The 129359-nt window shown below is 44.0% G+C and overlaps 1 protein-coding gene across 4 annotated transcripts; it reads left to right on the forward strand.

Moving 5' to 3' along the window:
• The first annotated feature begins 28180 nt into the window (after nt 1–28180).
• VWCE (von Willebrand factor C and EGF domains) lies at nt 28181–110684 on the forward strand. 4 transcript variants are annotated; one of them, XM_088454472.1, is made up of 31 exons: nt 28181–28575; nt 47675–47769; nt 52460–52549; nt 52633–52674; nt 54710–54829; nt 58037–58192; nt 60878–61003; nt 61088–61204; nt 64483–64605; nt 64942–65070; nt 70931–71050; nt 72010–72422; nt 72807–72897; nt 73006–73088; nt 77358–77445; nt 77747–77832; nt 78365–78482; nt 81263–81348; nt 81590–81686; nt 83033–83115; nt 84111–84201; nt 84280–84362; nt 94230–94320; nt 94857–94939; nt 95091–95166; nt 95252–96130; nt 96426–96508; nt 98784–98888; nt 105123–105246; nt 106681–106865; nt 110186–110684. In XM_088454472.1, exons 1-30 carry the CDS (start codon nt 28445–28447, stop codon nt 106764–106766), a joined length of 4095 nt encoding a protein of 1364 aa, XP_088310598.1. In that variant the 5' UTR covers nt 28181–28444; the 3' UTR covers nt 106767–106865; nt 110186–110684. The 4 variants fall into 4 exon arrangements, with proteins under 4 accessions (XP_088310598.1, XP_088310599.1, XP_088310600.1 ...); XM_088454473.1 differs by lacking the exon at nt 61088–61204 and having other exon boundaries at nt 60878–61039; XM_088454474.1 differs by lacking the exon at nt 70931–71050.
• Nucleotides 110685–129359: the final 18675 nt, after the last annotated feature.

The raw sequence follows: 129359 nt of genomic DNA on the forward strand, positions 1-129359 counted from the left end.
TTTGCAGAAGCAGCTGGAGAAAGTGAAGGAGGAGCTAAGACGGAGCGATTCCGCATGTGGGACTTGTGGATGAAGCCCTTCATTCGCTTTGCCAGGATTCCAGGGTGGTCAATCTGTTGAAATCAGACCACTACATTTTGGCCACCATGCTCGATCCTAGGTTTAAAGCCTATGTGGTGTCTCTCTTTCCGGCTGACACAAGCCTGCAGAGGTGCAAAGACCTGCTGGTGAAAACACTGTCAGATGAAGCAGAACGTGACACGTCAACAGCTCCTTCTTCATTTTCTCCCGCAACTGGGGCTGCCAGGAAAAAACTTAGGTATCCTAAGCAACCCGCTGGCGGTGATGCAGGGCAGGCAGGACCAAGTTTGGACATCTGGTCCGGACTGAAGGATCTGGCAACAATTTCTGACATGTCTACTGTCACTGCATATGATACTGTCACCATTGACAGAATGGTGGAGGATTACATCGGTGACAGCATCCAAGTAGGCATGTCAGACAGTCCGTACCTGTACTGGCAGGAAAAAGAGGCAATTTGGAGGCCCCTCTACAAACTGGCTCTATTTCACCTGAGTTGCCCCCCCTCCAGTGTGTACTCCGAAAGAGTGTTTAGTGCAGCCGGGAACCTTGTCAGCGAAAGGCGTAGGAGGTTGCTTCCACAGAATGTGGAGAAGATGATGTTCATCAAAATGAATTATCAGCTCTTCCAGGGAGACCAGCCTCCAGAACGTACAGAGGGACCTGTGGTGGTGGATTCCAGTGGGGACGAGTTAATACTCTGTGAGGATGAGGATGTACACAACACTGAAGAGGGTGAGGAATCGGTGGATGAGGAGGATGAGGATGACATCTTGCCTCCGTAGAGCCAGTTTGTGCAGGGACAGAATAATTGCCAGCTTGTTTTGTGGGGGCCCAAACGAACCAATCATTTCAGCCACAGTTGTTTTGCAGACCCTGGCGCTGAAATGATTGGTTTGTTAAAGTGTGCATGTCCTGTTTATACAACATAAGGGTGGGTGGGAGGGCCCAAGGACAATTCCATCTTGCACCTCTTTTTTTTCTTTGCATTATGTAAAGTTTGGGGCCTAGTTTTTCAAACTGCCATCCTGTCTGCCACTGCAGTTTCACGCCTAGATGGGTCATGTGTTTGTGCCGCCCACTCGTGTCGCTTAGCATAGTCATCCAGCTACCTCGGTGCAACCTTTTGGACATAAAAACACTATTGTGAGGTGTGAGGTGTTCAGAATAGACTGGAAATGAGTGGAAATTAAGGTTATTGAGGTTAATAATAGCATAGGAGCAGAAAAACCTACAAATTCTGTGATTTTAGCTGTTTTTATGCTTTTTTAAAAAAAAATACAGATCCAAAACACAAAACCCAGAACCCAAAACACGGAAGGGTGGTTTTGGCAAAACCAATCCAGATCCAAAACACGAAGAAAGATCCAGATCCAAAACCAAAACACAAAACACGAAAAGTGGCCGGTGCACACCCCTAGTATATATGTATTTTATTGCTAATGCAGTATTAATAACTAATAGGGACTAGGAAAAATATTTATTTAAGTAGAGGGAGACAGGGCTGAACTTTAATATTTATTTAACACAGAAGCAATGTCCTCAGTACCTGAGGGGTACTATACATGTAACTATAGCGCAGCTGTCAGCATTCTACAGCTTTCCTGAAGCCCCACACACAGGGCTGCCATCAGAAATTGTGGGGCCCGGGACTGAAAGAATAGGTAGGGCCCCCCTCCTCTCCATTATTGAATGCAGTCTGTGCGCCCTTCCTTTTGATTTGTATTACCTCACCCCCCCCTTATTGAATGTAGTCTGTGTACAGGCCCTGCATTTTCATCACCTCACCCACCACCCCTCGTTAGTGAATATATTCTGCGCGTGGCAGGCCCTGCATCTTTATTTTTATTACCTCACCTCCCCCCATTAGTGAATTTAGTGAGCTAGTGAGCGCAGCAGGCCCTGCATTTTTATCACCTCTCCCCCTCCTGACCCCCTGGTAGTGAAGTCTGTGAGCGGCAGACATCTTTCCCCCTCCGCCCCCGGGTAGTGACATGTGTGCGCGGCAGGCCCTGCATTTTTATCACCTCACTCTCCCCCATCCCCCTGCTGCCGAGACATTCCCCCACTTACCTTATGGATCCGGCAGCGGCTACTTCCTCCACGGTCCACCAGCACTGCAGACGCGCTCCTCTTCTTCCGCAGCTCTCCCTACACTGGCGCGCCGTTACGTCTCGCGCGCTGACGCCAAAACAAGCTTGCGGACCGGCAGCCAATCAGGAGCAGCCGCTACGGCCGCTCCTGATTGGCTGCCGTTCCGCAACCTCAAGTTGGCTTGCGGCCTCCCTGCTCCTATCTCTCTCCCTGCATCATTTGCTGCTGCAGCGGCGCTGCTACCCGGGCCCCCCTCCGTCTACCCTCCCTCCGGGCCCGGGACTCGAGGCCCGGCGGTCCCCCCCTGATGGCGGCCCTGCCCACACACTGCTATTTAATGTAGGAGTGTCTGTTATGTGGTTAGCTATGGGGTGATTTGAAGGTTTCCATGGCATTGGCAACCAAAGAGGAGCTATAAATGTCACTGAGGCAAGAAGAGCGACAGTTGATCTGAGGTAACTGACTGGAGAGGGAGAGTCCTGCTGGCTCCTCTATATCTGGTGAGGGGAAAGGGAGATCTGTTCCTTAGGTATTGGCCTGTGTGAGGGGACAGGCTCCAGCACAGGTGAAAGCCACAGCTATAACAGAGATATGTGAGGGAGAGCGGTGATTACCCCTAGGAGGAGGATATGAGGAACATGCTGAAATGGCAGAAGTCTGAGGTAACAGTGGAACACAGAGGATGCACCTACAGTGTGAGGTAGTGTCGCAGCATCTTAGTGAGATGCTGCTAGTAAAGAGGCGGAGAGAGAGAGGATCCTTAGAGGGACTGAACCTGAAAGTACCCGAGTCAGGGGAAATCAATTAGCGCTGCAGCAAGGAGCAGGTACTGATGAGGCCTTACAGGTCTGTAAAGTCACCCTCACATTACCCATTTACTTCTATAGACCCTCTAAATTTGCACCCGAGTACCTCAAAGTAAGAAAAAGAAAAGAGCAGCTCAGACTTTGAACATCATCCATGGGCTCTTTTCCTTTTAGTCAGAGTGGTCTATTCATCAACACATAATTATTGCTAGTGATAATTATGTTTTAAAATCGCTGTGAGTTTAAAAAAGATTTTGCAGGCATTCATCATGCTTCACTGTCTAAAGTATCACTTCCGAAAAGTCAGCTTTTGGAATTGTGATACTTTTCCTCTGCAGCTGAGGTGTCCATAAGGACTTCCTCAAACTGCGCATGCGTCACCGTCAGTGTTCCCCCACCACCAACCAAGCCGACCCTGCCGCTATCTGTAACCACAGACCACTGTTCCCCCTCTCCCATACCGTTGCCACCCCCTGCATCCTCTCACCTCGCCTGTCTCCTCGCAGTGGGGCCTTGGATCTTGGATGGAGTCTGGATGGGTTGAGCAACTGAGGTGAGTCGAGACAATGTGGGAGACAATGGGCTGTGGTGACGCCGGAGTTCTGCACATACAGCAGAGAAATATTTGAATAGATCCCTTTGCTGGCTGCAGAGGCTGCCATGTAAATCTTCACAGGCTGCTGTGTAAACAGTAGCCTGTGAAGATTATCGGGGGCTGTACGCCATCTCAAAATGGCATAGAGTAACACCACCAAGTTCCGAAAAAAATGCTTTTTCAGAATTTGATGAATGGACCTGACACCTAATTTATACAAAAGTATGTGAAAGTGTTAATTTTCACCTGCTTTGTATAAATTAAGTGATGATGAAAAGACCCCTTATTGAGTGATAGATACTAGAGCAATGATAGAGTTGGAGCCATTGCAGTACAGTTGAACCTCTGAGTGGAGGCTCATTGCAGGATCTAATAGCCCTGTTTATTCAGAGACATTTTTACCTTTGGGCTACTGACAGTTCATTTCTAATAGAACTCAGTATACATAAAGAGAAATAGGAGTGTGCTCCTCTAGTGTTGAGTGCCCATAGAACTGCAGCCACAGGACATCTCATACAGCCTAGCTACTATCTGCAGACTGAACCTGCTTCCACTGAAGCTTATTGTCATGCCTGAGGGTTGGTTTGGGTTGGAACAGGCATGGGAGGCTGAACAGGAGATTTGAGAGGCGTGAATGAACCTAGGTGGTTTGAGCCAGCACTTCCTCATGTGAGGAGGTAGAGATTCGGCCTGGGATGATGGGCCCAAAGGCGAGAAAAGGAATAGAATGTCTTTATTGAACAGGAGGTTGGAATGGGACTGGACATAAAATACTGAAGAAATGGGCAGAATAGGATTGGGACCGATGATGCTGGATTGAGAGCTGGATCAGTTTGAGACCGATGTTGATGAATTGAAGAACTTGATGGATTTGAATCTGATGTTGATGAATTGATGAACTTGATCAGTTTGGGACTAATGTTGATGACTGGAAGAACTTAACTGATATGAGTCCGATGTTGATGAATTGATGAACTTTATCGGTTGGGACTGATGTTGATGACTGGAAGAACTTAACTGATATGAGTCCGATGTTGGATGCATCGGATGAGACTGATGGTTGGAGGTATCGGCTGGAACCAATAGCGGCTGTAAGAACAAGTCTCAGTGGTAAAACCAGACTGGTGTGCAAGCTGGTATAGGAAACTTGTTTACCAATTTATAGGAACTAGATATAACAGACTGGGGGCCTGATTCAGTAAGGATTGCTATTGCGTACGCAGCTGTGAAAATATGCTAATGCCCGCCATAGTTCATCCGACATAGAGATGTCCACTGCTGCTTTTTCACATCCGTATTACCTTGCATTCCTGCATATACATTGGTACCATCAACGCACATCAGCCCATCATGCACAATTACAACAGGTCTGACAAGCCGCAGGAACTGCAAGTCTTGTCGCTCACAGCGAGTACTCAAGCTGTGTATGCTATCGCAGTGGCTAATTTATGCACATCAAGAAAACCGCGTTCAAACGGATAGACATGCCTGCATTTTTCTAGCCACTCCACCGTCACCACTCCCAAATGCTCACCGCTTGTCACTCATTCTGCGAAGGATTTCTCAGCGCATCTGTAATTGCAGAGTGATCGCAGCGCACATTGAGTGCGGTGCATATGCATGTACAGTGTTTAACAATCGATTGATCTGTGTATATAATTGTGTACGCTACTGAATCAAGCCCTGGGACCATTCAGATACAGAGTACCTGTGAGCTCAGCACAGAGCTGTAACTTCAGCAAGAAGCAACATTGTACTGGCAACAGAGGCCAGTCAGGAAATGTACTTTATAGAGGAGTTTCCCCAGGGATAGGATGCTGCGATCAACTGGTCTGGAAGCAGCACTCTGAGTGGAGGAAGAGCGACAGGTGACAGAGTCCAACATGGCTGCATCCATACTGTGGTTTAGGAGGGAACTCTGGTGTGCAGCTTGTGTGCCATCATGCTATGAAGACACACTGTGAGCAAGAGGCTGCAGAGAGCAATCTCCATGCTCAGTAACAGGACACTGAGCGGACGGGACAGGAGCAGCACAGACAGACCTCAGCACTAGCCAGGAACAATGTGCAGCGTAAGTGGACCTCAGCGCTAGCCTGGACAAACACCGGAGAGGTAGGAAAGTGGTTCATGGGTGGCCCCAAGACAACTCTTAGGCTTATGTGGAAACTTGGCATGGAACCCTCGTATTAACTGAGGAGCATGGACATCAGAGGCAAAAATCCAAGAACATTCTTTTGGGCCATAGCCCATCTAGTCGATCAGGTGTGGAAGACGTCTGTAACAGATTCTAGAGTCCAGAATCTTTGCCACTTCATGTTCGACTCTATGATGAGTCTGGACTTTGGGTGTCTTTGGAAGTGCTGAATGAAACCGGTCGAGTATGAGTGGTTCCAATAAAGAAATATGGAAGAAATTTGGTATCCGTAAAGATGGAGGTAGCTTGAGTTTAAATGAAACCAGGTTGATAACACGCTCAATGGTGAATGGCCCAATGTAGCGGGGCACAAATTTTCTGAATGGAACTATTAACCGCAGGTTTCATGTAGAGAGCCAAACTCGATCTCATTGCTTGAGACTGGGGACTGCTCTCCTCTTCCTGTCATCAAACTTCTTATACCACTCAGAAGCCTTCACAAAGGAGGTGCAGATCTCTATCCAAATCTTGGAAAAGTGCTGCAACAGGTGCAGTGAACAGCTGGAACCTGTGAGGCAGGAAGAGGTTAAAATTCAGGAACTTGAGGGTGGAGGCCAAAGTGGCATAAAAGGACGTTGAACCAGATGAAGGATGGTACTGATTGTTGTGGCAAAATTCCACCCAAGGAAGCAGTTCAGCCCAGTTTGTCACAATTCCCAAGTTGTGTCTGTATGCATGAAGTACTCAAAATACTTGAATAAGATTAAGTACTGCTAGCAGGTGAAATTAAATAATGATTTATTAGCAACAAGGGTTACTCATAAATGCAGGAATTGTCGGAATTAAAACAGTACAGGAGTAATGCAGATGGATGATCACTGAACATAGACAAAGTTCTGTTTGCTGATATTGATGAGCAGTCACTGAGCTACAAATGGGAATATATCTGGCAATGTGAATACATGTATACTGGCTGGACCCAGACTAGAAACACACACTAAAGTCCAAGGTAGCAAATGCAGTGCAAAACAGGTACAGATGAAGTGAGGTAGATGTAGTAATTGCTTATAATACATCCACAGGAATTGGTATGCAAATAAACAAGTCCTGGTCAGTTGGTGCAAGGTAAGAAATAATAATAATGTCCTTGATTATTCACACAGGGAAGCAGGTGAAAACCTTGGTTGCAGTGAGCCAGGATCCAAGATGATAACAAGCAGAGATAACTTTGGAAATGGTAACCTTGGAACGCAGCCACAGAGATAGACTAGATTACCAGGCACTGATTGCACAGTGCTAAGGATATATAAACATAGTTCTCAGGTGCAACCCACTGCTGCTTGATTAGGGTAATCATGACTAGCCAGGATGGAATAGGCTAGACAGGGCCTCAGGCAAGAGCAACAAAGAGGTAGGGAGGAGGAACTACACAGACCGTAACACAGTTGTCCTGAGAGGATCTTGGTTGACTCTTTCCGTCTGGCCATTAGACTGGGGGTGATAGGCAGTGGAGAAATTGAGCATGACTTGAAGCGAAGAACACACTGAACTCCAAAACGTTCTCGACAAACTGCTCTCCCCAGTCAGAGATGATTACTCGAGGTAGTCAATGGAGTCTAAAGATTTCTTGTATGACTAATTGAGCCAATTTGGCAGCTGACGGAAAACTGTGAGGGGTATGAAGTGAGCCATCTTGGTGAACCGATCAACTACCACCCATATGGTATTGAATTTGTTTGAAACCAGGAGATTAGTAATGAAGTCCATCAACAGATGTGTCCACTGTTGATGTGGAACAGAAACAGGGATTAACTGCCCAGCTGGTGACTGTCGAGGCACTTTATGCTGGGCACATTTGTTACAAGAAGTAATAAAATCTTGGACGTCATTTCTGAGAGAGGGCCACCAGTAAGACCTGGAAATGAACTTGAAAGTCATCTGTATGCCTGCATGACCTGCAAAGTGGGAAGCATAAGCCCAATGTAGCAGTTTCTTGCATAATGCGGGTTTGACAAGAGTTTTCCCAACAGGTGGTGAGAGTTCTTCTCAGACTGCAGAGAAAGCCAATGGATCAATGATGAGATGCTTCTCAGCATATATAGTCTCATTTTCTTGCTCCATGGAGCTAGAGAGGGCATCAGCCTTTTGGTTCTGGACCCCTGGTTTAAAAGACAATTTGAAGTTGAATCATGAGAAGAGAGCCCACCTGGCTTGCCTCAGATTCAGACAAACAGCTGTCTTAAGATATAAAAGGGTTTTTGGTGGTCTGTGAGAATGGAAATGGGATGCACAGCTCCTTCCAAAAGATAGCGCCAATCCTCTAAGGTTAACTTAATAGTGAGAAGTTCTTGATCCTCAATAGAGTAGTTGCACTCAGTCAGAGTGAATTTTCTGGAGAAATATCCACAGGGGTGACGAAGACAATCAGGAGTGCATTGAGAGAGCACAGCTCTGACTCCTGTGGAAGAAACATCAACTTCCAAGATGAATGGCTGTGTGACATCAGGTTGACGAAGAACAACAGCTAAAATGAACTTCTGTTTGACTTTTTGGAAGGCTCCCTTTCCTTCCTCTGACCATTGGGGTGGATTGGCACCTTTCCCGGATGAGAGCAGTAAAAGGTGCAATGATTGTGGAAAAGTTTGTTGATAGTAGTTTGCAAACCCAAGGAAGCGCTGTACAGTTCTAAGAGTGTTTGGAAGCAGCCATTTCTGAATTACTTGGCGTTTTTTTGGGTTGGGTCTATTTTGAGACCAGAACATGAAATTATATATCACAGGAAGGGAAAAGACTTGACCTCAAAGACACACTTCTCCAATTTGCTGTAGAGATGATTGGAATGGAGATGTGTCAGAACCTCCTTTACTTTGATGTTCAGCTATCTTCTTCCAGATCATTGGCGAATATGAGAATAACGTCAAGATAGACAACAATATGTTTGTACAACAGAAAATCAAATGTCAGAACAACAAACCGTGGGGCAAAGGATTTCCAGCTGCCGATATCTAGTCAGGATTATCACCACTTAAACTGAAATAAATCTAAACACAATATTAAAGTGACTAGAATTCTGGCGCTAATCCTCTCAGTAGAATAATACACAGTATGTCACAGGTCAGAAAAAAAAGAGAAAAATTAAATAAAAAACGAGACTTCCCTTAATTTGATGGTCTCTTCTTGACTCGGTGGGAAAGTATCAATTTATAGATAGTCTCCCACATAGTAAAGATTTAAGGCGTGAAAACGCAACATAGTGTAATCGTACATTTAATAATCCAACAAAAATCCACATAAAATGGAACATCACATTCTGATAAAAAAATCCTGATATGTAAAAAACACCATAACACAGGTAATGGGTGGAGTTTTTACCAGAAAGTCGTGATAATGGCGCATATAGATGGATTAAAGTTGAAGGCTCTGGAACCTTAGACTCAGCTGCGTATCAGTCACAGCTGTCCAGTAATCTCTCCAATCTCATCCAAAATCAGATGGTCCTTCTGTCATAGGGCAACGCATATCGGGCAAAGCTGAGGAAGAACCTTCAACTTTAATCCATCTATATGCGCCATTATCACATTATTATTTTATGTGGATTTTTGTTGGATAATTAAATTGTAGTTTGATTACACTATGTTGTATTTTCACGCCTTATATATTTCATATATGGGAGACTATTATCTATAAATTGATACTCCCCACCAAGTCAAGAAGAGACCATCAAATTAAGGGAAGTCTCATTTTTTATTTAATTTTTCTCTTTTCTTTCTGACCTGTGACATACACAGATCTCATTGACATAGTGCTGGAATCCTGTGGGAGCATTGCTGAGACTGAAGGGCATAACAAGATACTCGTATTGATCGTCGTGGGTGTTAAATGCGGTTTTCTACTCGCCTCCTTCCCGAATTCATATGAGATAATATGCTCCCCACAAGTTCAATTTGGTGAAGATGGTGGCTCTACTGATTTGGTCAAAAAGCTCTGTAATCAGAGGGAGAGGATAGCGATTTTTAATGGTGGGGTCATTCAGTCCCCAGTAGTAGATGCAGAGGAGCAGACTGCCATCCTTTTTTTTTACGAAAAAGAAGCCTGCACCAGTGAGAGAGGTTGAAGGATGGATTAATCCTTTTTACAAATTCTCTTGGATATAGTCAGTCATGGCCTTTGTTTATGGTAGCGATAGCGGATAAATTCGCCCTCTGGGAGGAGATTTCCCAGGATTAGTTAAATTGGACAATCCCATTCATGGTGAGGAGGAAGAGTATAAGCACCAGCTTTACTGAAAACATCAGTGAATTATTGATGATGAGGAGTAGCTGGTTGAGACAGTACTGCAGAGCATACTGGAAGAACTTTTTGAAGGCAAGAATTGAAGCAGGAAGATACCCAAGCAGTGATTTGTGAGGTTCTCCAGTCAATTTGAGGATTATGCAGACAGAGCCAGGGCAAACCCAGAACTATGGAATGCAATGCTCTGGGTATGACAAGAAACGTAAAAGTTCAGAGTGCACAGCACCCCATCTTGACTTGCAGAGGTCGAGTTTGAAGGGTAATATTGATACCTCTAAATCTATATACCCAAAATGTTGCTATTTAGCGCTACAAGTTGCATAAGAAATAATTGCTTTCCAATCCAATTGTGGTTCCAAAGCACAAAAAGTTATATTGCAATAAAAAGAAAGTTACACGCTTTGATCTAACACAATTAGCGCAAAAAGCAAGTAAATACAAAGGTACAAACCGATACATACGCGTGCGCACTGGTCCAGTATGCAGCATTTCAATCCTGAATCTGCGGTCACCGTCACGCAAGGATATGGAGGAAATGACTGACTACTGCCCCAGCTCACAAGCCTATATTCGGTACAGGTTTCAGAGACAACAAAGGCACAAAATAACAGATGCTCATTGGTTCTTGCTTCAGGTCACTCCGTTCATTGGTCAGTTCATATGGTATCACTGGGGGTATGTCCCAGATCTTCAGATGTTGCTTTGTATGGTTTTCCCACCGAAAAACTAATAAAAAAGACACTAGATACAGAGATACATTCTAACCTATAATTCATATCTTGCGAACGCATGCTGCAATTTCCTTGCTGATAGAACCAGAGATCTACAAATAAACAGGGATTTAGAATGGTACCAAACATGACATGTCTACTAGCTTCTGTACCTTAAATGTCATATACATACATTTCACAACATAGTTATATGCTACTAAAACCTCTAATATTACGTTTAATGTGAGGGAACCTTTTTATACATATGCATTCGCATATGTGCGTCCGTATAATGTTCGTATGTATGTATGTGAGTACGCATGTGAGCGTCTATGTGTATGCATGTATGTTTATGTGTGTGTGTTATGTGAATCAGCGTATGTGTAATGGAGATATATATATATATCCCCAACTTTTATCCATTTCTGGCATATTTTAATATTTAGACATTGCCTGAACCAAATTCTAAGGTGTAAATAAAGGTTTATTTCTAAGCAGGGGAGACCAACAGCTGTTTGCTGAAGTCACATCGTCTGGTAGCTAATTCAAAGGTTTTGCTCTGCCTATTCAAAGTCTAAATGCCAGTTCCTTTGAACAGCAGTAGTATCGAACAAAAGGTATACAATTGTTAACGATAAACAGGTTCCTGACAATTATTTTTAACTTTGCATTTAGAACCCTTCTCTGATCATATCACTATATGTGTTACATTTTAATTATTTGTTACAGACATATTGTATTAGTATGCAGAGTTTCTCAATACATATGCAAACACCCACAGACATACACATTAAAACCTGTTTTCCACACTCTGACTAAAGTTTGTAGTAATATAAATATATATTTGTGCGTATCAGAATTGTGCTGACACAGAGTAGCGTCCAAGCAATTCGCCATCAGACCACAGATGACTAAATTGTCAGATAATATTTGTACAGCGATCATACTCAATTATTTGACTTCGACAGGAATTTTACCTCCTAGGATGCGGCTTCCATCAACCACTGACAGACTCTCGGTTGGTAATGCACACCGCTGGACTAATTTGGATGTGACGAAGTTGCCAGTTGTGTCTGAATCCAATAGAGCAGAGACTTGCTTGAAGTGCTTGGCCACTTAAGAAAAACTAAGAGAATGGAATTGGTTTGCTTTGGAGAGGAATGAACTACTCCTAACTTAGCCTCTCCTTGCCGAGTTAGGAGCGGGAGTTTCCCGGACGCTTGGAACAATTGTTGATCTGATGAGACTGTGCAGCACAGTATAGACAGAGATTCTCAGACTGTTGCCTTAGGCGTTCTTCCTGTGATAGGCGAGAACGGTTGATTTGCATCAGTTCCTCTTTGGGAGGAGAAACTGACTCAGGCAAGATTGTCGCTCGAGGTTTAGGATGAATGAATCTCCTCATCTGGGAGATCATGAGTAACAAGAACATCTTTAATTTTGTCAGATAAGCCATACCAAAAGGTTGCATAGAATGCTCCATCAGTCCAAGGGAGTTCTGATGCCAGTATTTGAAATTGCACCAGATACTGGCATACGGAATTTGAACCTTGGTGCAGATGTAGAAGATCTGAAAATGCAGTTGACACATTCCCAGGCCCATCAAAGATTCAGCGGAGTGCTGTGACAAACTCCTTGTAAGATGTTAGGATGGGATCAGATCTTTCCCATGAGAATGAAGCCCAGTCTAAGGAGGATCAAGATAGTAGGTAGATGATATATGCCACACGAGTATGGTCTGTAGGAAAATTGCTGGGTTGGAGCTCAAACTATAATTCACATCGATTTAGGAAACCCCTGCAATTTTTTGGGTTCCCATCAAATTTTGCTTAAAAAACTGGAACCGGAGAAATCAGAATGTATGAAGCGGCAGCTCCTGAGCCTCTAAGAGTGGATTGAATGTTATCCAGCTGGTTAGTCAGTTCTTGGAGAAACTGTACCACCTGACCTTGTGCTGCCTCTTGGTGTTCTAGATGAGCAACAAGTTCAGATGTAAATTCAGCAGCATGTGCCTAATTCTTGGTTGGATCCATAGGGCCAGTCCAAAACCCCTGTCGCCCTGCCTTTAATCCTGCCCTTTAGTTCACAGACTTATACTTCTTTTACACTAAATTCCTGAGTCTGACCCGGTATTTGGAACAAGGATCCAAACCAGGCCAGACCCATGACACACCCCCTTCAGACAGTGGTGCAGAGCAGGATTATTCCCGGGTTGGTGACGTTCACCCTGCACACGGGTGCAGTGAAACTGATCTGCCAGCCCTTGGAGATGATATGATCTCCAAGCACCAGAAAATCCAGAACTCTCCATGCTGTAAATGGGACCCGGTTGGACAACCCGGGTTACCTGTTTATACTGCAAGGTTACATGGGTTCCCATGTTAAACCCTGCAAGCTACCCAGGTTGGATTGCCGGGTCACTCAACCCAGGAATCCAACCCTGGCCCCTCTTACACCTAGCAGCAACCCGGGTTAACACGGCGATAACCAGTTTTACCTGCTAGTCTGAAATGGGTATCATTAACAGGAGCATTTTGTTAGAACTCTGGGCTTGATTCAGACCCGGATGCAAAGGTGCGCTCTCTCGCTGCCATAAGGGGCCGGGTATGCAAATGTCGTGATCGCACTGAATGGCTTAAGGATGCCCTCTATGTCTTAGAGAGCGATGGCAGTGAGTGCACGCTGGAGTTTAGCACACGTCATCTCCAGGATGTGTATGAATAATCGGGAAGATTGAGAGCCATCGGAGCTGCACGCAGCGCTTGAGGTAGACGCTACCCCACCGCAAGCACTGCGATCAGTGCTGGCTGAAATACAACCAAGTGATGTGTTGCTAATTATGCACGCCCAGACACACCTGCGTTCACACCATGCTTGCCGACTATAAGGCTGCCCCTTCCGGGAGGGAGCAGCCAGATCAGCTTGACTGGGGGGCGTGGCCAGCAAACGGGGGCGGGCCGGCCAGACTACAAGAGTTTGTGGGTGGTGCGGGGGGCAAAGCCACACGATCGCGTCATTTTGGCCCCGCCCCCGCTACACGCTGCCGATATTACAGGCAGCGTGAAGCAGGGGGCGGGGCCAAAATTACGCAATTCGACGTGAATCGCGTCACAGGCCCCCCGCTGCCGATGATTTTCCTGTCATTGCGGTGGGGGGCAGGAGGGGTTGGCAGCTGCCGGGAGACTTGCCTGCCTTCCCGGGAGGTCGGGAGCGGGCCCGATTTTCGGGAGGCTCCCGACCAAGTCGGGAGGGTAGGCAAGTATGGTTCACACATCCACTCCCCCGTTCACAAGCACCTTCCCCTGTTACCACCCACAAACAGCAATATCTGCCACTCAAATTAGCGTCCAGTCTGTGTACTACGAGCGTGCACACGCCTGCGCAAACGGGTGATTACCGGCCATAGCGTGCATTCGCAGCTTAGCATCCGTGTCTGAATCAGGCCCTCTGTTCTGTTATGATTCTCCCCCCACCAGGGGTCACCAGGCCGCCTATTATGTGAGCTGCAGTTCTGGAAGGTTCCAGAGGTGCTGTTCTTCTGAGTCTGTTCTGCGGCCAGGTGTCAGGTAATTCATCACCAAAATGGATTACACCTGCATGTTCTGGACTTGTGTTTCTGCATTACCAAGTGTCCTACAAGATTTCTGTAAAACCTACATTGCCAGGTGCAGTCTGCGATTATTATAAGAATAAATACCATTTTGTGAATATATTACCATTTACATACTACGTGACTTCTTGTTCAACCACACCTCATGACACTTTTACATTAAATATTGTTGAAATCCAGGATTGGTATAGTATTAGAAACAGTGAGGATAACCGATAAAGTTATTTGATTAAGATCTCGAAGTATAACAAACAGAACTCGGGTTCAGAGAAAATGTGCACAAACACAAGACTGGCCTGAAACAACTGAGGGCCTGATCCAGATTTGGGAATAGAGTAAGAAAGAGCAGGTAACTGTGCATCTTGGTAAAACCATGCTGCACTGCAGGTGGGGCAGATATAAAATGTGCAGAGAGAGTTAGATTAGTGAGGGGTATGTCCAAACTGAAATCTAAATTGCAGTGTAAAATTAAAGCTGTCCAGCATATGTGGGCTACATGCAAAAGCAGCTGATATTTACCCCACATGCAAAAAAATTTATGTATTTACACCCCTTGCATTGCAACATGGTTTGTCCAGGTCCACAGTTACTTGTTCTATCTTATACCCCTTTCGCACATAGCTTAAATCCCCGTTTTTTTGCCGGTGCACGCGCACCAACCCGTGGTCTAGACTATGTGTTAAAGGGGTCAAGCCAGGTTGAAGACCCGGGTCCACAACCTGTTCTGTACCAGTGTCGGGGACTGAGACCCAGGAAATTCACAGGTTGATAGACCAGTGTACAGTATTTACCAGTTCATCGGTCTGAAAGGGGTATTACTCTAATCCCAAAACCTGAATCAGGCCTTAAGTACTCTAATATACAAAAAGTGTAATGTGAATAATTCTAAGCATTGCAGGTTTAGGTGTGAAGGTTGAGTGATTAACAGGTCGCAAAGAAGATGCTCTAATAGGTAACAACTAGGGGTGTGCACCGGCCACTTTTCGTGTTTTGTGTTTTGGATCTGGATCTTTCTTCGTGTTTTGGATCTGGATTGGTTGTGCCAAAACCACCCTTCCGTGTTTTGGGTTCTGGGTTTTGTGTTTTGGATCTGTATTTTTTTGAAAAAAAGCATAAAAACAGCTTAAATCACAGAATATGTGGGTTTTTCTGCTCCTATGCAATTATTAACCTCAATAACCTTCATTTCCACTCATTTCCAGTCAATTCTGAACACCTCACACCTCACAATGTTGTTTTTATGGCCAAAAGATTGCACCGAGGTAGCTGTATGACTATGCTAAGTGACACGAGTGGGCGGCACAAACACGTGGCCCATCTAGGAGTGACACTGCAGTGGCAGACAGGATGGCAGTTTGAAAAACTAGGCCCCAAACAGTACATACTGCAAAGAAAAAAAAGAGGTGCAAGATGGAATTGTCCTTGGGCCCTCCCACCCACCCTTATGTTATATAAATAGGACATGCACACTTTAACAAACCAATCATTTCAGCGCCAGGGTCTGCCACATGACTGTGGCTGAAATGATTGGTTCGTTTGGGCCCCCACAAAACAAGCTGGCAATTAATCTGTCCCTGCACAAACTGGCTCTACGGAGGCAAGATGTCGTCCTCATCCTCCTCATCCACCGATTCCTTGGATAAAACAGGAAAAAGGGATTTAGGTGTCCCTGGACTGCTTACGGTCTTAGCCAAAGTTTCTGAACTTGACAGTAACTATTTATGAACGCGCTGCAGGTGCCGTATAAGGGAGGATGTTCCTAGGTGGTTAACGTCCCTACCCCTACTTATTTCACCTTTACATATGGTACATATGGCAAGACAGTTGTTGTCCGGATTTGGATAGAAATATTGCCAGACCAAAGAGGTGGAATGTTTGGTCTTCTGCCCAGGCATGACCGTGATGGGCTTTTTCATCCCACGGACAACAACTGTGTCCCCTGGAGCCTGATTTGAACAAACCAGATCACCATCAGAATCCTCCTCGCCAACTTCCTCCTCAGTGCCAGCTACACCAGTATCTTCATCCTGTTGTACTTCAACAGTGACATCTTCAATTTGCATATCAGCAAGTGGACTGTGGGTGCTCCTTTCAGCACTTGCAGGGGGCGTGCAAATGGTGGAAAGAGCCACCTCTTCCAGTCCAGTGCTGGGAAGGTCAGGCATCGCAACCGCCACCACACTTGGACTCTCCTTGGGGATTTGTGATATCTTCTTAGAACGCACAGTTCTTCGCTGTGCTTTTGCCAGCTTAACTCGTTTGATTTTTTTAGTGGGAGGAGGGCTTCCATCGTCATGTGAAGCTGAACCACTAGTCATGAACATAGGGAAAGACCTTAGCCGTTCCTTGCCACCTCGTGTCGTAAATGGCACATTGGCAAGTTTACGTTTCTCTTCAGATGATTTAAATGTTTTTTTCAAGGTCATTTTCCTGAACTTTGTCATTTGGGATTGTATGTGCCCTGTACTATGACATTGGGCATCGGCCTTGGCAGACGACGTTAATGGCATGTTATCGTCTATGTCATGACTAGTGGCAGCAGCTTCAGCAGTAGGAGGAAGTGGTTCTTGATCTTTCCCTATTTTATTTTTATCGGAGAAAGTTTGGTCCTCCATTTATGTTATATTGATATATACGTGCGGCTAAGGCGCACACAAACACAGAAATTTTTTTTTTATTTTTGTTGGAGACTAGCGCACTTTGTGGGTTACACCACCCTTTAAGAAATGAGCCAGCCGGCCCTTTACTTATGGGACACAGGCGCACGCTTGGCGCTGCTCCTTTGTTGATGCACGTGCAGCTACAGCCCACACAATTCACAAACACAGAAAATATTTTTTTATTTTGTTTGGAGTGCCCTTTGGGGATTACAGCACCCTTTAAAGGAACAAGCCAGCCGGCCTTTTACTTATGGGACACAGGCGCACGCTTGGCGCTGCTCCTTTGTTGATGCACGTGCAGCCACAGTGCACACAATTCACAAACACAGAAAATATGTTCTATTTTGTTTGGAGTGGCCTTTGGGGGTTACAGCACCCTTTAACAGTCAAGCCAGCCGGCCCTTTACTTATGACACAGGCGCACGTGCGGCACTACTTTGTTGATGCACGTGTGGCTTCTGTGCATACAATTCACAAACACAGAAAAAACATATATTTTTTTGCACTTGGGGGGAGCACCCCTGATGGACAGAGCACCCCTTGGACAACACTACAGCACCCCTTTAGGACTGGGACACTGCACAGGACTTTGGAGTGGACACAGCCCCTATGGACAACTGACTGCACAACACAGTCCAGCCAGCCCCTATGGACTTTGGAGGAGTGGACACAGCCCCTATGGACAACAGCAGCACAGCACAGCACAACACTACACTGCACTACACTACACTACACAGCCCAGCCAGCCCTAACTCCCACCCTCCCTCTTCACAGCCGAGTGAGAAAATGGCGCCGACACGGGTACCTTATATAGGATCCAAAACCCGCGAGACCCGGAAGGCGGGATGATGACGTTTTGCCTCGATTTCAGATCCAAGTCAGGTGGTAAAAGTCGAGCCTGACTCGGATCGGCCTCGGACGGGGGGGCTCGGGGGGGTTCGGATTTCAGAAATCCCAACCCGCTCACCCCTAGTAACAACCTACATATAACAAACATATCTTGATTCTTTAAACAACCAGACTGTGATATTGAATGTGTAATAGTATTTTGTGAATGATGTTTCATTCTAACTGTATCTGTGAGTAAGCTGAACCTGTGACGGAGAAGAGTTCCAGACTAATAAAAATTCTTTACCCTATAAGTGTTATTTATCTATGTGTTTAACTACTGCGAACATGAAGGCTGGAGGATAGTGATAAGCTTCAAGGTAATAGAGGAGAAGTAGATGGTAGACAAGGGGTATTGTAAGATAATTATACTTACTTACTGGTGTGTTCCCAAGTCCACTTCAGGGGGCTAACATTCATCTTAGGCTCCGAAAGGAATATTGGATAACCCTACTGTGAGCCATGGTGGTTACATTATGGTTTGCCGTGGGTTCTTTAGTTCCAGTGAAAGAAAAACTACAATGCTACAGCTCATAATGGCATTGTAGACAATTGTGGAAGGCCCTTTACTGTTTCAGCATGACAATGCCCTGTGCACAAATCGATGCTCATCAAAAAATGATTTGCAGCGTTTGACTGGCCTGCACAGAGCCCTTCCCTCAACACCATCGGACACCTTGGAATGAATTGGAATGCCTACTGTAATCCAAGCCTTATTACCAAATGTTAGTGCCTGACCTCACTAATGCTCTTGTGGCTCAATGAATATGATTCCTCACAGTCATAATATAATGGAAAACTTTGCAAAATTAGTAAAGCCTGTTATAGCAGCAAATACCCCCCAAGTCCATATTAATACCCAATGTTTGGGAATGAGATGTTCAACAAGCACATGTGATTGGGATGTTTTGGTGTCAACATACTTTCTGTATTTTTCCTGCCCACTTCCACCAAACTTCTCTACTAACTTGCTTCCAGAATATCCTCTTCTCCTATTTCGTTAACCTTTTCCCGACCTCAGGTATCCCACTTCTCATTACAGTATATATATTATACTCCGCCTTTCTTACTTCCTACAATATCATAATTCACCCATACCCAGCTCTCTCACCCACATATCCTTGAACAATACATCATTCATCCAGAATTATTACTCCCACATCCTCCACGTCTTCGTCTATCATCTTCTCTTAAATGCCAGGAACTTATAGCCCAACAATTGACCCACATTATTTTCTTGCTCTGCTCCCACCCACATTCTTCCTAATTCTTATAAACCCTCACATACTTGCAATTCTGCAAATCTTTTTCCACAGATCCCCACTTTTTCTCACATTTTCTGCTGCCTCCAGTGGTAATAGGTACCTGGGCATGTAGATGAGCCTGCCTCCAGTGGTAATAGGTACCTGGGCATGTATATGAGCCTGCCGTCAGTGGTAATAGGTACCTGGACATGTATATGAGCCTGCCTCCAGTGGTAATAGGTACCTGAACATGTATATGAGCCTGCCTCTAGTGGTAATAGGTACCTGGGCATGTATATGAGCCTGCCTCCAGTGGTATTAGGTACCTGGACATGTATATGAGCCTGCCTCCAGTGGTATTAGGTACCTGGACATGTATATGAGCCTGCATCCAGTGGTAATAGGTACCTGGGCATGTATATGAGCCTGCCTCCAGTGGTATTGGGTACCTGGGCATGTATATGAGCCTGCCTCCAGTGGTAATAGGTACTTGGACATGTAAATGAGCCTGCCTCCAGTGGTAAGGGGTACGTAGGTACATGGATGAGCCTGTCTCCAGTGGTAATAGGTACCTGGGTATGTAGATGAGCCTGGCTCCAATGGTAATAGGTACCTGGCATGTATATGAGCCTGCCTCAAGTGGTAAGGGGTACATAGCTACATGGAAGAGCCTGTCTTCAGTGGTAATAGATACCTCGGCAAGTAGAATGAGCCTGCCTCCAGTTTTAAGGGGTACATAGGTATGTAGATAGGTCTGTCTCAAGTGGTAATAGGTACCAGGGTATGTAGATAAGCCTGTCTTCAGTGGTAAGGGGTACACATAGGTATGTGGTATGTGGATGAGCCTGTCTCTAGTGGTAAGATGTACCTGGGAATGTAGATAAGCCTGCTTCTAGTAGTGATGGGTACCTGGGTATGTGAGTGAGGGGTATTGGGTTATGTTACTTCCAGAAGTGAGGGGTATGGTTACCCCAGGGGTATTTGTCTTGAAGTCCTCCAACCAGGGCAATTAGGCTTATAGGCTCTTATATCTTATTTGACCATGGTGTCATGCTGACCGCCATTGGTGTAGTAGATGTATGACCTGTAATATGATGTAAGACAATGCACAGCCTCAAAAAAATCATATTTATTTCTTAATTATGGTGGGACGGGCAGAAGCTAGTGACTGTAATATTATATCCATCTAAGTCCTTCTGAGGCAAACTGTAGGATCCTTTGTTTCATTGCCAAAACATACAGATATTTGGCATATCCATTGGTGTATGAGTGGTAAAATGTTCAATTGCATGTTAATTGGTGCATTAGTGACACTAAACTGGTTTTTAGCTAATGTTCTGAGTAGGAGGAACATCTCAATCTTCAAAGAAATATATACAGTACTTACTATGGTTGCAAAAGAAAGAATTATCAATAGGTTCTAATTCAGGCGCTGCTTAGGGTAGTGTCTCTAAAGCTGCTGTAATAGATGAGGCTAGTCAACCTCAGAGTAATATAATGATAGAAATGTAATAAACAGCGCTATAATATTTCATATAAAGAATGCATATATAAGATGGAATGGATAGGATAATAATAAAAGGTTATTTTATTATTATTAATAGATAAAATTGATTGACATACAATCATATGGCCATCTGTATCATGAGATAAAAAACATAATACATCTGAATCAAATTAAGAGCAGAGTATGAATTTGTAATAGGCATGAGGGACAATAAGCATATAAAGTAAAACAACACCTATTCCTAGTATATTCTCTTAGAGTACTGGAATTGGTTAGCTAATGTCACATAGTGTTGCAGTGGTATCAGACAGTCTCATATAATTACCACTATGATCCAGGAAGAAGGGGTCTATTGCAGAAATTGTCCTGCACGTTGATAGTCCCTTAATGAGGATGGACCTTATGTGGATAGAGTTGCTAAGTGTGTTGTATGTGACAAAAGACCGCCGTATAATAAAGTTGGTAACAGAAGATCCGGAGTTTAGGTTCAGGTGTTTAAGGATGAAGATGAAGTCCCAATGCAAACAAAGTCCTAGTACAGATGCCAGTACGTGCGATGATATAGATGAATATGATATAGACAAACAGTGTACAAAATTATAACTGAGTGGCAAAAACAGTATTGAGCTAATCTGATAACCAGTTACCGATTACCTTTTATCAGGCATTGAATAATAGTGGATGAAGCAACTACACGTTCATACTATAAACTCAACTCATTCAAAACTAGGGTTATATTGTAATGGTCCAGGAGATAGTATAAGACTACTTTTTTAGAAAGTAGAACAGAGGACCTAGAGCTACAGAATATCTCTTTAACATATCTGAGACATGAAAGTGTTATTTCGTAATGTTATGAGCCAGATACAGATAACAATTATTTAACTTTATTATTATTAAACAAGGAATTCAGTAAGGTTACAGCACAGCTCTTCACTCAGCTGTCTTGTGGGCTCTCACCATCGAGCTATCTTCTCGGGCCTCCTGTCTGTTTCAGGACCCACAATGGCCTGAGGTCTCACACTGGGACCTCAATTCAGCTCTTTACTAGGCCTCTGTCTGTCAGATTCCAGTCTCCTGGGTAAAACCACTTGTCCATCTTCATTCAGTCCTTTCTGCTTTCTTTCCTTCTGCAGGATACACAGATCCTTAGCAAGCCCTATACTAAGCTGCAGAGAGGTTTGGTCACACACCTTTTCTTTTCAATAGAGGAAGATCCCAAAGTCCAGGATCTGGCGCCACCTAGCCTGCAACCATTATAATACACTTTAATAAAGCCAATAAATAATCCATTCAAATTAGGCATGGCCATCGGTGTGGTTACCATCAATGGCGATTTAGAAAGTGGCTATCGATGGTGACCAACTATGCAATGGATGACCATCGATGATTTCATCAATCGATGGTCATCCATGTTCTTTGATGGACTGTCCCATGGGCCAATCAGTACCTGGGGAGGGGGCTTCGCATGTGTTGGGGGCGTAGCTCTGCTCTGTGTCCCGGCAATTTGAAAAAAAAAAAAAACATTCGGTTATGTGGAGGGAAACCATCTGTTGCTCCCTCATCTATGGTAAAAGCGTCCTACATCGGTCATAAACCATCAATGAATATGAATCATTGATGCATCGATGGTCAATGGCCATTCCTAATTCAAACTCAGTGGTGTATTACTACAACAATGTCAACTAAGTAAAGCTGAGGAAGTACTGATCGTAATTTACAATACATTTTTAGAGCAGCTCTTGTCATAGTGCTAATTATTGGAGAATGAAGCTTGCTGTGTATAACAATACTATGAGCGAGGGTCTAGCTGTGTTTTCTAATGAAAATGTAAACTTGCATTTAGTTCAGAATAGTAAAAGTGTATTTCAGTGGATAATCAGACATGAAAAATGAGGTGGTACGGTCTACTTCTGAACAGAAGTCCTGTAATAAAGGGGCCTATTAAGTATTGAACTTGCTGCGAGGAATAGATTACAACAGAGCAATGCAGCATTGTTCCAGTGATGGGATGTTACTTATCTCCTCCCCGTTGGCCCGGCTACGCATAGTGACCCGAGGTCGCGCATGCGCAAAGCCGCCGGGGAGTCCGTGAGAAGGCGGCAGAGGGATCCGCTCCCATAAGAAGGAGCGGGGCTATGAGAGCAAGCGCAGTCTGAATATGGCGCTTGTTCTCATGAGAAAACTCCGAAAACTTTCAGTTTTTGGAGTTTGCTGAATATCAAGGGGTCCTATCGGACCCCTGATGATCAATGGCCCGGTAACTAAAACATGCTGAAACTAGTGTTCCCGCATGGTTACCGGGCCATTTATCATTTATCATGATATGATTGCACTAAAACAAAAGATTGGCCTACTGTAGCTAACATGAGTACACATAGGAAATTAGAAACAAATGCAAGTGCACACTCTAACTGCACATCTAATGAGGCACCCTGAGGGTAAGACCTACTATATATATATGCTGTGTGTCAGTTTTGGGACTGGTATTGGGGTGCGGGGCTCTCTGGGCTGGTGTGGCTGGACTGTTTCATGGCATCATAATGTACACTTTTTCACTTCTTTAGTTTGTTTTTTATATATGTAGCACTTTATACACTTTTAATTATAACCTCCTACTTATGTATGACTTAACACATAGGCGTTTCTTTATTATTATCTAACCTTTACTCTAAATCTCACACTAGTGTGATGCCATGGGGCGGTTTTGCTGGATTGACCTGGGGGGTCCCGTGCCCTGTATTTGTTTCATAGGAGTGTTAGGGACCTGCCTGATAGAGTTCACCTGGATATGGTGGGCAGGCCCATAATTATGGCCATCATTACGCTAAGAACCTCTTGGATGCAATTTAGCAGTATTATTATTAGGTTCAGCATAGTTAGATTGTGCACTTGCATTTGTTTCTTATTTTCTGCTTGCAGCACTACAAGTCTCAGCAGGTAGCACCTCACACTGTGCTTAGGGTGTGCAATCTAGGGCCCCTCCCCCTATGTATGAGTACACATAGGGCCTGATTCAGAGATTTACGCAAAGCTGACAATTTCGCAGATTGAGCGATTGTTTGCAATTGCGCATGTGTGAAAGCTGCACTATACACGCACAATGATTGCATTGCAATTACGCCCCTACATGGGAACCATTTGCAAAGTGAGTGACAGGCAGTCAGCGTTTGGGGGTGGCAATGGGGGGGGGGTTAGAAGAATGCAGGCGTATCTGACCGTGTAAATGCCATTTTGTGGGCGTGCATAAATCAGTCATTGCGATCCGCCGTGCAGCATGAGAGCTCTCTGAGAGTCAGAAGAGCTGCAGTGTTTTTGTGAAGGTTTCAAGATGCATTGCTAAATTTTATATCTGTGGGCCTGATGCAGAGACCCACGCAATGCCGGCGTTTACATAGTTGAGCCATTTTCGGTAATCGGCACATTCATCTAAGTAGCACAGTGCAAGCGTCAAGTTTAGTTTTCATTGTCCCTCGCAGTGCGGATTTATTTGCAAAGTGATTGACAGGCTGGACTGTTTGTAGTTGGCAATGGTGGAGAGCAACTCAAACGCAGACCATTTTCAGGGCGTTTCTCAGCCTGCGACTGCAATCCCATATGCAGTAAAAATGGCTCCAGCGTCTCAGTTGCCGTGGCTATTCTATGCAATCAGAAGGTTACGCAGAAGTCTGATATTCAACTGATCTGCAACTGATGCTGCCAGGGGCGGTTTAAGAGAAGAGAGGGTCTGTGCGCAGGTCTCCATGCGGGAGCCCTCCTCTCCCCTTCAGTAGCGCAATAGACTTCGGCCTTGTGTCAGAGTCTTCTGTGCAACCGCAGGTTTCTGGGAACATGACGCCCACGCTAAGTTCCCAGAGACTTCTCTACTGCGCATGTTCAAACTCTGGGAAAATGGCCACCGTGCAGTTTTTCCCAGTGATTTCTGTCTGCAACGTCAGGAGAGATAAGTATAATTATTTATATGGGTGCAGGCTCTGCAGCATGTATCACACACTCTGTGCCCATTATACATACATCCGTGGATGATGCGTATTTGTATGCGTTCACGGTTGACTGAGTGTGGCCTGGCGTTATTGTGCAGCAATATGGCGCCTGTTCTCATTAACCCAGGTCGTTTTCAACTAACTGCCATTCGCAACTAACCCAATGAGTCACAATAGCGGACAGCATTCACAGTATCTCCCTTGGTGAGGAAGTCAACAAAAAGCACGCCCTTGTGGTCCCAAAACACGGTCGCCATGACCTTCTTTACTGATAGAGTTGTTTTGAATTACTTTGAAAGTGAGGACTATACGTGTTTCCATATGCTTGCTACGTCTCCGATGTCACATGATGCACCCACGTTTCATCACTGCAGTTGCTTCGGTACCCAGTGTGAACACTTTTTCCTGTACTTCAAATGCTCATGAGCGATGTTGTGCACAGTACCCACTGAGATGTTCAGTTCATCAGCAATATCACTAAATCAAATGCGTCTGCCCTCCTGAATCAGACCTTCATTGCAGCACAATTTGTCATCTGTGATGGATGTGCTTGGCCAGCCGGATCACTGCTCATCTTGAATATCTGTCCTGCCGTTATAAAAAGCCAGGGTACCAAACCAAAACCTGTTTTCATGATATGACGTTATCACTGTACACCTCGACAAGTTGGAAATTAATTTCAGCAGCTGATGTGCCTTTTAGAAGCAGAAATCTGATCACACTACGCACCTCAATGTTTGACCATGTTCCTGTCAGCCCCGCCATCTTACACCTGATGTTAAGATAGTATGACTGATATGAGGCGCAGGCTAATGGCCGTCAGGGGAAGCAGTGGTCTACTTGCTCTGGCGTGGTAGGAAAATAGAATGAAACAGAGAACATTACACACGTGAGAGGTCTTGTTACCTTTTTTATTGAACCACCCTCGTATATATACCACACATCATAGTAATCATAACATAAGCTCTGAAGCATAGAAGGGCAAAATGCAAACATCAATTTTACAGTGTATATAGCCTTACAGTAGAGTAGTTTACATTCCACATTCAGTAGTTTACATTCTTAAATCAATGTTTATCAAACCTAGTCCTCATGGAACCCCAACAGTGTTTCAGTCTCCCCAAGAATAAAACAACAAATAATTAGTACCACCTGGGAACCTTTTAAAATGTAAAAGTCAATACAGGTTGAGTTTCCCGTATCCAAATATTCTGAAATACGGAATATTCCGAAATACGTAATTTCTGTAGAATGACTGAGATAGTGAAACCTTTCTTTTTTGATGGTTCAATGTACACAAAACTTAAGGCACAAAATTATTGAAAATATTGTATAAAATTACATTTAGGCTGTGTGTATAAGGTGTATATGAAAGATAAATGAATTTCATGTACAGTATGTACACAAACTTTGTTTGAGCCACAAAATTCTTGAAAATATTGTATAAAATGACCTGCAGGCTGTGTGTATAAGGTGTATATAGAACATAAATGCATTCTGTGTTTAGATTTGGGTCCCATTCCCAAGATATTTCATAATGGTATGTACATATTCCAAAATACGGAATATTCCGATATCCAAAATACCCCTGGTCCCAAGCATTTTGGATATGGGAGACTCAACCTGTATACTGTATAAGCAAACTGAGGACTTAGGAGAACGTTTCATTGAGTTCTAGTCCTTCTCCTCCATGAGAGTTTTCTGTCCTCCCTTGGCTGGCTTTAGGACACTTGTGTTACGTCTTGACAGGTGTACCGCTCCATTCAAACTCCCCACCTGAGTGCATTTAATCTTGAGTGCAGAACTTTTTGTGCCATTGAGCAATAAGCCCCATGGGTCTCAATGAATAACTAGATACTTATGGTATGTAAGTTTATGAGTACACACCATAACAGAGCCGTAACTAGACTTTTTGGTGCCCTGTGCCAGAAAGAGCATTGGCGCCCCCCTAATTTTTCAATGAGACATAATGCACCCAAAAAAGGGTCATGTCTTCATGGGGAAGGGCCAGGGAAGAGATAGGGGAGGCCAGGAAATGCTGGGGATGAAATAAGAGGAAGTTACAAGCAAGAATGATAATAAACAGAAATTTGACATTTGTGCGATGGCACCGGCCGTACTACCCTAGCTACGGCCCTGCACTATAATTATACTAAGGTACCTATTCATCAACTGGTCCCTTTCTCCAGCATTAAGGATTTTCATCTCCCCTTTTCTGCAGGCATGAAGGATGAATTCATGCATCATGTGTTCTTCATATGTTTCCAAATATCCATGGCATATCTGTAAAATGACGTGTTTATTAGAGATAATGACCACACATATAACAGACTCTTCCATTTCTGTTTATAAAGCCATAGTCTTTCTTTAGTTTTAATGATGCCCATTTTATTCTTCTTACAGGGACCATCTGCAATATATTCTCAGCATAATTTCACAGACAAATAACACAAATTGTTTCTGTCTATATGGATACTAGTATACAAATGGGGTTTTGTATTTTGTGTGAATGGAGGGGGAGGGGGATGCAATCCCGGAAACCTGAAAATAGGTTCAGTTAAAAGCCTCTTGTGTGGACACTGCGTGATCCACACACTGAGAGCAAGGACTGGGCTGGAGTTCATTTACCAGTTCAGTGTGGAAGTTCTGGGGTCTGCTGCAAGTACAAAGGATAGTGCCTAGAGCACTGGACTGCTGATTCCTTCCAGATGTGTTCCCAAGCAAACAAATAGTAAAAAGTGATTGTGGAAGTCAGTGCAGAGAGAGGACTGAGCTACGGGGGAGGGTATGAGCTTTCTCTGTACTATAACAAACCTTACAGCCAAGTTTGGACAGTGCCCATAGCCCAGAGATGTGGAAGAACATTGGTGTTTTATGCGATACGGGATGGCCAATAAAACAAATGCAGCAATTCATTTTTTTATCTCTATTCTGAGCTGCAAAAACCTCAGGGACCAAATAAATTAGAGATTCAAGTAGATCCGGATGACCTCAGCTCACTCAGTTATGGTTTTGTTTTCTTTTTTTATTACACACAACAGTTGACCTTAAACTTACCTTCTTTCAATCACTCCGCTCATGTGGCAATTAGAGTGTAAGCTCCTTGTGGGTTTTGTAGCGTCACAGCTTTATATATTTATCTTGAGGAGTGATGAAATTCATAAAGTTACAGATAACTCGTTCACAACAAGTATTTTGTTTTTTTTTTAAACAGAAAGTTTATGGCAGTCGGTGAAAGCTTCATGTAATACAGTCGCACACAGGCAAGCGCCTAGTTACAAACACACAGTCACACAGAACAGATAGAGACACACGCAATCTTGGCACATCAGAGAGTATGACATCTGGGAGCGGATAGAAAGATCTGCATCTGGCAAAGCTTTCTATCCGTTCCCAGATGTCACTGTGGGGCCACTTCCTTCTTACTATGATGTGAGGGGCTCCTATCCCATCAAATTCATCAGCAGAGCAGAGAGGGAGAAAGTGAGTCAAAGGAAAGAGAGCTGAAGAGGGAGGATGGAGCGTTTTAGAATGTGATAGCCTGGGATGGCACGCTGCTAAGGGCACAGATACAGAACTAGGGAAGAAAAACTGGAGACAAGAGGAAACCAGCAGCAAAATTAGGGATAGGAGTGTGACAGAACGGGGACACAGAGAACAAGAAAGGTGTAGTAAATGCAGCTGGAGGCATAAGAAGAAATGCATTCAGAAGATAAAGACGAGTAAAAGGAAAAGAAAACCTCTTTAAGACTTTTGCATTAAAAGTGACAGCGACAAGTGAGACAAAAGAGACTGAAGAAAGCGCAGGGAGAAACCACTCACTATTGGCCACTCACTATATGGGGCTGGTTCGAGTACATATCATGATCCCATTTTGGATGAGGGTGTCCTTCATACTCTTCTTGACTTCTGGAAGAGAAGGGAGAATTTATAATGGGAGGAAGAAACCGCCAGCACTGACAGCACAGAGGTACAGTATATAGACATAGAGGCAGAGCCTCTGACTCAGAGAAACACTGACTCTGCAACAAGAAGCTGCAGATATGCGCAGAAACTCAGCAGCACTGCCTTACACAAGGATGCTGCACTGCACTCATGCACTACACTACAGCCAGACTATACTACATTGTATTACACTGGCACACTGCATTACACCCAGACACTAAACTACAATGTATTACACTGGCAAACCGCATTACACCTAGACACTAAACTACATTGTATTACACTGGTACACTGCATTACACCCAGACACTACTACATTGTATTACACTGGTACACTGCATTACACCCAGACACTACTACATTGTATTACACTGGTACACTGCATTACACCCAGACACTACTACATTGTATTACACTGGCACACTGCATTACACCCAGACACTACTACATTGTATTACACTGGTACACTGCATTACACCCAGACACTAAACTACATTGTATTACACTGGTACACTGCATTACACCCAGACATTAAACTACATTGTATTACACTGGTACACTGCATTACACCCAGACACTAAACTACATTGTATTACACTGGTACACTGCATTACACCCAGACACTAAACTACATTGTATTACACTGGTACACTGCATTACACCCAGACACTAAACTACATTGTATTACACTGGTACACTGCATTACACCCAGACACTAAACTACATTGTATTACACTGGTACACTGCATTACACCCAGACACTAAACTGCATTGTATTACACTGGTACACTGCATTACACCCAGACACTAAACTACATTGTATTACACTGGCACACTGCATTACACCCAGTCACTACTACATTGTATTACACTGGTACACTGCATTAAACCCAGACACTACTACAATGTATTACACTGGCAAACAGCATTACACCCAGACACTACTACATTGTATAACACTGGTACACTGCATTACAGCCAGACACTACTACATTGTATAACACTGGTACACTGCATTACACCCAGACACTACTACATTGTATAACACTGGTACACTGCATTACACCCAGACACTACTACATTGTATTACACTGGTACACAGCATTACACACAGACACTACTACATTGTATAACACTGGTACACTGCATTGCACACAGGCACTGGCACACTGCATTACACCCAGACACTATACTAAATTGCATTACACTGGCATACTGCATTACACCCAGACACTAAACTACATTGTATAACACTGGTACACTGCATTACACCCAGACACTACACTACATTGTATTACACTTGGGCAATGCATTACACCCAGACACTACTACATTGTATTACACTGGTGCACTGCATTACACCCAGACACTACTACATTGTATAACACTGGTACACTGCATTACAACCAGACACTAAACTACATTGTATTACTCTGGTACACAGCATTACACCCAGACACTACTACATTGTATTACACTGGTACACTGCATTACACCCAGACACTACTACATTGTATAACACTGGTACACTACATTGCACACAGGCACTGGCACATTGCATTACACCCAGACACTATACTAAATTGCATTACATTGGCATACTGTATTACACCCAGACACTAAACTACATTGTATTACACTGGTACACTGCATTACACACAGACACTACTACATTGTATAACACTGGTACACTGCATACACCCAGACACTAAACTACATTGTATTACACTGGTTCACAGCATTACACCCAGACACTATTACATTGTATAACACTGGCACATTGCATTACACCCAGACACTACTACATTGTATAACACTGGTACACTGCATTACACACAGACACTACTACATTGTATAACACTGGTACACTGCATTACACCCAGACACTACTACATTGTATTACACTGGCACACTGCATTACACCCAGACACTACTACATTGTATTACACTGGTACACTGCATTACACCCAGACACTAAACTACATTGTATTACACTGGTACACTGCATTACACCCAGACATTAAACTACATTGTATTACACTGGTACACTGCATTACACCCAGACACTAAACTACATTGTATTACACTGGTACACTGCATTACACCCAGACACTAAACTACATTGTATTACACTGGTACACTGCATTACACCCAGACACTAAACTACATTGTATTACACTGGTACACTGCATTACACCCAGACACTAAACTACATTGTATTACACTGGTACACTGCATTACACCCAGACACTAAACTACATTGTATTACACTGGTACACTGCATTACACCCAGACACTAAACTACATTGTATTACACTGGCACACTGCATTACACCCAGTCACTACTACATTGTATTACACTGGTACACTGCATTAAACCCAGACTCTACTACAATGTATTACAGTGGCAAACAGCATTACACCCAGACACTACTACATTGTATAACACTGGTACACTGCATTACAGCCAGACACTAAACTACATTGTATTACACTGGTACACTGCATTACACCCAGACACTACTACATTGTATAACACTGGTACACTGCATTACACCCAGACACTACTACATTGTGTAACACTGGTACACTGCATTACACCCAGACACTACTACATTGTATTACACTGGTACACTGCTTTACACACAGACACTACTACATTGTATAACACTGGTACACTGCATTGCACACAGGCACTGGCACACTGCATTACACCCAGACACTATACTAAATTGCATTACACTGGCATACTGCATTACACCCAGACACTAAACTACATTGTATAACACTGGTACACTGCATTACACCAAGACACTAAACTACATTGTATTACACTTGTGCACTGCATTACACCCAGACACTACTACATTGTATTACACTGGTGCACTGCATTACACCCAGACACTACTACATTGTATAACACTGGTACACTGCATTACAACCAGACACTAAACTACATTGTATTACACTGGTACACAGCATTACACCCAGATACTACTACATTGTATTACACTGTTACACTGCATTACACCCAGACACTACTACATTGTATAACACTGGTACACTACATTGCACACAGGCACTGGCACACTGCATTACACCCAGACACTATACTAAATTGCATTACACTGGCATACTGTATTACACCCAGACACTAAACTACATTGTATTACACTGGTACACTGCATTACACACAGACACTACTACATTGTATAACACTGGTACACTGCATACACCCAGACACTAAACTACATTGTATTACACTGGTTCACAGCATTACACCCAGACACTATTACATTGTATAACACTGGTACATTGCATTACACCCAGACACTAAACTACATTGTATTAGACTGGTACACTGCTTTACACCCAGACACTACTACATTGTATTACACTGGCACATTGCATTACACCCAGACACTACTACATTGTATAACACTGGTACACTGCATTATACCCAGACACTACTACATTGTATTACACTGGTACACTGCATTACACACAGACACTACTACATTGTATAACACTGGTACACTGCATTACACCCAGACACTAAACTACAATGTATTACACTGGCAAACCGCATTACACCTAGACACTAAACTACATTGTATTACACTGGTACACTGCATTACCCCCAGACACTACTACATTGTATTACACTGGTACACTGCATTACACCCAGACACTACTACATTGTATTACACTGGTACACTGCATTACACCCAGACACTACTACATTGTATTACACTGGCACACTGCATTACACCCAGACACTACTACATTGTATTACACTGGTACACTGCATTACACCCAGACACTAAACTACATTGTATTACACTGGTACACTGCATTACACCCAGACATTAAACTACATTGTATTACACTGGTACACTGCATTACACCCAGACACTAAACTACATTGTATTACACTGGTACACTGCATTACACCCAGACACTAAACTACATTGTATTACACTGGTACACTGCATTACACCCAGACACTAAACTACATTGGATTACACTGGTACACTGCATTACACCCAGACACTAAACTACATTGTATTACACTGGTACACTGCATTACACCCAGACACTAAACTACATTGTATTACACTGGTACACTGCATTACACCCAGACACTAAACTGCATTGTATTACACTGGTACACTGCATTACACCCAGACACTAAACTACATTGTATTACACTGGCACACTGCATTACACCCAGTCACTACTACATTGTATTACACTGGTACACTGCATTAAACCCAGACTCTACTACAATGTATTACAGTGGCAAACAGCATTACACCCAGACACTACTACATTGTATAACACTGGTACACTGCATTACAGCCAGACACTAAACTACATTGTATTATACTGGTACACTGCATTACACCCAGACACTACTACATTGTATAACACTGGTACACTGCATTACACCCAGACACTACTACATTGTATAACACTGGTACACTGCATTACACCCAGACACTACTACATTGTATTACACTGGTACATAGCATTACACACAGACACTACTACATTGTATAACACTGGTACACTGCATTGCACACAGGCACTGGCACACTGCATTACACCCAGACACTATACTAAATTGCATTACACTGGCATACTGCATTACACCCAGACACTAAACTACATTGTATAACACTGGTACACTGCATTACACCCAGACACTACACTACATTGTATTACACTTGTGCACTGCATTACACCCAGACACTACTACATTGTATTACACTGGTGCACTGCATTACACCCAGACACTACTATATTGTATAACACTGGTACACTGCATTACAACCAGACACTAAACTACATTGTATTACACTGGTACACAGCATTACACCCAGATACTACTACATTGTATTACACTGGTACACTGCATTACACCCAGACACTACTACATTGTATAACACTGGTACACTACATTGCACACAGGCACTGGCACACTGCATTACACCCAGACACTATACTAAATTGCATTACACTGGCATACTGTATTACACCCAGACACTAAACTACATTGTATTACACTGGTACACTGCATTACACACAGACACTACTACATTGTATAACACTGGTACACTGCATACACCCAGACACTAAACTACATTGTATTACACTGGTTCACAGCATTACACCCAGACACTATTACATTGTATAACACTGGCACATTGCATTACACCCAGACACTAAACTACATTGTATTAGACTGGTACACTGCATTACACCCAGACACTACTACATTGTAGTACACTGGCACATTGCATTACACCCAGACACTACTACATTGTATAACACTGGTACACTGCATTACACCCAGACACTACTACATTGTATTACACTGGTACACTGCATTACACACAGACACTACTACATTGTATAACACTGGTACACTGCATTGCACACAGACACTACTACATTGTATAACACTGGTACACTGCATTACACCCAGACACTACTACATTGTATTACACTGGTACACTGCATTACACACAGACACTACTACATTGTATAACACTGGTACACTGCATTGCACACAGGCACTGGCACACTGCATTACACCCAGACACTATACTAAATTGCATTACACTGGCATACTGCATTACACCCAGACACTAAACTACATTGTCTTACACTGGTACACTGCATTACACACAGACACTACTACATTGTATAACACTGGTACACTGCATACACCCAGACACTAAACTACATTGTATTGCACTGGTTCACAGCATTACACCCAGACACTACTACATTGTATAACACTGGCACACTGCATTACACCCAGACACTAAACTACATTGTATTACACTGGTACACTGCATTATACCCAGACACTACTACATTGTATAACACTGGTACACTGCATTACACCCAGACACTACACTACATTGTATTACACTTGTGCACTGCATTACACCCAGACACTACTACATTGTATTACACTGGTACACTGCATTACACCCAGACACTACTACATTGTATAACACTGGTACACTGCATTACACCCAGACACTAAACTACATTTTATTACACTGGTACACAGCATTACACCCAAACACTACTACATTGTATTACACTGGTACACTGCATTACACCCAGACACTACTACATTGTATAACACTGGTACACTGCATTGCACAGAGGCACTGGCACACTGCATTACACCCAGACACTATACTAAATTGCATTACACTGGCATACTGCATTACACCCAGACACTAAACTACATTGTATTACACTGGTACACTGCATTACACACAGACACTACTACATTGTATAACACTGGTACACTGCATACACCCAGACACTAAACTACATTGTATTGCACTGGTTCATAGCATTACACCCAGACACTACTACATTGTTTAACACTGGCACATTGCATTACACCCAGACACTAAACTACATTGTATTGCACTGGTTCACAGCATTACACCCAGACACTACTACATTGTTTAACACTGGCACATTGCATTACACCCAGACACTAAACTACATTGTATTAGACTGGTACACTGCTTTACACCCAGACACTACTACATTGTATTACACTGGCACATTGCATTACACCCAGACACTACTACATTGTATAACACTGGTACACTGCATTACACCCAGACACTACTACATTGTTTAACACTGGTACACTGCATTGCACACAGGCACTGGCACACTGCATTACACCCAGACGCTATACTAAATTGCATTACACTGGCATACTGCGTTACATCTATCTGAAAACTAGCAGTGCATCCTAAGAAGAGCACTGTTCAAAAGTGAAAATGTCACATTAAATTCCAACCTCTACAGCTTTAGAACCAAACATTTCACTAAATCAACTTTCATATTTTTCTCCAAATATACCCTCCAGTTTAGTTTACTGATGGAATAAATCAGGGTGGGGAACCTTTATTCTGCCGAGGGCCATTTTGATATATATATATATATATATATATAACATTATTCGCGGGCCTGTTGCAGGCCATGCCCCCTCTGTGTGATGTCACATGGGGGCGGGGCAACAATTTCCGGTGATTACAGCAATGCCCGGAGCATCCTGAGGATGTTATGGGGAGCTGTAAGGGTAGCGGTGTGACTGTCTTAAGCGTCCTAAGGAAGCTCCTGGCGGCACTGCTGCATTGATTCTGGCTGCTGGCTGCAAATGATTTTGCGGGCCTTCTACGGCCCCCGTGCCTGAGGTTCCCCATCCCTGGATTAAATGAATCTGCCGCACAGCATTGGAGAATGGCTGCCTGTGTACCTCATTATTTGGTCAGTGTGCAAAGAGAAGGGAAAGGGACACTGGGGTTCAGCACATTGGCTATGCCTCAACGATGTTTACCATTTCCACAAGACCAAGTGTGTTGAGGTATGCAAACGTAAGGCACACAACTTATTATTATTTATTACTACCGGTTATTCCCAGTAACCCACTGCTGCTATACAAAGCGGAATACCACTAAAGCTCATAATAATACCAGATGCAGATAGAGAAGCTGTTTACCAGCTACTGTCTAGTTTACACTCCAAGGGGCATGTTTATCATATATCAGGTTTTAGACTTGATTGTTGTCATTTCTTATCGCTGCTATTTGTGATAATAAGAATTGATTTACCACCCGAATGTATCAAAAAACACATGAAGGGACAGGGGCTCCGAAAGGAACCCATTCCTGCAATGTGTTAGTAATAAAGTGATCGCATTAGCTATATCAGGACCCCCAGCATGTGCAGCAGCCATTGCCAGGGCGTGTTCCGGCAGAACCCTCTTGTAAATTTTGTGAAGTTTAGCCCATAGACTAAAGTTCAGATGGCATTAGCTGTCAGGACCAAACTCCAGAATGCTCCGCTTTCCGGAACTTAGTAAATCTGACAGCTTTGCAGCCCTCCATAGAAACCTATGGGGGCCACAGTTGCTGTTGGAAATGGAGGGACTGCAGAAGATATTGAGATATGGAGATATCAGCTGTGATCCCTCCTCCATACATTAGGGGTATAGCCTTAACATTTGTGAGTATCCCACAAAAAGGAGTGTTTTCGGGGGATATGCCACAAGTATTCAATGATAAATAGGCCAGTGGCTGAATAGCCGTCAGATCAAACACCGACAGCGAAAGACAGACGGTTCAAAATCCCGACGGGGGGTGGTAAGTACCCTAACCCTCCCCTCTCCCTACCCTAACTCTCCGTTAGTGGTGCCTAACCTTAACCTCCCACCTTAGTGCCTAACCCTAACCTCCCCCAGTTGGTGCCTAAACCTAATACCCCCCTCCTGCACCCTAATGCCTAACCTTAAGTCCCCCGGGGTTCATAAAGCTAACCCCCCCCACCCCACGGCTAGAACTTAAGGCACCCGGCTTACCTTCATTTGGTATGCCGGGTATCGGGATTTCGTTGTGGGGCTAATGATAGGCGTCGCAAATTCAACAACTATATTTAGTCCCATGTCGGGCTTTTAGTGTGGGGATTTCAGTGGCCGGGATAGCGGCTGCCGGTATCCTGACTACATCCCATGGGTGTGTCATGGGAGTGTTTTGTGGCTTGTGTCAAAAGGGAATCCTGTTTATGAAAGATCTCTTGCAGCTGGTGCACGTGGAGATATTAATGATGATAATTGCGGACACATGAAACCCAGCACTAGCTAAATGGAATATCGCAGTAGCATAAGGTTGCTTATATATAGCTTCCGTGGCTGCACGTAATTTCAGCCACTTTGTGTGCGACTCAGAATCAGCCTTTATGTCATTTGTTCAATCTTTAGTTACCCGAGGTACAGTAGCTGCTTTGGTTCACCTTGGGGGAGCACTAGCCCTGGAGGAGCATAGCTTGTATCCTGCTGTATTGTGGTGTCATGTGCATTACCATGAAAGCATGTAACCTGTTCTGAATACATTTCATTTCGTAGGACCTGCTGGGCAGGTGTTGTTGAAACTGGTATGCTTATATAAACATGTGGGGTTTCAGCATCCATTTGAAGCTATGCAGGCTGAGGATTGTCTGATACAATGAGGGAGATTGTTCCAGTGGGGTTGGGGGGCAGCATGGGTGAAATTTGGATTGTTGAGTGACATATAGTAACCAGAGGGGAGGAACTGTGGCGATCATTGGCTGACCTGAGAGGGCGGGAGGGAGTATGCATGAAGATAAGGTTGGAGATGTAGGGAACAGAGGAGTTGGAGAGGGACTTATACGTGAGGATGAGGAGTTTCAAGAGGTTCTGTAGGGACATGGTGGGAGAGGAAGATAAGACTAGCTGCAACTTTGAGAACAGATTTGAGAGGAGCGAGATAGGAGTGAGTGAGGCCAGTAAGGAAAAGGTTGCAGTAGTCAAGATGAGAAATGATGAATGAGTGGGCAATAGTTTTCATGGCATCCTGGGAGAGGAAGGGTGTGATGTGAGCGTTCTTGCAGAGCTGTAAATGACAGGATTGGGCAAGAGATTGAATGTTGTGGACAAAGGAGAGGGAAGAGTCAACAATGACCCCATGCAGTGGAGTTGGAGAACAGAGGAGTTAGCGGTGTTGTTGACAGTGATAGAAAGGTCAGGAGGGGAAGAGACTCTAGATTCAAGGAATACAATGAGTTCAGTTTTGACCATGCTGAGTTTGAGTTAGCACATGGACATCCAGGCGGAGATGGTGGAGAGGCAACTGGACACCTGAGAGGGGAGAGAAGGGGAGAGAACAGGAGAGGTGAGGTAGAGTTGAGTGTCATCAGCTTAGAGGTGATACTGGGGACTGAAGGAACTGATGAGTTCCCCCAGGGAGGAGATGTACAGAGAAAAGAGTAGAGGACCAAGGACAGAGCTGTACAAAACACCCATGGGAATGATGGATGGGGGAAGGTGAAACCAGAGGTAGAAACAAAGAAGCAGTGGTTGGTGAAGTAGGAGGTGAACTAAGAATGGACGAAGTCTGAGAGGCCAAGGTCTGAAGGGTGCACAGTAGGTGAGGGTGATCACAGTTTCAAAGGCTGCAGAGAGACCCAGGAGAATGAGCAGGGAAAAATGGCCCCTGGATGTGGCCAAGAGAAGATCGTTGGTGACCTTGCCCAGGGCAGTTTCGGTGGAGTGAAGGGGGCAGAATCCAAATTGGAGAGGATCAAGGATAGAGTTGTCAGAGAGTAAGCAGGTGACATAGCTGTAGGAAAGCCACTTTAGTATTTTAGAGGCAACTAGGAGTAGAGAAATGGGGCAGTAATTAAAGAGTGAAGAGTCAAGGTTGTTGTGCTGGATACTAGGCTCATGAAAACTGTGCTGTATCCTAGGCCCATAAAAGCTGGGCTTTACACTAGGCTCATGGAAGCTGTGCTGTATACTAGGCTCATGAAAGCTGTGCTGTATACTAGGCTCATAGGGGCTTTGCTATATACTAGGCTAATTGAAGCTTTGCGGTATACTAGGCTCATTGAAGCTTTGCGGTATACTAGGCTCATGGAAGCTGTACTGTATACTCGGCTCATGGACCTGTTTTGTATATTGCTGAATGGGAACTCTGCTGTATAGTGGGAAATGGGGGCTATGCTGCATACAGGTCACGTGATGCTGTTATATATTGTCTTAGATGACTATATTACACTGCATACTGAGGGAAAATTACATTGTCATTTGCTTTTCATTGGGTTTTATTGTTTAGATTGAGGGGCCTACTCATGTTAATTATCGGGGTCCTGAGTATTGAGGGGGAGGAGGTGGAGTACAGAGGACAGTGGAAGCTCCAGAGGGGGAGATCCCACTCTCTGCTTTTCCCCTTGAGTCCCCTCCTTCTCTTCTCATCCAGTTTGTTTCTCTATTCTCTACACCCTCCTGAGCTCTGCAGCAATATCCTCCTTCCAGGTAAATGTCAGTGGAGGTGTCAGGATAGTTTAATGTTATCAAGGGGGGGGTGTATTTATGTTGTGTTATATGTGTATGTGTACAGGTGTACATTAATATTGTCTGTAGATGACGACTGTGTATTAATGTTGTGTGAGTTTGAGGGGTTGTATTAATATTATCTGTACCAAGCAGGTCACTGATGCTTTCTATATTACATGGCGGTGACTGATGCTCTTTGTATTATACATGTATTAGTCACGGCTCCGGTGTTCTGATAAGTGTCAGGATTCCAGCAACGGCATTCTCTGCAATATGTCACTGTGATGTTCTCTGCATTATATTTTGGCCAATGTGATGCTCTCTGTGATATATGGTCACTGACGCTCTCTGTATTATATAGCAGTCACTGATGTTCTATGTATTATATGGCAGTCACTGATTATCTCTGTGTCATATGACAGCCACTGTGATGTGTTCTGCATTATCTGGCAGTGTGATGTTCTCTGCATTATATGTCGTCATTGTGATGTTCTCTGCATTATATGGCAGTCACTGTTATGTTCTTTGTCAGTCATGGATCACTGCAGCTGGATCAAAGATATGCTGATAGGATCAGACATCAATTCTCCTGTGTAGGCTGACCAATATAATGGGTCCCATGAAATGAGCTCTGACAACTTGATCTGTGTGTGACACTGGTGGAGTGTATAACCACACCAAATGGTCCAAATGGGAGCAGACCAGCTTAGGTACAGTTTCTATGCATCTTCTACACTTGTGTCAGAAGTCAACTGTAGTCAAGGCAGAGGTTTTGGAAGACTTGTGGGTCCTGAAACCAGATGTTAATTAATTAATTAATTTATTTATTAATCAGTAATTAAATTCAGCAAAAAATAAAGGCTGCAAGAAAATCCTGAGAGTATTGATAAATGCCATAATGGAAATATAAATAAAAATAGATAATTATTGAAAATTAAAAATAAGAAAAAGATGGGTTTTCATTTATCAGACATACTGTATCAAGCTTATACCTCTTTTCCACCAAAAACCAGGGTCTGACCTGGGTTTTCAGACATGGTTCCAACCCAGGTCAGACCCAGGTCAGACACTGTTTACACAACACCATCAATCTGGGTTATTCTCAGGTCAGCCCTGTTCACACTGAACCTAGGTCTGCCCTGCTAAACTTGTGAGGACATAAAAAGTGGGAGGTGACTGCTACACAACCACCAATCAGCTAATTTTAGGCATGACTCAGGTCAGATAACCCAGGTTGTGCCGTTTACACTGCACCATTACCCAGGTCCATCCTGGGTCCGACCCTGGTAGCTACCTGGGCTGGATTGACAGGTCACTTGACCCGGGTTAATTTTCAGGGACCCTTTTACACTGAGCTGCGACCCGGGTAGACCCAGCAATAACCCAGGTTTTTGCTCTGATGTAAAAGGGGTATTATATAGAACTTTCTTTCACATCACATATGTCATTAACATTATAACAAGCTGTTTCTAGTGTGACAGTGTATTCAATTAGGAGACTGATGTGAGAAGAAGAAGGAAATGGTTCTTTAACCATGTTGTGAATGAAGAATAAAAAAATTTAATACTGTAATTAAACTTCTTTATCGTAATTGTTAATAAAGGTATTATATACGTCTTACTAAAGAAAGCAGGTTTTGAACAGTAACTTTAAATGTCCCGTTCTAGAGAAACTGGTAATAAATTGTAATCCAAGACAGGGTTCAGTTTAAAGAGCAACATTAACTACATTTGTATATTTTAATAAAAAATGTATTAATATATTATAACCAACCAATGTATTAAGGGGTCAATCCAATTAGGTGCGAATTGTGAGTAGTGAGTTTGTTTCTTGAAACTCACACACTTCGCAGCAAAGCACGCTTCCGAGAATTCTCAAATCCAATTAAAAATGCCTATTCGCACCACTCGTAGTGGAGGGGAGCGAACTGACCGCCATATGAGTTTTGCGAGAAATGCATGAAAATGTGGGGAGACCATCCTGGACCCCCCAAAATGGATAATTTTGTTAGCAGGACCGTATAGCAGGCTGTTTGTGGGCATTAGGAAGGTACTGTATGTTTTTAAATGATGTCAAATGGCTGATTTGTGGGTTGTTTTTTTTAAATGCAAGAAATTTATAAAAAATTTAACTTTTTTCATTTAATCTCAAACGAATTAAACGAAAAATACAAAAACAAAGTAGGAAAAAAGTTGATTTTGGGGTACTTTGAAGGCACCTTGAAAAATAAAATAAAAAAAATTATAAAAACAACAAAAAAATTATTGTAATTAACTTTTTTTACCCCCAAAAAAGACATTATTGGACTAATTACGCTAATTGGAAACTTCCAAATGCCTAATTAGTCATTAGGGGGTGGTGTCCAATGGGTTCAGCACGGTGTCCCCACATTTTAACCTTTAAATATTTTCCTTTCCAAAGTTGCGAATTCAGGGCCTGATTCAGAGCCGGATGCTCTGACCAGAGCGCTCGCTCTGAATCAGGGCCCTCCTACCTAAAAATGGAGCGGCCTCCACAGCGCTCGCGAGTGGGTCTGAATTAGGCCCTCAGTCTGACTGGTTCAGTGCGAGTTGCTAACTGGATTGCAAAATGAATTCGCTATGCGAATTTGAAGTGAAAATAGCAACTCGCACCTCGTACCTCACCATTTAAAAAATACGTTTTGGGGCCATTCATCAAAAATGTAAAGCAGGTGATATCACAGATATTTTCTGCTTACCTTTCACTTCCGATGTGGTCCGCTTTCCCCATACACTATATGGGGACAGAAATTCATCAAGCTCCAAAAGTACAATATTTTCTGAGCTTGACTGTGGGAGCATTCTAATGGTGCATACACACGGTCAGATTTTTCTTCAGATCTGAACGATAACGATTTCAAAAATCGTCCGATCGTTCATATCTGAAGGAAAATCTGACATATCTGACATGTCTGAACGATGACCGATGCGCGTTCCCGATGTTCAGATAACGATATCTGACATCTGATATGTTTGCAGTCAGATTAGGACAATTCCATTCATTTTAATGCAGTCAAAAATCGATCATAGGCCCTCATTCAGAGCCACTCGCTAGCGGCAGTACGCTCGTTCCGAGCGATGTTCGCACATCTGCGCATGCGTACGGTTTTTAGTACGCATGCGCAAACCAGTCAGTGCGGCCGAAAATCGTTGGTACGCAATATAGCGAGGGCCTGCTATTTTGAGTGACAGAATGAGGCGTATGTGGGTGGTAACAGGGGAAGGTGCTTGAAAACGGGGAGTGGAGATCCGAACGCAGGCGTGCTTAAAGGTCAAAACGGGCGTTTTAAGGGAGTGCATAATTAATACAGCAGCGTCATTGACCACGTCACTTGGTTTTTTTTAACTCAGAACTGCTCGCAAAATAGCGGTTGAAAACACCAACCACAAGAATAGCGAGCAGTTCATACGCTGTACGATGTACTCGATTAATCTAATAAATAGCGGACATGACGTATGGTGCGTGCGGCCAGGGGGCGTTTTTATCAAATAAACGAGCGTATGTTTTGCTCGCTCGTTCAGACTTAGAGGTGGGAACAGACTGCAATTTGCGAACGGATCATTTGAATAGCCACCCCTTGTTTTTGAACGAACGACCACAAATAGCGAACGGCTCTGAATCAGGCCCATAGTTCAAATCGTTCGTTGGTCAAATCGTTCATCAAATTGTTCAGATCATTCAGATCGTTCAATCGTTCATCTGACACATCTGACAAATCTGACCGTGTGTATTCTTCATAAATCTTCAGATGGCGAGTGCTCCCGTACAGACTGCTCACCCTGCTCCTTCTCCTTTCGGATCCCTCAGCTCCTGTCCAGTTGGGGCTTTGTGCACCTGCGTGAACTCTAGGTCACACGGGCACACTAGCACTGCCGAGTTGAACTCTAATTTCACTGCACCGAAAGGTCGCTTCGGGGAGGTTGCTGATTTTCGGATCAGCTGTCTCCACGCCGGAGCAATGATCAATTGATGCGGTTCGCGCAACAAGTTAGTATGTTAATTATCATGGTCCACTCGGACTTCGATAATTAACATATTGAATAGACCTCTTGGAGAGAGATAAAGTGGAGTACCCAAAGCAACCAATCAGCTTCTGTCATTTAAAAGACTGTGCTAGATAAATGAGTTAGAAGCTGATTGGTGATTGATACCCTTAATTTTCACCTACTTTTGTAGGAATTAAGTATTGAGGCACTCCACCATCATAAAGGTGACGCCGGAGATATCACAGATATCTCCTGCTTAACTATCACTCCAGATCTGTCCTGCTGTCCCCATGCACTAGTATCACAGATATCTCCTGCTTACATTTCTCTCCAGGAATGGCCCGCTGTCCCCATACACTAGTATCACAGATATCTCCTGCTTACCTTTCTCTCCAGGAATGGCCCGCTGTCCCCATGCACTAGTATCACAGATATCTCCTGTTTACCTGTCTCTCCAGGAATGGCCCGCTGTCCCCATACACTAGTATCACAGATATCTCCTGCTTACCTTTCTCTCCAGGAATGGCCCGCTGTCCCCATACACTAGTATCACAGATATCTCCTGCTTACCTTTCTCTCCAGGAATGGCCCGCTGTCCCCATACACTAGTATCACAGATATCTCCTGCTTACCTTTCTCTCCAGGAATGGCCCGCTGTCCCCATGCACTAGTATCACAGATATCTCCTGTTTACCTGTCTCTCCAGGAATGGCCCGCTGTCCCCATACACTAGTATCACAGATATCTCCTGCTTACCTTTCTCTCCAGGAATGGCCCGCTGTCCCCATACACTAGTATGGGGACCTAAATTCATTATGCTCCGAAAATACAATATTTTCAATGCTTGACTGCTGGAACATTCACCATATTCAGATGTCGTTAGCTCACGCATTCCCATAGGGAAGGAGTCCAGTGTTTTGCGAAGAGGGATCCTTTCCTACCCTTCTACCCCTGTCCGGCTCCTTCCACACCAGGCTTTGTGCGCCTGCATGAACACTAGCTAATTTTCAGTCCTACAAAAGTAGCAGTGAAAATATTTGTTGAGACTGCTGATTTTGGATCCGGTGCCCACCCCCGATAAATAACATAATGAATATACCTCAAAGTGAGAACCCTGCATCAGCAACCCACTTCCAGTGCCCCAACAGGGCTCAAATGCATTATGTGTGGCCTGTCCCCTTAGCGCGTGATGTCATGATGTCTGTCATATGATGTCATTATATCACACACAGAGACGTGAGGCCAGCAGCACCAACAAGTGCAGTGCAGAACAGAGTGTCCTGAGGATGCTCCAATTGGCTGTACAGGCTGCGTATCTGGAGCGTCTAAAGGATACTCCGGTGGAACTGGCTTCTTGGTGCCATTCTAGGCACCCTGCTAGACAGAAGCAAGGGCAGTAGGGCGGTGACAGTGCCGCCCACAGAGCACTGCACTCTGTGCGGTTGCACCGGTCACACACCCCTAGTTATGGCCCTGCCCAGTGCCTTATGTGCACCAATCAGGTGAGATGTTGTTGCAGGGATATGTAGCTCCACAGCAGCTGGAGTGCCACTTGTTGCCAATCCCTGGTTTAGGATTACAATGACCCCATAATATTAATTATGGCTCCCCTAGTTATGGCCCTGCCCACTACCTTATGTGAAAGAATCAGGAGAGATGCTGTGTGTTCTGTTATTGCAATGTTTCCCAACCTCAGTCCTCAAGGCACACTAACAGTCCAGATTTTAGTGATATCCATGCTTGAGCACAGATGCTTAAATCAAAATAACTGAGGTACTAATTAAAACACCTGTGCTCAAGTATGGCTATCCTCAAAACTAGGGGGTCTAGTTACTAAGCAGTGTTAGGAGACAGAGTGAAAAGTGATAAAGTACCAGCAATTCAGCTCCCAACTGTCACCTCACAGGCTGTGTTTGAAAAATGACAGTTGGGAGCTGATTGGCTGGTACTTTATCACAGACTTATCACTTTTCACTCTGTCTCCTAACACTGCTTATTAACTAGACTCCCAGGACTGTTAGTGTGCCTTGAGGACCGGGGTTGGGAACCCCTGTGTTATTGGATGGCAAGTTGGAATGCTGTTTAGCATTATATGGGCCAATGCTGTCATAATCGCACTGGTAAATAAAGCTGAAGTTTGACATCGCCAGTCACAGCAGAGATCTGCATCTATTTTCATACACACATTGTGGCCACACTTGTGAGCAGATTGGGTCTGAATCTGGATTAGCTCCTATACATTATTATCTGTGTAAAAAAATATAAAAATTTCTCTCCAAGGCGCTCCTCCAAAGACAGCCACACAATACCAAAGCAAACCAGCTAATGCCAAAAGCAATGTAGTGACAAAACAAAGAACCAGAACCAATATATAGGCATCAGTGGTCCAGCAATTCCTTCCAACGTCTGTTACTGACAGCTGAAGTCTCACTTCTGCAGGCAGCCTGCTGCTGATGACATGGACACCAATTATATATTCATTTGGGTTGGGTATGGATTGCCGGTGCTTGGGATCCCGGCGGTCAGAATGCCGACGCCGGTATCCCGACAGGATTAGGAAATCGACACCTGTCGTTAAGTATCCTTACCCTACCCCTAACCCTAGCTCCCTACACCCTAAACCTTACCTCCCCCACTAGTGTCTAAACCTAACCCTGTCCCCTTAGTGCTTGACCCTAATCCTCCCCCCCTAGTGCCTAACCCTCCCCCATTAGTGCCTACCCAAACCATCCCCCTAGTGCCTAACCCTAACCACCCCCCTAGTGCTTAACCCTAACCACCCCCCTAGTGCTTAACCATAGCCATCCCCCTAGTGCTAAACCATAACCATCCCCCTAGTGCCTAAGCCGATGGTCGGGATGCTGGTGCCGGAATTTTGACTGGAGTTAGGATTCCGTCACCAGTTTTCTGAGCACCGGCATCCAGACAGCCGGGATTTCAACTACTGCTTCTGTTCTTTAGACTGTCAGAAAGATCAGTGGTGTAACTATATAGGGTGCAGGGGGTGCACTTGCTATGTGGTCCGGGGGCTTAGGGGGCCCGCCAGCCCAGCAAGCCTCCCCCTGCACCCTCTGTAGCACGGACGGCTAAGTTGATGGTGCAACTGAGAACGCTGGTCTCTGAAGCGATCAGAGACTAAAGACACCTCTGATCGCTTCAGAGGCCAGTGTTCCCAGTGATGCACCCGCGATGAGGGGAGCCTGCGTCTGCTGCTGGATCTAATCAGATACAGTCAGCGGCAGCGTCTACGCGGGAGGAGAGCTGACGGTGTGGACTGGAGCGTTGCCCAGCTGCCAGCGTGAGAGGTAAGTACTGTACAGGGGAGGGGGGGCCTTAGCATAAGGGGCACTAGTTAGGGGCATTACTGGGGGCACTGCATAAGGGGTACTACTAGGGGCATTACTGGGGACACTGCATAAGGGGTACTACTGGGGGCACTGCATAATGGGCACAACTGGGGGCACTGCATAAGGGGCTTTAATACAGGGGGCATTGCATAATGGGAACAACTACAGGGGGCATTGTATAATGGGCACTGCATAAGGGGCACAACTGCAGGGGGTATTGCATAATGAGCACAACTACGGGGGCACTGTATAGGTAGACCTATGGGGCCCCCATACCTCTAGTTACACCCCTGAGAAAGAGCACATGACATGTAAGAAACAACATCAAAAGCATCAAAGAGATCTAAAAGTTGAACTTATAAAACACAAGACATGAAGTTGTGGAGAACAAACGCAGGATCATGAGCTTAGAAGCTAATTAATAAAGAAAATCACCCACTGAAACAATGCACTCACCTAATAGGGGTATAACTTTGAGATAAGATGAGAGGCATATTCCAGTTAAATTGTTTAAATACATTGTTTTTATATTTCGTTTTTGGATTATAAATAGTTGAAAAGTCTGCTCTGTATGTCACGGTATATTAAATTTTTGACGCCTATGTTTAGTCCCGGGTCAGGATTTCAACAGCCAGCACCACGTCCGTCGGTAAACTAACTACATCCCCTATTTACTAGCTTAGGTGCAAACTTGCACAACATTGATTTGTGCAATAGTTGGTACATAAAACACAAGAAAGTTTATGATTGGTTGCGGTTTGCCCTCATGTGTGCTCATGTGTATATTCAATTGAAATAGTAGATTGTTGTCTATGATATGAGGGGTTGTCATAATTTATTGATGTGGCTTCTCTTCATGTCTCCCTGTAGACTGCGCTCTGGACCTCACGTTTGTTTCTCAGGTATGGGTAGTGGATGCTGCCCCGGGTGGACAGTTTCACCAGGCACTGGACTATGCCTGCAGCGTAAGTCTCCTCCCACATGGCACCTGGTGTCTTATCCAGTTAGTGGTGCAGGTTTAAGCTAGAGACATTTTTACAATATTTAACATTGTTTTTTTTCTTTTCCATCAAATTGTCAGGAAACACACCGTAGCATGGGGCTGATTCAGCTTTGGTCACAGCTGCGATGGCTCTATTATGGTAATGCAGCAAGAGGCGTCACGCCTCCTGCATGCATTATTGATCCGAGCTGCATGGTACAAAGCAGCATCGGGTCATCTGCGATTTCTTCGGCCGGCCCATAGGGTCATGCAAGCTGGAGAGAAAGAGGCCAGGAAATCTCCATCAGCCGACGGAGATCCTGGACTCTTCCATCCCCCCCAATGGCGTCAACATGCCTCCGTTTTGGGAAACGGAGACTGTCGCAGCCCTCCCCCCACCCAGAAACGGCAGCAGACTGTCAATCAATGATCAGGATTCTGCGTTAAGATCCACAAATGCGTCCTAAGATTAATCAGCTCCTGTGTTCACCAGGTAGAAAGAAAGTACATTTTAGTTTGTACAGTCAGTCTATAAAGGACTAAACCCAAAGTGCCATTATCTATAGATATATTGATTAAAAGCTTGCAGTATCTCCCATTATGGATACATAAAGGTGAAGTACTGTATGAAAGTAAGAGATGGTTGAGGACATAACTTCATCATTAAGTATACAGGTGGAGGTGCATAGTGACAGTCATTGTGTCATTAGGACCCTGTCCACTAAGCGTTTATTGAAGTGGGTGTTACTTGGTAATGCAATTTGCATAAATCTGGCATGTAGCCGACCACCTTACAGGCAATTAAATGCCTCTAGTGAGAATTTCCTGCTGTCTCTGGATTCCGGGTTTCTTTCCCCATACTTAGAGATTTTCAATGACATGCCAGGAGGGGTTGGGTATGGGATCCCAATGGTCAAGATGCCGGCAGTCAGAATGCCGACAGTGGCATCCCGGCAGTCGAAATCGTGACAGATTTAGGTAAGTATTATAGCCTTTACCCTAACCCTCCCCCTATCCCTAACCCTCCCATCCAATGGCCTAACCCTAACCCTCCCATGCCACAGCCTAACCCTAACCCTGCCGTGCCACAGCCACAACCTAACCTTCCCTTCCCACAACCTAACCCTCCCGTGCCACAGCCACACCCTAACCTTCCTGTCCCACAGTCTAATCCTAACCCTCCCTTCCTGCAACCTTACCCTAACTCTCCCCCTAGTGCCTAACCCGCCCCCTACCCCTAATACTCACCTCCACAATCTGTTGGGATTCTGACAGTCGGGATCCTGCTGTCTGTATTGTGTCCATCTGCATCCTGACTGTTGGGATGATAACACTATCCTACCAGGAAGATAGCCAACTATGAGCCGTATCCAATTTGAGAGGACCCGCAATACTTTTCCACCTCCTGGACTTTTTCGCCTACATCGCGTGATTTATAGGCGGAAAAGTATTGTGCGCGTGCCCACGTATTCGAAATAACGCAAAAACGGGACCCGGCGAAACTTGAACAGGCGGAAAGTACTGTCAGATTTGGAGAAATCAGCCTGACACCCGTCAAAGGATGCTTTGACATGGGGGTTAGCTATGGTTACCCCCGATTTGGCTTGCTGAAGGTATTTGGTGTTTTTAAATGGGCTCAATAGCTGCTAAATAGCGTTTTTGTATAAGTGGTGCAGAATAGTATTCAGGAGTATTTTTTGCAGAAAATAACTTATCCCAGCAAATGTGGGGTACTTGAAAATTGGGGTCAGCATATTGCTAAAGTTAAGTTGAAAAAATCATGAAAAATCCACCTGCCGCAAGCCCCTGCAATGAAAAAAACATATGGGGCATACTTGGGGACCCCCCCAGAGTCTAGTTCGCTAGTTTTTAGCTTTGTCTCCCAACATTTTTTTTTTCGCCCCCAAATTCAAAGTGAGTTTTTGGGGTGTTCTTAAGTGGTTTTTTTTACATTTTGACGCAGTTTACCTTTGGGGGCTGTCTCAAGGGTTCCCGCAATGTTGCACCCCAAAACCCCAATTCTGCACTTTTTTCCGCCTGCTATTCATAGGCAAAACTTTTCCGCTTATTAAATTGCATTGACTTTCCGCTGCTGAGTCTGTGGGCCTGATTCTGACCCGCTCGCGAGCCCTGAGTGCTCGCAAGCGGGTCGATGGTGCCCAAGTGCGCATGTGCACGACGGAGGCGGCTCCATCGTGCGCATGCGCGAGACCCGAATAACGGCGGCCAAGCCGTCGTTATGGTTCTCGCACCAAAGGGGGCGTGCTGTCGATGTCTACTGTCTGGAGCCGGCCCCACTGACATCACTAGTGATGTCAGTGGGAGTGCTTTTGGCACTGATAGAGCCAAAAGCACTCCTGGGCTTGCGGCAGCGAGACCCTACAGCAGGATCTCGTCGCAAGCTCGATGGCCGCGATGGTCTTGACCATCGCGACCATCATTTTGGCCGCTCGCTATAGCTGTGGGTGGTCACCCACAGCTATGTGAGCAGCCAGGAGGCCGCTCCAAATAGGAGCAGGGACGGCCCTGATTCAGAGCGAGTGCTCTGGTCAGAGCGTCCGGTTCTGAATCAGGGCCTGTATACGCAGCTGCGGTGTGTAAATATGCACGTCGCAGAGGCTGAAGAATGTATTAAGACGCCCACTTGCGGATTTGCAAATCCAAGCATCTGCGTACATACCCGCAGCATCAGTCTCAGATCCTTCAATAATCAGCCTCTATGGTCGCGCAGAATGGCAGCAGGAGCTGAGATGCTGGAGCCATGTTTACTGCCTATGGGATCACAGATGCAGGATGTGACATGCCCCCAAAACAGTCACAAGACACAGCACATCCCCCAACGCTCCCTGACTGTCAATCAAACTGCAAGTAAATATATGCTGCTAGCAACTACGGTAATGTACTTTGACGCATTTGCTGTGCGACTTAACCACATGCGCAGATTACTGAACTGCAAAAAACATCGGCATAGCGTACATCTCTGCATCAGGATGTAGTCAGGAAGCCGGCAGTCGAAATGCCGACCGCTGGCTTCCCGACAGTGAAATCCCGGCATGGGACTAATGATAGGCGTCTAAATACCGACGCCTATCATAGCCCCACGCCGAAATCCTGACGCCCGGCATACTGAACATAAGGTAAACCGGGCGTCAGGAGGTGCTAGCCATGCGGGTTTAGGGTTAAGGACTCCCGGGGGTTCTTGGGGCTACGCACCCCCCCGGGTTGGTTTGGGTCAGGCTAGGAGAAGGGGGGTTAGCATCAGGCACCTCTGGGGGGAGGTTAGGTTTAGGCACCCCCCCCAGGAGGGTTAGGTTTAGGGTGCGGGGAGGGGGGTTAGGATTATGCACCCCTGGGCAGGCCCGCCAAGAGCCGTGGCGGGCCCCGGTAATAGGGGGCGTGACCTAATAGGGGAGGTGTGGCCACACCCCCTTGCAGAGAGAGGGGGAAAAAAAAAGATTTGCAGCGCCGCAAAGTATCGCTGTGCGCTGGGGAGGGGGGGCGCTCTGAACCCCCTCAGCCCGGCGCAAAGCCAGGGGGGGCGCGATCAGTGTGATCGCTCCCCCGCACAGGCATAGGAGACTGCTGTGGCTGCTGCTCAGCAGCCACAAGCAGTCTCCAAATGCAGCTCAGCACACGCTGTGTGCTGGGCTGCTGTGAGGGGGGGCGGCGCCGGACCTGGGCCCCCGCCGGGCCCCTCTGGAAGCCCGGGCCCGGGTAATCTGTACCCGCTCCCCCCCCCCTCTCGGCGCCCCTGCCCCTGGGGGGAGGTTAGGGTTAGGCACTAGGGGGGGAGGTTAGGGTAAGGCACCCCTAAGGGAGGGTTAGGGGTGGAGAGGGGAGGGTTTGAGGTCTTACTTACCTCTGTCGGGATTTTCATTTGCCGACCATCTAGCATCGGTATTTCGTCTGCCGTGTTTAGATCCGGTGGTAATTCATACCGATTCCCACTGCATCAGACACAGCTCTTTTTGCTACTGTTTTTATTATGTGATGGTTAATGTTGAGCTATATAATTCTCATATTGCTAATTGAAATGGTCAAGGCCAAATAACTTCTCCTTAAAGCTGTACAGTATTTACCATATATGTAGTTTAACATTGCAAAGTCAATTCTTTTTTTTTTTCTCGATTTCGCATCTACCTGGAGGATTCCTCTGCACTTGTTATACGTTATATAACCATTATGTTTAGCACCATTTAGCATCTTTGGAACTGCCTCAACATTTTATCTATATAAGCTAATTATATAAGGGGGAGATGTATCAAAGCTTGGAGAGAGATAAAGTGGGTAAAATACCAACCAATTAGCTCCTGACATTTTTTTTAAACACAGCCTGTTAGGATCTGATTGGTTAATGCTTTTTCTCTCTCCACTTTATCTCTGGCCAATCTTTGATAAATCTCCCCCTAAGTGTTCGTATATTTATATAAAGTATTGATAATTTGACCTACAGTGAGCCTTTGTTTTAGTGTTCTGCACATACTGTAAATGTGCCTTTTCATGTATCTGTCTTGTCCTTCAGGGCCCAAGTACATCCAACGCTACCTCAGCTCTATGGTTTTGTTATTGGCAAAATGGCAACTTATAGCTGAAATTAATCGTAACTCTAAAACTACCCTGTAATACAATAGGAAACACAATTGGCAATGGTAACCCATCTCTCTTTCCTGTAGCTCTGTGCTCATATGGATGTGGCAGTGGCTTCTGTATCGCCCCCAATGTGTGTTTCTGCCATGATGGGCATCAAGGTGTCACCTGTACTGGTAATAAGACCTATGATATGTGTACAAGTATCTTTTGCCATTTCCCATGCTATCCAAAAGGCTAAAGACTTCTCTTATTTCAGATCACTACACTAGTGAACACGAGAAGGAATATGAAGATAAGGGTAAGTATGTGTATACATGTATGACTTGTGTTTCCAGTCAGACCAATGAAACATTTACCTGCATAGAACATACAAGGTAAATAGCATAACAATAGAGTATGAGCATATAAAAGATGCCAAAAATCCCGGTTGTTTATTGCGTTAATTTTTATACAGTATAGATAAAATGATGACGTTGCAATAATTCATTAAGTTATAATACATAAAATCAGATATGATAAATCACGATCCAGTACTTTGAGCTGAACAATAGTTTTGCCAGTGGAAATCATGAACTCAAAATGTATAGAATTCAGACTCTCAAGCATCTGGATTAACATGATAGTTTAGGATATTTGCCTATAGCTGCTGTTGTTCTCCTTCCCATCCTCATGAGACCCCTCCTGTTTATAGTCACCCATACTTACAGGACAATGGCTACACACAAAGATATCTTAGAGTGGACACCATGGTGGATTTCCGCAGAGCGTTTTGATTGGATGGTAAAGACAAATATGCACCACGCGTTTTACTTTCTGGTGCTTTCTCAACTTTGGTAGTTAGTGGATTGAGGGTAGGAGTGATATCAACTTCACCATGAGCAAGAGATGTACATCAAAGGTATCCTGGCAGGAGCACATCCTATCTCCAATCTTAGTGCTATTACTGTATACATATCAACATTTCCAATGGGAAATTTATTGCAATCCATACAAACTGTGCCTATTGTGTGCAGGGACCCTTTTTGTAGATAGATATGTCTCTCTACCTATCAGATCTTCCAGGGTGCACCCAAAGGCTTTCTGCTGTGGCAACAATCCTGGTGCTCTCACTGCACATCATTATTCAACCTGTCTCTCAGAGCTACTTTACATACTGACAGAATGACCCAGAGCTACTGAAGTAGCTTATCTTTAGCTACTGAAAGCCATCCACCCCCTGACCATACAGACAGTGGCGTCCCTCCCCTGGGTGTCACCCGGTGCGGGCAGTAGAGTAGTGCGCGCGGCTAAGCCACGCGCCTGTTAAAAGGGGTGTGGCCTTGCAGGTAGGGACGTGTCCCCTTGGGTATGACCCCCCTCGTGACGCCATTGCATATAGATATGTCCACAAACACCTACCCTCACAGCTCGGCAAATAGCCCAGCTTGATGCACCATGAAAAATGTGACTAAGCCATGTCATGTATAATAATAGCTTGATTATTTACATAATTAGCATCTTATTCGCACTGCCAATGTAACAAAAGCACAAGGTACTTGTACCCTTACACCACTAGTGGATGTGTATCTATAGCAGTGTGAAAAAGATGTGAATTTGAGAAAAAAGGCAAGAGACGGGCGACCAATATGACCAATATGTTCCCAACCAGAGTATTGTGCAAATTTAGTGCATTATTTATCAATGAGTTTTATTATTCAAACTTGTTGTGTATGATAAATGGTGCTACAGCCAATCATCTCCCAACTGTCATTTTTCAAACAGATAACAGTTGGGAGCTGAATGGTTGGAGCAGTATTATCATACACAATAAGTTTTATCAATCGTTGTGAATGATAAAACTCATTGATAAATGAGACCCTTATACTGCCACGATTGTGAGAGTAGTGCAAATCCTAAGTCTCCAGTATATTACAAATCTGTTGGTGTGTGACTGCGGTGAAAAAAAAAAGGCGCTATACAGTGTGAAAATGAACAAAACTGCTCTTTTAGGGTCCCAGAGTCACTATGTCTCTACCCAGATTTTGGTGTGGGGCCTGGCAATGTACTGCTCTGCTCTTGCTGCAGCGTACTAAAGAAAGGATGGTAAGCTGAGATTGAGGACATCCTAGGTGTCCTACTTTTCTGCTTCTGGGAGCTATAGCATGTGAAAGTACCAATACTTGGTACATTTTATTCTCTGTTTTGGACATTACAAGATGTAGGCCAATTAAAGGTATTTAGCATATAAAAGTTATCATGAGAACTCCTGTGAATAATATGTTTATTGTTTATGAGTTGAATGGAACTGTACAGTGTACAGGGATGGTGACCTCTTGCATGTTTTGTTATCACAGGTTTTTCTCTGAACTGTTTATCTGCAATGTGTGATCAAGGCTGCAAAGTGATTCACGGCACTGCTATGTGTAGCTGTTTACATGGTTACTCTCTTGGAAAGGATGGTAAAAGCTGTTATGGTAAGTGGGTAAATTCTCTTACTTTTTAAATGTCTTAATCTATGCATGAGTTTGAAGATGAAGATAAAGAGAAAATAGCATACACAAACTGTACATACCATGAGAGGAATACATACGAATTACCACCGGATACAAGTCCGGCGGTTGAAATCCCGACAGCGGCAGGCCGACACGGCTGAAAATACTGATCGTCCCCAGGCAAGTATGAACTAACCTAACCTAACCCCCCTATCCCTAACCCTCCTTAGGGGTGCCTAACCCTAACCTTCCCCCCAGTGCCTAACCCTAATCCACCCTCTAAGTGCCTAAACCTAATCCCCCTTCCCTGCCACCTAAACCTAAGTCCCCCGGGGAGTTGCCTAACCCTAGGTCCCCCCCGGGGGTGCCTAACCCTAACCCTCCCTTCCCCTTGCCTAACCAGTCCCCCCCGGGAGCCCTAAACCTAACCCTTCCCCCCCCCGCGGCTGTTCGCAGCAGCGCCTGGGATCACTTCGATCGGGATGCCGGGCGCCGGTCTCCCGGCGTCGGTAAAATGACCGCCGGTCATTTCAACCTCCCCGAGATATGACAATCGGGAAGCCGGCTGTTGGTATAATGTCAGCCGGCTTCCCGATTGCATACCCCATGAGAAAACTATTAGGGCAGCCATTATTTACATTTGTGTAAATTTGTAAATTTCACAGCACAGCGGTTGAATATTTCTGCTAGCAGTATTTTTATTTATTTTTTTTACAAAATCTGCAGACAAATAATTAATTATGGATTTGAACATTTATAGAGCCTACTGGTTCACAATAAAAATGCAGTCTAGAACAAACTACTGTATATATGTGTCGTTTGTAATACAGACAAATTGTGTTGACTTTTAGGGTTTTTTTTAGGTTTTTTTTTAGGAGGTTGAATAGTTTTGCAAGCCCCTGTAAAAATTAAGTATAATAAAATAATACATTTGGTGGTACGTATAGGAGTAGGAGTTGCACAGGTACAATGATAAATAGCATAAAACAAGTACTAATTCTATGGGCCTATTCCAGATGATACTTATCAAGGTCCTCGATAATTAACACCCTGACTCGCCGCAGATTCGAAAATCAGCTGCCCCAGCGAGCGGATTCACTGCTGCTTTTGGAGCAGTGAATCTTTTCACTGCTCTCGGGAGCAGTGCGCATGCGTGACCTACAGGTTACACATGCGCACAAAAGCCCCAACGTCCGGCGGTAGGAGCTGGGTAGGGGGCAGAGGGATCCAAAAGGAAGATGGCGAATGCTACCGCAATCAAGCTCCGAAAAAATTATATTTTCGGAGCTTGATGAATTCTGTCCCCATACTAGTGTATGGGGACAGCGGGCCATTCAGGATGAGGAAGGTAAGCAGGTATCTGTGACATCTCCTGCTTTACCTTCGTGATGAATGACCTGATAACTTAATTTTTACAATTGCAGGTGAAAATGTGTATTTTCACCTGGTTTTGTAAAAATTAAGTGATGATGAATAGGCCCCTATATATTTAAGTTGAGCATAGCAAAGTAACACACAGTTAAATAAAATTGCAGCATAAAACACAATAGGTACAAGAAGGGCAGATGTTTATTTTGCGGTGCAGCGAGCATGATGACATGAAATCGGACCACTGATGGACAGAGGAGCTGCAAAAATAGCAGAAATAGAGAAAGTAAGTGTAGGGCCTGGGCTGGGGCTGAAGCCAATATACATGGGGGGAGGGGGTTTGGTTGCTGGAGCCTGGGGGACAGAGAGGGGGATGAAGCTGGAGATAGAGATGGGGATGATGTTGGAGATGGAGATACAGAGAGGGGTTGAGGCTGGAGATTGAGATACAGAAATGGGTATGAGACTGGAGAGATATAGGGAAACTAGACTGAAGAGACAGAGTAGGGCCTGGGCTTGGGCTGAAGCTAGAGATACATGAGGGAAGGGGGTGGGTTGCTGGAGCCAGAGACTCAGAGAGGGGAATAAGGATGGAGATAGAAAGACAGAGTAGTGGATAAGCCTGGAGTCAGAGAAACAGAAAGGGGGTTGAGGCTGGAGAGACAGAGAGAGGGATGAAGATGTAGACACATGGAGGGATAGAGCTAAGAAAAATTGGGATGAGGCTGAAGAGACACGGGGGTATGAGGCTGGAGAGACACGGGTGGTGAGAAGATGATCGACTGGCATGTTCCTACTGGAGAGGAATGGGGGGGACCCAAAAATATGAGTGTTCCGGGCCCCAAGATTTCTGTTGCCAGCTCTGGTGGGCAAGAGAGAAAAGGTGGGTTTTGATAGAACACTTGGAAACTTTGTAGGTTGGATGAAGCAGAGAGTTCCATAGGTTGGGAGCAACATGGAAGAAGTGGTAGATGTAAGAGGAAGTAGTAAGAAGAGAGGTGAAGGTCAGAAGACAAGTTAAAGTGTATCTAGTGATGAGGTCAGAGATGTATAAAGGGGAAGAATTTTACAGAGCGTTGCAGTGGATAATGAGTGGTTGGAGCGAGTTACATGCCCCACCACTGCATTCTGCATGGATTGAAGAAGGATGGTTTCATAAAAACCAGCAAAGAGAAGATTACTGTAGTCCATGCATGAGAAACTAAGTGAAAAGAGCAGAGTTTTGATGAAAACCAGGCTGATTACAAAAGAAGAGGTGGCAAGAATGTAAGAGGGACTTAATGTGTGGGATGAAGCTGAGGGAGGGGTCAATGATGACAAAGAAGCAGCGGGATGAATAAAATGTTGCCAACCATGAGTGTGATAGATGGAGGAGTAGGGACATTGAAAGGGGACAAGGCAGCAAGGCATTTAGACACACAGGAGAGATATCAGGGTAGGATTTGTGTGTAATCTGCGCAGAGGTGGCAGTGTAGGCCAACGGAGTTTATGAGGTCATAGAGGGAGGGCCTGATCCAGAGATGCATGCAATGTCAATGTCGACAGTCGTATTACCACGCGTAATGATTGCCCCTTACAAAGAGTGTTCTGCCTCACTTTCTCATGGACACAAACATGTATAGATCATTATGAATGTCTCAATACAGAAAAGAAGAATTAAAAAAGCTAAATACTGCTACTTTCTATGAATTTGTGCATAGGCCCCTAGTGGCTGGCGCATTGTGTTATTATTTCATTGATAGCTCCTATAAAATTAGCCCCATGCTAGAGGTAATAGGCATCTCACAGTTATACAGCAAGTCGTGTTTTCTTCTTTCTCAGATGTAGACGAATGTTCTCGATCTCAAGCATCAAGTCTTTGTCAACAGCAATGCAAAAACAACATAGGAAGTTACAGATGCCTTTGTTACTATGGGTATCAGATCTCTCCTAATGGACGTTCATGTCTACCAATAAAGCATCCCAACACAATTGCTGGTAAGTTGTATACTCTCTATATCTTAAAATAATAATATTATTATGCATATTATTATATTATGCATTTTTTAATACATAGTCCTGGCACAGGTAACAGAACACATAGAGCTATATATATATATATATATAGAGCCAGAGATTTTCCTCAGGGACCATACAAGTATAGTACGGTCCCCGAGGAAAATCTCTGGCTTGGAGAACCTGCAGAATTAGCCTGCCTGTTATACGGTGATAAGCTGCTTCCACCGGGCGAGGGCACCCAAGCAAAGTACCAGCACTTTACACAAGTGGAGTGCCGGTCTACATCCAGACTATCTATCTATCTATCTATCTATCTATCTATCTATCTATCTATCTATCTATCTATCTATCTATACAGTATATATATATATATATATATATATATATATATATATATAAGAGTGGACTAATGCTGCTTATAACCTGTAAGTGTGTTGCCCATCGGTGGCCACTACATGGTGCCCGACGGAGCAATTTAATTGTTGCTCCGTTCGGGGATGCACAGTTGCCGGCGCTGTCATTTCTACTCACAGCTGGCGAGCAGAAATGACCGAAAAGTGACCTGTTTGAGTGCTCAAACGGGACTTTTCGCGGGCATGACAATTTCCCGTCATTATGACGGTCTGCTAGCTAATAATAATAAAATAAAACGCTTGTGCAAAACGGAAGTGCTTTTGCAGATTGAGAATGGCAGGATACACCTTTACAAAGAGCACATATGTGGACATCGACCAGTTGCGAAAGAATCAAAACTGCATCCAAATCTTAATCAGGCCCAATATCCCTTTAATCAGGGACACATATAAATGACTGACTTCAAGGCATTTCACCTGTATTTTTTAATCAGCCACAGAACCTGTGTAATTCATATGTGTCAATGATAAAAAGGGATATTATAGTATCACAAACTTAAAGTGCGTACACACTAGATGAATTTTTTGCACGATTAGGGAGATTTCAACGCATAGGAACGAGAAATCGTGCAGTGTGTATGAACGATAACAATGCCGACGCGCATTCCCGCTGGTCGTCGGTCGCAATGTCAGATGTTCCTTGCATGCAGGAAGATCTGGCAATCTCGTTAACGACCCTATATCTGTAACGACGTATATCGTTAGGCCAGGGTTGTCTTAACAGCAGTGTTGGCCCTGGGCAAAACAATGCACTGGGGTCCCTACCCACCCATTCACAGTACAAAATGTAAATGGTCAATAAAATTAAACCCTCCTGCATGCCCATCAGACCTCCCACACATGCAGAGAGACTGGTCTGAAGCCGGCGGATGAAGTGAAACTGGGACTGAGGTGAGCACTCGTCACCAGGGGGGGGATGGGGTGGGGGAGTTTAGATCAGATTACAGTGCACCGGCTGGCCGCAGCTGCAAGGGAGGCGGTTTGGCGGGCCCCTACAAGCTTCAGACCCTTGGGCAACTGCCCAACAAGCCCAGTGGAATAGATGTCCCTGCGTTAGGCCATTGGTCAGATTGTACAGTGTGTATGTATGATATCGTTTGTCCAGGAGCTCCAGGGAGTTCAAGGGAACTCGTTGATGACATCGCATTGTTTGCAGGTCGTCTACTGTATCGGGGCCTTTACTCTCCTCCCCTCCTTTAGCTCATTACAGTAATCTTGCCCCACAAATTGAAACATTGTTTTTGCGCTACTTTGCAAGAGGGAGGCGGTGTGCCTACTCCGTGCCTTCAACCCACCTGTCTTCTCCCTTCTGCCTGTGCAAAATCTCCCTATCCAATGTTTACCTATATGTTCTTCTGTTCCGGTGTCAGTTATCAATTTGTGGGCCAGATTTCAATCCGGACAGAATTGCAATTGCATTTACAATTTCATTCGCTCCACAATTGTGCTAATATGCTAATGACTCAAAAGATTACCTGAGTATAGGGACGACCACTGTTGCCTTCTCATATCCGTCCAACCAGAGGCGTCATTAGGGGGGTGACACCATCCGAGCTGCTCTTCTATTTGGGTGTCACCCCCTCGGATGAATGTCACCATTACACCACCCCCCTGTGGCCGGAGAAGCTGGGGGCTTCCCAGCAGCTCACGAAGAGCTGGGCAAGCCCCCAGTGTGCTGAAAACGGGGGCGTGACACGCAGTCACGGCCCCGAAACAGACAAGTGAGGGGGCGTGACCTTGCGAACATGAGGTCACGCCCACTTGTGCACTCTCACCTTCGGAGCACATGGGGTGTCTGGACTCAGATGCCACAATGGGTGTCACCACCTGGCGTGACACCACTGCGTCCAACGATGTGCAATAATGTAAACATCGGAAACATCAACACAGATGGAGCGCTAATTTACCTTCTGAGTAAGTCTGACCTGTCTCAAATAAAGCGGTTCTCCACACGCATAGAACAAGATCGCAGTGGGTAATATATGCACGCCCATAAAACAATGTTTAAGCTAACCTGACACGCCTGCATTTATGTAACCACCCTCTGTTACCTCCACCAAACACCAACTGCCTGTCTATCACTTTGTGATTAAATCCTCTTTGTGAATTAAATCGTATTTCAATCGCTGCACGTGCGCAGTGTGGCTTACACAAATGCGCAATCACAGACAATCGCTCAATCTGCATAAACCGTTGATGTTGCGTCCGGATCGTAACCAGTCCCTGTGTTTCACTCTCTGTTTCCTTACAGCTTCTGCGCCTTGTGGAGAGTATGGCTGTGAGCTTACCTGCAATGAGGGCGGCTGTGAACATGTTTCTCGAGTGTGTCCTGTGGGATTCAGGATGACTGAAACAGCTAATGGAGTAACCTGCACAGGTATCCCAGCATCCTTTACTCCAGTACAGCAGTTTGGTGAATAACTATTTTGTCAATAACATGCAAATGTCTTCTCTGTACCAGACATTAATGAATGCGCAGCAGCTTCCTGTGAGGGGACATGCCTCAATACTGAAGGAGGTTTTGTGTGTGACTGTGGATCCGGCCTGAAGCTTGCTGCTGACAGAAGAAGTTGTTTGGGTGACAAATTGTACTATTTATTCTATTTTGTACTTATAGGGCATACTGGTTTATCGGCTCCAATTAGTCAGAAGCTGTGGGCTCACAATACTTGGCTTCAAGTACACCTTCTTGTATATGTACCCAATGCTCCACATACACTCCTAGAACCACACTAAAGGGGTCACCTATAGCAACCGCCTTTCCTGTAGAGATTATTCTCACAGGTACTCAGATGTCTCCAGGTCTTGTACTCAGGATAATAGGAGTTTATGTAAGTGACAGGTAACAGCAGAGAGAATGCTGGAGTGGAATCCGCAATGCTAAACCAGGCCAGGTGGAAAGTGCTACTCAGGGACAGAAAGGAAATGCTGGAACAGGTAGCAAAGGACCCTAATGAACAGAGGCAGGTAAGTGCCTATAGACAGGGTCCTGGCACACAGCAATGCAGTAGTTAACCAGAGGTTTATAAGTACTGGTGCATTAGCAGGATGCAAATACAAGGCTTGAAGCATACAATGAGCTGTTCACATCAATGGCTGGCAAAGATTCCATAATTGGCAAGGAGGCTAAACGTTCCCTGCCTTTTATCCTAACAGTGACCAATCAGTGTGCCTACTGAGTCTAGCCCTCTAGAGGAATGTGCGGCAACTGCTGGGACAGGAGTGCAGTGAGCGGCGTCCCAGCTTCCATGGCAACCGCCGAGACCATAACCCCTTCATCCGGCGTCCCTGCTTTGCTAGAGTTGCTGTGGCTAGCGCGGCTGCTCATAACAGTATAATGCCCAGTTAGGTTTCTGATTGCAGTTTTTGTGTCCATGGTGCCTATTAATCAACACTAAAATAATGTTTTTAAGGACATTTTCCTTAATTACCGTTATGTGAGTATTCATGAACACACTTAACACAGGAGATATCACTGATTTCTCCTGGTTAAGCCCCCCTGCGTTCATTTCCACACTCCCCATACGTTAGGAAATTAGGCTATTCATTAAATTCTGAAAATTATGTATTTTCAGAATTTGATGGTGTTACCATACGCCACTGTGAGGTGGCGTACAGCGGGTGACACTTACCTGCTGTCAGCTGGGCAGGTACTCCTCCGCTCCCTCCGGCGCTCCCTGGTCTCTCCTCTTGCTCTGGTGGCTGCTCTGACACTGTGATCTCCAGCAGAACACAATAAAGTTAGGAAAAAAAAAAGTTTTTGTTTTTTTTTGTAAACTTTTCTGTGTTCTTCCAGCAGAACACACTGTCAGAAAAGCAGACGGAGTCGGAGGTGGCTGCAGCGGCCAGGTAAGTGGTAGAAAGGGAGGAGGTTAGCGGAGGGGGGACTGGGGGATTTGGGGGGGCAGAATTACCGCAGATGTAGGCTGTGCCGTACATGCGCTGGTTTTACGGATGTGACAGGGCATTCGCAGGACTGATTGCAGCTGCGGTAAGTTAGAGTAGAGAGGAAAAACTATCTACTTCCTGAAAAGCTGTCATTGCAAAAATGACAGCTTTTCGGAATAGATAGTTATGAGGAGGAGGAATGATGAATTCCTCCGGTAATTAGGTAGAACTCCATGCGATTTCTAAACCTAAGTACCTCCAGAAAAATTTTAGTAATGATGAATAGGCCCCCATGTCTCCACAGTCAGTTGTAACTAGAGATGAACAATTCAGTTTAGCTGAAAATGAAATACACCCGAACTTTGGGGTCCCGAGTAGAACCGCATCCCGACTTGGGTCTTCTCACTAGGTTTGGAATTCGGATCTAAAAAAGGGATTTCGCGTATTTTGGATTGCATTTAAGTCCCTCCCTCCTGCTTTCAGGTGCTTTGAGGGGGTCACAATTGACTGGAATGAATGGAAATAAATATTATTGATGCTAATAATACTGTAGGAAAGTCCAAGTTACATGATTTTAACTGTTTCATCAATTTAAAAAAAAAAAAAAAAAACACTTGAAGGTGGTTTTTTCAAAACCAAAACCAAAAACACGGGGGATTGCACACATCTCTATTTGTACTTAGAACAAATAGAACTACAGACTGCCTTCCCCTAACACCCATCTTCTCCATCGATGTTCAACTAAAACTTCATTGTGTTAAAATCACTTTAGGATTCAAAGTTAGATTACTAAAAGTAAAGCGGTTTATGGTGCATCCAGGGCCATAACTATGGTAGTGCGACCAGTGCCATGGCACAGGGCACCGCAGGGCAGGGGGCGCTGTTTGGGCCTGTCAATTTTCCGGTTTATTATCATTCTCACTTGCAGATTCCTCTTCTTTTTGTTCCCAGCATCTCTACCCTGGCCCTTCCCCAAGAGGCCATGACCCTTTTTCAGGTGCACTATCTTATGTCCCTATTTAAAAAATGGGGGGGGGGCACCAATGCTCTCTCTGGCACAGGGCACCAAAAAGTCTACTTACGGCTCTGGGTGCATCCTCACCTCTCAGAGACTGGTAACAACAACCCCATAACATGGAATATTCATTTGCAGTTGTGGATTTGCAGAGAATACAGAAAAGTGAAAAAAGAATTAGTACTAAGTTACTTTCACCATCTGGTTTCCCCTTTAAATGCAGCCTCCTTTATGTATTAAGTTTAGTTATGAGAATTGGCTTATATAATAGGGTGTGATTCAGTCCTGCGAGTATATTTTAAAGTGGCGATCATTTTAAAGGTAAAACCAGCTTGGTTTTGCCTTTACAATGATTGCTGCTTTAAAAATATTGGAAGACTTGCAAGGGTTCCTGCAGCCGCACCAGATCACACTCTATTATATAAGCTCCCATAACTACATCAATATGATTAATTAGTGAATTAATTGCTCTCCAAAACTTCAAATCATTTTGAGTCCCCTTTGAGGATTGCTTTAAATTAAATGTGATCATATTATTTTATGTACAGGCAGCACAGACGGTGTAATGGTTAGCGTTACTGCCTCACAGCACTGAGGTGATGTGTTCAATTCCCCCCACGGCCCTAACTGTATGGAGTTTGTATATTCTCCCTGTGCTTGCGTGGGTTTCCTCCAGGTGCTCTGGTTTCCTCCCACACTCCAAAAATATACTGGTAGGCTAATTGGCTCCCCACACAAATTGACCATAGTGTGTGTGTACATGTGGTAGGGAATATAGATTGTAAGCTCCTCTGGGGCAGGGACTGATGTGAATGGCCAAATATTCTCTGTAAAGTGCTGTGGAATATGTGTGCGCTATATAAATAACTGGTAATAAATAAATACATGTACAGTATAAAATAACTTTTAGAAAGTGTTAACACCAGATCTGTGATCATCTCTCACCCTTCCAGATATTGATGAATGCTCATCCCATAGAACCATTTGTACGCAGAAATGTAAAAACTTTCACGGGAGTTACAGATGCTTGTGCGAAGCTGGGTTCACTCTACAGAGCAACGGACGCACTTGTGCAGGTATTCGGAAAACAGATCTTGACCCTTGACCATTAAGAAAGCACAAGGTCCCTGGTGTAGTGTAAATTTGTTATTTATATATATATATATATATATATATATATATATAACCAAACACTTTTGAATGCAAAGCCCCAAATGCAATCAGATCTGGGTCTAAGGAGCAGTGGGCATACTCAGTTAAGGATTATATTTGTGTGCAACATGCTTGTCTCTTGTTATATCCTGGGGTGCAATGTTCAGGTAGCTGCACCCTAGTGTTGCTGAATACTGAGATACAGGTGGATGTTTTCATAGCCTTTACAAGTTACATTTGTTCTTCATTGTTCCCTCGAGATATCAATGAATGCCGACGGCCGGGAACACCTCATCTTTGCCAGCACTTCTGTCGCAACACACAAGGAAGCTTCTTCTGTTCCTGCCGAGCAGGTTTTGTGCTTAGTGCAGACAGAGTGTCATGTGTCGGTAAGTGATTAGAGGATAATTATTGTAGCTGCTTTATACCCTGTTTTTTTTCACCACTGGAATTTTGTTGTTTGGAAGATCACACTGCCAGACAGAGCCATGATACTTCTATACTTCTCAAAGATCCCACTGGGCCCTCTTCAATCAGACTTTCATTGCCAACACTGTATTGAGATGGCACTGACTTGCAGAGGGCTTCACCTATAGCAGCTGTCTTTCTCATAGTACTAGACTTGTTCACAGATAATCAGATGTCCCCAGGTCTTAACTTCAAATTGTAAAAGCTTATTGGGCCGGAGTCATTGTTGTATTCTAACACAAACGTATTAGCGAATTTGCCGCTTAGCATTGCTGTAATATGCTAATGCATCAGCCGGCGGAATTTGTATTGAGACGCCCACCGGGGCCTTCGCAGCTGCCCGCAACTGTGTACACAAATGCAGCATTGGACGCAGATCCTATGGTCACTCAGAATGGCCGCGGTAACTGAGACGCTGGAGCTTTGTTCTCTGCGTGCGCAATCGCTGACGCTGGCTAGTACATGCCCAGGAAACGGCCCAGACATGCCCGCGTTTTGGCCAGAACTCCCTGTAACTAGCCACAATATGGTATCTTCCTGTCAATCAATTGCGAGTGAATCCTCACAGCAAGCTCGATCGCAATTCATTCGCTGTGCATGCGCAATGTGACGTATGCGTAAAACACCGATAATCACTCAACTGCGTGAAAATCACCATAGCGTTCAACTGTGAATCAGGCCCATAATGTGTAAGTGGCAAGGTAGTATATGAGAGTACAAATGTACTGACTACTGGCTACCAGGACCAGGTACAAATATCTATAGAGTTTGAATACTTTGTTCGATAAGAAGACTGTATTACTTGAAGTAGCAACAACTAAACAGTAGCTGATGCACTCGTAGCTGGAATATACTGACCTGGATAGGTGACATGAACTGGGCAGTCAAGGGGCTCTATTTATTATCATTATTTTTACGTAACAGGGAGAGCAGAGCCCGGAGCCGTTCCCAGTGATCAGCTGTGTGGTCTAAACAGAACGTAAGCTGGTCTCTGCTAAAAAAAATAAAAATTACTTACCTGAGTCCATGGACCGGTAGTTGGGGCTCCGGGTGATGTTCTCCCTCCGGTCTGCTGGTCTCCCATGCTGCTCTGTGGCCCAGTCATCAGGTGATCGTGTCCCAGTGCAGTATGGGATGTCAGCTGACCGTAGGCATGGAAGACATCACCAGAGCACCGATGACTGCAGGTAAGTGCTATTGCAGGAGGGGGGGTCACGGGGGGGTCGCGGGGGTCCGCGATCACGGGGGCGGGGCTTAACGCCGGGGGGTAGCAGCGACGGTTCGGTCGGCGCATGCATCGGCACTTTGTCACTGTATTTTTTGCGAAAATACCGTGACTAGTGTGTGGAGGGGATTCGCAGGGACAGAGCTTTATCGCAAGCTCTGTCCCTGCAAGGGATTTGTAGTAAATCCCTGTGATATTGCCTGAATTCGCAAAGCGAATTCAGTCGATAATATCACACTACAATCTGCATTACAAATGTGGATTGTAGTAAACAGAGCCCAAGGTGAGCAGTCAAGGTGTAGCTTAGACTTGAATGTAATAGCTGGCAATATTTCTGTGCAAAACTGAACATCTATGAGATTGATAAATGTGTCAAGAATGTAACTGAATAAAAGCCTCACAGGCCTAGTCATCAAACAATAAATGGCAATGATGAATTGCTCTGGTGTTAAGTATCCCCCGCTGCGAGCTGGATACTTAGGGCTCTATTTACTACAATCCACATATTGAATGCAGATTGTGGTGTGATATTATCGACTGAATTCGCATTGCGAATTCAGGCAATATCACAGGGATTTACTACAATTCCCTTGCTGGGACAGAGCTTGCGATAAAGCTCTGTCCCTGCGAATCCCCTCCATACTCTAGTCAGGGTATTTTCGCAAAAAATACAGTGACAAAGTGCCCGCGCATGTGCCGTCCGGCCGCCGCTGCTACCCCCCGGCGCTAATCTCTGCCCCCCGGCACTAAGCCCCACCCCCATGATCGCGGACCCCCCATGACCCCCCCTTTCCCTTAATTACACTTACCTGCATGATCCGGGCCTCCGGTGATGTCCTCCATGCCTCCGATCAGGTGATCGCCCATACTGCACTGGGACCCGATCACATGATGACCGGGCCGCAGTGCACTATGGGAGACCAGCTGACCGGAGGGGAGACATCTCCGGAGGCCCAATCACCGGTCCCTGGAGTCAGGTAAGTAAAAAAAAAATTTGACAATTTTTTTTTCTTTTTTTTACAGTAATCAGCTTGCGGTCTGTTTAGACCACACAGCTTATTACTGGGACCGACTCCCGGCTCTGCTCTCCCCGTTAGAGCAGAGTAGGAGGCCGGTAACCGGGAGAGAGCCTGGATAACGCCACCTCCAGGTGGCGTTATTATCACAGGGCTGTCCCCGATATTTTTTACAATTTATTTTTAGTAACTTTGGCCAGATCACATTTCCCATTACAATAATGGGAAATGCGATCTGATTACTAAAAATAAGTGATACTTAGGGGTTGGAGTAGAATTTTACGAATTCTACTCCAATTGCCCTGTAATAACTATAGGTGATACTAAAATAATGTGAAAAGGGTGTGATAACACCCCTTTTCACTTTATTTTAGTACAAATAATGTTAATAAATAGAGCCCTTAATCATTGGGGGTATTACGGCCTCCAATGATGAATAGACCCCTTAGAGTGGTGAGAGTAGGCCTGTTTCAAAGCTAACAACTGACAATGGTGAAAGCAAGCCAGGGTCAAAGCCATTAATTCAGTCCAAGAATGGTGAGAACCAGCCAGGGTCAAAGCCAGTATTTCAGTCCGAGAATGGTGGTCAGATACAGTAATTCAGAGGTATATTTACTAAAGTGAGAGTTTTTAGAAGTGGAGATGTTGCCTATAGCAACCAATCAGATTCGAGCTATTGTCTTCTAGAAGGTGCTAGTTAAATGTTGAGTAGAATCTGATTGGTTGCTATGGGCAACATCTCCACTTCTAAAAACTCTCACTTTAGTAAATATACCCCTCAGTCTGAGAATGTTGACAGTAAGTTGGAGTCAAAGCCAGTAACTCCTTCCGAGAGTGGTGAAAATAAGCCGAGGTCAAAGCCAGTAACTCATTTGGAGAATAGTGAGAGCAAGCAGGGGTCACAGCCAGTAATTCAGTTGGAGAATAGTGAGAGCAAGACAAAGTCAAAGCCAGTAACTCATGGGTCTTTTTACTAAGCCTTGGATGGAGATAAAGTGAACGGAGATAAAGTACCAGCAACCAGCTCCTAACTGTCATTTTTCAAATACATGGCAGTTTGAAGCTGATTGGCTGGTACTTTATCTCCATTCGCTTTATCTCTATCCAAGGCTTGGAAAATAGACCCCTCAGACGTGGAATGGCGAGAGCAACCCAAGTCACAGCCAGTAATTCATTCTGGGAATGGTGAGAACTACCAGAGTCACAGCCAGTAATTCATTCTTGGGATGGCGAGAGCAAGCCAGAGTCACAGCCAGTAATTCATTCTGGGAATGGTGAGAACTACCAGAGTCACAGCAAGTAATTCATTTTTGGGATGGCGAGAGCAAGCCAGAGTCACAGCCAGTAATTCATTCTGGGAATGGTGAGAGCAAGCCAGAGTCACAGCCAGTAATTCATTCTGGGAATGGTGAGAGCAAGCCAGAGTCACAGCCAGTAATTCATTCTGGGAATGGTGAGAGCAAGCCAGAGTCACAGCCAATAATTCATTCTGGGAATGGTGAGAGCAAGCCAGAGACACAGCCAGTAATTCATTCTGGGAATGGTGAGAGCAAGCCAGAGTCACAGCCAGTAATTCATTCTGGGAATGGTGAGAGCAAGCCAGAGTCACGGCCAGTAATTCATTCTGGGAATGGTGAGAGCAAGCCAGAGACACAGCCAGTAATTCATTCTGGGAATGGTGAGAGCAAGCCAGAGTCACAGCCAATAATTCAGTCCGAGCAGAGTGAGAATAAGCTGAGGTCACAGCCACTTATTCAGTCTAAGGGGTAAATTTACTAAAGGTTGATTTGATGGTCGATTTGAAGTGTGATTTAGCTCACCTCAAACCGACTCAAATCGCATTGTGACAACCCCGTTTTTTTACCACAATTACTAACGGTCGATTTGTTTTGCGATTTGCAAAATAAAGTCAATTTGATTCGGTTTTGAACAGTGATTTGCTGTTCGATTTGGCATTTTCATCTACAAATCTCCCACTTCAAACCGAACTGCAAATTCCCGACTGCATTGAACTGCTTCATGCTTTCACTTTCAGCATGAGCAGTTCGTTCTCACAAAGATGCATGCATATGACTGTTACAAGCAAACAAATAGTTAATATAGAACTGCAGGTTCCAGCAACTATTCCCTGTACTTAGTCAACCAGGACTGGGTTTGAAAAGTCCGGGGCTGGTTGTGTTTTGGGGGTGGACCTCACGTCAATTTTTTTTAACTTTTAACTCTTTATTTGCTTTTTACAGTCAGATACATGCAGGCATCTCACTGATGTCTGCATGTATCTGTGTCAATACGACCTGCTCATGCTCAAATCGAAAGCAAGAAGCAGGTCTATTCATTTGGTGATTTGAAGTCCGATTTTGAGGTCGATTTCAAATCGAATGATAGTAAATAAGGGTTTTGTATGTTGGGCTATGTAAAAGTACCAATGTTTTCCCGATGTTCGATTTGAGGTCGATTTGACTAAAATTAGATTTGAAATTCGATTTGACATTCGATTTGGCCTTTAGTAATTACCCAAATGCACAATTGAATACAAATCGAATGAAAATCGCACCTCAAATCACTCAAAATGCCAAAGAGGGTGAGAGCAAGCCCAGGTCAAAGCCAGTAATTCAGCCTGAGAATGGTGAAAACAAGACGGTGTCTGAGCTAGAAATCGAAACAAATAGACAACTGTACACAGTATGCAGGAAGCAAGATGAACGCTATCACAATACCTGACAGCCAACATCCAATCAGAGAAAAGACCCAATAACCAAATGATCACATGATCACAAACAGCCAGATGTGAATGAACCAGACATTTATGACAGATCCTAACACTGAGGTGGTCATTGATTTGATGACTGCTATATCTACAAGCTGTAAATCACTTTTATGTCTCCTGGCTCTCACTGTGAAGACCATGTTTCAAGCTTTGGGGAGAGATAAACTGGAGAAGTTACCCAAAGCAACCACTCAGATTCTACAGTAACTGTCATTTATCTAGTACAGTCTAGTTAGAATGGTTGCTTTGGGCAACTTCTCCACTTTATCTCTCTCCAAGGCTTGATACATCTCCCCCTGTGGCATTAGACTCTTTTTATTATTATTATTATTATCATTTATTTATATGGCGCCACAAGTGTTCCGCAGCGCCTTACAAAGTACAAAAACAGATTGTATACAAGTGACTTACAGAACAATACAATACAGGACATGGATAATATATATTGCTACATTAGCGACCATATCACCCAGATAAGCAACAGAGCATAAGCAGCCAAGTGTTAGGTGCCCTAGTAGTGAGTAAGAAGTAAATTACACTATAGTAAGGAGAAGCACAAGAGGGTAGCTGACCCTGCTCGTGAGAGCTTACATTCTAAAAAGGTGGGGGAAGACAAACTGGGTTGACACAGATAGGGACGAAAGGAGCATGTAGGAAGGAGTTAGAATGATAGCTGGAAGGCTTTGATGAAGTAGTGGGTCTTGAGAGCCCGTTTGAAGGATTGCAACCAGACTCTTCTCATACCAGTTCACATGTGCTTGTTTCCCTTCTAGACGTGAACGAGTGCCTGGAGAATGCCACCTTATGCGACTCTGGTAGTTGTATTAATACCCTTGGATCCTTTGTCTGCTCCTGTGCTGACGGTTTTCTGTTAATTAGTGGGGGTTGCTTAGGTAAAACACTCATTACTTTCCTTTTAGGGGCCGTATGCAATTTGGAACGAAAAGCCGCTTTCAGCGATGACGTCATTTTCGCCGATTTAATTTATCCCCGTATTCAATTTCAGAGTCTTTTCGCCGGCGCGATAACGCAATGCAATGTAATAGGTGAAAACGTTTGGCCTATGATCACCCAGCGGAAAAAAGTGCAGAATTGGGGTTTTGGGGTGCAATGTTGCGGTAACCACCCTGCACCCTTTGGACACCCCACCTGACGCTGACTGCATCAAAAAATGCAAAAAACCCCACAAAGCACACCCCAAAAAAGCACTTTGAAAAAATTCAAAGTGGGGGTACAAATTCAAAAACTAGTGAAATAGTCTCTGGGGGGGTCCCCAAGTATGCCCCAGTTTTTTTTTTTTGATAATTGCTGAAGGTGCGTTTTTAGTGCTATTTAACACTTAATTTTAGCCAATTAAAAACATGCTTGCACCCATTTTCATGTACCCCAAATTTGATGGGACTACTTATTTTCCCCCCAAAAAAGGTGCAAAATGCTATTCTTCATTACTTGCTGACAGACGCTAAATAGCGCCTATTGAGAACATTCAAAGACCCCAAATACCTTCAGCAGGGCTAATCGGGGGTACCCATAGTGAACCCCCATGTCAGAGCATCTTTTGGGGGATGTCAGGCGGATTTCCCCAAAAACAACAGGACTTTTCGCCTGTTTGAGTTTCGTTGCGTCCCATTGTCGCCGATTTGTAATTGAATACGGGGATACGCAGGGATGCACGCGATATTTTTTTGCGCAGAAAAGCGGTGAAGACAGCGAAAAGTCCGTCCTCTGACTTTTTTTGCTTCAAATTGAATACGGCCCTAAATGTCTTTTCTGGCCAAAAATTGATCATCGACAAAACTATTCAGATTAGAGGCGAATTTACGAGATTATTGTGTATATCTGTACTTTGCAGCAATTCCTCCTGAGACACAGACCGCTAGCTTCCTACAAGCAGTACACAGCGACTTAGCACGTCTGAAGCCAACATCACCAACGCCTCTAAGGCTAAGAACTCCAGCCATCAGTGCATCTCAGACTATGATTGCCAGTACCATGTTAGCACGAGAAGTCTTTACAACAAAATCTACCTCAAAACCACAAACTACAACAACAGATCTTCATCCTCTGCCACCACCTCAGCATCTGAAAACGGGTCATTTGCTAAAACCCTCAGGGATCTCTCATATGCCTCTAAAAGAAAACATTATAATGCCAACTGGAGCTCCTACTGCAATGCCCACAAATGTCCCATGTTGGCATAACAAGGAACTGCGACTGGCAGGAAGCACTTGGACAGAACCAGTATGCTCAGACTGCACTTGCCAGGTAAGTGTCACCGTTTGAAACCACAAACTAGTCTTCTTGTCCATTACAGAGATTTACTATTAAGGTGCCTACACACTTGGCGATTTTTTACACAATTTGCCCGATTCCAACGAATCGTGACGAAAAAAATGGTGTAAAATATGCCCAAATTGTGAGTGTCCACTCACGATCGCAATGCCAATGCGCGTCGTGACAATCTCAGTCACGATGCACTGGAATAGTTAGGAGGCACGGTAGATTGTTTGTCACATTGGCACCAAATCGTGCCCATGACTGCTGGGGAGCTGCTGGGGAGAGTTCAAGGGGAAATCGGACACAATGGCCGATTGTGAGCTCATCGCCAAGTGTGTAGGCACCTTAAAACACTTTAATGTTTTGTTACAGGAAGGGACAGTGTTCTGTGAGAGAAGAGTGTGCAGCCCAAACTGCTCCCATCCTGTCTTGCACCCAGATAGCTGCTGCCCGTCATGTGATGGTGAGTTGTGATAGGTCACTTAAATAGTACTCTGACCTCTCTTGGCTCTCATACCTGCATTGTTCATACAGGAATTGTTCATACATGCATTGTGTTGGTCTCTTACAGGGTGCTTGTTTGAGGGGACAATCAGAGCAGATGGAGAACTTTTTCCTAATTCTCCAGATAATTGTACCATTTGTATCTGTTTGGTAAGTGACCCTGAGGGGGAGTTAAGCTGCCCACACATCTAAAGATGGTCTTTTCCAAACAGCTAACTTGATGGCTAGTTGGAAGGAAAATCTGATACAGTATGAGAGCAAATGACAATCAACCACTTGCTCCTAAACACTGGAACGCGGGCAAAAAAACGGTTGTTTATATAATTTGGCTTAATCTGTTTGATGTAACCAACTTGTCTGAATGTCGATTTTTCAGAAGCAAACGGCTGATTGTCATTACCAGATATTCTTTCCAACCAGCCAACTAGTTGGATGGTTGTAAAGATAATATTTAGGTGCGTGGTCAGTTTACGACTAAGCTGCAGTTAGGCATTAATGTTAAATTCTACCATACTGTAGAATATTTCTGAAAGAAAGGTGTTTAATCATATTAACAAAAGTACTGACAACAGGTGATCCACTCATTACTTACGCAGGTGGGGGTCTATGAAAAATGGTGTGGTTTTTTTTGAGGTTATGTATTGCAGCTATTAAATTGGCAGTAAAATAATCTAATAGTCCATCTTAGTACTAAATTTATTTGCAATAAAAAGTAAAAATATCCACTATTTATAAATTCAGAGTGTAATTGGAAATGATCAGCCACTGCATATCCCTAAGGACCCACAGTCTTTATTAGGAGACAGATTATCCCCAAAACAATGCAGATTCAGGTGTTGCAATCCCCAATATGCTTCCCATTTACACTGTAGTCTTAGACAGGGATGGACTGGCCAACAGGGGTACAGGGGAAATCACTGGTGGGCCCCACTGCCTGAGGGCCCCATATAATCTTCTAATGTAAGGTTTTAGACTCTGCACTCAAATTTTACATGTAAGGCCCTGTACATACTGGCAGATTTTTATGAACTATATGAACGATAACTATATAGTTGAACGATATATCGTTCAAATCGTCCAGTGTGTATGCACTATGCAATAATTGATGCGTGCTCCCACGGGTCGTTAACATTATCCCCATTCGTCTGTACATGCAGTCCAATCTAGGGATATTGTTAATGATGCCATGCTGCCAAATGCAGCATGGCCCACTCTCCCCCCCTCCTGTGCGCTGACGTTGCCGGCATCGGCAAGTGTGGATGCACTTACCTATGCTGGCACCCCACGCCGAGCCTGCCACTGCCAATATCACTCCATACACACAACGTCCAGTGTGTACGGGCCTTTACTCTATTACAGGGTCAGTTGCCTTTTAAAGCAGGAACATGGTTAAACATAGATGGATGCACTGTAGTATCCATGTTGTCTGCAGGCTATGTCCATGGTTGGGCAGACCACTGGGGGGGCTGGAAAAACCCATTAAGCATGGGCCCCTACCACTGTCTTCTCTCGGTGGGCCATTCATACCCCAGTCCAACACTGGTCTTAGGGGTACATTACTAAAGTGCAGGTTTTAAAAGTGGAGGTGTTGTCCATAGTAACCAATCAGATTCTATCTATTTTCTTCTAGAAGGTGCTAGTTAAATGTTATGTAGAATCTGATTGGTTGCTATGGGCAACATCTCCACTTCTAAACCCTCTGACTTTAGTAAATATACCCCTCGGTCTGAGAATGGTGAGAGTATTTTGTTGTCAAAGCCAGTACTCCTTTCGAGAGTGGTGAGAGCAAGCAGGGGTCCGTCAGAGCCAGTAACTCAGGGGTCTATGTACTAAGCCTTGGCTCCTGTCACAGCAAGAATTTCATCCAAGTTAAGCATTTGAACGGCACTCATTCGGCATAAAAATTAAGAGATTAGGATGAAGCTAATTATTTACTATTGAAGTGGCCACTAACCCTTTCCAAACCACTCCACATGTGCCGCTTATCAGATGTCCTTATTAATGATTCATAGGACATTTCATGCTTCAAACAACTTTCTCATAGTTTTTATTTTTAAGTACGTTGTTCATCAATACTTTATGCCACAAGATCCTACCCAAATATATTTTAACTTTAGAATTGGTAACAATAAAATGTGAAAAAAATGTGCTGGGACCTGAATACTTTTTCAGGGCACTGTCGAGGAGATTTATCAAAGCTTGGAGAGAGATAAAGTACCAACCAATCAGCTTCTGTCACTTTACAGGCTGTCTTTCAAAAATGACAGTTAGGAGCTGATTGGTTGGTACTTTGAAGATTTATCAAAGCTTGGTGAGAGATAAAGTGGAGAGAGATAATGGTCTATTTACTAACGGAGATAAAGTACCAACCAACCAGCTGCTAAATGACATTTTTCAAACACAGCCTGTGACATGGCAGTTAGGAGTTGATTGGCTAGTACCAACCAATCAGCTTCTAACTGTCAGTTTATAGGCTGTGTTTGAAAAATGGCAGTTAATAGCTGATTGGTTGGTACTTTATCTCTTTGCAAGCTGTGATAAATCTCCCCCAGTATATGGTTTGCCCAGGACCGGCGCTACCACTAAGCAAACTTAGGCAGCTGCCTAAGAGTGCCAACCACTGCAGGGCGCCGCTGGAATAATGTGTAGTGTGAACCGCACATAAGTGCAGCCTGCACTACACTACTAGTAACAAACACACAGCCGTCGGCGCCAGCAGCAGTGTGTTTGTTTTAGCAGTCGAAGAGAGTCAGACAGACTCTCATCGGCTGCTGCCCTCACTGCCAGAGCCGGGATGGAGCTCACTCATGAGCTACATTATCCGGCTCCCACAGTGGGTGATGGGAGAGACGTCATGATGTCTTTCCCATCATGCAAAGCGGGCCGGTCCAGGGGGTGGACAGAGGAGCTGACGCCAGAGCGGGGATTAAGGTAAGTGGAGTTTTGTGGGGGTTTTTTACGTGTGTGTCTGTCTGGCCCTGGGATCACTGCTGGGGATACTGCTGGGGGGGGGGGACTGCTACTGGGGGCACTGCTGGGGTGGACTACTACTGGGGGCACTGCTGTGGGGCCTACTACTACTGGGGGCACTGCTGGGGGGGACTACCACTGGGGGCACTGCTGGGGGGGGACTACCACTGTGGGCACTGCTGGGTGGGACTACTACTGGGGGCACTGCTGTGGGGCCTACTACTACTGGGGGCACTGCTGGGGGGGACTACCACTGGGGGCACTGCTGGGGGGGACTACCACTGGGGGCACTGCATAGGGGGACCACTACTGGGGGCACTGTATAAGGGGCACTACTGGGGGGACTGTATAAGGGACACTACATTGGGCACTGCATAAGGGCTTGTGTAGCTATCCGAGGGTGGGGAGGGGAAGAGGGCGCAAGGTTGAAGAAATGCCTAGGGTGCCAAGAAACCTTGCACCGGCCCTGGGTTTACCACCACCGACTTTCATCTTGGTCAAAGTATTCTCCCTTACATTATTGGCCACAGTTTTGAATGTAACAAATACCAATGGGGGCCTATCTGAGATCCCAATTTTCCAAGACATATGTCTGTAGAACACAGGTTCTCAAACTCAGTCCTCAGGACCTCAAACAGTGCATTTTTTGCAGGTCTCCTCACAGAATCACAAGTGAAATAATTAGCTCCACGTGTGGAACTTTTAAAATGTGTTGCTGAGTAATGACTGCACCTGTGCACCTGCTGGGTGACCTGGAAAACGTGAACTGTGTGGGGTCCTGAGGACCGAGTTTGAGAACCACTGCTGTAGAACATACAACACCTCATTCACCAGCTGATTCACTAATACCCCTTTTCCACCTAAATTCCGGGTCTGACCCGGAGTTGGAACAAAGTTCCTGTCCGGATCAGACCCGGAATTCCAGAGTCGGCGCCGCTCACACCAGAGTTGGGTCTGCATAGACCTGGCTTTTCTGGAGTGAAAGTGGTCGCTTGGAGATGACGTCATCTCCAAGCGCCACTGAAGCCGGACCAATCGGCCGGCTAGCAGGGCACTCCAGGTCATCATGACCCGGAGTGCGCTGTTCTCACAGCAGTGTTTCACGGGCTACGCCCGTGTTAAACCCTGCTATTTACCTGGGTTGGATTGCCGGGTCACTCGACCCAGCGATCCAACCCTCTCCCCTTTTACACCAGGGAGCTGCCCGGGTTAACCCTTCAAAAACCCGGGTTTTAGCTCCGGTGTAAAAGGGGTATAAATTGCCCTGTTCATTAACTAGTGTGTAGATTGTACTCTATATATTGCACCCTAGTATTTTAGAGGTCACTAAGGCCTTGCATGATTATATAAAGTTTGCAGACAGACTTCTTTTATACAGGTACACAGTGCATCCTAATATGATATATAATTGTATTGTAAGATTTTAATCAGTTTTCTGATTACTACTAGGCTGGAAACATCACCTGCATCCCCCCTGTGTGTCCTTCTGTCTCATGCCCTGAACCTTTCATGTCGGACTGCTGCCTACAATGCCCAGGTCTGTGATGTAGCTGCCTATATTAAATTTGAGGGCATTTATGAAAACTGGTTAATGAGCAATTGTGCGCAAAATAATAAATTGCATATAATTATTAATATAAATAAGTATAACTAATTGCAGCCAATCAGGCATCAGCTTTTTATTTCTACTAGAAATAACAAACTCTGGTTTCTGTGGATTACAGCATCTTTATTAAAACAATTACCTGAGCACCACTTTTCCTAAGTGTCCTAAAGTTTGCTTAGCTGTTTATAGCTTTGATTTTGTTTAATGCCAATCAATCTCTGCGACCATGTAGATAGCTGTGAATTCCAAGGAAGCATTTATCCTCACGGAGCCAAATTTAGCCGGGACGAAAATGGATGCACATCGTGCTTGTGTCAGGTCTGGATAGCTCCATTCATTTTCTCTGCTAATTGTCGCAAACAGTGCCTACTCCAGGAGTGGGGCTGCAGCACAGTCCAAAATTCAAATAGGGGAGCCACACCAACTGCCAGTGATGTTTGGCAGCACCTGGGGTGACAGTTGGTGTGTCTTCCCCTATTTGAAATTTTGGACCCTGCTGCAGCCCCACCTTTGGAGCCGCCATTGGTCGCAAATATTATTCCCTTCTCGTATTTATTGTAAAGACCCTTGTAAAATCCTTTGTTCTGAATTGTGAATAGAATACTATCTACCCATGACATATTTCTCAGTACATGTATGCTGTAGAACAGTGGTGTCAAACTCGGGCCCTACAGTTGCTGTGGGACTACATATCCCAGCATGCCCTGCCACAGTTCTAGCATGCCCTAATAGCAAAACTCTGGCAGTGCATGCTGGGATGTATAGTTCCACTGCAACTGAAGGGCCCGAGTTTGACACCACTGCTGTAGAATTAATTTCTATACTGTGATCTCTTTCTTGCTATCCTTAGAATGGAGCGGTAGAGTGCTCATTTGTCCCGTGTCCTAGTTTAGAGTGCCCTAGAGAGGACTGGGTGTTGGCGGCTGGACAATGTTGTTTCAAGTGTCAGGATCCACTGCAGAGTACAGGTAGGTTACACTAAATGGATACTGGGTAAAATTATACTTTTTATACATGAAGGACATTGTTACCTAGGAAGTGTGTGGCCATGGGTGCAGCCTTTTCACCCTTGTATGCCAACATTTTAGTATAGTATTAATAGCTTCACCACCCTTAAGATGGATTTCCCATTGGCTTGTTGCATTCCATATGGGTAATATGCATTGCATTTGAATGTGACGCATCCCGCCACTGATTGCATGCATAGCCGCATTTATTAATGCCGAATGCATGAAGATTTGCGATTAAAATCGCAAAGGACTGTGCTTCCAATAAGAGCTGTTCTTTGCGGTGTGAGCTGCTGGGAACCCTGGCAGAGATCCTATTGGATCCGTCTCTGAGAATTATACGAAAGATGCCCATAGGCTTCTATTATTGGAAACAATCTCTGGAAAGTTTTGCTTTCTGGAGCTTGATGCATATGGGGCATGTGGTCAAAACTGCATTTACAGAGGATTGACTGCATCTCTGAGGATAGTGCATCCCGCCCCCAAAATCATTAAATATCATATATAGTGTACAATGGATCTCAGGAAGTATGGTGATAACAAAATAATAATGAATTTAACTTCAGTGTAGTTCTATAGGCAACAAATTGAACTTCTTGATATTATTTGAAATATGTCACAACTTAAATTTAAACTTCAACTTATTGCAAAGAGAATAAAGACCAGGGCCGTAACTAGGGTAATGCGGCCGGTGCCATGGCACAGGGTACCGCAGGGCAAGGGGCGTTGTTTAGGCCTGTCATTTTTCTATTTATTATCATTCTCACTTGTAGCTTCCTCTTATTTTATCCCCAGCATCTCCTGGCCTCCCCCATCTCCTCCCTGGCCCTTCCCCATGAGGCCATGGCCCTTTTTCAGGTGCATTATGTTCCTATTTGAAAAATAGGGGGGGCGTCAATGCTCTTTCTGGAACAGGGCACCAAAAAGTCTAGTTACGGCTCTGATAAAGTCAATTCTCAGCTGGGAAAGAATTAATTACATCCCAAATGTGTACTATTTCATGTTCCATATGGACAATATGTCCATAGGGAATTGTGAGGTTTTCCATTACCGTCACTCAGCGCCAGCTTGTCAGTCCAAAGGCAACCGTATGTGCTGGCTGAGGGCACCTGGTGCCTCTATGGGTTCAGAACCAGTTACTGTAGGAAAACAACTGTAAGAGTATACTTTATATTATGTATATGTTAGTAGGAAAACACACAGGCTACGAACAGTACACGTAACAAAAAGCAGAGTATACAGCACAGAATGCTTTTAGTTACCTTTATACATTTTAAAGTTTTTGACATTAACGTGTTTATTTAGTTATATTTTAATTTTATGCTAGTCCCAGTTCATTAGGCAAATTATATTAATTAAACATATACTGGTAGATGTATGAAGCCTTGGAGAGAGATAAAGTACCAACCAAACAAATCCTAACTGTCATTTTCAAGCACAGCCTGTAAAGTGACAGTTAGGAGCTGATTGGTTGGTACTTTATCTCTCTTCATTTTATCTCTCTCCAAGGCTTAGCACATCTACCCCATAAACTTCAATTATATATAATTAATATGGACATAAAAACCCACAAAAACATTTTACAGAGAAGACACACAAATGCACCTCACCTAATATTTAGAGAATTGTATTATCTTTATTTTGTAAGGTATATTATGTAACTACAATAGCTACTCCAAAGGTGCTATAACACAAGCAAACTAATTATAATTATTCAGTGGGCAAGCCTTCTGAGCATTTCTGATATACATCTTTTTTGCTAAACAGAGCCTTTCCTAAATCCAAAGTTAATTTGTTATTGTTCTCTTTTTGGGTTTGTGTTGTTGTGTCGATGATGTCCTAGTGCAGAGGTTCCCAAACTCCGCCATTACAGTCCATGTTTTAAGGATATCCTTGCTTGAGCACAGGTGATTTAATTAGCACCGCAGTCAATTTGATTTAACCATCTGAACTGAAGCATGGATATCTTTAAAACCTGGACTGTAATGGCAGAGTTTGGGTACCTCTGTCCTAGTGAATTGATAGGTTCTAGAATGATATGAGTATTGGTTTAGGCCATGAAAGCATTGCCCCCACTGTTGCCCTGAAACAATGATTGTGGTATTATGCTGTCATTTTTCCTTGCAGTCTAGTTTGAGTGATTGTGATAACAGCCTTAGAACCAGGGCCAGATTGACCATCTGAAACTTCTGGCAAATGCTAGAAGGGCCGTTGGCCTCAGGGCCGGATCAAGGAGGGCGGAAGTGTACCAGCCCTTTGCCCGTGCCGCCGGATTCACTATATGAGCTCAGGTGGAAGGTGTGGTGGCACTGATGGAACGGTGCGTTCTGTTCGGCTGGGAAGAGATGGGGGCGTGCTGCGAGGACAGGCCCCCGTGGCTCGTAGCATGCCCCCTCGCACAGGACGGACTGCTAGGGCTGATCTACAGCCCCAGTCCATCCCTGCTTAGAACGGTTACACAAGAATGGTAAAATGATGAAGTACACAATATAAGGGAATTAAGGGCCTCATTTATCAACGAGTTTTATCACTCAAAACAATATGTATGATAAATGGTGCTCAAGCCAATCGGCTGCCCACTGTCATTTTTCAAACAGATGACAGTTGGGAGCTGATTGGCTGGAGCACTATTATCATATGCAATCGGTTTTATCACTCGTTTTGAATGATAAAACTCGTTAATAAATGAGGCCCTCAGTAAGCTATTTGAATTCTCTTTTACTATCATTATCTCCATATAGGATGCCCCTTTGATGACAATGGAATTGAGATTCCAGTCGGTCAGATATGGTCTCCTGGAGATCCCTGTTCAATCTGCATTTGCCAGGTAAATAGAATGATTATCTGTAACCTTACATTACATCAGTTGGTGGGCTCCAGGATTTTATTTGAGATACTAAAACAATTTGAATGTAAATGGAGAATTGAGAGTGTGTAAGAGAAAAGTTTTCTAGTACCTACTGATAACGTAATATTCTCTGTGCTGTTATTGAAATTTTTATAGACAAGTTGTGTTGACATTAACTGGGCGCCCAGCATGTAATAATACCTGTTGTGATCGGATCTAGGCAGACGGCTCCATTGTGTGTAAGAAAACAGACTGCGTGGAGACGTGTCCTCACCCCATCCCAGTGCCTGGACAGTGTTGCCCTGATTGCTCAGCAGGTAATGGCATTGTCATCAGGGCTGGTTTAAAATATTGTCTGGCCTACTGATAAAAAACTTTAGAGGTCCCTCCAACCTCTTTGCAAAAATCTTTTTTTCCCAAAAATAGTGTCAAGATTTATCAAGTGAGCACTACAATAAAAAATAAGATGACTTCTTCTTTACTTTCTCACTGATACAGATGATACTTGGGAATGTTTGTTATATAATTAGAATATGAGACATTAAGTAAATACGTGCTTTGGTAGGACATACTTATTAGAACATTAGCTTGGTGTACAGTTATTACTTTATGTAAATGTTACAGATAATAGTTAGAACTCACACTGAGGAGGAGAATGATCAAATCTTGGAAAAAATATAAAGTGAAGAGAGATAAAGGGGGTCTATTCATAAAGATAACGAAAAATGAATAGATACTTTTCACTATATATCGCATCAGTTCGATGCGATATATAGCTTTGCTAAGTAGCAATTCCCGTATACTTACCTCTCCGACATCTTCCTGCGCTGTCCAGGGGTCCGGTGGTCCTGTCTTCGGCTGCGGTAGAGGGTGAGCAGCTGGGAGGCGAAGGCAGGTCCTCCCTGCGCATGTGCCGGCGGCTAAGGTCAGAGGAGGCTGCAATGGCTGCTGGGACATAAAGAGGTGGAGCCAGCACTGGGAGTCGGGGACTGCGAGCAGACAACAGGGAGGGAAGCAACTTCTCTGCCCGCTTCGTGGTGGTGTTCGGAGGACGCTACCCTGAGATGGCAAAATCTGAACACAAAGGAGAAGTGGAAAGCTGAGCTTTCTGTCCTTTAATGAATCGCACTCGCCATACTAAAGTAGGATAATGCGATTCATCCACGGAGCGGGGGTACCACTGAAGAAGTAATGAACTTCTCTATGGTAATCCTACTCTGTGAATTGCGCAAAGCAGAGAAAAGCCCTGTTTTCCACAAAACAAGACTTTTCTCTGCTCTATGAATAGATCCCAAAGTACCAGCCAATCAGCTTCTAACTATCATTATTCAAACACAGCCTGTAAAATGGTTCCATGAATGTAGACAGGAAGTTCCAAAAGATGGCTGCCATGGTGACAGCAACATGAACATCATTGTCATCCAGTAGCTACTTACACACGTTGCTGGTTTTCAGTTGAAATATCAAATTCCAACAGCAGGTGGCTGATATCCTTTCCACTTTCACATACAGAGTATGGAACGGTGCCACAGCTTAGTATGATTTATTTTGTCAAATAACTCTATAACATATTGAATCACCTAAGATTAGGAGATCATTTTCCTTAAAAAAAAAATTTAATAATATTTTGGGCAGCACTGGGCTAACTTTGATTGTTTTGCAGGGTGCTCTTACGGAAGGAAGACATTCAGGAACAACGAAAGTTTTCCATCCTCTACAGACTCTTGTCTCACATGTATTTGCCTGGTAAGGAATGTGCACATTACAATGTCCATAGTTTGCTGAAGCAATGAGCAAACTGGTGTATTGGATTGTGCAATCCTAATCTGCTCAGGGCCGAATTAAGTCTTGTGGGGGCCTCAGGGAAACTAAGCTGTGGTGGCCCCTCAAAACCACATGGAGCCTACCCCCTACTCCCCCCTCTCCAAGCCACACATAGCATACTGCCTCCCTCCCCACCTCGGATTACTCACCTGACCTCCGATTCCGGCAGGGCGGCTCCCGAGTACCCTCATCTGCATCTGTGTCACGTGACTCTGATGAGAGGACTTGGGAGACACTCTGCGCTTAATGACTGTGCTGCTGCGTGCAGTAGAACTCAGAGCCGCGCCAGCTGAGCCCCCATCTGGGTGCAGGTGCTGCTGGACACGAGTTCTCAGCAGGGTTATGCCAACTTTGTATGGGGACCCCTATGTGTGTGGGGGCCCCAGGGCGTCCGCCCCTGTCTCCCCCCATTCCCCCCTTAATCCGGCCCAAAATCTGCTAGAGCAGTGGTTCCCAAACTATCTTGAATCACGGCGGCCTAAAGGATCAGCATTTTTTTCACTGCACCCCTACGCCAAAAGTTTCTTATTGAAAAATTCAGAAAAAACCTATTATATTATGCTTACCTGTCATCCCTAGGGTCAGTGATGTGGTGGTGGACAGGGTTGTGCTTCTGCTTGTACACATATTTTATGATTGGTAAGCGCCAGCACATTGCCCATAAATAATTTAATTTGGTCCTGAACCACCAATCCGTGGCACTGTGGAAGCACCCCACTGCACCCAGTTTGGGAACCACTGTGTTAGTGTATGGCTTCAGAAATACCATATGTGATATAATTGCAATGAAGAAAAGTAAAGCTATCGTGTAAACATAGCGAGAAGTGAGAAGGGTATATACCACTATGAAGCTGGCAGCATTCTTATTCACCCAAAGATACAAGATGTCTTTTGATTTTTTTTTTAAATCTTTTCAGATGGGCACAGTTGCTTGTTCTCCAATTGAATGTGCTCCTAGCTGCACCTACCCTTTCCATGATGAAGGAGATTGTTGCCCTGTGTGTCGAGGTATGAACCTGTATGACTCTGCTCTTTGCCTGCTATTCCCTGCTGCCTCCTAACATAAGAATGTTTGTGCCACTGCAGACTGCACATACGATGGGAGGAAAGTGTTAAACAGACAGACGTTTTCCCTGGAAAGTGAGCCCTGCACACAGTGTACCTGCCAGGTGAGCTCTGCCACCCATAGTGACATACAGTACTCTACAATCAAAAACCTATGAGCAGCAGACTGGCTACAAAATGTAGGTGTCCTAATTCAAACTTTGCATCTTGACCCCCAAAGGTGTAACTACTATATATCTTTAATTGGTCATACTCTGAGGCCATGCTACAGGTATGTACCACTATCATGGCAAATTTGGGTCTAGTCTTCAGTGTGCTGATGCATATGGGAACAAACAGCATTATTGTGTCAAGTGTGCTTCCCAAAGAAAACCATTGAGATTCCCTGTATTATATTTTTCTGCCACCAGATGGCGTTTTGAGATAATTGTACTTTGTATGTACTGTAGGATAAAAAAAATATTCAGCCCCATGGATCCTGTGCAAATCAAATAATACTGTTCACATCTGGGCTTATAATTAAATCAGTAGCAAATGTGGTCTGATGTGAAGTAACATCACTAATGCTGGACATACACTCGATATCCATTGATCGCCCCGATAATTGTAGTGTTTGTGTTGCCGACCGAGGGTTAAATATCAATCGGTCGGGCATGCCGGATCATCTAGCATGCCCATCTGATGCAATATCTGCAAGTTGCAATGTCGGCCGCAGCGGGCAGTGTATGCTCAGCCCCAGCCAACAGAGACATTTCCACTGTTCCTTCCCATGGAAGGAACGGGGAAATGTCTCCTCCCCCGCAACAGGAGCGCAGATATCGGGACCAATACACTGTGAGACTTCTTACAATGTATGTCTGCAATATCTGCGGGCTGACAGGCATTTTATCTGGCAGTGTATGCCCAACATAACTTGCAAAAGAAAAAAAACATGTAGATATGAATCAAGGAGAATTACAAATTCATGATTTGCCTTCACTCAGAGCACTGATGCTGCACTTTGTAATAAATAAAAAGTGGGCAGCATGCCCCCTCCCCAAACCCTCACCGAGTCCAAGTGCTTTTAAAAAACTTCCTAAATTCACTTGTTATGTAGCTAATCTAGTCCTAGGTTTCATTACCCCATTAAGATTCATTCAGAATTCAGATACAAAAGGTTGAAGTAGCCCATAGGTTCTCAAACTCGGTCCTCAGGACCACAAACAGTGCATGTTTTCCAGGTCTCCTCACAGAAATAATTAGCTGCACCTGTGGCTCTTTTAAAATGTGTCAGAGTAATGAGTATCCCTGTGCACCTGCTAGGTGACCTACAAAAAGTGAACTGTTTGGGGTTCTGTGGACAGTGGGCCTGATTCATACCCGGTCGCAAGCACTGAGCGCTCGCAACCGGGTCGATGTTTGCCCACTGGGCATGCGCATGATGGAGCCGGCTCCGTCGTGCGCATGCGTGAGACCGGGCTAGCGATGGGTGCTCCGTCGCTCCGGGTCTCACACCAAAGGGGGTGAGCTGTCGATGGTGATTGATGGTGATTGATTGACAGCTCGCCCCATTTGGTAGGCGTGGCCGGGGGGTGGCTTCACAAACGAAGGCGTTCCCAAGCGAACGCCTGCCGTTTGTGGGCGGCCCCACTGACGTCACCAGTGATGTCAGTGGGAGAGCTTCCGGCTCTATTAGAGCCAGAAGCTCTCTGGGGCTTGCGGCCACGAGACCCTACCACAAGGGTCTCATCGCAAGCCCGATGGTCACGATGGTCTTGACCATCGCGACCATCAACCTGGCCGCTGGAGGAGGCCGCTCCAAAAAAAAATGCCCTGATTCAGAGCGAGCGCTCTTTCAGAGCGTCCGGCTCTGAATCAGGCCCAGAGTTTGAGAACCACTAAAGTAGACAATGTACCTTTCACCTGTGCATTAACACAATGACACAATAATGATAACCAGATTCCAGGGCCGGACTGGGCGTTGGACACTTCTGGCAAATGCCAGAAGGACCAGCTCGAGAAGGGCGGAAGTGCCCCCGCCTTCCACCCCATGCTGCCGGATACAGGTTATCAGGGGGAGAGAGGGGCCGCACGGCAGTAATTGGCCAGGAAAATATGGGGGCGTGCCATGAGGCCAGGCCCCCGTGACTCGCGGCATGCCCCCTTTGCGAGCGCCTGTGCCTATGGCGCACACACATAGCCCCAGTCCGTCCCTGCCAGATACTACAATATGGATTACAAAAGTAATTAGTCCACCAACAAATAGTGATAGTAAATACATTGGCCTAGTGAATTCCAAATAACTATTCTATTAGATATCCAATGTGCTTGTCAATTAAAAATAATAATAATATGTGTATATATATATATATATATATATACATATATATATATATATATATATATATATACACAACAAGTGGTTCCAAAACTGAAGGGAATACCAGTACCTGTGTCTTACCTTTTTAGCCATATGGGGTTACAGGTAATAGCCTTTTAAATTATTGCCCCTTTAGAACATCTGGCAGACTCTTCAGGAACTTGCTGATGCCTGCAAGTAGCAGTTTATTAACATATTACATTTGATTTACCCCATGGAGTCCATGACAGTCTGTGCTGGTGTCCCTCTGTTTCCCATACTTGACATCATTTCTTCCCCCTCCAGAGAGAGCACATGGCCACTGCAAACGAGTCCCGAGCTACAGTATGAGAAGAACTAGGTTAATTAATAAGATTGGAACCCAGATTACGGGTGGACAATAAGCGGCCCTACAGCTGTTGTTGAACTACAAATCCCAGCATGCCTTGCAACAGTTTAAGCATGGGCAAATAGTAATACTGTGGCATGGCATGCTGGTATATGTAGTTTATGGAGGGCCGCCTATTGGGCCTGATTCAGACCCGCTCGCGAGCGCTGTGCCCTCGCAAGCGGGTCGATGGTGGCCCAGTGCGCATGCGCACGACAAAGCCGGCTCCATCGTGCGCATGCGCGAGACCCGGATAGCAACGGGCAAACCGTCGCTCCGGATCTCGTACTAAAGGGGGTGTGCTGTTGATGTTGAGCGACAGCACGCCCCCTTTGGTGGGCGGGCCGGGGGCGTGGCTGCCCAGTCTGGGGCCGGCCCCACTGACATCGCACGTGATGTCACTAGGAGTGCTTTTGGCTCTGGTAGAACCGATAGCACGCTAGGGCTTGCGGCAACGAGACCCTCAGCAGAAAAAAGTGGATTGTGTCTGCACACTACAAATAATGTTATGGTTCACTCGCAAATAAAGCCCCAATTTTTTATAGATTGATTAAGTTTTAATCATGGGGGTGCTGCCCTTTAACAACCAAAAAGTACTGAGTTATAACAAGAGAAAGAGAACCAGGGTTGTATTCTCAAGGGAGCCCTTGAGAATACAACCCCTGGTTCTCTTTCTCTTGTTATAACTCGGCAACGAGACCCTACCACAAGAGTCTCGTTGCAAGCCCGATGGTCTCAATGGTCTTGACCATCGCGACCATCTTCCTGGCCGCTCGCTATAGCTGTGGGTGGTCACCCACAGCTATGCGAGCGGCCAGGAGGCCGCTCTGAAAAAAAAGAGGGACGGCCCTGAATCAGAGCGAGCGCTCTGACAGAGTGTCCGGCTCTGAATCAGGCCCATTGCCTAAGTGACATTTGCACTGTGATCTCGCACATTACTATTATACATTTACTGAGATTTTAACAATAACATTTGGAACCTCTCCTGTTATAAAAATAAAATTCTCATCTTGTGCATATAACATATTTATCAAAGCTTGAAGATAACTAAAATTGTGAGAGATAAAGTACCAACCAGTCAGCTCGTAAATGTCATTTTTCAAACACAACCTGGAAAATGTAAGTTAGAAGCTTATTGGTTAGTACTTTATCTCTCTCCTTAGGATTATTTTTTTTTTTTGCTGCGCGCTGGGGAGGGGGGCGCTGTGAGCCCTCAGCCCGGTGCAAAGCGAGGGGGAGCGCGATCAGTGTGATCGTCTCCCCCCACAGGCAGAGGAGACTGCTGCTGCTGCTGCTCAGCAGCCGCGAGCAGCCTCCCACTGCAGCCCAGCACACAGCAGCGTGTGCTAGGCTGCTGTGATTTAAGAGGGGGGAGGGCGGCGCCGGCCCCAGGCCCCCCACCGCGCCCCTCCAGCAGCCCGGGCCCGAGTAATTAGTACCCGCTTTGGCCCCCCCTTGGCGCCCCTGGCAATTATACATAAGAAACCTAGAACAGACTGTTAGATCAGAATCGGTATGAATTGCTTCCGGCAGTTCAAATCCCGACAGTGGCTGGCCGACATGGCTGAAAATCCCGATTGTCCCAAGGTAAGTATTAACTAACCTCCCCCCCTAACCCTCCTTAGGGGTGCCTAACTCTAACCTTACCCCCAGTGCCTAACCCTAATCACCCCTGTAAGTGCCTAAACCTAACCCCTCCTTCTCCACCGCCTAAACCTAAGTCCCTCGGGGGGGTGCCTAACACTAAGTCCCCCCCGGGGGGTGCCTAACCCTAACCCTCCCTTCCCCTAGCCTAACCCTAACCTCACGGGGGGGTGCCTACCCCTAAGTCCTCCTGTCCCCCCGGGAGCCCTAAACCTAACTCCCTCCCCCGCAGCTGCCTGCAGCCGCGCCCGGCATCACTTCGATTGGGTAAAATGACAGACCTCTAGATTTAGACGCCTGTCATTTAACACTCGCCGGGATAAAGCAGTCGGAAAGCTGGCTGTCGGGATTACGTCCGCTGGCTTCCCGACTGCATACCGTTAGATCTGTACGTACTTGTGTGGGTGGCTGGCTTTGACACCTGTTGTTAATTAATTTTATAATATAACCTGCAACATACTGCAAAGGAGGACTACAAAGTAAGTATGGACGGCGAGTGAGTCATTAGCATATTTTTGCAATTGCGATCCGTGAGAGATTGCAGTTGAGATTGCATTAGCGTATGTCTTTGAATCAGGCCCTAAGAGCATATAAATAAAGATAAGTATAAAAGGAGGCACAGTCCAAAATTTAAACAGAGCCTGATTCTGAGGTAGGAGTAAAGCAATAAAAGATCAAGTAAACAGTCTCATACATCATGCTGTCCTTTCTCCGATTGGACCGGAAATGTCGATCTGCCGGCCGAAAACGTTGATCAGCAACCATCAATGATCGCCGATCCGTCTGGCAATCGGGTATATTCTTCATGTTAGAAATCCCAGATTTGCAGATCGTAATCATATTTTGGTCATGATCGCCAAATCAGGGAAATCCAACATGTTGGATTTCACCGATGCCCCGATTCCCAAATCCCTCGCTGATGTATAGGGACCTTAGCTTTGCACATGAACCAACCATGTTGCAATGCAAGGGGCGCAAATACATTTATTATTTTTGCATGCAGGATAAATACTGGCTGCTTCTGCATGTAGCCCACAGATGCTGGACAGCTTTATATTTACACTGCAATTTAGATTTGAGTTTAGACATGCCCCTCTCATATCCAAATCTCTCTGCACATTTTACATCTGCCCCACCTGCAGTGCAGAATGGTTTTCCAAGGTGCAGAGTTATTTGCTCTATTCTGCTTTACTGCTAACTCAGGCCCACAGTCTATCTCCAGTTTGTGATCATTTCCACACTAACATCAAAGGAAACCAGGCTTACTGTACAAAACATGAAAGGAGTTTTCACTGCTATTTGTCTGATTTGGGACTTTTATTTATTGCTGGACACTGCTCAAATAAAACTCATTTTGTATGGAGAATTTTGGCATTTGGTAGCTCGCAGGAATCAACATCTGCTGGCATTGACCATCATTTGCTGTAAGTTTTCATCTATTCTCATCTTACCTCTGGTGGTCTGCTGCAGTTAATCAATTCAGTAACATTAGAATCCATTGTGTGACAAGTGGGTGCAATACTGGAGAGGAAGCGATCAGCCAATAAACAGCGTGAGGAGGTAATGAGTAAGAAACAAGCCACTCGAAGGCAGCATAGCCAAAGGATTCTTATAGTTGGCTGTAGAAAGACTGAGAAAACTCAAAATGGTGACTACAAAACAGAGTGTGTACCTCAAGGACAGTGGTCCAGATGCAGTGGAAAGACAGATCAAGATGCCAGCAGGTCAGAACTAACTTTTTAATGCTACAGTAGAGGTCAGAAGCAGCATTTTCCTGTGAGGAAAGTGGTGGACTCAGGAGAAGACAAGATAGCCTGAAGGTATGGGTTTTGTACAATGCATCTGGCCATCTGGTAGGGTGATGGTGCAGTTGAGTGGGAGATATCATCTCAGAGCAGTCGTACAGACCAAGTCCAGCCCCTAGAACAGTGCACCCGGCAACAAGCAACAGTGTGTCAAGTATGCAATTCTCCCCCTGGTGGTCGTAACAGTGAGTATGGGCATTCTACAGGTAACCCTAGTTGCTTTGTGACTGAGGCAAGTAATGAGTCGTAGCTCAACTGAACCTAAGAATTATTTGTACTTCAAAGTGCAGCATTTGTGATCTGAGTGGAGGTAACTGTCAATCACTTGGAGTTTTCTACTCTTCGGCTGCATAAGTTTTCATCTGCAAGTGACTGACGTTTACCTGTGCTCAAACTGTAGATGCTGTTAACCCATTCACATAATTTATTTTTACGTTTTTTTTTTAAATTTCCTATTGGCAGCATCTCTCATTCATTGTAAACTGTGGGCCTGATTCAGAGCTGAATGCTCTGACCAGAGCGCTCGCTCTGAATCAGGGCCCTCCTACCTGTTTTTGGAGCGGCCTCATGGACGCTCGTATAGCTGTGGGTTACCACCCACAGCTATAGCGAGCGTCCATGATGATGGTCGCGATGGTCTTGACCATCGCGACCATCGGGCTTGCGACGGAGACCCTGCGGTAGGGTCTCGCTGCCGCAAGCCCAGGAGTGATTTTGGCTCTATCAGAGCCAAAATCACTCCCACTGAGATCACTAGTGATGTCAGTGGGGCCGGCTTCAGACGGTAGGCGTTCCCATGGGAACGCCTCCGTCTGGCAGGCATGCCCCCGGCACGCCCACCAAAGGGGGCGTGCTGTCAATCAACATCGACAGCACGCCCCCTTTGGTGCGAGACCCGGAGCGATGGAGAGCCCGTCGCTCGCCGGGTCTCGCACATGCGCACGACAGAGCTCCCTCCGTCGTGCACATGCGCAGTGGAGGAACATCGACCCGCTTGCGAGCGTCCTGCGCTCGCGAGCGTGTCTGAATGACCCCCTGTGTCTCTTACTGCTACAACTTTATATACTTTAATTACAATGATTCAATAGCAGATTGTGCAGTAAGCCAAGGTGTTGCAAGTAGAATTTGACACGTCTGGAATTTAACATTAGCAATATAAATGGAGAAATGTACAGTATGGGCCCATTGTTAAATGAGAATTTGGAGTGTTCTGCATCAGTACATTGCAGAGAACATCCACACATTAATAAATTTAATAGAAATACAATTTTATTTTTAACTGGCTGATGTACCCAGTGTTGCCTCGGTTTAAATCTTCAAATTATTAAGCTTTATTATGTGATGTCATCCAACCCCATCCAGTGGAAGGCCTAGAAGAGGCTCCTTGGGTCAAAGTTCTGCCCGGCGCACTCCGTCGTGAGGTCCAACGGGACCCAACCACTTCAATAGGTATCCCAGACCAATTGCCACCACTCTGTGAAGTTTTTATCCAAATCCATCCAGTGGAAGGACCAGAACAGGCTCCCCAGGTAAAAGATCTGCCGAACGTACGACTGTGACCTCAACCCTCCTGGGATCCAGTGTTACCACTCTGTGAAGTTTTCCTCCAAGTTATGTGATGTTGTCCAAATCCATCCAGTGGGAGGCACAGAACAGGCTCCCTGGGTCAAAGTTCTGCCCAGGGTACACCAATGGGATGTCAACCGGGACTGCAACCCCTTATTATGAATGTTAACACTCTGTGATGTCATCCAAATCCATCCAGTGAGAGGCACAGAACAGGCTTCCTGGGTCAAAGTTCTGCCCGGCTCACTTCGTTGTGAGGTCCGACCGGGACCCCAACCACTTTGTTAGGCATCCTAGACCAATTACCACCCCTCTGTGAAGTTTTCATCCAAATACATCCAGTGGAAGGCCCAGAACAGGCTCCCTGGGTCAAAGTCCTGCCCAGTATCTCCGGGTCAAAGTTCTTCCAGGCATACACCAACCGGAGGTCTGACCAGGACCTCAACCACCTAGTATGTCTTCCGGGATCCAATGTTACCACTCTGAAGTTTTTGTACAAATCTATCTAGTGGAAGGTTCAGAACAGGATCCCTGGGTCAAAGTTCTGCCCAGCGTACACCAACGAGAGGTCCGACTGGGACCCTAACCCCCTAAAACCTGGCCAGGACTGGACTGGACCACCTCGCCTTGGTTCTATCCCAATCGGTGCAGGGGTGTCCGAATGCATAACCGGACAAACATATAATGTATGGCTTCTGGGATCCAATGTTACCATCTGTGAAGTTTTCGTCCAAGTTATGTGATGTCGTCCAAATCCAGAAAGACTACCTGGCTCAAAATTCTGCCTGGCACACTCCGATGTGAGGTCTGACCGGGTTTTCAACCACTCCATTAGGCATCCCAGACCAATCAATTGATTGGCCAATATATATGCCAGTGTGTACGCAGCATTACACAGGGAGGATCTCTGCTTAGCTAGAGCCCTGGGGCCTTGTAGACAATAGTTACCTTCTGCCAACAAAAATAACAATGATGAGCCAGTCTGTTCATTTTCTTATTGTGTTCTAAATGACTGTACACATACTCTGGGACCAGTAGACAATGGGCCCTGGACATAATATTGTATACTGAAAGGCTGAATCTGGATGACATAGGAACTAGAATCTTACCCAGCATAATATTAATACCATGCCTGTGGCTGCTGCAGAACATTCTTTGCTGGTACAATGTGTAAAAACAGCGGCCTTTACCTTATGCATATAACACTGAATACAATATAAAAACAAAAATGATTACATATTACATATGTAACACTATAACCTATAACTTACATATTCCAACTATAATGGATACAGGGTCACCATACAACATAGATATTAACTCTTCTACCTTATTTTAAAGTCTGTGACAGGGACCAGGGGTAAAAGTACTACTGCTCATCCCTGTGGGAAACGAGGTACCGCATGGCTGTGGGTGAACGTACCCCTCGTTTTCTAGTTTAGAAACAGTTTGAATTCCTACTCAAATCTATTGAAATTAAGGGCAACATAATAGTTTACATGGGCTTCACAAGTGGCTTTTGCGGGAGCTACACATCATTTTTTGTAAAGAGTTCATTTAGGTGAAACATTAGGTCAACATATGATCATACTTCCCAACATTTGCCCTGGTGGGAATTAGGACAAGAGCATGTGTACACAATAAGGAGGTAAGGTCACATGTTACCGGGGCTTGGCCAGCACTTCTGACCCGCTGGACCTCCCCCTGCCATTTCCCTCTGAATGCCGTATGGACAATGGCCAGTTAATGTACAGTAGATCCCTGTTCACCACTTCTACACTATGCAAAGCAGCAGAGAATGTAACATACTGCTCTAATTGCCAAGCTGATTGGGACAATGCATTTCCAATTGGGAAGGCGGGACAGAGCCCCCAAATCTGGACTGTCCCAACTGAGATGGGAAGTAGTCTATGACTAACTAGGCAGGACCGCGAGAAGGCATTACATTCTTTTAATCATGGTCTAGCTTACAGTACACACTGCATGTTTGCATTGCACTCACTTTGTGTCATTAGTCACTATCACAAAGTCACAAGGAAGACCAAAGAGGGTGAAATTAGTTCCTTCCCCTATGAAGGCACATGTGACAGTCTAAGGTACTCCTCTAATTAAAAAAAAATCTCTATAAATTTATAAAAAAATAAAAACAAGAAAAAATGTATCAAAATTAATACTGTCTAGTTACCCAACATCCCCATTAATGTATATTCCGTATGCTTTATGTCACCAGGACGGCGAGGTGCAGTGTGAAGCCGTATCCTGCTCTGTTTCCTGTTCTCATCCATATATTTTTCCTGGGGAATGTTGCACAACTTGTGAAGGTACAAATGTCAAACCCCAAATCTTCTTGCTCATACTATAGTCTAGTCTTGCTAAGTTGTGTTGCTTTAAGCTGTGTATCCACTAGCAGATAGTGGAACGACAGTACGTTTACAACATTGTAATCGTACAGTCGTTCCTCTTCCCCTGCAGTGCCTACACTGAATGATATGTCGTTCAGTGTAGGCACCCTCCCTCATCCCCGAACATGGTCAATCTGTCATTATTGGCAGATTGACCAGCATGTATAGGCCATGATTGATGTCGAAAATGATGTTCGTTTTCTAAAGTTTCATGCCCGATTCATGCACGATTAATTAGCGATTGAACGATAACAATATCGTTATCATTCAATCACTCATTTTAATCAGCAAGTGGATACGCGGCATTAACATTTATATGATCTCTATTGTGTGGTCTCTGTCTTAACCTCCTACTGTATATGCTATTATTTGAGACTTCTTTAATGTAAAATAAAGAGGCATTTGTGAGTGTATACTGTATAGTAACAAGTTTTTTTTCCCACCTATAATATCAGAGTGTATTTTTGAAGGGCATGTGCTGGAAAATGGAATCTCCTACATACAGAAGGTTTACCCCTGTGTTGTGTGTCATTGTTATGTAAGTTTCTTTCTACAATTTCCTTTGCTGTTGTCTTAAATAGTATCTATTTAGTCTTTAAATCAAATGACATGATAATATGGGAATGGTACTGCAAGTGGGCTGGTATATAGTGATGAACGTATGATAGTAATACAAAGTCTCTCCATAGGCTGGGAATGTGCACTGTGAACAGAGAGAAGGTTCTTGCACTCCATGTGAGCAGAAGACTCAGGATTGTCTGAATGGTAGGTCCAGTACAACAAGACTTTGATGGCTGGCATTAAACATCTTTATAAGTCTCAATGTTCTTCCTGTTTGTATCTTTCATAGAAGTCCCAGACAACATTCACACCAAGACATTCCAAATGTCTCAGCAGGATACCGTATTACATGAGGCCAACATGCTGCTGAAGCCGCTGAGTGTCACTAAACTGCCTGCATCTAGCGCCCTTTCTCTATCTCAAAAACTACTTTCAAGGAGGAACTTGGTGACTACAGTTACCTCATCAGCCAGCCACAGTTCTGTTCCTCACACAGAGGTCCCATATCACAAAGTACCACACGGATCACAGACTGTGGATAATAATGCAATTCACAACACACAATCAGTGTCTGGCGTACAATCTAAAATAAATACAGACTTTGTTCAATATATAAAAAGAGATCCAGCATCTCATGCTGATATCATAAATACTACTCAGTCTCAAGACTCTGTCTTTGTGTCTGTTTCTACCTCAACTACATTTCCTAGTCAACCTGTCCCACTCATTGATGCCACCAGTCATACTTTGCCTTCAACAAGCGACTCTACATCAACACCAGCTTATAACAGTATATCTTACACTAATGTGACCCCTAATAGCCTGTCTCCATCACGTTCTAGCATCACTGAATCATCTTTCTCACCAGGAACATCCACTAGTTCCATTCACCCCCCAGCAAATGTTTCTGTGGCTTCTCCCAAACCCACAATACCGTCGGGAGCTTCTGTCAAAGACAAGTTCTCCATGTCCTTTCATGAATTTGGAAAGCTATCGCCTTGGGGAAAAACTACTTATACAGCTTCAATGTCAACAAAAGCCCCAGATGACGCTGTCTCACCATCAAGACCTTCTGGACATTTCCACCATCTGGAAGATACCTCAAAAGTAACGTTAACAAAACTGGAAAACATTGACTTGAAGGATTATGACTTTGGAATCTCAAAGGGTAAGGTTCATTCTAGAGCCGCCAAGTCTGTGGCACATAATGGAATAATATTGGTAGTTCTTTTATGCAACCTTCATCTGAGATGCTGTTGCTATGTCTTGCAGGTGTTTTCTGTTTCAGTTTTTAATTAATATTTTGTGGCATACAAAGGAATGACTTATTCAATTCACAGCACATAATACACTTTACTAACTCAAAAATGTGATTAATAATCATTTGTATAAGCACAAGATATATTACTTGTACAGAGTTGTATATAAAGTAAAACCTATTGCTTTTTCTTTTCATTCTTCAGAATGCTCCCTAAATGGCCTCAATTATACCAATGGCTCCATCTACATTGCTGATGTGGACTACTGCCTGCAGTGTGAATGTTTGGTAAAACTTAACTGACATAGAGGTTGACACAATCATCCGCACGCATCATTTTATGTAGGCATACACACACAGACATAATTACAGTTGTGAAAAGACAAAAACTCACTCTACGGTCTGTAGGGGTAGTACTCAAAGGATGTATAACTGACAGTGTAATGCACAGCAAGTAGGAAGGGTAGAAGTGGGCAACGGTGTCAATGGATATTGTGGTATATGAGTGCTGCACCTTATGCAGGAGTACCCAATCCTGCTATGTAAAGGTAGAGATATGGAGACAGGTGCGCTCTCTAAGGGATAGGGTGTGGGGTAATAGGAATGGAGAGATGGAGAGGGTGTGTGGCAGAGGTAGAGGGATGAATGGATGTAGTGTATTACACTAATGAATGAAGTAGGCAACAACTAGAGTATGTGGCCAAACCATTTATTGAAAAATCACAATGCTGCTCCGGATGGTGGTATTTGTAACTGTAATAAGTGAAATGTTCCTCTATAGGTCAGTATGTAAAGTATAAAAACATTGTGTGATTATCTCATGGGAATATAGGTAGACCCCTTCAGGGGGCTCCTTGACGTGCAGTTCTTGACCGACACATTAACCCTGCTGGACCTTTGGTCTACAGTCTTAGGAGTGAGCAGTCAGGCAGTCTCTATAGGAGCATATAGTGGCACCTAGGTAGCTAGAGTGACGGCGTCCCGCACAGGTAATAATACAATACTTACCTAATGGTAGAGAGCGCTTTGCTCTGGAGCAGTGTCTGTCAAGGAGGAGGTTCACCTTCTGGGTATAGATGCCCCTTGCAGTGCCAAGGGTGGATCTGTCAGCACCTCTGTATGGGGGCTGATTCCCGAAATGACACCTCACCCCATCCTGCTGTGGACGGACTTCTGTTTTTGGTACTTGGACCCCTTGGTCCCGTGGGGTCCGGACTGGCTGGTCAGTGCTGGTATGTCAGCTTAAAGAAGTAGTGATATTAGAATTAAAAGACTCTGCACTTGTACAGTATACGCCGTGTCCAAGCCTGGACGGGATGTAGGTGGTAAGTATCGGAGCCAGGGGCGTAGAGAGGCTGGCTGGGCCCAGGTGAAGGGGGCATGGTCTAATCATGGGAGTTGTGACCTCGGCCCCATAGGATTTTTTTAAAGGATTTTTGCGCAGTGGTGAGGGCAGCGCCGTGAGCCCCTCAGCCCGGCGCAAAGCCAGGGGGGCACGATCAGTGTGATGCCCCACAGGCATAGGAGACTGCTGCAGCTGCTGATCAGCAGCCGTGAGCAGTCTCCCACTGCAGCCTAGCACACAGCAGCATGTGCTTGGCTGCTGTGATTTAAGAGGGAGAGGGGGGGCGGAGCTGGACCCGGGTCCTCCACCGGGCCTTTCCAGCAGCAAGGACACAGGTAATTAGTATCGATGTCAATCACTGATACGCTGGATATGTAGAACAGTGGGATGACCTGAGACGGTGGTGGGTGCGCTAGAGTATGCAGAGGCCACCGGGTCCGGTTATCGGCTGTGCCACTGCAGGGAGGAACCAAGTCACTTGCTTGGATGGTGGATCAGGTTGGTGTAGTGTTTAAATCTCTGACACGTTTCGGCCTTTGGGCCTTCTCCTAGAAGAATGCCCAAAGGCCAAGACGCATAAGACAATGTTATATTATGGCAATGTTGACATTTCCAATGTTGGCAGCCATCAATGATCGGTGATCCATCAGTGGATTGGAGAAATGTTAAAAATCTCATTCTGGCCATTTTCGGGTCAGGATCGGGGAATCGAGATTGTTCAACATGTTAAATTCCCCCAATACCCCAGCCACGGCAGAATGGTGAATTGGGGTAATCCATCTCAGATGTATCGGTGCCCTAACCCTCTATTTTGTCCCTGTGTTGTTATAATTATATATTCAATTTCCTTCTCTGAACATGCAGAGTAGCGTAATATGTTGACACTGCTGAATAAAAATAAAGGATATATTATTATTATTAATTTTTTATTATTATTATTATTATTATTATTATTATTATTAATAATAATAATAATAATAATAATAATAGTAATAATAACTCAACAATTAGATCTGTAGTTGGGATCTCTTCTTCCAAAGCTGGGTGGATTTGCAAATATTATCACCAAATCTACAGGGATCTCCACATCCGCATTATTGTTCACAATAAAACAGAAAATAGCTGGAGTTTTTGTATTATAATCATAAAAATATTGACACTGACCTGTTAAAAAAATATATATGTTGTCTCATTGATGCAGGTATTTATTACTTTCAGAAAGAAGAGATCTATTGTAGACCAGATACATATTTCCCTACCGGGTTGTGCTGTCGGGGCTGTTATCATTTACCATTAGATTCCTGCTCTAGAGAAAACAATCAGGTAATCCCTATTATTATCCAAACCTATTCATAAAGTTTGCTTAAACATGGAAGTCAATGTGCACACCTATTTACTTGGCATATTCAATTAGTTTTTTTTTCCTCTCTAGTTTATACAAAGGTCATAGTAGGTATTGTGTTTGAGCTTAGACATGTCTATCATTATTGTTTTAGTTTCCGCTTACCTAATACTTTACCTAATCCAACAATAGAAGTTGCCTGCTAAGAGCTCTAAATGCTGTCCACAAATATATATAGGGAACAGGTCAAGAAACTGAAGTGGTTATAGGGGGAAGAATTTATTTCTTCCAGACGTCCAGTGTGTAAAGCTGGATACACACTGAGCGATGTGTATCCAGTCGATATGTTGGCCCTTTGTGCTGACATATGGGATCCTGGGTACACATTAGAACGAGGTAATGATCGATGGAACGATACTTCGTTCCGTCCTTCATCACCTGCAACGGGGCCGCTTGCGATATCGTCTGGTTGGACGTGTAGCAAGCGGCCGCGGGAGCACGCATATTGGCCGTACACACTGAGCGATGCCGCCAATATGTTGTTTCAATTCATCCGGAAATTGCATATCGTGCTGACATCGTCTCAGTGTATGACCCAGCTTAACTCTATTGAAAGACACTGCAACTGGCCTATTTTGGCCATTAAGTTATTCAAATGTAAGAATATAGAATGTAAGCTCTCACGAGCAGGGCCCTCTTCCCTTATGTGCTTTTCCTTCCCTCACTCATACGATCATCTACTCAAAACTCTCCACAAGGGCACTTAACACTTGGTAGCTGATGCCCTGCTGCTTTTTTGAGTGTTATGATCGCTGCAGCAATGTTTATAAACCATGTTCTTATTCTGTATTGTCTTGTACTGTAAGTCGCTTTTTTTTACGAGTTAGCTCATTTGTTAATGTACTTTGTAAGGCGCTGCGGAACCCTTGTGGCGCCATATAAATAAAGGATAATAATAATAAAAACAGAGAAAAAATAATTTTCACTCACCTGCATGACCAATATGTTATAAATTCAATGCCACGATGAAAATAATAAACATTGGAATCTGAGTTCATCGATATAGTATGGGTGTATCTGGGTGTTCTCACACTCAAAGTAACTTGCAAAATTGTAACCACATTACCTAATTAGAAGATGCAGCAATTATTGACTGACAGAGCCCTATTTTATGTGATGCTGAGGGAGTTTGCCAAAATAGCAGCATCTAAATGTGGACTGTGGGCCTGATTCAGACCCGTTCGCTAAGTTGCGGATGCACGCTATGGACGATTGTCGCCCGTCTGCGCAAAATACGCATGCGCGAACCAGTCACTACGTCCGGGAATCATGCGTTCGTAGTACACAGACTGGACGCTACTTTGAGTGACAGAATGTACCGTTTGTGGGTGGTACAGTGGCGTAAATTCATCCCAGACGCCCGGAGGCAAGTTATAATTTGGTGCCCCCCGTCACAGCCACTGACACTGTAATGTAGTAATTTGCATGCAGACAGGCTATAGATAGACGAAGGCAGCAGCTGATGGTCTGACATGGAGCTCTCTACTAGTGTATGGTGGCTTCTCAGGTGCTGGGAAGGGGTGCCATGTATTGGGCGACCGTGACGGTACACTCCGGGTACATAGTTACAGCCCTAAGTGGGGTGAATATGTTGTGGACAATGGAGGAGGTGCCCCTTCAGAGCTGGAGCCCGGCGGCAGGCGCCTCCATTGCCTCCCATAGTTCTGCCCCTGGGGTGGTAACAGGGGAAGGTGCTTGTGAACGGGGGAGTGGTGCTGCGAACGGAGACATAACTGGGCGTCAAAACAGAGTTTTATGAGTGTGCATAATTAGCAAAGATGCATCATTGTACACGTCACTTGGTTGTATTTCAGCCTGCAGTGATCGCAGTGCTTGTGGCGGTGCATGCAGCTCCGATGGCTCTCGATGGTTCTGGAGATGTGGTAAGAAAGAAAAGTGGGCGTCTTTAGACTGGCGTCCGTTCGCTCTGCTGTCGCTCTCTAAGACATAGAGGGCACCTTACACCAGACAGTGCGATAGTGGAGTGTGCATACCTGGCCCCTTTTGGCTGCGAGAGAGCGCAGCTTAGCGGCCAGGTCTGAATCAACCCGTGTCCCCTTTAAATTTAACTCTGCGAAATGCGTTGCACTTATTTTGGGGTTTGTGAATAACCCTTTGTCATACTTTCTTGTTTTTCTCCCTCCCTCCCTTCAGCATACGCATAAAGAAAGTTATAAAAAAGGTGACTGTACAGATTTGGGAATAGCAAGATTAATATTGCTATATATGCCATCTTAGCTGCCCATATGAAACTATGGACATATGTCACTTACCTTCAAAGGCGAGTAAGCAGTGAGGTTAAAAGACTTTTGAAGTTATTCCATTAACTAGTAAATGACTGTATTAAGCCTTGAAGAGAGATAAAGTGGATGAAGATAAAATACCAACCAATTATTTTTCAAACACAGCCTGTAAAGTGACAGTTAGGAGCAGATTGGTTGGTACTTTAGCTCTGTCCACTTTATCTCTCTCCAAGGCTTAGTAAATCTACTCCAGAATATTACAACAGGGTAAAGGAAATTGAAATCAACTGTAGACTTCCTTAATACCGATATACAACTCCTTTTCCTATAGCCCTGTATTCTGGGGGGTACGTATTTACAATTAGGAGGCACTTATTGTAGCTCCTGATTCAGAGACGGACGCAAAGCTGATATTTTTGCAGAACAAGCGATAGTTTGCTAATGCACTTGTGCGAACGTCACACTGCATACTCACAGCGATGGCATTGTGATTACTCTCGTACACAGGAACCATTCGTAAAGTGAGTGACAGCTAGTCAGCATTTGGGGGTGGTAATGGGGGGGTGGTTATAAAATTGCTGGCGGGTCTGGCCATTTAAAAGCTGTTTCGTGGGCGTGCATAAATTAGCCATTGTGTTCTCCTGCGCAGCATAAGACCTCTCCATGTCAGGAGAGCTGCAGTGTTTGCGACTGATCAGACTTGCCTTACATGCTACGTGACTCCCCGATGTTCGTTGATAGTATTGATGTTTATACTGTTCTACGTCGTCGGACGGATATGAGAAGGCAACGGTGAGCGCCCCTATGCTCAGCTATGCTTTGAAGCGCATTAGCATATTTTCGCAGCTGTGATTGCATTAGAGTAAAATCTCTGAATCAGGCCCTTAGGCTGGGTACACACCTAAATGTCCGGCAATCGTGCCGATGTTCAGGGCAATTTGGCTTTACCCTGGACATCGCATAATTGGCAGTACACACTTGAAAGATTTAATGGGCGTACGCACGGGTACGCGCAAATTTAATGGGCGTACGCGCGGGTACACGCTAATTGGGCATACACGCTGTACGATATGCCCAATTTGTCATTCCAATTTGGCTAAATTGGTCAAATCGGGCCGATATCGTGCAGGTGTGTATGCACCCTAAGGATGCATACATACCTGCACGATATCGACCCGATTTGACCAATTTAGCCAAATTATAATGACAAATAGGGCATATCGTACAGTGTGTATGCCCAATTTGCGCGTAGGAACGGTCGCATGCTATATCGTGTGATTGGCTGTGCCACCCAGTCAATCACACGATATCGCATGTGAGCCTGTACATGTTAATGAAGGACGGAACAATGATTGTTCCGTCTTTCATTAAATCTTTCAAGTGTGTACCGGCAATTATGCGATGTCCAGGGTGAAGGCAAATCACCCTGAACATCAGCACGATTGCCAGTTGTTTAGGTGTGTACACAGCCTTAGTCTGCATATTAAAGGAATGTGTGTCTACAGGACATAACAGCACTTCCCAGCAGGAGCCTGGGTCAAAATGTGTGATAAGATAAGCCAGAGAACAAAATGGCAGCAGGTACATAGGGCCTGATTCAGACGCACTCGCGAGAGCATAACGCTCACAAGTGGGTCGATGGACGGGCAGTACGGATGCGCGGCAGGCGCACCGCGCGTGCGCGAGCCCCCTAGTGAGTGAATTTTCATTCGCTGCAGGACTCACTACAAGACGGGGCAGCTGTCGATTGTGATTGACAGCTCGCCCCGTTTTGTAGGCGTGCGGGGGGGTGGCTGGACAAACAGAGGCATTCCTGAAGGAACGCCTGCCATTTGTGGGCGGCCCTACTGACATCACCAGTGATGTCAGTAGTGAACTTCCTGCTCTATTAGAGCAGGAAGTTCACTGGGGCTTGCAGTGGACGAGTCCCTAACACAAGGGTCCCGTCGCAAGCCTGATGGTCGCGATAATCGCGACCATCACCAGGCCGCCCGCTAAAGCTGTGGGTGGTCACCCACAGTTTAGCAAGCGGCCTGGAGGCCAGTGAAAAAAGAAACCAGCCCGCCTGATTCAGAGCGAGCGCTCGCAAATAGCGAGTGCCTCTGAATCAGGGCCATAATCCGTATTTAGATAAAAATAACAATTTCTACTTTATCTAGAAAACTCTAAAATCATTGAAATCTGTATTAAGCATAGGCTCTCATACCATGGGAATTAGGAGCCTAGAAGGGAGAAAGGGAATGGGTCTTGTCCTTTTCTGGATTTAAGGTATTAACTAGATGGGCCATTCCAGAATTGGATTGGGTCGGAAACCAGCCAGCCAATGACAGGAGAGTTGGGGTTGACATCAATATAGAGTTATGTGCAGGGTTTAAAAGGTGTTGCAATTTGGTGCTCTGGGTCAGTTTTTGGGGATCAAATTGTACTTGAGCCGCACCGTTTCCTATACTGTGCCCCACAGCTATCAGACGATGCAACCTTTATATTCTATTTCCTGTCAGTTTTCCTTTTTATTTCAAATACACGTATTGCCTATTTTTATTGTTATTATTATTATTACCATTTTGTACCTAAGCATTGTAATACTTTTTGTAAAAAAAATATATATATATATATATTTTTATGTTAATATATTTACTATATGCTCTGGAATCTTAGCTTTGGAAGAGGATTTGATTGCTTAAACTACCTTATAACTATTATTTCTATTGATAGTGAGACTAATTATTGCTATTGATTGTGAGACTAATTACCCTAGGCTAATTACCTGAGAGCAAATTTCGTTGCAGAGACTGTACAATTGTAACTATACTTAGAGGAATGTATCGTGTAATCAGCGGAGTTATAAAATATTGCCTTTTAAGTGACTGTAAGAATACAGGCAGACTAGTCGGAATCTCACCAGAGCCTGCATCTCACAAACCCTTTTGGCCTGATTCAGAGACAGACGCTAATGCAATTTTCACGCAGATCGAGCAATTGTTTGCCATTGCGCAGGTGTATGCACAGCATTGCGCGTTAACTGCGATCGCATTTCAAGCACGCATGCACAGAGGAATCCATCACCAAGTGAGTGACAGACTGCCAGCGTTTGTGGGTGGTATTGGGGAGTGTTCACGAAAAACGCAGGCATGCCAGTCCGTTTAAACGCCGTTACATGGGCGTGCATAAATTAGCCACTGCGAGTGCATACGCAGCCCTGCGTGCCAGAAGAGCTCCCAAGGCTGCGGCAGGTCAGACCTGCCACAAGGGTAAGATGGCCGCTGATGTACTTTGATGTTACCGATGTTTACGTAGGTATGCAGCGTTGCACGCAGGTGCGAAGGCAGTAGTGGGCTTCTTTATGCTCAGGTGATCTTTGTTAACATTAGCATATTTTTTACGTACAGAAACGCACTTGCGATCGCATTAGCGTCCATCTCTGAATCAGGCCCTTAGTCTTTAGCAGGGCAGGGCAAACATTATGATGCCTCTGTCCAAGTGCTGCCCACTGTTCATTAAGGTGTGCAGGGGATGTCTTGCAGCTTCATGGTACATTCCTGCCCACTTTGAAACAAATAAGTCTCCCCTTCGTCCAAGAGTCTCCCGAAAATTCCGGCTGAGTTGACAATAATGCCTTTACTGTGAAGACAACACAACAAGCCATCCCATGGGAAATTTGTCTTACTGTCTCACCCAAAGCAGGTGGCAAAACAATTACTTTGCTATGTGCAGACTCTTTTTGTGTAAGTATCTCAAAGGAACAATTACATGTTTGTCACATTGGGAACATATAGTTGTGCACAGATACTGGATGATCCCAACTGTATAACATACAACTCTTGCTATAGGTGTTTTGTAAACATTATCCTCTATGTTTGCAAATGCAATGCCAATAGATATGAAGAATGCAAAGAATGCTTTGTTTTTCAGATACTCTCAGAGTGGCGTGAAGGTCGGGAGTTCTGTAAGTGTCAGAATGTAGTGCTACAATGCGGCACCTGCTCCTACGTACATGGGTGCAGCACAGAGGGCACCTCACAGAGATCAGAGTCAGGTATGGATGTACTGCTAACAAAATAATAATGAGTCGGATTTACTCCAGTTTGTACAGTCTTCAACATGACCGAACCAAGTAGAGAAACAAACCATGCTGAGGGCGGGATGTACTAAGAATCGCAGCCACGATGCCACACACACCACCCATTATCAGGTGCATACCGATGATACTATCGCTGTATGTACCTAGAAATTGGCAAAGGTCAGCTCTCCCGGTAAGAGCTGTCCTTTGCGATAGAGGGACTTCTGGGTTTATAACCCAGAAGTCCCTTTGGCGTCCTTCTGTGCATGCATGGAAGGAAGCGGGGGGAGCTGGGAGGGAACCAATTGGTTCCCTCTCAGGGGACGTCCCGAAAAGAAGCCCATAGCATTTTATTGGGTAACACCATCTAATGATGGCGTCACCCACCGGGACGAAGGTGCTTAGTACATATGAGAAATGCGGTAAAACCCCCGAACACTGCATTTTCAGGGGTTACCACATTTCTGCCCTTAATACATCCCACCCACAATAACAATCTGCAGATCAGAACCATAGTTAGGTGTGTGCTAACGGTCCTGTCACCCAAGGCGTAGGGCCCTGGAGGTACCACAGTCACTACTCCATGTTACCTGCATTTGGCTTGCAGAGTGCCTGAAACTGTACCCTGCATCTAGAAGTGCTGCTGCAGAGCTGCCCAGATCATCCTTTGGATGTGCTGAGCTTGTTCCGCCACCTGGAGCATCTTAAGGATGCTCCGGGCAGTGCATTGCTTTCTGGTGTTGGTCCCACCACCTTGGTGTGAAGTAATTTCATGACGTGTTCGCATGAGGGGGGGGTGACAGGGCAGCACAGGGTCCAAAATGTCCCTGTTATGTCACTCATACAGATGGACAACCTTATTTCCAGAGGAATTAATAAATATTGATATACAAAAATGAATACACAATCAAAGAGCTACAGCAATGTCCCAACAGATGTCATCGGATGCCTTAAATCCTTGAAACGAATGCCCTCTTTGATATTTCAAAGAGCCAATCATGTAAAGCAATATAGAAAAAACACAACATACTGTACTGTAATACTAAAAACAAAATCAAAAATACACCCTAGGTGTTTTAAAGAAATTGTGTGAAAGGGCTATCCCAGGGTCTCAGTGAGCTTTCAAATCAGCATATCTCAGGGGCTTTTTAAATCAGTTGCAGAGCAAATATGTAATAAAGGATATCAGATACACTTCTCAGGACCAAGCTGGAAGCTAGTCCGATTGTATTCCCTGACACATAGTTCACGGTTGGGGTGGTCCCGCTATATCCACTCCACTGACGCGTTTCAAATTAGGGTGATGAAGTCAACAAAGAACAATGAACTTACAGTACAAATTGGCTTTCATTGAATATATAAAACTGATATGTTTGGGATAAAAAAAAATATAAAACTTTTGTTTTTCAGAGCAAAGTACTGAGAGCAAGATTAACTGGGTTGCACTAGTTATTGAAGATGAGCTGATCCTTGGGGATGAGAATTCCAAACCTTGACAATATACGTCATCATGGTCCAAATCACTGGGATGAAAGATGCAGAACTGTTACCATCTTCTAATGTCCGCTTCTTGATGCTTCTTCAGCACTCAGAAGGTAGGAAGTGGAGACATTAGGACCACCACCCTGAGCTTGGGCCAAAACCAGACAAGTGTGTGATAGCTACCACTACGTGCAGGACACAACTGGGCTGATTCTGAGGAGGATGCTGCTGCCACAACATTAGTGTCTCTTGCAGTAGTCATGTGTTTGACCTTATGCTGATGCTACTATCCGGCCTCTATAGCACGACCATAAGACAGAATATATTCATGCACCTGTATAGCCACCTCCCAGTCACTGCTCAGGAAAGCCCAGTACATTCCAGAGTCCATGGAATTCAATTGGTCCTGCGACTCTGAGCGCTAACACAGTGAGACACATGCACCGTGCCACTTTTTAGGGGTTTAGATGTATGCACAGTCGCAAAAAAATGCCAACTTACGTGAACATCAACATTGAGTGTGACTCAAAATAACCATTAATTTTTCTTTCCCTAGTTATTTTATAGAAAATATAAATGAAAACAAAACTATTGGCAGAAAGGCAGACTATATAATGAGAGATAAAAGCACATTATAAAGAGTGAGAGATAGAAGCACATTATATAACGTGAGAGATAGAAGCACATTATACATTGAGAGATAGAAGCACATTATAAAGAGTAAGGGGTAAATTTACTAAGAATAGAGGGCCTGATTCAGAGCTGAACGCTCTGACCAGAGCGCTCGCTCTGAATCAGGGCCCTCCTACCTCATGGACGCTCGTATAGCTGTGGGTTACCACCCACAGCTATAGCGAGCGTCCATGTTGATGGTCGCGATGGTCAAAGACCATCGCGACCATCGGGCTTGCGATGAGACCCTGCGGTAGGGTCTCGCTTCCGCAAGCCCAGAAGTGATTTTGGCACTATCAGAGCCAAAATCACTCCCGCTGACATCATTACTGATGTCAGTGGGGCCGGACTCCCATGGGAACGCCTCCGTCTGGCAGCCACTCCCCCGGCACGCCCACCAAAGGGGGCGTGCTGTCAGTCACCATCGACAGCACGCCCCCTTTGGTGCGAGACCCCGAGCAACGTATTTCTCGTCGCTTGCCGGGTCTCGCGCATGCGCACGACGGAGCTCCCTCCATCGTGCGCATGCGCATTCACACAACATCGATCCGCTAGCGAGCGACCTTCGCTCGCGAGCGGGTCTGAATGACCCCCGCAGTCTGGGAGAGTTTGCTTTTTTATCAACTCGATTAGCTATGCCAAAACTCGGGTGACTTGAGGCTCCTGAGACTCTCATATTTACCAAGAAGTGAGTTTAGCTGAGAGTGAGATGTCAAACGGTGAAGCAGAACGAGATTTCTCTCCCGAGTAGCAGGTTTTACAGGAGATTATTCACCTGAGATTGCAGTGTCTTCTCTCTGCAAAACTCTCCTGAGCAAGCAGCCTGCACATATCAGTGAAATATGTATAAGCTGCTTGTGTTCAAGTCTGTAAAAAAAAAACGGGTTAAAAGTTTTAAAAAAAAATTACATAGGGCCTCCCCCCTAAAGCCTAACCAGCACCCGAACTTGCCAGCCTGTCTTGGTTCTTAAATATCTTAAATATACAGGGAACAAAATGAGTAGGGTTCCACTATAATGTAAGAACCAGCACTAGGCTGCAGGGCCAGATCTGGTTTTAAATATAGTGGGGGGAAAAAAGCGCAAAGTTACCCCTATATTTAAAACTATTTCACTGGGCCCCACAGCCTCAGCCCTGACCGCTAGTCAGCCCAGGCCTGGGATCCCTGGGGAGTTGGGGGACCCCTCCAATAAAGGGGTTCCCCTCTCCGGGGCACCCCTAGACTAGGCTGATAGCCCAGGGCTATCCTCGCCACCCCTGGGCGGTGGGTGGTGGGTTGATAGTGTATGTAGTGTATAAATATGTAAATTATTCACATTGTCTGTACAGTGGAATTACAGGTCCCAGCAAGCCTCCCCAGCATGCTGGTACTTGGAGAACCACAAGTACCAGCATGCAGGGCATTAAGGGGCCGCTGGTATGTGTAGTTCATCTGTAAAGAAATGTGTAAAAAAAACACAAGACACACACACCGTGAAATTAAAGATTTATTACATACATACATACACACTCACACATACTCACCTGCTCCCAGATGTTCACATCCCCTTCTCAATGTAAAGTATCCTATGGAAGTACCTGAAAAAAAATCCCATACTCACCTTTTGTCCCACGATGTTCTCCGCAGAAATCCAATAAGGGCCACGGACACACTGTAACAACACGCTACAGCATGTTGTTACAGTAACGCTAATGACAGTTCATGGAGAATGGGCTATCATTAGTGCCAGGCCACGAGCCAATCAGCGGCAGCTTAACATTAGCTGCCGCTCATTGGCTGGGACTCACATTATATAGAGTGAGAGATAGAAGCACAATATATAGAGTGAGAGATAGAAGCACATTATATAGAGTAAGAGATAGAAGAATAAGAAATAGAAGAACATTATATAGAGTAAGAGATAGAAGAACATTATATAGAGTAAGAGATAGAAGCACATTATATAGAGTAAGAGATAGAAGCACATTATATAGAGTGAGAGATAGAAGCACATTATATAAAGAGATAGAAGAACATTATATAGAGTAAGAGATAGAAGCACATTATATAGAGTGAGAGATAGAAGCACATTATATAGAGTAAGAGATAGAAGAACATTATATAGAGTGAGAGATAGAAGCACATTATATAGAGTGAGAGATAGAAGCACATTATATAGAGTAAGAGATAGAAGCACATTATATAGAGTGAGAGATAGAAGCACATTATATAGAGTAAGAGATAGAAGCACATTATATAGAGTGAGATAGAAGCACATTATATAAAGAGATAGAAGAACATTATATAGAGTAAGAGATAGAAGCACATTATATAGAGTAAGAGATAGAAGCACATTATATAGAGTAAGAGATAGAAGCACATTATATAGAGTAAGAGATAGAAGCACATTATATAGAGTAAGAGATAGAAGAACATTATATAGAATGAGAGATAGAAGCACATTATATAGAGTGAGAGATAGAAGCACATTATATAGAGTAAGAGATAGAAGCACATTATATAGAGTAAGAGATAGAAGCACATTATATAGAGTAAGAGATAGAAGCACATTATATAGAGTAAGAGATAGAAGAACATTATATAGAGTGAGAGATAGAAGCACATTATATAGAGTAAGAGATAGAAGCATGATTTCTTGATTTTAGTTTTTTTAGTAGATAGATAGATAGATAGATAGATAGATAGATAGATAGATAGATAGATAGATAGATAGATAGAATCATTATATTATAACCTATTTCCCTTTCTTTCTTGAAACAGCTCCACTACAGAGACTGAAAGGTGTTACAGGAACCTTGGTACAGTTCATCGCTGAGTGCCCATTCCTTATACAAAGCATGGTCATCATCAATAAATAAGCCATAGCCTGAAAACACAGCTGAAATCTGCATGCTGTCCACTGGGAGACAACATTCCATTTTGTGAGTGACTATGACAGCATGTAGCAGATTACTGAGGTAACCTGAGAGAAGACTATACTGGGATCAGTACTACTGCATTGGTGAGAAGAGATGTCCACAATCACCAAACCACGGTAGTAAAGAAAAATGTTTTCCTGGCAAAGTTCATCACGACCCTACTGACCATAGACATCACCTGCTAACTTTTCTATTTCGCAAAACTAAGTCAGTACGAGAGATGCCTACAGAACATTGCTGTCACCTCCATCCTCTACATTTCAGCAATAACAAAGAATACCTGGAGAATTTCTGCAGGAGGCCATAATATGATTCAGCAAGATGTGTAACCACATAAATATCATGTGGTCATGTGGAGAGTTACAACAATATGTTCTGTTCCTATATTGCTCTATATTCAGTGGACTCAGTGAGACAGTTTAAGCTCCGCAATGTCACATTCACCACTAGAAGGGTACTTGGGTACAATATGACAGTGGCACTTATAAAATACCACTGTTTCGAATATTTGAAAATCTTTGTACCGTTAATTAAGTAAATCAAAGTGGCGGGACTAGCATTTAATTACTAATAAATGAAAAGTTTAATAAAAGAAATACAGTCATACTTTATTCATTGTGTATAGCCATTACAATCAATACATTACATACAGTACAATTCACGTATACCCCTTTCAGACATCCGGACGCCGGGACACCCGCGCTGGAGACCGCCGACTGGTCCCAGCCATAGCGGGCCACCCGCACTCCTGCTGGACCACCAGGGAATTAAAAGAATTTTTTTTAAATAATTTAAAAAAAATCTGCATTATGATTGGCCGGCTTCCGGCAGCTGAATGATGACATCATCATCAGCCAGAGAGGGGATAGGCTAGGAGGAGCAGACGGCAGAGAAGAGGCAGGTAAGCAGAAAAACCCTGCTCTTGTCTGAAAGGGGTCTACCTGGGAATTTCCCGGGTAGACACTGTAGTGTGAAAGGGGGTTCTCTACCAAATACCCGGGAATTTGCACAGGAGAAATTCCCGGGTCTGAGCAGGAAATTTCCCGGGTTGTATATCTGAAAGGGGTATTAGACTACAACAGACTATACCAAGTGTGGGTACTCCAGAAATCAGAGTAGTCATGTTTTTAAATGATTCATCCACATTAATTATATTAGGTACACAGGCTTCTGAATGCTACAGTAGTTTGATAAGCAGGATAGCTACTGTATGTATATTGAATATTTAGTTTCACACAATAGTTGATGCATCCTGTTGGGAACCAGCAGACACTTCAGTTTACAATAGGTGTTCTTATCCCATGGGTCACCAGAACCTGGGTCACCAAGTGATATGTTATTTACTAACAATCATGCAGGAAATTACACTTTGAGTGGAGATCTTCTTAATTTAGGCACATTGGGCCTGATTCAGAGATGTACTGTACGCTAATTACACTGCCGCTGTGTCTTTGCTAATGCTACAGAAGGTGTATTGTGTAATTAACGCCTCCTGCCAGCTTATCTGATCCGCTGTTGCGTCTGAAGATGTGGCATTGGATCATCTGCGTGAACACTGTTCATCTGAGTAACCCTCAGATTGCTCATGATGAACGGGGAATTCACGCTGCTGATGTCAATGAAGCTGCATCCAAAGATGCAGCCACTGGCTTCAGCATGTTCAAAAAACAGGGGCGACGCGCTCCCATTTTCTGTCACTGCCCATGCACTGCCACCAATCAGGCTGCGGTGTCCAGAGCTCTGCGACCGATCTGGCAGAATGAGATCTGTGGCATCTGCGCATGAGCAGATTTCACACCATTGGAGATGTATGTAAACCATCAGATTTGTGTACATTTCTGAATTAAGCCCACTGACCCTTTCTGGGACAGTCCTAATATCGGAGCTCAATTCCAACCCGCCAGCTTCGTAAAAGCTGTAAACAAGGAGAAGCCTACTCTCTGACAGTTCTGGGCTTACTGATTAGCTCATCTGTGTCTGTGAGGGTGAAATGGGAGTGTAGGAGGTGAATCATAGCAATGTGGTGCTTTACTTAGAGTGAGAGACAGATATTCTCTTTTCGGGTCTGGACAATGGGCCGTACCCAATTTCTTAGCAGGCAATTTGGTAAACTTGGTAGACCACTATATGATTTGGGTCCAGGGACCCCTAAGACTCTGGGCCCCATAGCAATGGCATCTCTTGAACCCATTACAGTATAGTTACGCCCATACCTTCCCAGTTAATGTATTATTCTTTTGCTCAAGCTGCAGAGTTACAGCACCGGGAACAGGAAAGCCATTATATAGAATCCCGGGTAGGAGGGTTATTTTGATAGCTTGGACCAACCCCAGAAATAGGAATTGCAACAGGAAAACCAAGGTATAAAATCCATGGGAGGAGGGTTATTTTGATAGCTTGGGCCATCCCAAAGCTATAGTAATTGGACAGAAAACTGTGATAGGTATAGAATCCAAGGTAGGAGGGTTATTTTAATTGTCATGACCGGGCACTGGCTCTACATCTGATGAGGTTGGTAACCGGGGGGTTTTGGATATCCGTAGGGGAAAATGGTGAAAGTGACGGACTAAGTCTCCCAAGTGCGGTCAAAACCAGGTTTGGCGAGTCCTGCCCAGAGGCGTGGAGTCTAACCCACTTGGTGGTTTTCTCCAGTGACCCCTCCAATCGGGATATAATTTTCGCTGCACCAAGTGAGCAGGTCGCGGCCCTCTGGACAGGTACCTGGGAGAGACGGAAGACTAGAATAATATACTCAAAACACGGGGTGAGTAGTTCACTGGCGCTTCCCCCTTTATAATTTACTGCAATGTGAAACCAAGACGAATAAAAATGTTACTTTACTTCATACATGAACCCTCAAATAGGGCAAACAAATTCAAGAAGGCTTTATCAAAAATGAAATATCGGATATGAACATAAATGGCATACGATCATATAAGGGATACTCCACATATAAAATTTTTAAAAATACAAGACGTATCTATTTGTTAAAGTGCTGGCTGTGGATTCACTGTATTAATAAAGTGTCCATGCATATGGAATAACCAACAACAACCAGCTGTAGATAAAAAAATTTCACCAAAGAGAATACTTTTCTTTTCTGAAATACTTGCTGTGGATCCACTTTGTAAATAAAGTGTCCGTGCATGTACAATAAAAATTAAATAGCAGGATTCATACCATCAGAGGAAGTGTGGGGCCCCTTGACCTTCCGGACCTAAGAACTCCGGAGGGCTGAACATGGGGAAAGATGTAGTGGGCCCCAATGCTTATACCCGATGGTTCAAATCCTCAGTCACTGCAGCCAATGCTTTTCGACCGTTTCCTGGGTCTTTATCAAGGCTTAACTGAACTGTGACTGAAGTGGGTTTAAATACCCTCAGAATGACTCACTTCCTGTTTGGAATTTATCTGACTGGAAGTGGTGCTAAACAGTGTAAATATTATATATACATTCCTATTGCGCCACTCTATGTATGGCATTCTATTTGCCCCATACATAGAGAATCAATTTCTATTTATCATATAAAATTTTCAGCATAACAATCTAATAAATGTCCAAATGAGCAGTACATCGGAAGTGACCTCACTTCCGGTAAATATGCTAGTCTTTTCCTAAATAGGATCCTCTATTATGTTTCTTTGTAGTCGACAAACCCTGTGACTCATTGGATCTCCATGGTAACAGGGAGAGGCATCCTTTCATACAGAGGTTGGGCTTCCATCTTCCTCTAAGCCACCTGTGTTTTGCCAGGAAACAATGCTTACTCTGAGCCACATGGTCTCGTCACATCGCGGGACTTCCGGTTTCCGCCGGAAGTTACGTCTGTGTTTCTCTTGTACATGGAGATAGATGACCATTTTGTTTGTAGGCAATTTGTAGATAGATAGTTCTTTTCAAGGCATTGTTGGCATGAATTCCGGATTTATACAAAGAAAATGAATAAGATAAAGGAGAATTAGTATAAAAAAAATAGTAGGAAATATAAAACTTGGAGGTGGATGTTTCTTTATAGGATATAAAATGGAACAGATCTATGATAAAATATATCTTTAAAAAAGAGGAATCCTACTCAAAAGGGGACATTAATTGATATCTTGATTAAAATTCCTCTAAAAATTGGATAAAATTGAAATAAAAACCCTTATTCACGTAAATACTAAATAAAATATAACCAGACAAGAAACAATAGGAAATTAGCAACACAAAAATGGGCCGTTGACTAGAAATGGGAGCTCAGTAAAATTACAAGACCCACTTGAGTTCAAAGTCAGCATTAAGACTCCCAGGTGTGAGCATTTTCAGATTAAAAATTCCAGCGCATTTCAGCTCTGGCTAACCTAATTTCAATATTTTTCTGTCTCCAATTCAGTCTAACATTTTTAATCTCAATAAAAAATGTAATTCCTCCCAATGAACAATTATGCATTTTTTTAAAATGTTCGGGTATCGAATGTGACACTATTCCTTTTTTAATATTTCTCAAGTGTTCTCCTATACAGGTGTTTAAGGATCTTGTAGTTCTTCACACATATCTGAAACCACATTTACATTCTAGTAAATAAATTATGTTGTTAGTATTACACATAATGAATTGGTTAATTTTATATGTTTTATTATCAATAGTGAATTCTTCAGTTTTTGTCCCCTCTCCTTTTATAGAATGACACGCACACGCTATGCACAGTCCACATCTATGAAATCCTTTAGTTCTTATGAGGGATATGTGTGTTTCATCCGAGGAGCTTTTCACCAATTTATTCTTTAAGTTAGGTGCCTTACGATAAATAAAAGATGGAGCTGATGGTAACATTTCTTTTAACACCGGATCGCTTAGCAGAATTTTCCAGTGTTTCTTCGCAATTCTCTCTGTATCTTTGTATTTATTATTGTATCGTGTGAAGAAAGCCCTTTCCACTTTTTTATCTTTCCTTCAATTTCTTAGTTTGGTATTAGAAGCTTTTTTCTTTCAGTTTGGAGAGCAACTTTTGCTTTCTTTAACAGATTGGGTTCATAACCACTTTGTAGAAATTGTTTTTCCATAGTATTAACTTGTTGTTTAAATACTTCATTCTCCGTACAGTTGTGTCTAAGTCTTATATATTGGCTCCTTGGAATTCCTTATAGCCAATTTCTGTGATGTTCACTTTCAATATGTATATAAGTAATGTAATCTGTGGGTTTTTGATATCCTCTAGTGTGGATTTGGTCATCTTTGATATATATTTCCAAGTCTAAGAAATGTATTGATGTTTTACTGGAAGTAAAAGTAAGAAATATATTGTTTTCATTAACATTCAAATGCTCTATAAAAAGTTTAAGATTTTCCTCTGTTCCCTTTCCAAATATAAATGATGTTGTCTATATACCTATACCACCGGACCAAGTTTGCCCCATTTGTTCCCTCTTGTATCTTTTTATTTTCCCAATAAGCCATAAATAGATTGGTTTAACTGGCGGCGAACTTGGTTCCCATGGCGGTCCCTTGTTTTTGGAGGTAAAAGTCTCCTTTGAAAAATATATATTTTTTTTTAAATAAAGTCAATACTTTCCAAGATAAAATTCTTATAATCTTCAGTCATGTCTGTGTTAAATAAAAAATGTGAAATGGCTTCTTTACCTTGCTCGTGATCAATAACAGTGTAAAGTGACGTTACATCTGCCATTACTAAAAACATGTTTTTTCCCATCTAATATCCTCCAATTTTTAAAAAATGTCCATAGTGTCCTTAAATATGAATAATTATTTTTTACTAAAGGTTATAAATGGTAATCAATTAATTACCCTCATTCGGAGATACAAATACTCATTTTTTTGAGGAATGGAACAATGTCTTATGCACCTGCTCATTTTCACTCATGGAACTTATTGTAAAAGAAAGAGAAAAACTGAGAGTATCAAGATGAAAGTCTTACAAACCTTAGTGAAACTGTTCCGGAATGACGATGATTCATTTTAGAAGAAAGAATAGAGAACAATATTCAGAAAAATACAAAAAAACGTATCCAAAAGAAACAGAAAAAACTTATGAGGGATCAAAATCTATTGAACCCTATGAAAGAAATGAAAAATAAAAAGAAGAAGAGCAAGGATGATATAATTATGAAAGAAAAGACACCAAGACCCCAAAGAGATTATGGTTGGAGGGACAGAAATGAAGATAGAACATACCAGCTAGAAAAGAGGAGATACAGAAGTAGACAAGAACCTAATGAAGGATATAGACAAGAAAGAAGCTATGTATATACAGAAAGAGACAATCCAGGACCTTCGGAATGGCAATGACCCAAACGCACCTGGACAAACAGAAGAAGGAATAATTACAGATGGGAAAAACCTCTATCTTTAAGAAATAGATACGACTCTCTACAGCAGAGGTGGGGAACCTTTTTTCTGCCAAGGGCCATTTTGATTTTTAGAAAATCATTCGGGGGCCATACAAATTATTAACTTAAAATTTGCCTCCTATATTTGGTTAAAAATGTTATTAACTCACCCTTAATGCGATGGCTGTAAGTAACTGCTTCTCTTTGGTATGTTACCAGGCAGAGTCTGGAGGGGCAGTCCCTATGGATGTGTGACAGGCAGATTGATAAGGCAGCCCTGGGGTCCTCTCAGTCCTAACCAGCCTGATGACAGCACTGACTGTACACACCCCCTGCTGTGCCACCACTGCCTGCTTGCCCACGCTGTTAGGGTGAGACCCTGCATGCCCCTTCACTAACCAGCTCAATGGCAGCCATATGACAGCCCTGATTTCCCCCCCTTGTGTGCTGCCTGCCTGTCACCGCTGATGGGTAGAAAGCCCTGCATGCCACGCAATGACAGCCCTGACACCCTGATCCTCCCCCTATGCTACCTGCCGCCACTGAAAGGGAGAGAGCCCCTGCACTAATCCACCCAATGACAGCCCTGACAACCTCCACCGCTGCACTACCTCCCGCCGCTGATAGCCAATGACAGCCCTGACACACACCCTCCCCGCGCTGTGCTACCTGCCACCGCTGATAACACAGCGGGGGGAAGGGGTGTGTCAGGGCTGTCATTGGCTACCAGCCACCGATGACAATCCTGACATCCCCTCTCCCCCACTGCGCTACCTGCCGCTGATGACAATCCTAACATCCCCGCTCTCCCGCTGCGCTACCTGCTGCTGCTGACAGCCACTACACTATGCTGATTCTGCTACTGCCACTGACAGCTGGCTGGGCCAGATGATTTCACCTTGCGGGCCGTATACGGCCCGCGGGCCAGAGTTTCCCCATCCCTGCTCTACAGGATGAAATTCCTTCTACATATTCGAATCGACCGTATAAGAGGTCCTGTCAAAACCAAATACAAAACAAGACAAATAAGAAAAGGGGCAAAAGAGGGGGGAAAGATAAGAAGGCTAAAAGAAAGGAGATTAAAGTTGAAAAAGATATCTAACTCCACAACCTCAAAACCTTCTGAGATCAACCCCAATAATAAAGATGGAACAAGACTTTTTAATCTAAGTTCTAAGGTCCTAGATGAAAATGTAAAAGGATTACTAAAGAAAGGACTTCAGTTTGCTCCCACCCATGAAACAAATCCATTTGATATTTACATAGATCTACAAAAGTTTATTAGGAAACTTACTATAAAAAAATTATTTTATAAGAAGGAAAAGAATTCTGGAAAGACTACCACAGGAGATTGAGAAGAAACACCGACCACCTCTACTGAAGAAGAAATACAGAAGTTCAAAAATAAATTGCACCTACTTACATGAAAGGAAACTTCATGGAAACCTTTTCACAACTGGTTCAAGGAGATTTAGAGAAAAAGTCCAAAGATAAAAAAAGAAAGTGAAGAACAATTTAACGTGCAAAGAAAGAAAAGTGATTAAAACACTAAAGTATGATAAGAACATTATTGTGAAACCCACAGATAAAGGGGGAGGTGTGGTTATTATGGATAAAGATAAGTATAAGGGGGAGATTATTAAACAACTCCAAGAAAACCAGACATAACAAAAACTAAGGAGTGATCCTACAAACAAAATAAAAAAAGAAATGGAAGTCATGTTGTACAGGTATGTGAAAAAAGGAACCATAAGTGAAGATGTACACAATTTTTTGAAGAAAGAAAATCCGTCAACCCCAGTGATCTACATTCTACCAAAGGTCTATAAGAATACAGAGAATCCCCTGGAAGTTCCCATAATATCGGGGGTAGATAGTCTTACATCCAATCTCTTGTCCTACATAGATTACCATTTACAACCTTTGGTAAAAAAGAATGATTCATATTTAAGGGACACTATGGACATTTTAAAAAAATTGGAGGATATCAAATGGGAAAAAAACATGTTTTTAGTAACGGCAGACGTTACGTCACTTTACACTGTTATTGATCATGAGCAAGGTAAAGAAGCCATTTCAAATTTTATATTTAACACAGACATGGCTGAGGATTTTAAGAATTTTATCTTGGAAAGTATTGACTTTATTTAAAAAATAATTATTTCCTTTTCAAAAGAGACTTTTACCTCCAAAAACAAAGCACCACCATGGGGACCAAGTTTGGTAACAGTTACGCCAATCTATTTATGGCTTATTGGGAAAACAAAGAGATACAAGAGGGAACAAATGGGGCAAACTTGGTCGAATGGGGCACTGTTCCTTTTTTAATATTTCTCAAGTGTTCTCCTATACGGGTTTTTAAGGGTCTTGTAGTTCTTCCCACATATCTGAAACCACATTTACATTCTAGTAAATAAATTATGTTGTTAGTATTACACGTAATGAATTGGTTAATTTTATATGTTTTATTATCAATAGTGAATTCTTCAGTTTTTGTCCCCTCTCCTTTTATAGAATGACACGCACACGCTATGCTCAGTCCGCATCTATGAAATCCTTTAGTTCTTATGAGGGATATGTGTGTTTCATCCGAGGAGCTTTTCACCAATTTATTCTTTAAGTTAGAATAAGTTCCATGAGTGAAAATGAGCAGGTGCTTAAGACGTTGTTCCATTCCTCAAAAAAATGAGTATTTGTATCTCCGAATGAGGGTAATTCATTGATTACCATTTATAACCTTTAGTAAAAAAGAATGATTCATATTTAAGGGAGACTATGGACATTTTTAAAAAATTGGAGGATATTAGATGGGAAAAAAACATGTTTTTAGTAATGGCAGATGTAACGTCACTTTACACTGTTATTGATCACGAGCAAGGTAAAGAAGCCATTTCACATTTTTTATTTAACACAGACATGACTGAAGATTTTAAGAATTTTATCTTGGAAAGTATTGACTTTATTTAAAAAAAAATTATTTATTTTTCAAAGGAGACTTTTACCTCCAAAAACAAGGGACCGCCATGGGGACCAAGTTCGCCGCCAGTTAAACCAATCTATTTATGGCTTATTGGGAAAATAAAAAGATACAAGAGGGAACAAATGGGGCAAACTTGGTCCGGTGGTATAGGTATATAGACAACATCATTTTTATTTGGAGGGGAACAGAGGAAAATCTTAAACTTTTTATAGAGAATTTGAATGTAAATGAAAACAATATATTTCTTACTTTTACTTCCAGTAAAACATCAATACATTTCTTAGACTTGGAAATATATATCAAAGATGACCAAATCCACACTAGAGGCTATCAAAAACCCACAGATTCCATTACTTATATACGTATTGAAAGTGAACATCACAGAAATTGGCTCGAAGGCATTCCAAGGAGCCAATATATAAGACTTAGATGCAACTGTACAGAGAACGAAGTATTTAAACAACAAGTTAATACTATGGAAAAACAATTTCTACAAAGTGGTTATTATGAACCCAATCTGTTAAAGAAAGCAGGAGAAGTTGCTCTCCAATCTGAAAGAAAAAAACTTCTAATACCAAACTAAGAAATTGAAGGAAATATAAAATAGTGGAAAGGGCTTTCTTCACACAATACAATAATAAATACAAAGATACAGAGAGAATTGTGAAGAAACACTGGAAAATTCTGCTAAGCGATCCGGTGTTAAAAGAAATGTTACCATCAGCTCCACAGATCCCTCATAAGAACTAAAGGATTTCATAGATGAGGACTGTGCATAGCGTGTCGTTCTATAAAAGGAGAGGGGACAAAAACTGAAGAATTCACTGGTGATAATAAAACATATAAAATTAACCAATTCATTATGTGTAATACTAACAACGTAATTTATTTACTAGAATGTAAATGTGGTCTCATATATGTGGGAAGAACTACAAGACCCTTAAAAACCCATATAGCAGAACACTTGAGAAATATTAAAAAAGGAACATTTAAAAAAAAAATGCATAATTGTTCATCAGGAGGAATTAAATATTTTATTGGGATTGAAAATGTTAGACCAAATTGGAGACAGAAAAATATTGAAATTAGGTTAGCTAGAGCTGAAATGCGCTGGAATTTTTAATCAGAAAATGCTCACACCTGGAGGTCTTAATGCTGACTTTGAACTCAGTCAACGGCCCATTTTTGTGTTGATAATTTCCAATTGTTTCTTGTTTGGTTATATTTTATTTAGTGTTTATGTGAATAAGGGTTTTTATTTAAATTTTATCTCATTTTTAGAGGAATTTTAATTGAGATATCAATTAATGTCCCCTTTTGAGTAGGATTCTTCTTTTTTAAAGTTATATTTTATCATAGATGTGTTCCATTTTATATCCTATAAAGAAACATCCACCTCCATGTTTTATATTTCCTACTATTTTCTTTTATACTAATTCTCTTTTATCTTATTCATTTTCTTTGTATAAATCCGGAATTCATGCCAACAATGCCTTGAAAATAACTATCTATCTACAAATTGCCTACAAACAAAATGGTCATCTATCTCCATGTAATCCTTAGAGAAACACGGCATGATGTAACTTCCGGCAGAAACCGGAAGTCCCGCGAAGTGACGAGAGTAAGAATAAGAGTTGCTTCCAGCAAAACACAGGTGGCTTATAGGAAGATGGAAGCCCGACATCTGTATGAAATGATGCCTCTCCCTGTTACCATGGAGATCCAATGAGTCACAGGGTTTGTCGACTACAAAGAAACATAAGAGAGGATCCTATTTAGGAACGGACTAGCATATTTACCAGAAGTGAAGTCACTTCCGATGTACTGCTCATTTGGACATTTATTAGATTGTTATGCTGAAAATTTTATATGATAAATAGAAATTGATTCTCTATATATGGGGTAAATCGAATGCCATACATAGAGTGGCGCATTAGGAATGTATATATAATATTTACACTGTTTAGCACCACTTCCGGTCAGATGAATTCCAAACAGGAAGTGAGTAATTCTGAGGGTATTTAAACCCACTTCAGTCACAGTTCAGGTAAGCCTTGATAAAGACCCAGGAAATGGTCGAAACGCGTTGGCTGCAGTGACTGAGATTTGGAACCATCAAGTATAAGCATTGGGGCCCACTACATCTTTCCCCTTGTTCAGCCCTCCGGACTTATTAGGTCTGGAAGGTAAAGGGGCCCCACACTTCCTCTGATGGTATGAATCCTGCTATTTAAATTTTATTGTACATGCACGGACACTTTATTTACAAAGTTAATCCACAGCAAGTATTTCAGAAAAGAAAAGTATTCTCTTTGGTGAAACTGTTTTATCTACAGCTGATTGTTGTTTATTCCATATACACGGACACTTTATTAATACAGTGAATCCACAGCCAGTACTTTAACAAATAGATACGTCTTGTATTTTTAAAAATTTTATATGTGGAGTATCCCTTATATGATCGTATGCCACTTTTGTTCATATCAAATATTTCATTTTCGATATAGCTTTCTTGCATTTGTTTGCCCTATTTGAGGGTTCATGTATAAAATAAAGTAACATTTTTATTCATCTTGGTTTCACATTGCAGTATATTAAAAAGGGGGAAACGCCGGTGAACTACTCACCCCATGTTTTGTGTATTACCAGATTTGTCCTATTGGTGAAAGGTCTTAAGTAGCTCTAGGCTATAAGAGAGACCTTTTGTTTTTAATACGTTTTAGAATAATATACTGAATATAACTGACACAGGGAACATTGAGAATAGCACTGAGGAATGGAAACAGGGTTTATACACAGAGAGGGGAATTTGTACACAGAGGTGCGGCTCCAGCCGCGCTGACAGCTGACTTGGAGATTTAAACACAGGACCGTGTATTCGTACACAGGGATGTGACTTAAACCACACAGGATGAAGCAGTAACTTGTATTGTACACAGGAACACTGGGGATGCTGGCAGAAGAACTGGAGATTTAAACGCAGGAATGTGTATTTGTACTCCTGGATGTGACTTGAGACAGACAGGAAGAAGCAGTAACTTGTATTGTACACAGGAACACTGGGGACATTGGCAGAAGAACTGGAGATTGTACACAGACTTGTAACTGGAACTAAAGACAGGCACAGATTTGCACAGTGGTGCAGCTTGAGACACAGGATAGCTTGTAGTTAGTAATCACAGGATTAACATGTACAGTACAATGCTGCAGCTTGAGACACAGGATAAACTTGTAGTTTGCAATCACTGGATCAGCATGTACAATGGTGCAGCTTGAGGCACACAGGATACTTGTAAAGAACACAGGATAGAATACACGGAGATCTTCAGGGAAACACAGGTAAAAAGGAACACCAAGGAAAATTATATGGCCTCTGTGACACGAGACGGTCGTCACAAGGAATGACTACGTGCAGTCATATAGTTATGTTGAACAGCAATTTTCTGTTGCAGGAGTTGGTCATGAATAGCCACAGGCAGCTGGTCAATGGATCCCGAGATCAGCTGGGACACTAGCAGGACTGCCACTGGAGGAAACTGGTCAGGTGAGATGAACCCAACATGGCTGCGCCCATGCCTGCCAACACAGGAGTCAGGACGCACACATGAAAGTCCTACCAGACCCCGGGGAGAATCCGCAGCCATAACCCACCACTGCCACTGATGTCTGAATGCCTCGGAGCCTAAAGATACCAGTCCAGCGGTGAGTAAAGGCTGATCCCAGGCCGGATCCTGACAGTACCCCCCATTTCAGAGTGGACACTGAACACCCAAAACATGCACAAGAATACTCCAGAAAAAATTCCAGGAATATAAAAACGTTTCTCAAAAACTTGAAGAATCTACACAAGGAGCAAACTTTATAACTTTTGAAAGATTTGTACTTGAAACATCCAAAAAATTTGACTCAGAAAAAAATCTTGTTGAAGACATAAGAAAAATGACATTTCCATAAACTTAAAAAAAAACAACTTCCAGACTCACTACGAGGACTTTGTAGCTTTAGCAAGCTTGACCTGATATTTAGTATGGAATGATGTTTTCTTTTTCCATACAGATGGCTCCTGAACCGTGTTGTCTTGACAAGGGAGTAAGGTGGTACATCTGAGTTTGATATTTGAAGGTGGAGAAATTAAACTAAAACCTTTGTTGGACAAGGAAATCGAAGACAAATCCACAGGAGTAAATTCTTTAATCAGAGCTGTACAGAATGCTCCCACATCCAGTAGAATTGGATCCTTGGACTCCAAAAGTGGACTGACCCACTACAAAGCTCTCCCCCTAAAGTTCAACATGAGAAACTTAACAAGATTGGTGGGAGTGATACCACAAGACGGATCAGTTCTAATTTGGGTGTCAAAGTGTTTCAGCAACGCAGTGTATTGAGGCACCTCTCCATCAAAAACTATGGGCATCGATGTATTAGATGATTCTTGAGCTGCAGAATCTCCCTTGGAGGCAACATCACTTAGAGATTCTCTAGACTGAGGCTTAGATGATACAACTAAACTTGATTGAAATTCATCCTTCAAACTGATAGAAGAACTCGAAGGAGACTCAAAAAAATTGGAGCTGGTATTTATTAGCACCCGAAGGCCATCTTCATCAATAATTTTAATCCCTAAATTCTTTGCTTTTTACCTCTTGGACTCTCCACCATCACGTCCTGAGATTAAGTAATTCATTTTAGTACTGATATTTTCGAAGACTTTGCCTCCAAACTCTTCTATCATTGCCTTTGCCTCATTCTTAGTTATGGATTCCAACACTCCAGTAAATGCAAACGTCAGACCTCCCAAACATTTACTTGTGCCTAGGGAATTCTTCTTGTCATTGAAATCTGTAAAACTAGTCCTGTTTTTAGGAGAAAGAGCCACAGAAAAAGGCACATCACTAGAAACCTCCTTTCGGGGAGAAAGACTTGAAACCCCCATCTGGGGTGTAACATTGGGGTTAACACTGGAAATCCCCTGCTGGGGTATACAACTAGAAACCTCCTCTGGAGGTACAATGCTTGAAACCTCCTCCTGGGGTGAGGGACTTGAAACCCCCTCTAGGGGTGCAAGGCTTGAAACCCCCTCCTTGGGTGTGGAATCCAAGGCCCCTTCTTGGGGTATGGAATTAGAAACCCCCTCTTGAGGTATAACATCAGAAAACCCATGTTGGGGTACCTCCCTTGAACTCCTGTCTTGGGAATAGAGATTAGAGACCCCATCCTGGGGTATATAAATCGAATTGGAGACTTCATCCTGAGGTGAGAAACTTGTAATCTCCTTCTGGGGTGAAGAACTCTAAATGAAGACCCCCTCTTGGGGTATGAAACTTGAACTCCCCTCCTGGGGTGTGAGACTTGAGGCCCCCTCCTGGGGTACAGCAATTGAGAACCCCTGCTGAGGTATGGGACTAAAAACCCTTCCCTGGGGAAAAAAACAAAAAGAAAATGCACCTGACGCTAATCTTCTTAATTAAAACAATTTATGCTGAAACTGCAGCTCTCTATAAAGGAGATCTACTCACAATCTCCTGATCTGGCTCATAAAAAAAAAAAAAAATTTATATATATATATATATATATATATATATATATATAAGAGAGCGGTGAGACAGCTAATAAGTTTTAATATGAATTTAATAATAAATCCCTTTTGATACCAATTAAAATATATATAGATCATAACCATATACCAGATATGAACCAGCAATAGTATATACAATAATTAAACATTAACCTCAAGCAATAAGATACACCACATGAAAAGGTTTTTAAAACATGAAGATAAAAACTTAGGGCCTGATTCAGAGCCGGACGCTATTTGACTCGCTCGTCCAGAAAATAGGGCTGGCTATTCAAATCAACCGTTCGCTCTTTGCGGTCTGTTCACGCCTCTAGGTCTGAACGAGCGTACAAAACATGCGGTCGTTTTTTGAAAAAATACGCCCCCTGGCCGCTCGCATCCTACGTCATGTCCGCTATTTATTAGATTAATCGAGTACATCGACCAGGGTATGAACTGCTCGCTATTCTTGGGGTTGGTTTTTGCTACCACAATTTTGCGAGCAGTTCTGGCTATAAAATAATGATCAAATTATCAGGCATTCGCTATTTTGCGAGCACATGAATTTCGACCGCACTGACTGGTTTGCGCATGCGTATAACGATCCGTACGCATGCGCAGTTGGGCAAACATCGCTCGGAACGAACAAGCGGCCGCTTACGAGCGGCTCTGAATCAGGCTCTGAAAACGCGTTTCTCCACCTAACCTAAATTCAAAGGGTACCCCTAGAGACGAGCGATACATACTGATGGTAGCCACAGCAGGCATATTGCCCTGAGGATCCCTACTTGGGTGAGAGACCCAAAACCCCCTCTTGGGGTATGAAACTTGAAAACCCCTCCTGGGTTATGAAACTTGAAACTCACCCTTGGGGTATAAGACTTGAACCCCCTCCTGGGGTGTGGGACTGGAAACCCCTTCTTGGGGTATGAAACTTGAACTCCCCTACTGGGGTGTGAGACTTGAGACTCCCTTCTGGGGTACAGCAATTGAAAACTCCTGTTGGGGTATGGGACTAGAAACCCCTTCCTGGGGAAGTTGACTTGACATTCTCCTGGGGTACAGAATGTGAAACCCCCTCTTGGGACGCAAGACCAGAGATTCCCTCCTGGGGTGAGAGACCCAAAACCCCCTCTTGGGGTACAAAACTCGAAACCCTCTTCTGGGGTAAGAAATGCATAGCAAAGGTCCCCATCTTGGGCGTGAAACTCGAAGCGAAGGCCCCATCCTGGGGCGTGAAACTTGAAATGAAAACCCTCTCCTGGGGCATGAAACTCGTAGCGAAGGCCCCTCCATTGGCGTTAACCTTGAAACGAAGGCCCCCTCCTGGGGTGTGAAACTCGAAATAACAACCCCCTCCTGGGATGTGAAACTTATAATCCCCTCCTGGGGTTTGAGACTTAAGACCCCTTCTTGGGGTGTGAAACTTGAAATCCCCTCCTGGGGAACAAAACTTGAAACCCCTTCTAGAGGTAGGAACAGATTGTTCCATAGAAGGTGGAAGCACAATTGCTCTTGGCATAATAACGTCAGACTTCCCACCAGAAGACAGCAAATTGGTTGTCCCTCCAGAACTTACTGGATCACAAGAGTTCTTCTCACATGGTATGGAATGGACTTTGTCCGATTTGAAATCGGATCCACTAGAAACTCGTGCCTCTTTGACCTTAGTGGAGAAGAATACTTTTCCTAGACTTCCCTGACGAGGGTAGTAACTTCTTGTAACTGGATCCCAATCATAAATTTGGAATTTGTCATCTTCAATGGGCCTTCCTTCCTTGTCTGGACTGAGGGATACAGATACTTGTGATTGGTGGATGGCTAGAACCAATGGCATTGGCCGGGGCACTTCTACTTTTCTCACCATTTCTTGATGGACGAAGAACACACTCTTTAATAAAATGATCTTCATGACCACAGCAGAGGCAAAGGTATAATTCACGACGTCGCAGGCGTTCACCCACAGTAAGTCTAGGATGTGGAAAACTGCGATGCCTCTCTCCAACTTGAATGGACAGAGTGGTAGTCAACCCAGCCATGGCACCAGAAACCTTAGAAACACTTTGAAAAATTTCAGGGAGAAGACATTACAACTTTTTCCCAGTTACTGGAGCAATTGCAAAGTGTCTGATGTCACTGGTATCAGAAAGCGGGGAGGTCGAAGGACACTGGGAAGGGAGATGAGAAGTATTAAGAGAATTTTCTGCCATGGGCGTAGAAGCAACTCAAGATTCTGACAAAACAGACACAGGTGGTTTTCCAGATGGGTCTTGTAAGGCACTTGGAGATAGTGAAGTGAGAGCAGAGAAACATTTTTTTATTTGGCCAGAAAATGTCTGCAATTGCTGACTCATGAATTGTAGGGTGGTCTCGTGAGATTCAATATGGGACCGTAATTAATGTAAATTGGATGAATCAAAAAACCCGGCAGCTTGCATGTTGGCTGTTCAAACTGTCATGACCGGGCACTGGGGCTACCTCTGATGAGGTTGGTAACTGGGGGTTTTTGGATATCCATAGTGGAAAATGGTGAAAGTGACGGACTAAGTCTCCAAAGTGCGGTCAAACACAGGTTTGGCGAGACCTGCCCAGAGGCACGGAGTTTAACCCACTTTGTGGTATTCTCCAGTGATCCCTCCAATCGGGATATGGTTTTCGCTGCACCAAGTGAGCAGGTCGCGGCCCTCTGGACAGGTACCTGGGAGAGACGGAAGACTAGATTAATATACTGAATATAACTGACACAGGGAACATTGAGAATAGCATGCAGGAGTGGAAACAGGATTTATACACAGAGAGGGGAATTTGTCACAGAGGTGCGGCTCCAGCCGCACTGACAGCTGACTTGGAGATTTAAGCACAGTACCGTGTATTTGTACACAGGGATGTGACTTGAACCACACAGGATGAAGCAGTAACTTGTATTGTACACAGGAACACTGGGGACGCTGGCAGAATAACTGGAGATTTAAACACAGGAATGTGTATTTGTACTCAGGGATGTGACTTGAGACAGACAGGAAGAAGCAGTAACTTGTATTGTACACAGGAACACTGGGGACGCTGGCAGAAGAGCTGGAGATTGTACACAGACTTGTAACTGGAACTAAAGACAGGCACAGATTTGCACAGTGGTGCAGCTGTGAGACACAGGATAGCTTGTAGTTAGTAATGACAGGATTAACATGTACAATGCTGCAGCTTGAGACACAGGATAAACTTGTAGTTAGTAATCACAGGATTAACATGTACAATGGTGCAGCTTGAGACACAGGATAAACTTGTAGTTTGTAATCACTGGATCAGCAGTTACAATAGTGTAGCTTGGGACACAGGATAAACTTGTATTTTGCAATCACTGGATCAGCATGTACACTGGTGTAGCTTGAGGCACACAGGATACTTGTAAAGAACACAGGATAGAATACTTGGAGAAACACAGGTAAACAGGAACACCAAGGAAAATGATATGGCCTCTGGAACACGAGACGGTCGTCACAAGGAATGACTATGTGTAGTCATATCGTGATGTTGAACAGCAATTTCTAGTTGCAGGAGTTGGTCTTAAATACCCACAGGCAGCTGGTCATTGGATCCCGAGATCAGCTGGGACACTAGCAGGACTGCCACTGGAGGAAACTGGTCAGGTGAGATGAACCCAACATGGCTGCGCCCATGCCTGCCAACACAGGAGTCAGGATGCACACATGAAAGTCCTACCGGACCCCGGGGAGAATCCTCAGCCATAACCCACCACTGCCACTGATGTCTGAACGTCTCGGAGCCTAAAGACACCAGTCCAGCGGTGAGTAAAGGCCGATCCCAGGCTGCATCCTGACTATAATAAAATGGACCTTCCCCAGCCAAAGATATTGGAATAGGATAATTAGGATACAGAATACAGGGTAGGAGGGTTATTTTGATAGCTTGGACCTTCCCCATATATAAGCATCAAGCTGTGATATATAATCCAGGGTAGGGAAGTTACCTAGATAGGACCTTCAAGAGCCAAGATAAATGTGGTACCTGGAATATTCCTCTAATCCCCCTTAATTACCTAACATGATCCTGGGATAATTAACTTGATAAAGAAGGGAGTTTATGGCAGAATGAATGTCTAAGTGAGGAAGTAAGCAATATTCACAATAATATCC

Source organism: Taudactylus pleione, unplaced genomic scaffold (assembly GCF_031769625.1).
Source record: "Taudactylus pleione unplaced genomic scaffold, aTauple2 ptg000619l, whole genome shotgun sequence".
Taxonomy (NCBI): domain Eukaryota; kingdom Metazoa; phylum Chordata; class Amphibia; order Anura; family Myobatrachidae; genus Taudactylus; species Taudactylus pleione.

What these genes read in the sequence shown, in the direction of transcription:
- VWCE (XM_088454472.1), top strand. Translation starts at nt 28,445, where the DNA reads ATGGGGCTGGTTCGAGTACATATCATGATCCCATTTTGGATGAGGGTG. An exon ending in TCAAGGTGTCACCTGTACTG is followed by an intron (nt 52,550 to 52,632) that starts GTAATAAGACCT and finishes CTCTTATTTCAG; the next exon opens with ATCACTACACTAGTGAACAC. An exon ending in GCATCCCAACACAATTGCTG is followed by an intron (nt 58,193 to 60,877) that starts GTAAGTTGTATA and finishes GTTTCCTTACAG; the next exon opens with CTTCTGCGCCTTGTGGAGAG.